At 42.9% G+C, this 143,792-nt stretch overlaps 2 protein-coding genes and 1 long non-coding RNA gene across 6 annotated transcripts; 2 read left to right on the top strand and 1 right to left on the bottom strand.

Moving 5' to 3' along the window:
• Positions 1–22,945: 22,945 nt before the first annotated feature.
• Positions 22,946–28,842, top strand: LOC137430632 (uncharacterized). The gene is made up of 3 exons (XR_013624154.1): positions 22,946–23,063; positions 24,182–24,332; positions 28,799–28,842. It is a non-coding gene; the product is annotated as an uncharacterized LOC137430632 (long non-coding RNA).
• Positions 28,843–30,247: 1,405 nt separating this feature from the next.
• LOC144893081 (protein mono-ADP-ribosyltransferase PARP14-like) lies at positions 30,248–67,580 on the top strand. Its single transcript, XM_078782718.1, has 5 exons — positions 30,248–30,350; positions 39,252–39,392; positions 47,144–47,392; positions 61,624–61,860; positions 66,913–67,580. Exons 1-5 carry the CDS (start codon positions 30,248–30,250, stop codon positions 67,578–67,580), a joined length of 1,398 nt encoding a protein of 465 aa, XP_078638844.1.
• On the bottom strand, positions 67,344–79,725 carry LOC137431566 (UDP-N-acetylglucosamine--dolichyl-phosphate N-acetylglucosaminephosphotransferase-like). Of its 4 annotated transcripts, XM_078782150.1 has the most exons (5): positions 79,570–79,694; positions 79,155–79,368; positions 72,661–72,685; positions 68,919–69,073; positions 68,303–68,498 (listed from the first exon to the last, which is right to left on the bottom strand). In XM_078782150.1, exons 2-5 carry the CDS (start codon positions 79,334–79,336, stop codon positions 68,408–68,410), a joined length of 453 nt encoding a protein of 150 aa, XP_078638276.1. In that variant the 5' UTR covers positions 79,337–79,368; positions 79,570–79,694; the 3' UTR covers positions 68,303–68,407. The 4 variants fall into 4 exon arrangements, 3 of the variants coding, with proteins under 3 accessions (XP_078638276.1, XP_078638277.1, XP_078638278.1); XR_013624153.1 differs by lacking the exons at positions 68,303–68,498; positions 72,661–72,685 and adding an exon at positions 67,344–67,722 and having other exon boundaries at positions 79,570–79,725; XM_078782151.1 differs by lacking the exons at positions 68,919–69,073; positions 72,661–72,685 and having other exon boundaries at positions 68,311–68,498; positions 79,570–79,725.
• Between the last annotated feature and the right edge of the window lie 64,067 nt (positions 79,726–143,792).

Below are 143,792 nucleotides of genomic sequence, written 5' to 3' on the forward strand. Positions count from 1 at the left end.
GAGTCGCACGTGGATTGCGACAGGTGGGAAGTTTCACATTTTACCTTCAGAAATCCCCGGGGAAGGAATAAAATTGAGTTATCGCATGTAAATCTTTATCTATCGACATAGCGCAATGCAGGGGTGTGGTGGGAGCCTGGAGGGAGTTAGTGCAGTGGGTGCGCACCCTCTTCGGGTTTCCGGTGATAAATGATATGCTATGATATTGGATGTCGTCCAGTAGTGGGGCCCACCGTTCAACTTACTCTTCATGTGAGTCAATCATGCATGTGTTTACAGGATACACACATGATGAGAGGTGTCAAGTTCATCTTTTAATAGCACATTAAATGTGTGTTTCTTAGTTGAAGAAAAACAACTGGGAGAAAAATAGTTCTTAAAGAGTGAGTTTTGGAACAAAACAAATTAGGAAAAAAATAGAATATATTTTAAATAGCCACTTTTGGAACAAAAACGTAGTGAAAAAATAACAACGAAATTGGTGGAAAAAGTCTAAATTCAGGAAAATGGTGAAAAAATAGCAACCAATTTGGTGTAAAAAAAAAACAAAAATCCAGGAAAAGAGTGAAAAAATAGCAACTAATTTGGTGTAAAAAAACAAAATTCAGGGAAATAGTGAAAAAATAGCAACTAATTTGGTGTAAAAAAACAAAATTCAGGGAAATAGTGAAAAAAAATTGCAACTAATTTGGTGAAAAAAAAAATCCAGGAAAATAGTGAAAAAATAGCAACTAATTTGGTGTAAAAAAACAAAATTCAGGGAAATAGTGAAAAAAAATTGCAACTAATTTGGTGAAAAAAAAAATCCAGGAAAATAGTGAAAAAATAGCAACTAATTTGGTGTAAAAAAACAACATTCAGGGAAATAGTGAAAACAAATTGCAACTAATTTGATGGAAAAAAAAATCCAGGAAAATAGTGAAAAAATAGCAACTAATTTGGTGTAAAAAAACAAAATTCAGGGAAATAGTGAAAAAAAATTGCAACTAATTTGGTGAAAAAAAAAATCCAGGAAAATAGTGAAAAAATAGCAACTAATTTGGTGTAAAAAAACAAAATTCAGGGAAATAGTGAAAACAAATTGCAACTAATTTGGTGAAAAAAAAAATCCAGGAAAATAGTGAAAAAATAGCAACTAATTTGGTGTAAAAAAACAAAATTCAGGGAAATAGTGAAAAAAAATTGCAACTAATTTGGTGAAAAAAAAAATCTAGGAAAATAGTGAAAAAATAGCAATGAATTTGGTGTAAAAAAACAAAATTCAGGGAAATAGTGAAAAAATAGCAACTAATTTGGTGTAAAAAAACAAAATTCAGGGAAATAGTGAAAAAAAATTGCAACTAATTTGGTGTAAAAAAACAAAATTCAGGGAAATAGTGAAAAAAATAGCAACTAATTTGGTGTAAAAAAACAAAATTCAGGGAAATAGTGAAAAAAATAGCAACTAATTTGGTGAAAAAAAACAATCCACGAAAATAGTGAAAAAATAGCAACTAATTTGGTGTAAAAAAACAAAATTCAGGGAAATAGTGAAAAAAAATTGCAACTAATTTGGTGAAAAAAAACAATCCAGGAAAATAGTGAAAAAATAACAACTAATTTGGTGTAAAAAAAACTCAGGGAAATAGTGAAAAAAATAGCAACTAATTTGGTGTAAAAAAAACAAGAAAAAACCAGGAAAATAGTGAAAAATAGCAACTAATTTGGTGTAAAAAAACAACAAAATCCAGCAAAATAGTGAAAAATTAGCAACTCATTTGGTGTAAAAAACACAACAACAAAATCCAGGAAAATAGTGAAAAAATAGCGACATCAGCCCATTCATTATGCATCGGCATGATTCAAAAATAATTAATTGTCCTCTCAGAACCAAGGTAACAAATACACGTTATTCATCAAATAACGCTCACTCACACACACAAATAACGCTCACTTTAACGTTATTCATCAAATAACGCTCACTCACACACCCGCTCACCACAGTGAGCAACTTCAGCACACTAAATAATGATTAAACCAAAGAACAAAATGGTCGCTAAGTACTTTCACGATATCGCCGCAATAAGGCGTAACTAGTCCCACATGGGCGCGGCCGCATGCCGCGGCTAGGCCTGAAACCAAAAGGACTAATCTATCTATAATTCCAGTAATCTCTGTGTGTATGTTTGTTTGTTTGTTTGTTTGTATGTCTGTGACCGCTGTTTCTCGACAACTACCGGTCCGATATACTTGAAACTGGCCAGGTATATTGCTGGGGACCCGAGGATGTGCCTTTTCAAGGTTTTAAATTAATCGCAGAAGTAGTTACCGAGCTATGTCCAAAAAACGATTCAACCAATCAGAGAGCAGCGAGCTATCACTTGTGCCGAACGTGGCGAACACACTCTGCCTCGGATGGCACATTTGAGAGCGTATTCATTTATTTCCCGTCGGCAAACTATGTTGCCGTTAAACTATGTTTTAAAACTAATTATAAAACTAATTAAAACTAATTTGCGATTCATCGTAACTGCGATTTGCGAACTTCCGGACAGTGAGGACTGCACTTCCGGCATCCAATCACAGAACGCGTTATTGCGTAGGCGTGGCCGATGTGAGAGCGAGCAGCGAGCCGAGCCCAGCGCGTGCGCCATTACGGTACGTAATTCGATTTCTTCCGGAGAAAATAATAATTTCTCGATTTCTTATGCGCATTATTTCTCCCAATTCAGTCAGAGCAAAGGGCGGAAGCGAAGAGCGTTGTTTTTTTTGTTTACGGGCGAACGGGCGGGGTAGAGCGTACGGGTAGCGTTTTTTTTTTTTTTTGGCACATTTGAGAGCGTATTCATTTATTTCACGTTGGCAAACTATGTTGCCGCTATGTTGCCGTTAAACTATGTTTTAAAACTAATTAAAACTAATTTGCGATTCTTTCGCTTTCCTGCGCATTTGTGCACGCTATGGCGATTTCTTTACCAAACTCCGCTAGCCGTTAGCTTTGGACCAAACCATTTCATGTAAATAGAGGGGGGGGGGGGATTGTCACCGTACTCGCAAGCCGTTAGCTTTGGACCAAACCATTGCATGTAAATAGAGGGGGGGGGGATATACTTTTAGATATATATATAGTACGGGCATGCCCTAGTGAAATCAAACGGAACGTCAAAATAAAATAATAAAATGAACCAACTCGGTTCAGATAACCAAAACAAAACAAAAATATAAACGAAAACGGAGGAGGATGAGGAGGAAATGTCGAAAATTAGCACAGCTCGAGGAGCAGCAAAATGGCATGGCATAGTAGTGATAGTAGTAGTAGTTGTAGTAGTAGTAGTAGTTGTAGTAGTAGTGATAGTAGTAGTAGTTGTAGTAGTCATAGTAGTAGTTGTAGTAGTAGTGATAGTAGAAGTAGTTGTAGTAGTCGTGTTATTGGTGTACATGTGATGCACTTCAACACTGTAATTGATGCTTAATGCTGTGAGGAAACCTGGATGGGCACTGAAATGACACCTTATCAGAAAAGTTTTGTTTTGCAGCTGCACTTTTGGTGTTCCTGCCAACATTTGATTTGTTTTTGCGTTTGGTTTTAATAGTTTGTTACAGTGCATTCATCATGACAATGAACTTCAATTCCTGTGATTGATATTGATGTAATCTTTTTCTTGGTGACGACTTTTGCTATTTTTGTTTTGCAGTTGCTACGCAAAGTATGATTACCATGCTCACTCCATCCACGATCCTCCGAACGTGCTAACGTTGGTGCTGAAGCGATTTAACAAGTCCGTCAATGGGAAGATTGACAAGGTTAATTATATGTTGGCTACAATGGAAGTAGTGAAAATTAGGTACAATGGAATAAATACATCGAGACTTTGTTTACAAAAACTCAGATGCATATCTCATGAAACCTCATGAGAATCTGATGAGGATATTATTAGATCCCATGAGAAATCACAGGAGATTTGGATTATAAGCTTCTGGAAGTTTAATGAGAGTTACACTCTCAACAATGGGTTGTCAATAAAAACCCAGCTGACTCATTTTTCACTTTGAGCGGAGGTCATTTTACTTCTGCTTCTTGTCTGGTGTACATATTGTACCAGGCCTCACTATGTTTTGTCTTCTAATTCCCTCCAGGCAACTGGGATGGGCACTGAAGTGCAAGCTATGGAAAGGCAGCACTATGCAAATTCCCCTCTGATTTGGAAATAGTTCATATAGTAGAAACAGTATGTTTTCAGTACATAGTTTGAGTTCCAGGATACAGGAGACAGTTATACTTTTGCCTTTTTTCAAAGCAGAAGATTCAGTTTATTATTGGAAGGCAAATGCATACATACTAGATGGCATGATACAACATTTCCTAAAGTGTTCCTGTTTTTCCTTCCCTTTCAGAATGTTAAGTTCTCCAAAGAGTTGGACCTGCGCCCGTACCTAACACACCCCTGCAAGGACAAACTCATATACAAGCTCTACGCCGCCATTGTTCACACTGGCGAAGACTGCACATCGGGCAGTTACCTCTCATATGTCAAGGTATAGCTGTCATAGATGTTTACGTTGATGGGAAGATAACATGCTTCTGTCCCCTTATTATTATTATTTTGTACACAAAGGCCTGGCTCATAGAAGAACGAGATGGTACATAAATGTGCAATATAAATATGTCCACTTGCATCCATTATAATCACTAGCTGAAGGGCCCGTCTATGATGGCCACTTAAGTACTGTCCTTCTCAACAGCTCGTATAACCATGTTCTGTGATAGTTTAATTATTTAATTAGTTTCAAATGAAACTATTTTGTGTGCACCTGTATCTTTACAATTAATATATATATATACTGTACATATTTGCACTACATGGCCAAAAGTATGCAGACACCCATTATAATTAGTGGATTTGGCTGTTTCAGCCACACCCATTGCTGACAGGTATATATAATCAAGCACACAGCCATGCATTCTCCATCGACAAACATTTTGAAGTAGATTGGGCCGAGCTTAAGAGCTCAGTGACTTTCAACGTGGCACCATCATTGGATGCCACCTTTCCAACAAGTCAGTTCGTCAAGTTTTTGCCCTGTAAGAGCTGCCCCGGTCAATCGTAAGTGCTGTTATTGTGAAGTGGAAACGTCTAGAAGCAACATCAGCTCAGCCACAAAGTGGTAGGCCACACCAGCTCACAGAACGGGACCGCCGAGTGCTGAAGCGCGTAAAAATCGTCTGTCCTCGGTGCAACACTCACTACTGAGTTCCAATCTGCCTCTGAAAGCAACGTCAGCACAACAACTGGTCGTCTGGAGCTTCATGAAATGGGTTTCCATGTCAGAGCAGCCGCACAAAAGCCTAAGATCATCATGCGCAATGCCAAGCATCGGCTGCAGTGGTGTAAAGCTTGCTGCCATTGTACTCTGGAGCAGTGGAAACGCGTTCTCGGGAGTGATGAATCACACTTCACCATCTGGCACTCCGAGGGATGAATCTGGGTTTGGCGGATGCCAGGAGAACGCTACCTGCCCAAATGTATAGTGCCACCTGTAAAGTTTGGTGGAGGAGGAATAATGGTCTGGGGCTGTTTGTTTTTCATGGTTCGGGCTGGGCCCCTTAGTTCCAGTGAAGGGAAATCTTAACGCTACAGCATACAATGACATTCTAGACAATTGTGTGCTTCCAAATTTGTAGCAACAGTTTTGGGGAAGGCTCTTTCCTGTTTCAGCATGACAATGCCCCAGTGCACAAAGCGAAGTCCATACGGAAATGGTTTGTCGAGATCCGTGTGTAAGAACTTGACTGGCCTGCACAGAGCCCTGACCTCGACCCCATCAAACACCTTTGGGATGAATTGGAATACCGGCTGTGAGCCAGGCCTAATCGTCCAATATCAGTGCCCGACCTCACTAACGCTCTTGTGGCTGAATGGAAGGAAATCCCCGCAGCAATGTTCCAACATATAGTGAAAAGCCTTCCCAGAAGACTGGAGGCTGTTATAGCAGCAAAGGGGGGACCAACCCATGATTTTGGCATTAGGTGTTCGACTAGCACATACAGGCGTGATGCTTGGGTGGAAACATACTTTTGGCCATGTAGTGTGTATATATATATATATATACCGAATCGAACTTTTTTTTTCAAAATTATCAAATTTGTTTTTGCCTAAAACACTCCACGACATTCACTGATGAACCTCTGAAAGTTTGATGGAAGATCCGTTCAGCCATCTCTGAGAATGGTTACACACACACACGCCAATGACGTTATAAACGGTCATCCTGGTGTTTCACAGGCAGGGAGATTCATCAGTGTCAGTGTGTGTGCGCCGTCCATCAGATCAGTGTTAAACTTGGCCTCCCATCTGCCGGAATTAGTTTGTGGGTGTGTGTAGTGCCGTGTACGGCCGAGTGAGGCCTGTGTTGCCGTTGCCTGGAATAAAGATGGTGCTAGATCTTGAAAACAAAGACATTACAGATCAAAGACATTGCAAAAGATCCCATGTGTCCTTCGCAAAGAGTAGGCAAGCTATCGCTAACATCATAGCCAAATTCCTGTCTTAACGTTAGTTGAACATCAGTCATGGCCAGCGGTTCGTGAAAGACTTTGGGAAAGCTTCCCCTGGCGAACCCCACAAGAACATGGGAATAATTGTGACCATTCAAAGAATAATACTAGCGCCAACCCCCACTCTCGCGGGTAAAAATGGCCTTAAAACGATCATTCATTCATTCATTCATTCAAAGAATAAGTAGATCAATATTGAAACACTCTTGGAATTTTCTGCTTTCTGACCCAGATAATCTCATAAACAGCTTAATGCTAACTCACCAAAGATATCAATATTTGTCAAACCTTTTTGACATAGTTTTAATTTTGTTAAATGCTGATTGCTCTTTTTCTGTTTTCTTTGTACTCATTAGTATTGCAATAATTGCTCTTGCAGGGAAGTAATCGCGCCTGGTATATGAAGAAGAATGAAGATGTAAAGGAAGTAAAAATCACGACTGTACTGAAACAAAAGGCCTACATGCTGTTTTATGTCAGGTATGCTGTATTAGTCGAAACATTTACGTTGCCCAAAGATAGAATCTTTTGATTTGATTTATCCTCCACTCAGGAAGTGAAAAGCGGGGTTAAGCGATCATTTGCTTGTGTCGTACGTATGTCACGGGTACTTACATATGTCGTTAGTGTCTGCATGTTTTAAATTCATTTTTTCGGCAACCATTGGTCTGATTGACACGAAATTTTGCATCATAGGAGCTCCTCCGCCTGCAGAACTTTTTTAGCGATAATTATGACGTCATATGTCACGTGGTATGGCCGCCATCTTGGAAAATCATTGCACCTCTACATCTCCGAAACCGCTCAATGGAAAATAATTAAACATTGCTCATTGTCAAGTACTCCCCATGGGGAATAGGATATGTTAATGATGATGTCTTCGATGCCTTCATTATGACGTCATAATTCGACAAGTACAATGCTTTATCCAATCAGTATGATTTTTTTTCTCTGCAACTGTTGGTCCGATGGACACGGAATTTTCACCATAGTCCGAATCAGTTTGAAATTTCTTGAGCATGATCTACGCAACAATTATATTAGACAATGTAAATTTAAGATGTCATCGGTCACGTGGTCTGGCAACCATATTGGGTTATTGTACAACACAAATGGAGTCATTTGCAAAGAGGCAGAGAGTGTTTCCAAGAGCATCAGAGTGGTCATTTATGAAGTGGAGGAACACGACTGGGCCAAACACACACCTTGGGGACCTCAAGCCTCCACTGGGAGAGGAGAGAGAAGGAGTGTGGTCCATTTATAACATCACATTGACTGTGCAAGTGCAGGAAGTAAGAAAGCAAAGGTAGGAAGGTAACTTTGTATGCCACCAGAAGTGAGCTTGACAAACAGTGCAGGATGCCAGACTCATTGCTTGAGTGACCAGAATTTAATCCAAATTGATAGTCAGAGATCAGGCGTTTTGAAAAGTGGAAAGACTTGACATCAGTAGAAACAATGGATTTCATGATTTTGCTTGGATTGGAAATAAGCTCACTGGACCTTTGGTTGAGAGGATCTGTTTTTACATTGACTATTGTAATTAATGGCTGTATTTCTGCTAAGGTGGTGAAAATATAAGACAATTGGCCAGTGAGTATATGAAAGGTTAGGTGGGAAGATGAAAATTCCTAATTTTAACATTTATTTTTCAACAATGTAAATGTATTCCAATTGCTGTTTATTGAAATGATGTTTTGTTGCGATGTTTCATTCCTGATATTATTGTCAAATCCTGCCTCAAGTTGTGCTTCTTGCTCATAGATCTCTTTATGAAGTTGAATTAAAGCATGGCGTAAAATCAGGTGTGTGTGCGTGTGTGTTCTCAAAGGTGTGACAAATCTCCAATTAAGAAATCTCACAAGGTAAGTGTTTTCATTCCAATACTATGACTTTCTTTGCACCTTTTCCACCACACTGTTGTGATGCTATATGGTTTCTAAGTTCACAATTCATTGCATCCCAAAGTCAAATGACCAAGCTGTTGAGCTTAAAATAAAAACACGAATAACAACAGAGTAGCCGACCAAAGCAGAGAGGGATTCCATATACCTTGAGATGAGACTCTTTAGCATAACAAGTGGGCCGATTGGTACATTGGACCAAATCTTCATTGGTCTTCACCGTGTTGTAGCATACCTGTCTGCCAGACTCTGACTCTGTTGGGTCCTTGGAGTCTTTTGGGTGCTCGAGGACTTTTGGGTCTTCAGTGTCGTTTGGGTCCTCTGGGTGTTCTTAGTCCTCTTGTTCTATTGGGTCCTCTGGATCTTTTGGGTTGTCAGGCACGTTTGGGTCTTTTTGGTCTTTGGGATATTCGAATCGGTGTGGTTTGGGTAATCCCAAACCGCAATCGCCAAACCGCAATCGGTTTGGGAATCGGAGCGGTGTGTACCCTGGTTTCGGTGTGTACCCCGGTTTAGAATAGGTACACCGTATCCCTGCGTGTCGTAAGAGGCGACTAAAAGGTTTGGCGTCAGGAAGGGCATCCGGCCATAAAAACATTGCCTCAAAAAAGAGAACCATGACAATTACAACTAGATATGGGCAGGGTACAGCCCGAAGTACCCCGTGGGGGACCCCACTCCCTCTCGTCAAAACTCAAGGTGGGGAACCCGATCGAAGCAAGGGTGGAAATCACTCCATTTATGACGACGAAAAGTCTGATGCCCGACGTGGAGATCGGTTTCTGAGGTTTGGGACATGGAATGTAGGGACAATGACAGGGAGATCAGGAGAAGTGGTGGAAGTATTGGTCAGAAGAAGAGTGGACATATGTTGTGTGCAGGAGACAAGATGGAAGGGAAGTGGTGTGAGAATGGTGAAGGGTAGGCAGGGACAGAAATACAAGTTTGTGTGGAAAGGGGGGTGCCCAGAAGGTGTGAATGATGTTGGTTTCCTGTTTTCTGAGGAGTTTGTCGACAGTGTGGTGAGTGACGAGAGTGAGTGATAGGTTGATGATGGTGAAAATGATGATTGGAAAGCTCTTGGTGAACGTCATCTCGGGATATGCTCCGCAGGTTGGTCGGAGCGATGAAGAGAAGGACAAGTTCTGGTGTGCAATAGAGAAGCTGATGGAAAGCGTGAAAGATAAGGAAGTTGTTGTGGTCGGAGGAGACCTAAATGGACATGTGGGAAGGAGTATGGACGGTTTTGATGGAGTTCATGGGGGTTACGGATATGGTGTGAGAAATGGAGAAGGTGAAAGGATTTTGGAGTTTGCTGATGGAGCTGATTTGTTGATTTGTAATACTCAGTTCCAGAAAGAGGATAATAAGCTTGTTACATACACGTCAGGTGGGTCGACGACAACCGTTGACTACCTGATGGTGCGTAGGCGAGATAGGGGGCACCTCCGGGACACAAAGGTGATCCCGGGGGAGGAGGCTGTTTCACAGCACCACTTGGTTGTCTGCGACATAAGGTTGAAAGGTGCGAAGAGAGCTCGGCGGGTGAAGTACCAACCGAGAATGAAGGTGTGGAGGTTGAAAGAGGTGACAGTGAGGGAGGCATTAAAAGAGAGACTGAGTATGGTAGAGGATGATGTGGTTGAGCTTGAAAGTGGTTGGATGTCAATGAAAGATGGTCTGTTGGGAGCCGTTGGTGAGATATGTGGATGGACAAAAGGACCACTGAGGCACTCGGAAACATGGTGGTGGGATGATGAAGTTGGAAAGAAGATTGACGAGAAGAGGAAGAAGTTAAAGGAGTGGCAGAAGGTGAAGGGTACGGGGGCAGAAAAGGAAGAGCATGAAAGTTATAAGGCAGCCAAGAAGGCTGCAAAGAAAGAGGTAGCAAAGGCGCAGGAGGCATGTAGGAAAATGTTCGGAGAACGCTTGGATTTGGAAGAGGGTCAGAGAGCGGTATTCAGGATTGCAAAGCAGATAGCGAAAGAGAGGTGTGATGTGATGGGGGCGAGTTGCTTGAAGGATGAAGTGGGACAAATCATTGTGGACCCAGATGGAATTAAAGGAAAATGGAAGAGATATATGGAAATACTGTTGAATGCAGAGAATGAATGGGATGGCAACATAGAGAGTAACCCAGTTTTAGGACCGGCAGAGAAGATAACCGAGAAGGAAGTTGAGGAAGCGATTAAAGCAATGAAGAGTGGAAAAGCGGGAGGGCCGACGGGTGTTGTGGGAGATATGTTGAAGGCAGCGGGAAATTGGGGTGTGAAGAGAATGACAGAGATCTGCAATCTGGTGGTGAAAGAAGGCTGCATTCCAGTGAATTGGGAACTGAGTACCCTTGTCCCTCTATACAAGGGGAAAGGTGACCCTCTGGACTGTGGCTCGTATCGAGCGATAAAGCTATTGGAGCATTGAATGAAGGTATTGGAAAGGGTGTTGGAGAGGAGGATAAGGAAGAAAGTGAAGATTGACGAAATGCAGTTTGGATTTATGCCAGGAAGAGGAACGACAGACGTGCTTTTTATTATGAGGCAATTGCAGGAGAAGTACATGGAGAAGAGTAAGAAGTTGTTTCTTGGGTTTGTTGATCTGGAGAAAGCATTCGATAGGGTTCCACGTGAAGTAGTGACATGGGCATTGAGGAAGTTAGGAGTGGAGGAATGGTTGATCAGAGTAGTGATGGCAATGTACAAAGGAGCGCGCACAGCTGTGAGGACGAAGGACGGGAACAGTGGTGTTTGAGGTGAAGGTGGGAGTGCATCAGGGGTCGGTACCAAGTCCACTACTATTTGTAGCTGTGATGGAGGTGCTGGCTCGGAACGTAAAGGAGGGTTTACCGTGGGAGTTGTTGTATGCAGATGATCTGGTGTTGATTGCAGAAAGTATGGATGGACTGAAGGAGAAGATGAACAAGTGGAAGGAATGTATGGAGACGAAAGGTCTGAAGGTGAATATCGGAAAAACAAAGGTGATGGCAAGTGGTAAAGCATGTGGTGAGGTGGAAAGAACTGGGAAGTGGCCATGTGCTTTGTGCAGGAAGGGTGACGGAGTGAACTCAATTCAATGTACAATGTGCGTTGAGTGGGTTCATCAAAAATGTAGTGGTTTGAGAGGGTCATTAACCAGTGTGGCAGCTACATTCAAGTGTAAGGTGTGCACAGAGGGAGCTGCAGATGGAGGAAATGTTGAGTTGGATCTTGGAGACGGCGTGAAGCTGGAAGGTGTGAAAACATTTTGTTACCTAGGAGACATGCTGAATGGAGAAGGTGGATAAGACTCGGCAACGGTTGCTAGAGTGAGATGTGCATGGAAGAAGTTTTGGGAACTGAGTGGCGTGCTGACGAGGAGGCGAGTGTCGTTGAAGCTGAAGGGAAAGGTGTATGCTGCATGTGTGAGAAGTGTTATGATTTATGGGAGCGAGACATGGGTAATGAACGTGGAGCAGCAACGAAGGCTGGAAAGGGTGGAAATGCGAATGGTTCGGTGGATGTGTGGAGTATCGTTGAGAGAGAGGAAGACAAATGATGAATTGCGAAAGATGATGGGAATAGAGCCTGTGATGGATGCTGTGAAGAGAAACAGTTTGAGATGGTTTGGTCATGTGTTGAGGAAGGATGAAAGTGACTGGTTGAGAAGAGTGATGGAAATTAATGTGGAAGGAAGTAGAGGACGGGGAAGACCGAGAAAGACTTGGCTAAAGATGGTCGAAGAAGAAATGCGGGCAAGGGGGTTAACAAGGGGAGATGCAGAAAATAGCGCAAAATGGAGAAGATTGTCATGGGGACCGCAGGGCTAACCCCCGCTCTTGCAGGGAAAATGGCCTTTAAAATGCCTGTTGTTGTTGTTGGATATTCGGGATAATCGGGGTATTTTGGGTCCTCGGGGACTTTTGGGTCCTTGGGGACTTTTGGGTCTTTTGGGCCCTTGGGACTTTTGGGTCATTTGAGTCCTCAGGGTCTTTGGGGTCTTCAGGGTATTTTGGGTACTTTTGGGTCATCTGGGCCTTTTTGGTTTCGGTGCTCTTTGGTCATCTGGGTCTTTTGGGTCCTTAGGAACTTTTGGGTCTTCTGGGTCTTTTGGGCCCTGAGGATCTTTTGTGTCTTCTGGGTCTTTCGGGTCCTCTATAATTTTTGGGCCTTCTGGGTCTTTTGGGTCCTTAAAGACTTTTGGGTCCTCCATGACTTTTGGGTCTTCTGGGTGCTTTGGATCCTCGAGGACTTTTGGATCCCCTGTGTCTTTAGGGGTCTTTGGGGTCTTAAAGTTCTGAGGGGTCTTAAAGGGTCCTCAAACGTGAAAGGGGTCTCAGCAGTCTAAATAGTTAAAAGGTACATTACAATAGTATGTAATACATAATTAATTAATAGATGTATGTAATTAATACACACAAAAAGTATGCCTCAAACACACAAACTCATCCATTTGTTGTAAAAAAAAAAGATAAATATGTCACCCACAGGGTGAACCGTATCTTGCCAAAATGTGAAAATTCCGTTTTTTCGTCATGACGTCATCAAATGACGTCATAGCGTCAAACTGTTTACAGATCTGGGAAGCACTCATCAAGGGCATTCATATGAGGTATTACTCGATATGGTACCTACGATTTCAAAATTTGACCTTGGGGTCAATAATTTTCGACCTCCAGCGCTAACCATGAAGGTCAAGGCCGATCGCCACCAAAAACTAATCAGCTGAGCGCCGGACCATATACTAGATTCCCATGAAGTTTGGAGACGATCCGATCAAAGTTACTCAAAAAATTAGTGTTTCGTCGACCTCCATGATTGACCACAAAGTGACCTTGACCTTTGACCTTGACCTTCAAAATTTTGTGTGCTGAAGGGTATCTCTATAGGACTCTGATATGCGAAGTTACAGGAGTTTCCAATAATAACTGTGGTCTACAGAGTGATCTAAACGTGAAAAAAAAATGATTAACCACAAACAAAAAAACAAACATACAAGCTGACTAATACATCTTGCAAAAACTTCGTTTTGGCAAGATAATAAAGACAAATGTGAGATTCCTCATCAACCTGAACGGTTGGTGGGATGTATAAACTGGAATTGCCACTTGACTTAAAGAATGTTAGGACAGCTAATTATTGAAGATTATTTTATCAATCGAGTCGAGGCACTACAGCCTTAGGTCATCTGATTGTTGTATGTTGGGTGGAGGTTGCTTCTTCTTCTTCTTTCTTTTCTTCTCTCATATACGGCAGCTGGCTGCAGGTTTGCGTCAATGTAGTTGTTGCTGGGAGTACGGCTGTGCTGCTGTTGCAGTTTTTTTTTCTCTCTGTTCTAGCAGAACTTTGTAATTTGTTCAGGGTGCCGACGATAACTCGACTAACCTTCGTGAAGGACACCATGGGATATTTAATGTCCACCAACTAATGCCAGGCTCATCTACTCTTGTCTGTTATTTTTTGACAGCATATTCCTTTTATCAATGTTGGCTTGCTGACCTTGTTGACTTCCACCTTTTTGGCTTGCTGATCTTCTTGGATTGCATGTTGGCTCCTAGCTTCTTGGATTGCATGTTGGCTTCCACCTTCTTGGATTGCATGTTGGCTTATAACTTCTTGGATTGCATGTTGGCTCCTAACTTCTTGGATTGCATGTTGGCTTCTAACTTCTTGGATTGCATGTTGGCTTATAACTTCTTGGATTGCATGTTGGCTCCTACCTTCTTGGATTGCATGTTGGCTTCTATCTTCTTGGATTACTAGTTGGCTCTTATCTTCTTGGATTGCTAGTTGGCTTCCACCTTCTTGGATTGCTAGTTGGCTCTTATCTTCTTGGATTGCATGTTGGCTCCTATCTTCTTGATTGCTAGTTGGCCCCTATCTTCTTGGATTGCATGTTAGCTCCTACCTTCTTGATTGCTAGTTGGCCCCTATCTTCTTGATTGCTAGTTGGCCCCTATCTTCTTGATTGCTAGTTGGCCCCTATCTTCTTGGATTGCTAGTTGGCTCTTATCTTCTTGGATTGCTAGTTTGCTCCTATCTTCTTGATTGCTAGTTGGCTCCTATCTTCTTGGATTGCATGTTGGCTTCTATCTTCTTGGATTGCTAGTTGGCTTCCACCTTCTTGGATTACTAGTTGGCTTCCACCTTCTTGGATTGCATGTTGGCTTCCACCTTCTTGGATTGCATGTTGGCTTCCACCTTCTTGGATTGCTAGTTGGCTTCCACCTTCTTGGATTGCATGTTGGCTCTGATCTTCTTGGATTGCTAGTTTGCTCCTATCTTCTTGATTGCTAGTTGTCTTCCACCTGCTTGGATTGCTAGTTGGCTTCCACCTTCTTGGATTGCTAGTTGGCTTCCACCTTCTTGGATTGCAAGTTGGCTCCTATCTTCTTGGATTGCATGTTGGCTTCCACCTTCTTGGATTGCTAGTTGGCTTCCACCTTCTTGGTGCATGTTGGCTCTTATCTTCTTGGATTGCTAGTTTGCTCCTATCTTCTTGGATTGCTAGTTTGCTCCTATCTTCTTCTTCTTCTTCTTTTTTTTTTTTTTTTTTTGTATACTGAATCGAGGCTCGTGAAAGAGCTAACATTTACTTCACAAACAAATCAACCAGACAAACAAAACACACAAAAAGAGGGAGCGGAAAACAAGATGGGGAGAGAAGGGGAAGCACACAAACACAACATTTGAGAGCAGGGAGATGTGTGGAAGGGAGAGGGCTTGGGGGGAGGAGGCGTGGGAAGGGGGGGGGGGTGGAGGGAGAAGTATAAAACACAAGGACACCAAGGACTTCCAGGACAGAAGTTGGTATTTCAAAAAAGTGGAATTGGGGTGAAATTAGCAGGGGTAGAAAAGATCAAGGTTTTGGATGGGGGAAGATAAGAGATGGTGGTGAACAGCAGTTTTAAAGACCTGGAGGGTGGAGTGGGATTGAAGAGAGTGAGGGAGTTTGTTCCAGAGGCGGGAGAAGCGAGGAATAAAGGAGTGAAGGTGAGCAGCGAGTCTTGATTTTGGCAGTTTTTTTGTTTGTTTGTTTTTTTTGTTTTGTATACAAGATCGAGGTTCGTGAAAGAGCGAACATTAATCACACAGAAAGACAAACAGACACACAAAACAAATAACATCGGGAGCGGTAGACAAGATGGGGAGAGAGGGGGAAGGACACAAACACAACATTTGAGAGCAGGGACCGAGAGACATGGAGACATCGAGAGAACTGTGGGAGGGAGAGGGCTTTGGGGGGGAGGCATGGGAAGGGGGGGGGGGTGGGAGAGGTATAAAACATATGGACACTGCCAAGACTTCCAGGAAAGAAATTGGAATTTCAAACAAGGTGGATCTGGGGTGAATTAGTGGGGGTAGAAAGGATCAAGGTTTTGGATGGGGGAAGATAAGAGATGGTGGTGAACAGCTGTTTTGAAGACCTGGAGGGAGGAGTGTGATTGAAGTGAGTGTGGGAGTTTGTTCCAGAGGCGGGAGAAAAGAGGAATGAAAGAGTGAAGGTGAGCAGAGAGCCGAGATTTGGGCAGTTTAACCATCAGAGGGTGGCTGGCAGATCTTGTGCGACCTGTAGGAATATTTGGGGGACAGAGCACAGAGAGAGCTGGGGGAGCAAGGCCGGAGAGGAGTCGGTAGAAGACAGAAAGACCACCTACCTGCCTGCGGTGAGTGAGTGAAAGGCCCTCAGAGATAGCTTCATCGCGGGAGATTCCAATGATTCTGAAAGCTTTGGATTCAACAGCGTGAAGCCGAGCCAGGTGTGAGGCAGGAGCACCAGCCCATAGGGGAGAACAGTATTCCATTGAGCTGCGGATGAAAGCCTTGTATGTGGTAAGGAGCTCAGGTGTGCCTAGGAAGGACTTCGCACGACGGAGGATGCCCAGTCGGCGACTGGCTTTGGAGGCCAGCTTGGAAATGTGGTTTTCCCAAGAAAGATCATGGCAGATGGTGAGACCCAAAAGCTTGAGCGACAGAACTTCTTGGAGAGGATTGTTGAGAAAGTAGATGGGAGGGTTGTCCAGTCGATCTTTTCGGAGAGACATAGTAAGAGTGTGAGATTTGTCAGGATTGAAAGACATATTCCACATGTTTGACCAGTCTGTGATTTTGTCCAGGTCTTCAGAGAGTGAGGAGGCTGCAGACTGCCGATCTGAGGGAAGAGGAATGGAGCGGCAGAGAGTGGAGTCATCAGCAAAGAGATACAGAGGATTTTCCAGAGAGTCAGAGAGATCATTGATAAAGACCAGAAAAAGCACAGGGCCCAGCACACTGCCTTGGGGAACTCCAGCCTGAACGGGAAGGGGAGATGAGAGAAATCCATTCAGGGCCACACGTTGACTACGACCAGAGAGGAAGTCCGCAAGCCATGCATGGAGATTTCCATGGATACCATAGGAGGAGAGTTTGGTGAGCAGAGCTGGGTGCCAGACCGTATCGAAGGCACGTGATATGTCAAGGGAGACAGCTCTGATTTCCTGTTTGGCATTGAGGACCTCCATCCATTGTTGAGACAGCAGAAGCAGCATGTCCAGAGTAGAGTGACCTGGTCTGAAACCAAATTGATGATCAGAGATCAAGCCATTGGAGAAGAGGAAAGATTTCATATCCGAAGCAATGATGGATTCCATGACTTTGCTGATAATTGGGAGCAGGCTGATTGGTCTGTAGTTGCAAGGATCTGTTTTTGCACCTTTTTTGTGTAAAGCGGTAATGTTTGCTGATTTCCAGGATGCTGGCAGATGACCTTGAGCAAAGGATAGGGTGAAAAGAACAGAGAGAGGGTGAGATAGAGCGGCAGAGCAGGATTTTAGGACCCGTGGGCTGATGCCATCTGGTCCAGTTGCAGAATCAGAGTCGAGGTTTGACAAAAACTCCTCCACCTTGTCAGGAGAGAAGGTCACAGAGTCCAGGAGCAGTTTGGTTCGACTGGGAAAGGTGGGAACAGAGAGAGATGGGTTTGGGACTAAGGATTTTGAGGCAAACACAGAGTTGAGGCATTCGGCTTTGTCACGTGCGATGTCAACTGTGTGGCCATTTCAGGTAAGGGAGGGGGATGGAGGGGGAACAAACACCAGAAACGGATTTGACCAGACGCCACCAGGATTTGGAGGAAGGAGACAGATTTGAGAGTTCATTCTTGAGTGAGGAGAGATAGTGCTTCCTGGCACTCCTGAGGGTAGACACACACTTGTTCCGAGCTTGGTGGAAGGAACTGAGATTTCCTTCAGTTGGATTAGCCTTCCAAGAGGCAAACGCAAGTTGTTTCAGGGCAACTGCCTCACCACAAGATTCAGTGTACCATGGACGGGAGGAAGGGTAAGACAACTGAAGGCGAGATGGGATGAATCTGTGCATGAGAGAGATCAGTTTGCTTTGGAAGAATTCCCAGGAAGAATTGATGTCAGAGGCAGTGGAGATGGGAGACCAATCCAGACGATTGATGGCTGCTTGAAGACCGTCCCAGTCGGCCTGAGTGAAATGCCAGACTCGGCGACGCTGAAAAGACTCGTCTTGATTGCTAGTTGGCTCCTATCTTCTTGGATTGCATGTTGGCTCCTATCTTCTTGGATTGCATGTTGGCTCCTATCTTCTTGGATTGCATGTTGGCTCCTATCTTCTTGGATTGCATGTTGGCTTCTATCTTCTTGGATTACTAGTTGGTTTCCACCTTCTTGGATTGCTAGTTGGCTTCCACCTTCTTGGATTGCGAGTTGGCTTCTACCTTCTTGGATTGCTAGTTGGCTCTTATCTTCTTGGATTGCTAGTTGGCTTCCACCTTCTTGGATCCCGGGGGAGGAGCTAGTTGGCTCCGGGGGAGGAGCTAGCAATCCAAGCTAGTTGGCTTCCACCTTCTTGGATTGCATATTGGCTCCTATCTTCTTGGATTACTAGTTGGCTTCCACCTTCTTGGATTGCATGTTGGCTTCCACCTTCTTGGATTGCTAGTTGGCTTCCACCTTCTTGGATTGCTAGTTGGCTCTTATCTTCTTGGATTGCTAGTTTGCTCCTATCTTCTTGGATTGCTAGTTTGCTCCTGTCTTCTTGATTGCTAGTTGGCTCCTATCTTCTTGGATTGCATGTTGGCTTCTATCTTCTTGGATTACTAGTTGGCTTCCACCTTCTTGGATTGCTAGTTGGCTTCCACCTTCTTGGATTGCTAGTTGGCTTCCACCTTCTTGGATTGCTAGTTGGCTCTTATCTTCTTGGATTGCTAGTTTGCTCCTATCTTCTTGATTGCTAGTTGGCTCCTATCTTCTTGGATTGCATGTTGGCTTCTATCTTCTTGGATTACTAGTTGGCTTCCACCTTCTTGGATTGCTAGTTGGCTTCCACCTTCTTGGATTGCTAGTTGGCTCTTATCTTCTTGGATTGCTAGTTTGCTCCTATCTTCTTGATTGCTAGTTGGCTCCTATCTTCTTGGATTGCATGTTGGCTCCTATCTTTTTGGATTGCATGTTGGCTTCCACCTTCTTGGATTGCTAGTTGGCTTCCACCTTCTTGGATTGCTAGTTTGCTCCTATCTTCTTGATTGCTAGTTGGCTCCTATCTTCTTGGATTGCATGTTGGCTCCTATCTTCTTGGATTGCTAGTTGGCTTCCACCTTCTTGGATTGCTAGTTGGCTTGTTAACCTTGTTGGCTTCCACCTTCTTGGCTTGCATGCCGGCTTGTTAACCTTGTTGGCTTCCACCTTCTTGGATTGTATGCTGGCTTGTTAACCTTGTTGGCTTCCACCTTCTTGGCTTGCATGCTGGCTTGTTAACCTTGTTGGCTTCCACCTTCTTGGCTTGCATGCTGGCTTGTTAACCTTGTTGGCTTCCACATTCTTGGCTTGCATGCTGGCTTGTTAACCTTGTTAGCTTCCACATTCTTGGCTTGCATGTTGGCTTGTTAACCTTGTTGGCTTCCACATTCTTGGCTTGCATGTTGGCTTGTTAACCTTGTTGGCTTCCACCTTCTTGGATTGCTAGTTGGCTTGTTAACCTTGTTGGCTTCCACCTTCTTGGCTTGCATGCCGGCTTGTTAACCTTGTTGGCTTCCACCTTCTTGGATTGTATGCTGGCTTGTTAACCTTGTTGGCTTCCACCTTCTTGGCTTGCATGCTGGCTTGTTAACCTTGTTGGCTTCCACCTTCTTGGCTTGCATGCTGGCTTGTTAACCTTCTTGGCTTCCACATTCTTGGCTTGCATGCTGGCTTGTTAACCTTGTTAGCTTCCACCTTCTTGGCTTGCATGCTGGCTTGTTAACCTTGTTGGCTTCCACATTCTTGGCTTGCATGTTGGCTTGTTAACCTTGTTAGCTTCCACCTTCTTGGCTTGCATGCTGGCTTGTTAACCTTGTTGGCTTCTACCTTCTTGGCTTGCATGTTGGCTTGTTAACCTTGTTAGCTTCCACCTTCTTGTCTTGCATGCTGGCTTGTTAACCTTGTTGGCTTCCACCTTCTTGGATTGCTAGTTGGCTTGTTAACCTTGTTAGCTTCCACCTTCTTGGCTTGCATGCTGGCTTGTTAACATTGTTAGCTTCCACCTTCTTGGCTTGCATGCTGGCTTGTTAACCTGTTGGCTTCCACCTTCTTGGTTTGCATGTTGGCTTGTTAACCTTGTTGGCTTCCACCTTCTTTGCTTGCATGCTGGCTTGTTAACCTTGTTAGCTTCCACCTTCTTGGCTTGCATGCTGGCTTGTTAACCTTGTTGGCTTCCACCTTCTTGGTTTGCATGTTGGCTTGTTAACCTTGTTGGCTTCCACCTTCTTTGCTTGCATGCTGGCTTGTTAACCTTGTTAGCTTCCACCTTCTTGGCTTGCATGCTGGCTTGTTAACCTTGTTGGCTTCCATCTTCTTTGCTTGCATGTTGGCTTGTTAACCTTGTTGGCTTCCATCTTCTTTGCTTGCATGTTGGCTTGTTAACCTTGTTGGCTTCCATCTTCTTGGTTTGCTTGTTGGTTTGCTGACCTTGTTGGTTTGTTGGCTTCCACATTCTTGTTTTGCTTGTTGGCGAGCTGACCTTGTTGGTTTGTTGGCTTCCACATTCTTGGTTTGCTTGTTGGCTTGCTGACCTTGTTGGTTTGTTGGCTTCCACATTCTTGGTTTGCTTGTTGGCGAGCTGACCTTGTTGGTTTGTTGGCTTCCACATTCTTGGTTTGCTTGTGGGTTTGCTGACCTTGTTAGTTTGTTGGCTTCCACATTCTTGGTTTGCTTGTGGGTTTGCTGACCTTGTTGGTTTGTTGGCTTCCACATTGTTGGTTTGCTTGTTGGCTTGCTGACCTTGTTGGTTTGTTGGCTTCCACATTCTTGGTTTGCTTGTTGGCTTGCTGACCTTGTTGGTCTGTTGGCTTCCACCTTCTTGGTTTGCTTGTGGGTTTGCTGACCTTGTTGGTTTGTTGGCTTCCACATTCTTGGTTTGCTTGTTGGCGAGCTGACCTTGTTGGTTTGTTGGCTTCCACCTTCTTGGTTTGCTTGTGGGTTTGCTGACCTTGTTGGTTTGTTGGCTTCCACCTTCTTGGTTTGCTTGTGGGTTTGCTGACCTTGTTGGTTTGTTGGCTTCCACCTTCTTGGTTTGCTTGTTGGCTTGCTGACCTTGTTGGTTTGTTGGCTTCCACATTCTTGGTTTGCTTGTTGGCGAGCTGACCTTGTTGGTTTGTTGGCTTCCACATTCTTGGTTTGCTTGTGGGTTTGCTGACCTTGTTGGTTTGTTGGCTTCCACATTCTTGGTTTGCTTGTGGGTTTGCTGACCTTGTTGGTTTGTTGGCTTCCACATTGTTGGTTTGCTTGTTGGCTTGCTGACCTTGTTGGTTTGTTGGCTTCCACATTCTTGGTTTGCTTGTTGGCGAGCTGACCGCGGTGGTTTGTTGGCTTCCACATTCTTGGTTTGCTTGTTGGTTTGCTGAACTTGTTGGTTTGTTGGCTTCCACATTCTTGGTTTGCTTGTGGGTTTGCTGACCTTGTTGGTTTGTTGGCTTCCACATTCTTGGTTTGCTTGTTGGTTTGCTGAACTTGTTGGTTTGTTGGCTTCCACATTCTTGGTTTGCTTGTGGGTTTGCTGACCTTGTTGGTTTGTTGACTTCCACATTCTTGGTTTGCTTGTTGGCGAGCTGACCTTGTTGGTTTGTTGGCTTCCACATTCTTGGTTTGCTTGTGGGTTTGCTGACCTTGTTGGTTTGTTGGCTTCCACATTCTTGGTTTGCTTGTTGGCTTGCTGACCTTGTTGGTCTGTTGGCTTCCACATTCTTGGTTTGCTTGTTGGCTTGCTGACCTTGTTGGTTTGTTGGCTTCCACATTCTTGGTTTGCTTGTTGGCGAGATGACCTTGTTGGTTTGTTGGCTTCCACATTCTTGGTTTGCTTGTGGGTTTGCTGACCTTGTTGGTTTGTTGGCTTCCACATTCTTGGTTTGCTTGTTGGCTTGCTGACCTTGTTGGTCTGTTGGCTTCCACATTCCTGGTTTGCTTGTTGGTTTGCTGACCTTGTTGGTTTGTTGGCTTCCACCTTCTTGGTTTGCTTGTTGGCTTGCTGACCTTGTTGGTTTGTTGGCTTCCACATTCTTGGTTTGCTTGTTGGCGAGCTGACCTTGTTGGTTTGTTGGCTTCCACATTCTTGGTTTGCTTGTGGGTTTGCTGACCTTGTTGGTTTGTTGGCTTCCACATTATTGGTTTGCTTGTGGGTTTGCTGACCTTGTTGGTTTGTTGGCTTCCACATTGTTGGTTTGCTTGTTGGCTTGCTGACCTTGTTGGTTTGTTGGCTTCCACATTCTTGGTTTGCTTGTTGGCGAGCTGACCGCGGTGGTTTGTTGGCTTCCACATTCTTGGTTTGCTTGTTAGTTTGCTGAACTTGTTGGTTTGTTGGCTTCCACATTCTTGGTTTGCTGACCTTGTTGGTTTGTTGGCTTCCACATTCTTGGTTTGCTTGTTGGTTTGCTGAACTTGTTGGTTTGTTGGCTTCCACATTCTTGGTTTGCTTGTGGGTTTGCTGACCTTGTTGGTTTGTTGACTTCCACATTCTTGGTTTGCTTGTTGGCGAGCTGACCTTGTTGGTTTGTTGGCTTCCACATTCTTGGTTTGCTTGTGGGTTTGCTGACCTTGTTGGTTTGTTGGCTTCCACATTCTTGGTTTGCTTGTTGGCTTGCTGACCTTGTTGGTCTGTTGGCTTCCACATTCTTGGTTTGCTTGTTGGCTTGCTGACCTTGTTGGTTTGTTGGCTTCCACATTCTTGGTTTGCTTGTGGGTTTGCTGACCTTGTTGGTTTGTTGGCTTCCACATTCCTGGTTTGCTTGTTGGCGAGCTGACCTTGTTGGTTTGTTGGCTTCCACATTCTTGGTTTGCTTGTTGGCGAGCTGACCTTGTTGGTTTGTTGGGTTCCACCTTCTTGGCTTCCTGCCCTTTTTGTCATCAAATACATGTATGAACATCGACCTCTGCATTTAAAATAGATTGAGCAGATTATGTTTGATGTCATGAATGCTTTTCCTTTTTTTCCATCGATCAGGCAATTCAATCTTGTTCCCCAAACCACCATCAATATATTTGCTGCTTGGATAAAGGACATAAAGGCTTCGGCTTCACCTTGTCCACAAGCAAAGACAAACTGGAACATTATGTAAAGAAGGTGAAGGGGCGAGCTGAAAAGGCTGGCTTGTGGAATGGAGCTTACATAATGAAGGTGAGACGCTCGCTACAGCATGATTTACTTGTTATATTGTGACATTCTATCGTGCACTGAAAATGTGGTCATGGAGCCGAGTGATCTTTTTTTGATTACCCTATCCAGGATTGACTGGCACTGTGATGGTGGCTCCACATAGTTTGTTCATTAGGATGACAACTTGATCCTTTCAGTGTTCTTCATGAAGGTCACCATAGGATCTTTAATGCCCACCAAGAAAACATGGCATGTCATTTGCCTGAAGTTTTATTGTGAACTGATCTTTGTCTAATAATGCAATGATGGGATACCTGGTTTTGAGCCATAAATCAGGAGATTTTGAGTCACCTTTGCCCCACTCTTTCCTGGTTGTTTCATGTGATATGTCGACCTGCAATAATTGCAAAGCACAACTTTACATTATCTACTGTGACTGTGCTCCCCTCTGGGCTGGTGCTCCTGCCTCACACCGAGCTCGGCTTCACGCTGTTGAAACCAAAGCCAGATCTCGATCCGGACCTGAACCAAAATTTAATGGGCTTGTTCTTGTTGTCGAACGAACTCATCCACCTGGTTCTGTCATAACTCATCCACAACTTTTTGAAATATCATGCTGTACAGTGTATAATGTTTTTGGCCCTCTCACTTAAAGGTGAAGAATCACTTCAAAGTTAAAACAATTCTTGTATCCAAATCCAGACCTTCACCAAAATCGAAATGATTCGTTCTTGTCACACACCAAATTTCGGCTGAGTCTGTCCACAACTTTTTGAGATATCCTGTTCACAGACACACAGACAAACAGACAGACAAACAGACAGACAGAGAAACAGACAGACAGACAAACAGACAGACAAACAGACAGACAAACAGACAGACAAACAGACAGACAGACAAACAGACAGACAGACAAACAGACAGACAGGGGTGAAAACATAACCTCCATCCACTTTCAGTGGCAGAGGTAAAAAGAGTGCTGTGAGGACAAGTAGCAAAGCAGGATGTGAGAACATGGACACAAATGTCTCTACGATACAAAAAATTACATGCCTGACAGCTCGCTCCTTATTTTGCATTTTACTTACAAATTAGTCTTTGAACTTCTTTCGCACTTTTATTTTCCTGCTTCCTTTCAGATCAATGGAATAAATGTTGAGGGAAAGCGCCCTGAAGACGTGGCACAGATGATCTCCACTTTGGAGACGATCAATCTGCTCGTGGTAACTAAGGAGACCTACCATTGCCATAAGATATGCAAAATTCCCCTAACTACCCTGCACTGGAAAGGTGAATCTCATTTACGAGTGGGTGTTCAAGAACTCTCGTTCATATTGCTTATAGGATTCTGTGTAGTTTCTAACTTATTGCTTTACCATTTTGGTGCCTGTATTGGTGAAGGCAAGAAAATCAATAGTATGAAGAATGTGTTTATGGTTTGAACATGCCATTTTATGCATGACAACTTTATGGGAGATCTTCCTTTGAATGCTATTTGCATTCTTGGGGAAAATGTCAGGGGCATAGAAAAGGTCCCTTTATATGGTGTGTGCTGTGCGGCAAACTCTAGAAAAGAAGGGACATTCCATTCCATAGCTTGTAGAAAATGCCAAATAATAGAAAAGAAGGGACATTCAAAAAGTCTTGTGTGCATGCTGGTCTACCCTTGTGTTCTTAGGAGGAACCAAGTAATGCTCTAGAAAAGTTCATATAAAGGGGCGCCAATTTGATTCTTACAGTTCAAAAAACTTTACTTACTGGTGGGTTTTAACATATATATGTAGGGCACCCCCTGTAGACTCCCTTAATGAGCGCAGATTTTGAATTTGTTTCAAAAGCCATTCGATAGACCTATTGGCTGATGTATATTCCAAGTTTCAGCTCGTTTCAATGTATCGTCAGGTTCACTATGTTTTTTTCTTTCAAATTTTTTGGAGATTAGCAAAACTATACATTTTTGGAATACTCAGAGCATGAGGAATCCAAAAATTAATGTTGGCATTTGCATAGACACCTTTGTGAAAATGACACTCAGGACAGTGATGAAGATCTGTAAAAGCATATGCCTGTATGGTATAGACCTAGTAGATCCTGTGTATAGAACTTATAGTTCAACCTGATACTAACAAGGCTGCTTTCTTGCTTTATAAACCCATACCTATAACTTCAAAGGACTTGCAATATCATGTATTATGTAATACCGTTATATCACAAATATAAAGACAATGGTTTTCAATTACTCTTGTTTGTTGCTTTTCTATAATCCTGAGCACTATTTTGAGGCCTTTATTGGATTCGTTGACCCAGACAACATAGGATTAGCATATTTAATTAAGTTTCTAGGTTGACTAGAAGCCGAGATCGCGCAAAATATGTATTTTATGGCGGCCATTTTCAAAATCCAAAATGGCGGCCATGCAGGTGTCTGTGCAAATGCCAACATTAATTTTTGTTTTCCTCATGCTCTGAATATTCCAAAAATGTATAGTTTTGCTAATCTCCAAAAATTTTGAACGAAATTATATTTGTTAACATAGTGAACCTGCCTAGTATCGCCTTTGAGATATGAGCGCCAACACCTTTTGGGCGGGCAAACGGATGGATGGACGGACAAACACCAACGTGAATTCGACGGTTTTCTTAATAAAACTCAAGAATGCGGAAACGGACGTTGGTGAAATTTGGAGCATATTACCTCGATGTACAAAGCATTTACTTCCGAGATTTGCAGCCGATTTCGTCCAGTAGAAGCCGAGAAACGAGTTTTCAGTCCCCATGTTGAAGCTGCATCTGGAGAAACTGTCCCATTTATAAGGGAGTGGTGCTTTGCGCCTCCCTTGATACAAGTTTTGGGCCTTGCACCAATTGCACTCAGCAAATATACCAATTGTTAAATGTGCTTTAAAATGCATTAAATGTGCTTTGTGCTTCACAGTATTCGGAAAGGTTTTTCACTTTAAAACTCCCAATTGATTGTGACTACCAAGGAAGTCGCAAAAAAAATTGTGACTTCCCCTCTGCTCCCACATCTTGTTTCCTGTGTGTTGTAACTTGTACCATCCTCCAAACGGTGACGACTCCAACAACAAAGCTATCTCTCACGTGACACGGACCACCTTTAACCACTGATCACAACTCTCTCATCCTCACACGAGGTGATTTCAATTGCCAACATGCCAATTTACTGGGTGCTGGTACCTCTCTCATAAGATGTGGAATTTCAGCAAAGGCCAAAGGACTCTGTGGGACTGAATTAATCTGTAAACTTTCCAACCCGCATTTCTGTCAATGGCAAATCTTTCCTTCTGGATTTGGTTATGACGAACTTTCCCATCAATGTCTCCTGCTCCTCCTCTGCTCCCATTGGTTCATCTGAGCATGTGCTTGTGAAGGTCAACATCTATCTGGCCATTCTCAGAGAACAGTCTCAGTGCCGGCGAGTCTGGAAGTTCACTCAGGCAAATCGACAGTGACTGCAAGCAGCCATTGCACTTCAGGCCTGTTCTCCTATATCTACCGTCCCTGATATTAACTCATCCTGGGAATTCTTACACAGAAACATGCTCTCCCTTATGCACAGATTCATCCCATCTTGTCTTTAGTTATCATACCCTTCCTCCCAACAATGTACACTGAATCCTGCTGTGAGGCAGTTGCCTTGAACAACATGCCCTCTCTTCCTGGAAGACAAATCCAACCGAAGGCAACCTCAGCTCATTCCACAAAGCCCACAAGTGGGTATCCACTCTTGGGAGAGCCAGAAAACGACATCTGTCCAACCTCAAAACTAAACTTACAAACCTGTCTCCCTCCTCTAAAATCTGGTGGTCCCTTGTTAAGTCTCTCTGGTGTATGTACTCACCCTACCCAGTTGCATCCAACCGGTCCAGAACTCTGAGTCTTTTGCACCTAAAAAGGTGGAGACGTTTCTGTCATCCCTCGACCCTGATTGTGCAACGTGACTGAACAGCATCAGCTCACGCGTCCTAAAAACCTGCTCTGTTGCTCTTGCACACCCTTTTCACCCTATCAATTGCCTAGGTCATCCTCCATCTACTTGGAAATTATCCAACATCACTGCATGACATAAATTCGGTGCAAAAAACGATCATCTTACCTACAGACCAATCAGCTTGTTTCCAATCATCAACAAGGTCATGGACTCCATCATCATAGTTGACTTTCTTCCTTTTCCACAACAATCTCATCTCATACCATCAATTCAGATTCCGACCAGGTCACTCTAACTTGGACACATTGCCTCTACTCTCCCACCAATGGGTGGAGGCCCTCTACATGAGATCAGAACCTTCTCTCTGGACATTTCTCGAGCTTTCAATACAGTCTGGCATCGTGCCTTGCTCTCCAAACTATCTGCCTATGGCATCCAAGGCCAACTCAGCACATGGCTTTCTGACTTCCTCCACTCTCGTAGCCAATGTGGGGCACTCAATGGAATCCTTTAATCTCCTCTCCCTGTCAAAGCTGGAGTGCCCTCAGACAGTGTTGTAGCCCGCATTAGACTATGGGGGTATCCATTAGACTACACCTCGGCAGAACATAAAAATCCTATGTAAATAAAAATCATAAAAATCTTACTAATCTCAAAAATCACTTACATTTAGTTTAAGATTCCAGACTTTAAAGTCCGATCGATCCCATTCCACAGATCATAACATTTTTTGGCATTTTGAAAGAAAGTTATTGTGGCAAATCAAAAATTGCTGATCGAGGCCCATTGATGTTGTTCCAATGAAATAACGTTTCTCGTTCATCATTATGGCATTGATTGGATAACTCACCTCGTTAATCCATGAAAAGTCATGCTAGTTTAACCAATGGAAATCGTTCTGGAGACGTTCGATACAATGTATTTGATGCGACAGCCATGACCATTATGGCTGAAACAGTCTGATGTTCTGAAGATTCCATCGAAAAAAAAGATGTCATGCATGTATTCATTATCTTGTTGGAGACTTAAAACCCTTCCTCACCCGCAACCCTTGTTTGGCCATCTCCGTATATTTTGTCCCTTGGCCCTGCTGTTGGCATTTCCCCCTCTCTTTCTGCTGTTTCTTTTAGGCCTGGTGTTGGCTTAGCGGTTACGGTGCTGGCATGGGATCCGAGGATCCTGGGTTCGAATCCCGGTCAATCGCTAAATTAACACCAGGGGGGTTGACTCAGCCTGTCATCCTTCCGAGGTCGACAAATTGAGTACCAGTTCACTGGTAATTCCCTGTGTGTGACGCAAGAGGTGACTAACAGGGTTGGCGGCAGGAAGGGCATCCGGCCATAAAACATTGCTTCAAAAAGGGGACCACGATACCCGAAAAAGGCCAACCGCTGCTCTGTGGGGGGAAATGGCCTCTAAAGGTGGTTCTTTCTGCTGTTCCTTTTGTTTTTTGTTCTGTTGCTTCCTGATTGGATCTGCGTTCGAGCTCTTCCATGAGCCTTCACTTTGTAGACAAAAATAAACGCCGAGTTTTTTGCAATTACTGTATGTCAGCATGTTAATTCCAGGTTGGTTTGACAAATAATTGGCCAATAGTGAGACAGCTTTAATTAACCGAGTAATTGCACACCACTACACCTTCACTGTTTAAAAAAATCTACCATGCTCTAGTATTTATAATTTATCTGTCGCCATTGCTGACTTGTGCATGTTTGTGCATGGCAGCATTTTAAAACAATAACTAATCAGACTTTTGCCGATTCATGTTCTTCTGCGGTTTTTCATTTGCCTTGTTCTTTTTCAGAGTCTGTGCTGCAACCTGTCCCAAAGGCCGCAGATAAAAAAGAGGTTTGTCATACACATCTGCACACTGGACTGTTTTAACTTGTAATTAATAGTTACTACAGCTTCGTGTGGCTGCTCTCATTGGCTAAGCCACACATACTTGTTCGACCTCACACTTACTTGATGATTTTGTTGGTTTTTTTCCCACAAGCAACAGGAATGCTGTGCTAGGATCTAGTATGTGGCTGTCTATTTTGCATCACTGGAGTAGAGGCTTTCATTTGCCTTCAGGTTAACATTCCCCAGGACATGTACGTAAGCAGTAAAGGGTATCATTGTTCAAATAATGAAGAACTAGTCTTGCTTGCGGAGGCTAGTGTTGGCTCGTGGTGTGTCAGTGAACAGGTAGGAAAATGGATGTTGTCAACACAACGTTGATGGAGGTATCCTAACCGCCATTGGAAGCAAAGAGAAGCTGATATTTTGTATGATAACTCTTCGTCGGAGCAAAAGGACCCAAAAGGGTTGTTGGAAAAATCACATGAGGATTGTATTGCTCCAACGAAGGGTTAATGCCCGAAGCATCAGCTTCTGATTGCTTACCGTGATGGTGAGCATCCCTTGATCAACATTTTGTTGACTCCATCCATCATTCTTTGCCACCTTGTTCTTTAAAATCCGCCAATCCCCAAGGAGCTTTTCAACATGGATATCATTATTTGTCCCATTGTTCCTCAAAATCCTCCAATCACCAGGGAGCTTTTCAACACGGATATCCTTTACACTTGGAAGGCAATCATCACCATACTGTGTGAATTTAAATGTACATAAATTTAAACAGGTTTCATGTTTTCGTTTACAAAACTTTCATAAATATTTGTTTTTCCTTCCCTCCATATTTTCTTCCTGGCGAAGCCACAAAATGCATGATTTTGGTTGTAAGAAAAGACATTCCATCAATCGGTAATCATTCATCCAAATATATTACTGTCGCTCATTTTTTAAAGCAAAAATTGTTTACATTCATCTTGAAAATGTGTTCAGCTGCAGTTGTCCTGATTGTCCGCCCATAAGCATGGCAGCGCCAAGAAAGCTTTTTTATAATCACATATCGCACTGGGAAAATAACCAGCTAGTTCAGTTTTAACAGTTTCTTTGGCTATACCAGCATTTAAATATTCCATGGGCATTTTTGATAATTCGGGGTGATTGTCACCAGCACTTTGGTCGCAATGCCAAAATTTGCCATAACTGGTCCATAGAGTCCAAAGAAAACACTAACTTGGCACCGCAAATATTTTCATTGTCATGTGACAGATCAGATCAGAACGTGGTGAAAACTCATTGGACGTTTGTTAAAAAATAAAATTTACTGTTTTGAATGAAATTCATTTTATCCCATTTGAAAACTGACATAATCATTGAGGAAATGTTTACTTTGTAGAAGGAAGACAACAGTGCCAATATCATGAAGTCAGCGTCAATTCACTCACTCGATTTAGAAGAGAGTGACTTCACTGCGGAACATTTTGCTTTGTCTGAAGAGCGAGACGAGCCCTCTACAAAAAAGGGTGAGCAATTCTTCCCATCACTTCACCCTCATTCATTCTCTCAAGCTTTTTTTCTTTTTAACTCAACTGGACTATGTCCAGCTGAGTTTTTGTCGACACCCAGTGTCCGTCGTCCGTCTGTCTGTCTGTCGTCTGTAAACAATTCGACGTCTATCCTCTAAAAGTCACAAATATTGATGAAATTTGATGAAACTTGTTATGCAGCATCTTTAAGGCATAAACTAGTTTGGGATTGCATTTGGGCGTTGCACGGCCAAAAATGGGCGTGGCAGGGCGGCCATATTGAAAAATCAATTTTTGTCAATCTGGTACTTCCTAATGTAGCTACAAGGCTGAAACTTGGTGTGTAGACAGTATATAACAAACCTCAACACATATATTACGGGTTTTGACGATGTCCGAAAAATGACCTCGTCATGACCTATGACATGACTTGACCCAGTCGAGTTCAGGTTCCCTGGAACCTCTAGTTTCTTTTTGTAGACAAGATCGAGGCTCATGTAAGAGCTAACATTAATCACACAAAAAACGGACACACAAAACATAAGATAAAGGGAGCGGGAGACAAGATGGGGAGAGAGAGAGGGAAGCACACAAGTACAACAGCAAAGAACATACACTGATTTCCTCTCTTCTCCGGATACTCAATTAACAAAACCTGGGATAAAATTCACTTCTGAGTTATATTTACGGGGGTAAATCTCACTTTCTTCCCACAACATTTCTTAGGGTTAGCAGGAATACCTCGTCGATACTCTGACTACCCAGATGCTTACTCAACATGAAATGTTTTATCTTCTATTGGGTCTATAATTTCATTTGCAGCAACAATTATTTTAATATTTATTATCCGAGAGGCTTTCTCTTCAAAACGAGAACCAAACACCTTGAGCTTACCTTTATACAACCCTGAATGAATATACGGAACACCTCCCACTTTCCATACATTTGAAAACCCATCATATCTTAAAATTATTTAAAAAGAAAGGAATTGAACCTTCATCTGCTGGTTTCAAGCTAACCGCATAACCACTCTGGCACTTTTTTTTCATAATAGTTGGACACTGCTAGTTAATACTAATAGTTTAATAGTTTAGTTGGACACTAATAGTTGGACACATGGACACTGCTAGGACTTCCAGGAAAGAAGTTGGTATTTCAAAAAAGTGGATCTGGGGTGAATTAACGGGGGAAGAAAAGATCAATGTTTTGGATGGGGGAAGATAAGAGATGGTGGTGAACAGCTGTTTTAAAGACCTGGAGGGAGGAGTGGGTTGCGGAGGATGCCCAGTCGGCGACTGGCTTTGGAGGCCAGCTTGGAAATGTGGTTTTCCCAGGAAAGATTTGCCCATTGATGGGTCATTGCCCATTGATGCGCAAGATTGGTCGTCACGTCTCTTCAAAGCTGTCCCCGCGCGCACGCTTTCGAAGTTAAGTAATTTTTCACAATTGTGTTTTTGTCGAATCTGTATCTTTCTTTCGGTGTATGTACCTATTGGGGTGACTTTAATAGGTTTCTCGGTGTTGGTTTTTCATACCTGTGTACAGAATCGTCGTTTTTTTCGTATCGTGTATTCTGAGGCCTTTTGTAGTACTAGTAGGCTACCGTGTCAGCCCTTGGCTTGAGGCTTTTTTTTGGTCTCAGCGGTTCTTCGATCGTGCTGCAAATTACTTTCGGTCTCTGTTTTTCACGGTCTTTTCACCCCATACTTCCTTGTTTTAAAATCTCAAAAAAAAAACCCAAAAAAATATTTTCCTTCTCTGTTCTTATCCGTTTGTTCGTTCTTATTTGTTCGTTCGTTCTTCGACCACGTTGTTCGTGATCATGTGATCACGTTGTTAAAAAATGTTTCATCTGTCCCCTGAAGAACTTTATTTTGTCATATTCTATAACACCTTTTTCTTCTTCTTTTATAAAAGGATGCTTTCGACTTGCTCACCAAATCTATTCATTCCAAAAAAAAATTCCATCTCTTACAGTGCATCTTTCATTCATTCCCTAAACTCTCCAGAACTCCACCCATCCTTCAGCGTCCTTAAACGTATTTTTGACTCGAATGTCTCAAGACACTCATTTTGCAATAAATGTTCGTTTCCCATTAATCGTACACTTTTCAAAATCCAATCTCACCCCTTCCCTCCAAATCTTCCCCATCACCCATCTCTTTCAAATCTTCCCCTTTGCCCCTCCCCCCCAAATCTTCCCCATCACCCATCCCTTTCAAATCTCCCCCCCTGCCCCTTCCCTCCTAAACTCCCCCCACACTCCTCCCCTCCGAGACTCTCCCTCACTCCTCCCCTCCTAGACTCCCCTCTCACCCCTCCTCCTCAAAGCGTCCTCCCCGCTTCTTCCCCCTTCCAACTTTCACCTTCTTCTCCCTCAACCTTCTGCCTCACTCTTCCCCATCCTCAAATAACACCTCACTGTGCCTCACCCAATCACCATCAAACCTTTTGTCCGCCCCATTCTTCCCTTTCTCCAAGCTATTCTGTAATCTCTGACACACCTTCAACAGCTCTCCCTACCTCTTCCTCCTCTTCCACATCTTACCCGACCCCCGCCCCGCCCCCCTGTTCTGTATCCGATGCTCCCCCTTCCTCTTCATTAACGGTATGGACCTCAAACATCCGGGGCCTTCGCTCAAACTTAACTGATCTCTCCATACAGGTTGCTTCTGACAAACCAGACGTGATCTGCTTAACAGAAACTTTCCTCCTTCATGATGTCTCTGATTCCTTGGTATCTTTCCCAGGTTACTCCCTCCTCCGGTATGATAGACCTGAGCTTCGTCCTGGAGGTGGGGTTGCTATCTTTATTAAAAAAAACTCTCTTCCTCACTCGCCCTGCACTGCCCTCTCTCCACCTCACCCCCAGGAATACCTTTGGCTACGGCTTCCCCTTCGCTCCCACCTTTTGTTCATATGTGTGTTGTACCGTCCACCAAACTGTGATGACTCCATCTACATCTCGCTGTCTGATAATATGGACCAACTTCTATCTACCCATCCCAACTCTCTCTTCCTCATATGTGGTCATTTCAATTGTCACCATGCCAGTTGGCTGGGTGTGGGTACCTCTCTCACCAGCCATGACTCCTCAGCAATGGACATCTGCGACTCACTGGGACTGACACAATCTGTCAATTTTTCCCGACCCGGATCTCAGTCAATGGAGCATCTTCTCTTCTGGACTTGGTTATGACTAACTTCCCTGAAAATGTCTGCTGCTCTTCTTCTGCTCCAATCGGCTCATCTAATCATGTGCTTGTTAAAGTGGACATCTCTCTGACCATTCGCAGAGAGCCTCCTCAGCGTCGACGAGTCTGGCATTTCACTCAGGCCAACTGGCACAGTCTTCAAGCAGCCATCAATCATCTGGACTCGTCTCCCACCTCTACCGCCTCTGACATCAACTCATCCTGGGAATTCTTCCAAAGTAAATTGCTCTCTCTCATGCACAGATTTATCCCATCTCGTCTTCAGTTGTCATACCCTTCCTCCCGTCCATGGTACACGGAATCTTGTGGTGAGGCTGTTGCCCAGAAACAACTTGCCTTCGTCTCCGGGAAAGCAAATCCAATGGAAGGAAATCTCATTTCCTTTACCAAAGCCCGAAACAAGTGTGTGTCCACTCTCAGGAGAGCCAGGAAACAATATCTCTCCTTCCTCAAGACAGAACTCTCTTATCTGTCTCCCTCTTCCAAATCCTGGTGGCGTCTGGTCAAATCTGGTGTTTGTTCCCCCCTCCATCCCCTCCCCCACCTCAAACGGCTACATGGCTGACTCCGCACGTGAAAAAGCTGAATGCCTCAACTCTGTGTTTGCCTCTAAATCTTGTGTCCCAAACCCATCCCTCTCTGTACCCACCATACCCAGTCGTACCCAGCTGCTCCTCGACTCTGTGTCCTTTCCTCCTGACAAGGTGGAAAAGTTTCTGCCAACCCTCGACTCTGATCTGCAACTGGATCTGACGGCATCAGCCCACGGTTCCTAAAATGCTGTTCTTCCGCTCTTTCACTCCCTCTCTCTGTTCTCTTCACCCTCTCTTTTGCTCAAGGTCATCTGTCATCTGCTTGGAAATCAGCCAACATCACCACTTTGCACAAAAAGGTGCAAAAACAGATCCTAGCAACTACAGACCAATCAGCCTTCTCCCAATTATCAGCAAAGTCATAGAATCCATCATTGCTTCGGATATGAAATCTTTCCTCTTCTCCAATGGCTTGATCTCTGATCATCAATTTGGTTTCAGACCTGGTCACTCTACTCTGGACATGCTGCTTCTGCTTTCTCAACAATGGATGGAGGTCCTCAATGCCAAGCAGGAAATTAGAGCTGTTCCCTTGACATATCACGTGCCTTCGATACGGTCTGGCACCCCGCTCTGCTCACCAAACTCTGCTCCTTTGGTATCAATGGAAATCTCCACGCATGGTTGGCGGACTTCCTCTCTAGTCGTAGTCAACGTGTGGCCCTGAATGGGTTTCTCTCATCTCGTCTTCCTGTTCAGGCTGGAGTTCCCCAAGGCAGTGTTCTGGGCCCTGTGCTTTTTCTGGTCTTCATCAATGATCTCTCTGACTCTCTTGAAAATCCTCTCTATCTCTTTGCTGATGACTCTACTCTCTGTCGCTCCATTCCTCATCCCTCAGATCGGCAGTCTGCAGCCTCCTCACTCTCTGCAGACCTGGACAAAATCACAGATTGGGCAAACAAGTGGAACATGTCTTTCAATCCTGACAAATCTCACACTCTCACGATGTCTCTCCGAAAAGACCGCCTGGACAACCCTCCCATCTCCCTTCTCAACAATCCTCTCCAAGAAGTTCTGTTACTCAAGCTTTTGGGTCTCATTATCTGCCATGATCTTTCCTGGCAAAACCACATTTCCAAGCTGGCCTCCAAAGCCAGTCGCCGACTGGGCATCCTCCGCAACCCACTCCTCCCTCCAGGTCTTTAAAACAGCTGTTCACCACCATCTCTTTTCTTCCCCCATCCAAAACCTTGATATTTTCTACCCCCGCTAATTTCACCCCAAATCCACTTTTTTGAAATACCAACTTCTGTCATGGAAGTCCTTCGTGTCCTTGTGTTTTATACTTCTCCCACCCCCCCCCCCCCCCGCCCCCTTCCCACGCGTCCTCCCCCCAAGCCCTCTCCCTCCCACACATCTCCAGATGTCCCTGCTCTCAAATGTTGTGTTTGTGTGCTTCCCCCTCTCTCCCCATCTTGTCTACCGCTCCCTCTTTTGATATATTTTGTTTGTCTGTTTGATTTGTTTGTGAAATAAATATTAGCTCTTTCACGAGCCTCTATTCTGTATACAAACAAAGAAGAAAAAAAAGAAAGAAAAAAAAACTACAAAATTTGTTGTTACAATATTGTCAGGTGAAGCCCTCGGTTAATACCGTAGGGCCGTGGATGACCGAACGGCTTTACTTGATGCGACGATCAATTACGGATTCGACTATAAAAGCACAGGCGGAAGAATGAAGAGGAAGAAACGGCAAGCGCGTACCTGTAGCGATCCGACGGCAGCTCCGATCCTGGAGGAAATGAACTCAAAACGGACACAGGATTTTGGAATGAAAGAAAATAATACAAGGGTTTATTTGCAATTATTAGTGGGACAGGAAAATAACGTGCCGGTAAATAAATGTCCTAAATAGGGACGTCCCCACACCAGACTTGACAACAGGACAAAGGAGATGAATTAAATAAAAGAATCGTCGTGTATTTGTGTGAGATGTGGTGCGTCATATCTGTCTGTATGGTGTGTCCATCGTCCAACGCGGCTATGTCCGGCTCCGATGCTGGCGCGAAGAAGCCTCCGTCCGCCTCGCCCACGCTCTGCTCGGCCCTGAGCCACCCGCTCAGCGGCCTAGTCTGCTCGCCCCTCGTCGGTCGCACACGAGGTCCCGTTCACTCACAGCACCGAGCCTCTCTCCCAGCACCAGCCTTGCTCCAAGCACCAAAGCACCAAAAGCACCACGAAGAACCAAAAGCACAGCGAAGGTTCAGGGAAGACGCCAACGACCACCAGGGAGGAACGCAGGGAAGAAGAACCAGTGAAGCCGATCACCAACGCGTGAAGCACAAGCACAGACCCAGGACGAAGAGCCTCCAACGAAGAACTCAGAACGAACAGACCAGCACAAACTGACTAAAATGCCTGCGAGCGTGACGTTTTGTCAACCCGTGGTCTGACGTCAATTCTGGCGCGTTACCAATCCGTCCCTCTCATCTTTGTGATCTTTCCCACCTTTTCACGTCACTCGCGCTTGTCCTCCAACTAGCGACCTGTTTCTAAATGGTCGTTTGGCGCCTTCTGCCCTGATTGGCCGAATGTTTGTGCCTTCCACCTCAACAAATCACACGTTCCCTGGGCGTGGCTATAGCCTGCCCTGCCCGATGCTCGTAGCTAGGCCAGCTGGTGGTGTGGCTGGCTGCGGCCCCATGCGGCGGTGCCCCGATCTGCGCTCCTGTCTGTTTTCTTCCAAAATCTTTTTGTAAGGGAGGGGATTTAATTAATGTGTGCACTAAGGGACCCATCTCAGTGTCTATATGAATGCTTTGCCATAATGGACATTGGATTGGCGACAGAGGGAATGACAAATAAAGGAATTTTATCCATAATCCCTGCACTCCATTGCACGCTTTCCACATCCACTACGACTTTCACCGACATCCGGGCTACACATAGAACTTATTACAGGTAGATTCCCTCTCACGACAATCGAGCACCGACCGACTCAGACCTACCTGGCTCTAGATATTCCTCTATCCCCCCCCCCCCCCCACCCCCACACCCGCCCACCCCCCGACATAACAATATCATTTACAATTTATATTGAAGCCTATCATGGTCGTATCGTAATCTTCAAACTGCACCAGAATCGTGGCAATATCAATTTTATAAGATATTTCAGACAAGCCAAATCATTCTCTCACAAATTGTTGACTGCAGGCCGAGGAAGAGTGTTCCATCAGCTGAATTGGGAAAATAAAGCAATAAATGTCAGCAGAGGAAGACTAAACCACCTACAGTTCACAGATGACATTGTTTTAATATCGAAAATCGTTGTGGAAGAGTTAAATTTGGTGAATAGAAATAAAAATGAATACAGTAAAGACAAAAATCATGTTCACCCATTGTTCAAGAAAACCCAAAAAAAATTTAAATCCCATCGTGGACTGCTAAGCCAGTCCATTTTCATGGGGGATATTTTCACACAAGCCTTAGTTTGAGTTTCTGGAGACCACTTTGGCCCACAGTACATAAATGGGCTAACCTCTAAGTTCCGAAGTTAAGAAAAACCTCAACTTCAGTTGGCCTTGGCACAGCTAATTGGCAAGCCAGCCAAACTAGTGCCTGTTGTTGTGAAAACTTGAGATCTGCCTACAAGTCATTCCTTTTGCGAATATTAGAGCGGGATTGAATCGGCAGCCATGTCAACAACAATATAAAACAGAAATCCTTGACACCCCTCAAGTACTTGCTCACTTGCTTAAGATCCCTATCCAAGCCTGACAACATATGGAGTCTCTTGAGGAACTTGCACCACTTTTGTCTGTCTTGGGCCCACTGACCGATTGCAGTCCAGGTGGTTTCTAGGTCCCTCAGCTCCTTCTCCACTGTATTCGACCAGGTCTGAGTACCGAACATCTGAGTATACCTACTCCCCCAAACCCTTCCTGTTACAATGAACATAGACCCTCGATTCATAATCTTGTCGACATCTCATGTGCCCAAGTCATTGCACATGACATCATGATTGTTGTCTGCTGCAAGTAATCTCGCACTCCATGTTGTTCGTGTTGATTTTCAGTCCGACTTGGAGGTAATACTCCTGGAGCCATTTACTCTCTCTTGTGAACTTTCCTTGGTGACAGATAGCAAACAGACATCATTTGCAATGCTGAGTTCCTCCAGATGGTCACCCTGAGACCAGTCTGTGCCACATCTGGCATGTTCTGTAGTCCTCATTAATACCCAGTCCATTGCAAGTGGAGACAGCATGCATCCCTGTCTGACTCCTGTACATCTTAGCACACTTAACAATTATTATTAACCCTTCCCCCCTCCCCCCACACAGCGGGAGACGAGGTTTGCAATTGTGTGTGTGGTGTGTGTGGTGTGTGTGGTGTGTGTGTGTGTCGAGGCCATAACTTTTTTTTACCATTTGAACTTTTGTCATAATTTTTTTTTTAAACCTTTATTATGAGAATATGGATAAAATAATAAAAATGATGAAAAAAATGGGTCAAAATGTCAAAGGGCAAGAGGATAGTGACTATAAATAGCCCTAATTAGCCCCGCCAGAGTGTGTCAAGTGTGAAACGCCCCATTTTTTTTTTTCATCGTTTGTGTTTCTTTATTCATTTACTTACAAATTGAGCATCAGTGAGATTGTGCAGGCCATAACCTTTTTTAAACCAATTGAGGTTTTGCCATCAAATCTTTAACAAAACTTTATTATGAGAATAGGGAGAAAACAAATGAATAAAATGTACAAATTTTTTTCACTGTCGTTTTCATCAGGTTTAGTTTAAGTACAAATCGGAAACTTTAGGATGGCATTTTGAGATTATTTATAGTTCTATATTTGCTGCTCCGTGCAAATGATGTGATACTGCACCTCACGTTATATTAGTGCCAGACAAGAGTTTGGTTCTGGGTTTGCTGGTTGGTAATTTTGATGAGTTGAACTTGGATGCATATTCATCCGCTTATCTCTTGCCAGTTGCTAGACACCCAGAAATGTTTAGCTTTTTTACAATTTTTTTTCACTTTCTTCGATACAAAATCTAGTATAATGCACACGATATTTCACTCTGCTTATGAGCAAGATCATGTGTCAAATCAATGAGTTTATGGTGAATTTATATTGTCTTCATTCACAGGTGAAAACGATATTCTGATTCATTGTGATGGCATTGATGGAGAAAAGCAGAAACTCCTCTTTGAGGGTATTTTGCAGCATAGTGTTGAGTTGTTTACCCTCAAACGGAACACCATGCTACTGACTTGCCAGACTGCTGAAGGTAGGTGCTCCACCACCAATAGGTTTTTGGCAAATGTTTTCAAAAATGTTGTAAATTTTAATTTGTGTGCCCTATAAAATACTGCTCAAAAGAAAGCACCATTTCTTAATGATTTATATCTGAAACATTATTCTTTTTTGTATACTAAGTCGAGGCTCATGTAAGAGCTAACACATAGTAGGACCACCTTCAGAGGCCATTTTTCCCCGCAGAGCAGGGGGTTGGCCTTTTTCAGGCACCATGGTCCCCTTTTTTAAACAATGTTTTACAGCCGGATGCCCTTCCTGCCACCAACCCTGTTAGTCGCCTCTTGCGGCACACAGGGAATTACCAGTGAACTGGTGCTCAATTTGCCGACATTGAAGGATGACAGGCTGAGTCAACCCCCATGGCATTAATTCAGCGATAGACCGGGATTGAAGGTGCTGGCTTGGGATCCTAAGATCCTGGGTTCGAAAACCCAGGATCTTAGGATCCCAAGCCAGCACCTTAACTGCTAAGCCAACACCAGCACCCGAACCGCACATAGAACATATTGTTATGGTTCTCCGCCGCCCTTCTTCCCCTTACCAAGGGGGGGATTAATCCCCTTGTCCTTTCTGGGCTTGACGGAACCGAGAGACTTGAAACGCCTCTTCCGGGCAAAACGCAAGTTAGGGTTTCGGGACCAAGTCTCGCTTGTACCTAAATCCCTGCGCCGCCACGGAAGCGAGGAAGCAAGCCTCGCACGAGCCACGTGTGATTTGCATACGCCGAGCGGATTGAGTACCACGTTGTCCGTGCAGTCTTAGTAGTGGAACCCGATTCGAGCGGTTTTATTCGTACCATGCTTAGTCAATGAGGAAATCACGAGGACGATTGAATGAAAAAGGAAGAACACGGGTTTAATTATTATTCCCACACGTATGTACAATGATCGGGACGCAGAGACACAGAGCAGCACTTAGTCAGTCTTATCTTATTTCCCAGACTCGGGCCCGTCACACTCACACAGGGAATTGCAGATGGGTTGATGTTCCAGCCAAACGCGTCGACGTGGTTGTCCAGGAATGGCCCCATCTGGCTCTCCACGGTCCCAGCACGTCCCGCGAAGATGGCAGCAGGCGGTGGAAGGAACCTCGTAGCGCGTCTCCCGCACAAAGCAGCCGATGAGGTAGAACGGCAAATACGCGTCTCTCAGCGCGGCCGGCGGTTACATAGCCGTTATCACTCGTGTGACTTAATGCACTGTACGCGGCTCAGCCTCCAGCTCAACTGAGCGTCACTTTATAACCGCGCATATTCTGGTTCATGCGCGTCTTTCTTCACCCGCGTATCTCTCAACGTTCTTTGACGCTCTCAACTCCTGCTCGTCAATGATTCCTCCTGGTTGGTCAGTGCGCGCGAGTCCTCTGATGCTCAGTCCTCTGTTCAACGAGTCCTCCCGCGCTAGTCCTTTGTTCAACCAGTCCTCCCGCACTAGTCCTTCTCGCGCGAGTCCTCCTGGGGGCTATGCGCGATGGGTTATATAGATACGCCCCGAACCTTCTTGAACCCTCTCGAACCTTCCAACCACGCCCTGTGACGCAGTGCTGCCGCCACAACCTCTGGGCCCTGATTGGCGGCTCGTGCTTACCGTCAGCTCTTCTGCCGCCCTCATTCGGCTCCGCCCCGACCCTCCTAGGCCTGCCTCATGTTAATTCGCCCAAAATGAACCAAAGTCAGCGCAAAGGGGCATGAGGCCAGGGAGGCTGGATAGTCAGTAGAAGTAGGACCTATTCTCCTGACACTACTCAACACAGAACTAACATAGGAAAAGGACTTAGCTCACAAATACTAAGAGATAACTACACTATCGCGAGGCTACATGTTGCTTGTGTGACTAACTATGAGGGGAATTTTAACCTTTATTATACTGACTGTACAAAACTCAAAACCGCAACAATATAATAAAGAGTGCAGGAGACAAGAGGGCGAGAGAGGGGGTATTTGGTAGTTTTCCTGATTACACATTATTCACACCAAAGTTGCTCAGTACAGGCCCGTCCGTTATATTTTTCGTGTTAATTTTTTGAAAATTTAAAATATTTTTTGTATAAGTTTAGCGTTGTACCTCATAAGTATATAATGTGCATAATATCCCCCGATAGCGTTTTTGAAAACTTTTGCACAAAATGATAAAACATCAGCGAAACACGTGTGACTAATTTGTTTGTTGCATGCATGTGTAATCGCGAGTCAGTTAGCTCCGAGTTTGCGCATATATGCGCACACCATTCTCTCGTGTCAGCGGTTCTGCCACAGATGCCCTCTGGAGGTTAGTGCAGGAATTCCCATTTTAGCAATAACTCATTCACAGATATCATGGGATATTTATTGTTCACCAACTAATCAGGTGGAATACCAACGTAGGATAGACAACTCAAAAGTATGTGCGCTACCTCTGCACCTTTTTGTCTTTACCCCCAATACGCAAATAAGACAATTTTAACATGTAATGAAAACTTCAGATGTGATCACTTGCTAAGCAAGCAGTTGTTATCGAGCATTATTTTGAAGGAACAGTTATCCACAATTGGACAGTTATGGATGGATTCAGATGAAACTTGGTGGGTCGGTTGGGTGCGTGACAAGGACCAATTGGTTCCATGTTGGTGAGGATCCGGATGCGAGATTTATATTTTCACGTGATTCTTCACCATTGATTGGGCCAAAAACGATATATAGCACAATATTTCAAATGTAGGTCAGTCCCATGGAGTCACGATAGTCCTTTGCTGAAGAGTCATGGCAGGTGAGAGGGGTGCCAACACCAAGCCAAGTGGCATGTTGACAATTGAAATCACGACATATGAGGAAGAGATAGTTGGGATGAGTGGTTAAAAGTTTGTCCATGTCATTTGAGAGAGAGATAAAGATTGAGTCATCACTGTTGGAAGGACGTTACAACACATAGACAAGCATGATTTGGGAAAAGAGGGGAAGTCGTAGCCAGAGGTACTCCTGGGATTTGGGAAGTGTAATAGCAGTGCCCACGAGAGAACACGGGACAACAAGAGAGAACAAGGGAGAACAAGGGACAACAAGAGAGAACATGAGAGAACATGAGAGAACAAGGGAGAACAAGAGATAACAAGTGAGAACAAGAGATAACAAGTGAGAACAAGAGATAACAAGTGAGAACAAGTGAGAACAAGAGATAACAAGAGATAACAAGTGAGAACAAGAGATAACACGTGAGAACAAGAGGGAACAAGTGAGAACAAGCGAGAACAAGCAAGAACAGGCTAAAACACGAGAGAACACGAGAGAATATATGTAACACCTTTGTTTTTTAATGTGATAACGCGACGTACGTGATGTGTGTGATGCGCGGTGTGACGTCATCGTGCCTGAGTGTACCCTCTGTGCCGCGATCTCGTGTTTCTCTTCGACCAAATGATCTGGCAATAGCAATGGAGAATGAGCAGGAGATGGCAGACGTGATGGAGGAGAGTAAGGTGGTGTTTGGGAAGCATTGCCTGATGATGAATCTGCAGAGGATGAAGGAGACAATGGGAAAACAGAAAGCCTCATGAAAGAATTTGAAATGCAGACCTGCTCTCGACGGGGAGTACTCCCATCTCAATATTTCACTCGACCAATCATATTGTATCCCTCGATCCTTGCTCCCTCGAAGCGTGCGGGTGGACGGAGGGCTTCCTCGCGCCGGAGCTTGGAGCCGCGTGTGGACGGTGGACAAGACGACGGACAGATACCACATTTCCCCACACGAGGTTTTGGACAACTGCTGGGCTCTTGGAAGCTGAAGGCCGCATTGGACTTGACGGTAGGGAATCGAAAGGAGGCCGTCTAATCTGCTCGCCTCACGCTTGTTGTGTTTTCGACGCGCGGCGTTCTACACCGCCATTTTGGACCACTTCCCGCATGAGTGGCTACCCCAGTTTCAACAGCCGCCAAGCTCCTGAAAGTACTCTTTGGGAAGCCAAGCTAAGTGCCGGCTGAAGGGGTTTATTTTCATTTTATCTTTCCCTTGACACCACCCCCCCCCCTCCACCCCCCACTCTCCAGAATTTCCATGTTTTAAACGTTTCCCGGTGTGTACCCTGGATAAGAATAGGTACACCGTATCCCTGCGTGTCGTAAGAGACGACTAAGAGGGTTGGCGTCAGGAAGGGCATCCGGCCATAAAAAGATTGCCTCAAAAAGAGAACCATGACAATTACAACTACATATGGGCAGGGTACAGCCCGAAGTGGAGATCGGTTTCTGAGGTTTGGGACATGGAATGTAGGGACAATGACAGGGAGATCAGGAGAAGTGGTGGAAGTATTGGTCAGAAGAAGAGTGGACATATGTTGTGTGCAAGAGACGAGATGGAAGGGAAGTGGTGTGAGAATGGTGAAGGGTAGGCAGGGACAGAAATACAAGTTTGTGTGGCAAGGCTGCCCGGAGGGCGTGAATGGTGTTGGTGTCCTGTTTTCTGAGGAGTTTGTAGACAGTGTGGTTAGTGTGACTAGAGTGAGTGATAGGTTGATGATGGTGAAAATGATGATTGGAAAGCTCTTGGTGAACGTCATCTCGGGATATGCTCCGCAGGTTGGTCGAAGCGATGAAGAAAAGGACACGTTCTGGTGTGCGATAGAGAAGCTGATGGAAAACGTGAAAGATGAGGAAGTTGTTGTGGTAGGAGGAGACCTAAATGGACATGTGGGAAGGAGTATGGATGGTTTTGACGGAGTTCATGGGGGTTACGGATATGGTGTGAGAAATGGAGAAGGTGAAAGGATTTTGGAGTTTGCTGATGGAGCTGATTTGTTGATTTGTAATACTCAGTTCCAGAAAGAGGATAATAAGCTTGTTACATACACGTCAGGTGGGTCGACGACAACCGTTGACTACCTGATGGTGCGTAGGCGAGATAGGGGGCACCTCCGGGACACAAAGGTGATCCCGGAAGAGGAGGCTGTTTCACAGCACCACTTGGTTGTCTGCGACGTAAGGGTGAAAGGTGCGAGGAGAGCTCGGCGGGTGAAGTACCAACCGAGAATGAAGGTGTGGAGGTTGAAAGAGGTGACAGTAAGGGAGGCATTAAAAGAGAGGCTGAGTAGGGTCGAGGATGATGTGGTTGAGCTTGAAAGTGGTTGGATGTCAATGAAAGCTCGTCTGTTGGGAGCCGTTGGTGAGGTATGTGGATGGACAAAAGGACCACCGAGGCACTCGGAAACATGGTGGTGGGATGATGAAGTTGGAAAGAGGATTGACGTGAAGAGGAAGAAGTTCAAGGAGTGGCAGAAGGCGAAGGGTACGGGAGCAGAAACAGCAGAGCATGAAAGTTATAAGGCAGCCAGGAAGGCTGCAAAGAAAGAGGTAGCAAAGGCGCAGGAGGCATGTAGGAAAATGTTCGGAGAACGCTTGGATTCGGAAGAGGGTCAGAAAGCAGTATTCAGGATTGCAAAGCAGATAGCGAAAGAGAGGTGTGATGTGATGGGGGTGAGTTGCTTGAAGGATGAAGTGGGACAAATCGTTGTCGACCCAGATGGAATTAAAGGAAGATGGAAAAGATATATGGAAATGCTGTTGAATACAGAGAATGAATGGGATGGCAACATAGAGAGTAACCCTGTTTTAGGACCGGCAGAGAAGATAACTGAGAAGGAAGTTGAGGAAGCGATAAAAGCAATGAAGGGTAGAAAAGCGGGAGGGCCGACGGGAGTTGTGGGAGATATGTTGAAGGCAGCAGGAAGTTGGGGTGTGAAGAGAATGACAGAGATCTGTAATCTGGTGGTGAAAGAAGGCCGCATTCCAGTGGATTGGGAACTGAGTACCCTCGTCCCTCTATACAAGGGGAAAGGTGACCCTCTGGAGTGTGGCTCATACCGAGCGATAAAGTTATTGGAGCATGGAATGAAGGTATTGGAAAGGGTGTTGGAGAGGAGGATAAGGAAGAAAGTGAAGATCGACGAAATGCAGTTTGGATTCATGCCAGGAAGAGGAACGACAGACGCGCTTTTCATTGTGAGGCAGTTGCAGGAGAAGTACATGGAGAAGAGGAAGAAGTTGTTTCTTGGGTTTGTTGATCTGGAGAAAGCATTCGATAGGGTACCACGCAAAGTATTGACATGGGCATTGAGGAAGTTAGGAGTGGAGGAATGGTTGATCAGAGTAGTGATGGCAATGTACAAAAGAGCGCGCACAGCTGTAAGGACGAAGGACGGGAACAGTGGTGAGTTTGAGGTGAAGGTGGGAGTGCATCAGGGGTCGGTACTAAGTCCATTACTATTTGTAGCTGTGATGGAGGTGCTGGCTCAGAACGTAAAGGAGGGTTTACCGTGGGAGTTGTTGTATGCAGATGATCTGGTGTTGATTGCGGAAAGTATGGATGGACTGAAGGAAAAGATGACCACGTGGAAGGAATGTATGGAGACAAAAGGTCTGAAGGTGAATATCGGAAAGACGAAGGTGATGGCAAGTGGTAAAGCATGTGGTGAGGTGGAAAGAACTGGGAAGTGGCCCTGTGCTGTGTGTTGGAAGGGTGTCGGAGTGAACTCCATTCAATGTACAATGTGCCCTGAGTGGGTTCATCAAAAATGTAGTGGTCTGAGAGGGTCATTAACCAGTGTGGCAGCTACATTCAAATGTAAGGTGTGCACAGAGGGAGCTGCAGATGGAGGAAATGTTGAGTTGGATCTTGGAGATGGCGTGAAGCTGGAAGGTGTGAAAACATTTTGCTACCTCGGAGACATGCTGAATGGAGAAGGTGGATCAGACTTGGCAACGGTTGCTCGAGTGAGATGTGCATGGAAGAAGTTTCGGGAACTGGGTGGCGTGCTGATGATGAGGGGAGTGTCGTTGAAGCTGAAGGGAAAGGTGTATGCTGCATGTGTGAGAAGTGTTATGATTTATGGGAGCGAGACATGGGTAATGAACGTAGAGCAGCAACGAAGGTTGGAAAGGGTGGAAATGCGAATGGTTCGGTGGATGTGTGGAGTATCGTTGAGAGAGAAGAAGACAAATGATGAATTGCGAAAGATGATGGGAATAGAGCCTGTGATTGATGCTGTGAAGAGGAACAGGTTGAGATGGTTTGGTCATGTGTTGAGGAAGGATTGAAGTGACTGGTTGAGAAGAGTGATGGAAATGAATGTAGAAGGAAGCAGAGGACGGGGAAGACCGAAAAAGACTTGGCTAAAGATGGTGGAAGAAGAAATGCGGGCAAGGGGGTTAACAAGGAGAGATGCAGAAAATAGGGCAAAATGGAGAAGATTGTCATGGGGACCGCAAGGCTAACCCCCGCTCTAGCAGGGAAAATGGCCTTTAAAATGCATGTTGTGTGTGTTGTTTGTTTTTTAATGTAACCTTTATTTGGGATCAAATGTTACAGTGGCTTGACGTTTACATCTAACATTGGTGAAGGCATATCTTTCAACGTGTCTGTGTCAAATTCTCTTTTCGAGTTAAAGTCTTTGGTATGACTCATCCAGGATCGAAATCGAACCACCAACCTCACAGACTGAGTAAACCCTCGAACCACCACCTTTTTGCTGAAGGAAGCATGTGCTACTGCAAAATATCCTGAAGGTTAGGAGTATTCGCCTGGTGTTGGCTGAACAGTTAAGGTGGCTGGCTCAATATCATAAGGTCCTGAGTTCAAAACCACTATTGGAGTTCCTGATGAGTCATTAAACCATAAAAAGCTAGAACACTGTTCAATGTTCATATAGTGTTGTATATTCTTCTTTTATTTCTCATTTTATTTTGCTTTGTTTCAGAAGTTAATACAATTCTAGCAACTGGCAAGTACAAGATTGATGGAAAGGAGCTTCACATTGAGGCTCTGAATGGGTCCAGCTTTGACATTGATGCTTATCATGTGAAGCTGGAAGGTCTGGATGAAAACACACCATTAAAATTGGTCACATCGTTCATAGAACAGAGCAGTGGATGCAGTCACCTCGACTTTAATGTGGATTATGCGAAAAATGGGAAAGCAGCTATCATTACTTTTCTTCAACCTATTGGTGAGAAATATTGTACAGCACAACACTTTGTATGAACTTTGCAGCAGACTTGGCATGTGATGTTTGTTTTGAAACGCTTTGCTGTTCTTTTTCCTGATTACTTGAAAATGTTTGAACTTCCACTTCCGGTTCCTCCGGTGAGGTCGTGTTCTTCCAAGCTCTCCACGTCATCATAGTTAAATATTTTCCCCTTTGTGTTTTTGCCAAATATCTACTGTTTATTTTTATGTGTATGTGTCTCCTGTGTGTTTATAGTTAGATCTCGGTTTGTAAATCGTGCATACCTGTGTGTAATAGTCGTTTTGTAAACGCTGCGTTTGGGGCCTGGTCCCTCGAAGCTTCCCTGTCTCCTCTGTGGTTTTTGTTGTTTATTTACGTTCATTCTTTCACTGTATTTCCTTTTTCTTTTCCCGCCATACTTCCCCCCGAACATCGTACCCTTTGTTTAAAGTCTTAATACAAAAAAAAAAAAAAAAATCTTAATAATAATTTCCCTCTCTTCTCGTGGCTTCTCTCCCCAGACCGCGACCATTTGTTGTCCCACCTCGCCCGTTTTCTCTCCTTCCTCCATATCTCAATCCTCTCCAGCCGATACCTTTCCAATTCTAGTTTTCACCATACTCCTTCAACCTATCTCATTCTTCCTCCACTTTCACCTAACCTTCAAACAAAAAAATATATTGTTATGTGCTCCTCCCCGACCCCCTGGTCGCGGTGTACCTCCGAGCCCCGAGAGGAGTCGCGGCAGAAAAATGTGTTATTCTGTGTCAAAAATCAATGGTGAAACCACACCAATTGTTACTAACAAACAAATATTGTATTAAAAATCACACAAGAATAACAGTACATCAATGATAGCATTCAAAAGTACAATCAACATATATCTTATGATGGTACCATCAGCTAATATCAGGTAACTCACTGTGCTCCAAGTAAGTGAAAAAAGAACATTCCCCAATGTCACTATATTTCCGTCTTCGAGCTCAAGTTGATCCCCTCCAGCGATCGTCAGAAAGATGTCGAATCCAAACCCGAATCCCGTTCAGATGACAGGCCCAGTCACGCCGCCAAAACTGCACAAAGGCGTACGCGGCCAAGGCGGCAGAAAAGCGTCACGTGGCCAAGGCGGCAGAAAAGGGTCACGCGGCCAACAGCTGCGAAAAGGCGCACTCAAGGCGACTGGGAAATTCACACCCTCGGTAATGAATGTTTTACCGCTCCAAATCGGCGAACCTCAGGTTTGTCTTCAAAATCCGCGTTGCACACACACATCCCAAATAGACAGCTGAATGGTGAAAATGGCTGACGCGAAGCAAAGACCTTTCGCAATGAGCAAAGCGCGCGAGTCAAAATGGCCGACGGCTCGTACTCGAGACGTAATGACACAACGATGATTCCTCGGAATCCAACGCCAAACCTGACATGCAGGTTGATCAGTACAGCGATAACAACCCTATCGCAGGAATCCCTTTCCAGGAAACCCAAAGTTCACTCGTGACTCTTGCTCGACAACATTCGCTCAGGACAAAGAAACGACTCGCTTCTTCTCCGACTTCACTCGCTATGCCTCCTTTCTCCTCGTCTTCTTCCGGTTTTTCGTCCGGTTCCCGATCCGGTTTCCTGTTTCTTTTAACATTAACTTTTAACTTTTGAAACTAGAAATATCTTTGCCCTTTAAATGACAACAATAATAATACATGGAATCGGAAATATTTACAGTGGATGCAAACCACCACAACGGAAGTGACGAATCCGTAACAATATGTACAAATAATTTAAAAAGTTGGCTCCTCCTCCCGTACTAATACAATTGCTTATACACCTCCCTATTCCTTCGTTCTCTGCTCACCTGGCTGTCAATCTTGTATTCTTCTGTTCCTCCTTCTGAACCTGTTCTGGAATCCTTCATCCCCCTTCGCCCTGACATCAGGGAATTTTCCCAGATAGTTTTCACGGTTTTGTTTTAAAATGTTTAAACTTTCCCCTGCAGTGTTGCATTCTGTTGTATATTATAACACGCTTTTCTTCTTCCTCTTTAAAAGGCTGTCTTCAATTTGCTCATCAAATCACTCCATTTAAAAAAAAATAATTCAATATCTTGCAGTTCTTCCTTTCGACATCTTACTACAATTCACCAAATGTCCCTCCGTCTGTCTGTCCGTCCATCTGTCTGTCCATTCGAAGGTACCGCATAAATGGCTGAACCGATCGCAACAATATTTTGGGTGGGTAATCCTGGGATCTCCTGGAGTAAAATAGGCTATATTGTTTTTCCAATTTCAGCTTTGCCTCCAGCATTTTCAGGTTTAGACTCCCGTATAACATCTTTTCCCGGGTGCCGCATAAACGGCTGCACCGGTCGCTGCACAGCTGCACCGATCAGACTCCAACAACCAAATCGAATCGAATCGGATAAGCTAACAGATCGCTGTCTCCATCGATCTTGCCAAGGCCGTAATACCTATCGGCTCAAAGTCCTTTTAACTGTTGACATGGTAGTTTTTACAATGAAGGAAACATGTATCGGGAGTACATACGACATAGCGATTGTGAATGTGACAGCTCTGAGGCATCTTTTGCTTTGCATCGCAGTGACGGTGAGCACCAACATGGCGGCTGTGAGATTAAAATCTGGCTTCAAGCCCCCTCACCACCCAAAGCCTTCAACCAGACATATTAACACGCTCCTCCTCCTTCATTCCCGTTCTTCAAAGCAAAGTGGTAAAAATTGTTGTATCGCCATTATATATAACTAGCAACGGTACCCGCCCTAAGGGCGGGGCTTAAATTGGGGGGGGGGCGTGATTTATATAAACATCCGTTAAATATCACACGCAAATCATCAAAATCTAAACAGTATTTTTTTAAATTTCAATTTCAAAAAAACCACATCATTGTTCATATCAGTAAATATTATTCCATGGTGTTTCAAATCGTGATATCAACTGTACGCTTTTCTTTAGGAAAAAAAATGGAATGATTTTGTACCTCTTCTTCAGCTTTGAACTTCAGGATAGACGACATTGCTGATAAAAGTTCCTTTTCTCTCTTTGAAGTTTTTGGAAAACATTTTTATATTGTCACTGCTGCAAACGCGACGCCATGGCATTATTCAGTACATTCATTCATTCATTTAATGATCATTAAACATTATTCTTACGCTCATTAAACGTTCATTAAACATTAAACGTTCATTAAACGATTACGAAAATAAAAACGAAAAGCATTACAAAATTACGTTCATACCGTCACATCAAACACTACCGTGAACGCAAACATCATCACAAACGTTACGTTACGTAATTCAAACCGTGGACACATGGAATATTGGAGAGCCCATTGCCCAAACGATTTGTCTACAAATACTGTTTAGATTTTGATGATTTGCGTGTGATTTGATTTAACGGATGTTTATATAAATCGTTTAAAATAAAATAAAAATGCCTTCAATTTCTGATATTTTGCCTTTTCATTTGGGCCTCCCAATTGAAGCCCTGCCCGCAGGGCTGGTACCAATGCTAGTTCTCTAAACTCACCTTCATTCCACCCCTCCTCTAACGTTTTCAAAGGGATCTCTGACTTTGCAATAAGAAACTCATTTTGCTCATGTGATTTGATATCACAAGAAACTCATTTTGCAATAAATGTTTGTTTTCCATTAATCGTCCAACACTTTCTAAAATCCCAACTCACCCCTCCTCTCCGAAACTCCCCCCTTGCCCTTACACTCCTAGACTCCCCCTTTACCCCTCTCCTTCAAAACTTCCTCTCACCCCTTTCCTTCAAAACACCCCCTCACCCCTCCCCTTCAAAAGTCCCCCTCACCCATCCTCTTCAAGTCTCCTCACCCTCCATTTGTCTCCAATTCTCCCCTCTCACCCCTCCTCCTCAAATCTGCCTCCTTCCCACTTCCTCTCACTTCCAACTCATACCTCCACCTCCTCCAACCCTCTTCCTTGTTATGCCCCCCACCCTTAAAAAAAAAAAATCACTGCACCTCATCCCATCACCATCAAACCTTTTGTGTGCCTCATCCTCCCCTTTCTCCTAACTCTTCTGTAATCTCCAACACACTATCAACAGCTCTCCCTACCTCTTCCTCTTCCTCTTCTTACCCTGCCCCTCCCCTGCCCTCCCCTGTCCTGTATCCGATGTTCCCCCTCCCTCTTCCTTCAAGGTATGGACCTCAAACAACCGGGGCCTTCTTTCAAACCTAATTGATCTCTCCTTACAGGTTGCTTCTGACAAACCAGACTTAATCTGCTCAACAGAAACTTTCCTCCTTCAAGATGTGTCTGATTCCTTAATATCTCTACCTTGTTACTCCGTCTTCCAGTATGATAGACCTGAGCCTCCTCCTGGTGGCGGGGTTGCTACCTTTAACAAAAACTCTCTTCCTCACTCTCATTGCACTGCCCTCTCTCTACCACACCCCCAGGAGTACCTCTGGCTGTGGCTTCCCCTCCACTCCCACCTTTAGTTCATTTCTGTGTTGTACCGACCAACAAACAGTGATGACTCCATTTATATCTCACTGTCTGACAACATGGACCAACTTCTGTCCACTCATACCAAATCTCTCTTCCTCATATGTGGCGATTTCAATTGTCATCATGCCAGCTGGCTGGGTGTGCGTACCTCTCGCACCAGCCATGGCACCTCAGCAAAGGACTTCTGTGACTCAATGGGACTAACACAATCTGTCAATTTCCCAAACTGGATCTCATTGAACAGAGCTTCTTCTCTTATAGACTTGGTTATGACAAACTTCCCTGCAAATGTCTGCTGTTTGTCATCTGCTCCAATTGGTTCATCTGATCATTTGCTTGTTAAAGTGGGCATCTCTCTGGCCATTCTCAGAGAGCCTCCTCAGCGACGACGAGTCTGGCATTTCACTCAGGCCGACTGCCATGGTCTTCAAGCATCCATCAATCATCTGAACTGGTCGCACATCTCTACTGCCTCCGACATCAACTCATCATGGGAATTCTTCCAAAACTCTGGTGGCGTCTGGTCAAATCTGTTTCTGGTGTTTGTTCCCCCTCCATCCCCTCCCTTACTTCAAACGGCTACACAGCTGACACTGCACGTGAAAAAGCTGAATGCTTCAACTTTGTGTTTGCCTCAAAAACTTGTGTCCCTAAACCCATCTCTCTCTCTGTACCCACCTTACCCAGTCGTACGCATCTGCTCCTGGAATTTGTGTCCTTCTCAACTGACAATGTGGAGAAGTTTCTGTCAAACCTCGACTCCGATTCTGCAACTAAACCAGAGAGCATCAGACAACGGGTCCTAAAATCCTGCTCTTCTGCTCTATCACACCTTCTCTCTGTTCTCTTCACCCTCTCTTTTGCTCAAGGTCATCTGCTATCAGCTTGGAAATCAGCCAACATTACTGCTTTACACAAAAAATGTACAAAAACAGATCCTTGCAACTATAGACCAATCAGTCTGCTCCCAATAATCAGTGAGGTCATGGAATCCATCATCGCTTCGCATATCAAATCCTTCCTCTTCTCCAATGGCTTGATCTCGGGTCATCAATTTGGATTCAGACCAGGTCATTCTACTCTGGACATGCTACTTCTGCAGATGAAAAATTGGTAAGAGACCGAGGACCCTGCCGGAATGTACTTTTTTAAAAATCGGCCATTTTGGACAAACATGGCGGCCGAACCACGTGACCGATGACGTCATCATTATTTGTTTTCTAAACAAATTCCTAGATTATGCTCAAGAAATTGCATCTTGATCGGATGAAGTTTTGTACTTGTCAAATTATGACATCATAATGGAGGCACCTATGACAACATTATTAACATATTTTATTCCCCATGGAGAGTTCTTTGCAATGAGCCATGTCTCAATTCTTTCTACTAGGGCATGCCCGTACTATTAGTGCAGGCCCATATGTCATAACAATATTGTTTGTGTTTTTTGTTTGTTAAAATTGATTTAGCAATGGATTCTGCTTCAGAATATTATAGAGATGTAAAAAAAATAGGGTTCCATTTTTTCTTTTACGTCTAATAGGTAGTAATTCGAAGAAATCCAAGATGGCCGCCATAAAATTTGGAAAATACACTTTTGTGCATATCTTTGTATCTAGATATCATATAAACATGAATAATATGTCCTTTTATATGTTTTCAGACCCAAGGAAGCCATTTCTGCCATTGTTTTTACAGAAAAATGCAAGGAAAATAAAATAGTGGACATATACCAGCCAAAGTGGGGTCGGCCGGCATGAAATCGGTTAATTAAGTTTCCACCATCTAGTTAAGGTCTGGTTTTGACTGTGTTGACGAAATGTGAATCTGAATAGTAGTATCTATCTTTGCAGGACCGACGACAGTTCAAGAGTGTCTAGAAAATTACACCTACCTTCAAGATGAGTGACTCACCACCCAGGAAGATTGAGAAGTCAGTAGATTTCGGACTTTGTTTTGTATGCCAAATGGCCATAGGGCAAACAGACTATACAACCTTTGTAACGAAACCAAAACTCTCCTCTGTCGAGAAACTGATGGCAGGTGCTGAGGAACAGTACACGTATGGTGAAACAAAGTTTGCATCATTGAATAGACGTTTGCAATATTCCTCTGCTGAAGAATTGCTCGCAAAAGGTCTCCGCTACCATAAAGCTTGTTACAAAGATGTTACCAATAAGATGCACATTGATCGAGCAAAGGCTAGGTTTGAGAAAGGAACAACATCAGGCAGTGCCGCAGAAATCCGACTGAAAAAGAGAGGACGACCAAGTTCTAGTGATCTAGGGGAAAGCACGTCAACATCCAGAAGGTGTTCCCGAGAACAGACATTTGACGCGCTCAGATGTGTCATATGCCAGGAAGACAGAGGAAGTGAACTACACAATGTGTCAACAAAGAACATGGGACTCCAGATCAGAAACATTGGCCAAGAAACAAGTAATGACAATCTGAAAGTGAGACTGAACAGTGTCATAAGTTCGCCTGACCCATTGCAAGCAATGGCTGAGGACATGAAATATCATTTACCATGTGTAGTTAAGGCCAAACGTGCTATAGTTAAGACGGAAAAACAAACAGAAACAACCAATGTTAACTTTGGTCAGGTGTTATCAGACCTTGAACTCATCTGGTCTTGGTGAAAACCAGAGCAGAAAACAACACCACGAAATCACGGGGGGAAAGCTTTCCCGGGTGATGAGCCATGCCTCCAAGCTTTCTAGGGTGTTCCGTGAACATGGCGATCCATTTATGGAAGAGGAAGTAGACGAGGTCTACAACCTGCTCACCAAAGAAGTCATGAATGAAAAAGTGTCCAGCGACATCTTAGAGCGCGACGAGATCGGACAACAGATGTTCCAGCAATTTGCCACAGATCGTTTAGCTGAGGGAAAACTTTCTGTGTGGGACAAAATGACGAAAAGAAAACTTCGAACATTCAAGAGTTCGAATGCCACAACAGAAGTGAGATCGGGCGACAAGCTGATCAAAGTCAAAGAAGAGCGAGGATTGTTGCAGAGGTTCATCGTTATCTCACGGAGCCGACCAGAGCTCGACCTGAAAGAATGTATTGGCACCTATGAATTTGGCATCGTTCCACGTTCTTTATTTGCATCTGATGGATCCCTCTTGTTGGCATACGACAAGGCAAAAATCCTTCGTCAACTTGAGCATCTGGCTGAGCCTGAAGAGCAGGATGTACATGATCCACCAGGAGAACCTATTTCGACAGAAATCAATGAGCATCAAGACGCGGGAATTGCCGCTTTGAATGATGCAGCAGCACACGCTGGGGAAGAAACTAATGACCCATCAACTGACTATGAAATCTCAAGCCAAAATTTGCAGGAACCCTCTCAGATCAGCCAAAACCCAGACACAACCACAAGATCAGGAGTGATCAATGAAAACGAGACTACTTCTCGCCATAGAGTGATAATCATTGATGGCATGGCTCTTGTTAACGGGATCTCCAAAACAGAACAAATGATTACATGCAGTGACTTTGCTCAATCGTTCATTGAACGCCTCGAAAATATTGCCGTGCATTATGATGACGTGAGGTTGGTATTCGACCGATACATCGATAACTCACTGAAAGACAAAATGCGCCTAAAGAGGACAAAGGGGAAATCAACATACTATCACGTCAGGGATAGTACATTGATCCAGAAGATTTCACTCAAAGATTTCCTTTCCAATGTGAAGACCAAGGCAGAGCTTACAGAGTACTTGGCTGTGAAGTGTCTATCTTACAGCAAGGCTCATCCAAACAAGTTGAAGAAGTTCATGGTGACATCAGGAACTAAGACCACGGGCAACACTGAAGTTCCAGACAGTCTACTCACGCACAGCCAAGAAGAGGCCGATACACTCTTAATTCTGCATGCTCTCACAGTCGACAAAGATGCAGAAGTTATCATTGATTCGCCAGATACCGATATCTTCCTCCTACTGATTCAGAGATTTCACGATCTACCACCTGCTACGAGGTTTCTCACTGGGAAGGGAAAGTTGAGGAGGAGCATTGCAGTCCAACCTATTCATGGCATGCTAGGAGAGAAACGTGCGTCTGCAATACTTGGATTCCACGCATTCACGGGAAGTGACATGTCTGGAAGGTTCGCTGGCAGGAGCAAGGACTGGTGCTTTAAGGTCTTCATGACATGTGACAACAAGATATGGGAGGCTCTGGAGTCTTTGGGACAAACTGATCCGTCACCAGAAGTGTGTTCCCAGCTGGAACGCTTCGTCTGTCTGCTGTACAAGTCTAAAGTTCACACGAAAGTAAACGAGCTTCGCTGGTTCTTATTCTCCAACCGTGCTGCTGAGGGAGAGAGTCTTCCACCTACCACTGGTTCGCTAAAGTTACACGTTCAGCGAGCACATTATATCGCAATGATATGGAGAAAGGCAGCAGAAAGCCATCCGTCCCTTCCATCACCTGTCGAGTATGGTTGGCAGTTACTTTCGGATGATGGGGTTTATGCCCCAAGTCGATGCCTGAATCCTCCAGCCCCAGAAGCAATAATGAATCTCGTGAACTGTGGGTGCAAGAAAGGGTGTATGGGAAGATGTAGCTGTCGCAATAACAATATTCCTTGTACTGAAGTTTGTGGGTGTGTGGGTTACAGTTGTAACAACAAAGCAAACATCAATGAACCGCGTGTGATAGATATGGATGAGGATGAATGAGGCATTCGTTTATGTGATCGTTTATGTTCATTCATCGTTTATGTTTAGGTGTGTGTGTATGTGTGTGCGTGTGTGTGTGTGTGTGTGTGTGTGTGTGTGTGTGTGTGTGTGTGTGTGTGTGTGTGTGTGCGTGTGTGTGTATTCAAAATAAATGTTATCAGTGAAGATTGTTTATTGAATCGATTCTAATTGGGAAATTATACGATCCGATTTCACGACGGCCGTCTCCATTTTGGCTGGTATATTGCCCACTATTTTAATTTCCTTGCATTTTTCTGTAAAAACAATGGCAGATATGGCTTCCTTGGGTCTGAAAACATATAAAAGGACATATTATTCATGTTTATATGATATCTAGATACAAAGATATGCACAAAAGTGTATTTTCCAAATTTTATGGCGGCCATCTTGGATTTCTTCGAATTACTACCTATTAGACGTAAAAGAAAAAATGGAACCCTATTTTTTTTACATCTCTATAATATTCTGAAGCAGAATCCATTGCTAAATCAATTTTAACAAACAAAAAACACGAAATTACTAATCGCCCTAGACTATATATCTATATCTAAAATTATATCCCCCCCCCTCTATTTACATGAAATGGTTTGGTCCAAAGCGAACGGCTTGCGAGTACGGTGACAATCCCCCCCCCCCCCCCTCTATTTACATGAAATGGTTTGGTCCAAAGCGAACGGCTTGCGGAGTTTGGTAAAGAAAAGAAATCGCCATAGCGTGCCCAAACGCGCAGGAAAGCGAAAGAATCGCAAATTTAAGGAAATGCCCGTACTTCCGTAAGGAAGAGAAAAAAAATGAAAAGGAAAAACATTCCAAACCGCGAGGGAAAACAACACGGCACGTCGACACAACAACGTGTCCTGTGATTGGCCGTACGTGGCTGCCAGTAGCTGCCCCCCAAAAAAAGCTTTCACCGTCCGGCGACTGAATTTAAGGGGAAAAATAAAACGCTCTTCGCTTAAAACAACGCCCTTCGCTCTGACTGAATTGGGACAATGTTTTTATGTTTTTAATTGAATTACTATCCGTAATGGCGCACGCTCTCACGGGAGCTCCGGAAGGTCGTATATCGCAGTTACGATGAATCGCAAATTAGTTTTTATTAGTTTTATATTAGTTTTAAAACATAGTTTAACGCCAACATAGCGCCAACATAGTTTGCAAACGTGAAATAAATGAATACGCTCTCAAATGTGCCATCCGAGGCAGAGTGTGTTCGCCACGTTCGGCACACGCGATAGCTCGCTGCTCTCTGATTGGTTGAATCGTGTTTTGGACATAGCTCGGTAAGTAATTGTCCGATTAATATGAAACCTTGAAAAGGCACATCCTCGGGTCCCCAGCAATATACCTGGCAAGTTTAAAGTATATCGGACCCGTGGTTGTCGAGAAACAGCGGTCACAGACAAACAAACAAACAAACACAGAGATTACTGGAATTATAGATAGATTCAGCACTTTCGGAGATATAGAGGTGCAAAGTTTTTCGTTTTTTTCAAGATGGCGGCCGAACCACGTGACCGATGACGTCATCATCATTTTTTTTTCTCCACCAGTTTATGCCGAAATGGCGGTCAAGAAATTGCATCTTGATTGGATGAAGTTTTGTACTTGTCGAATTATCGAAATATGATGTCATAATGGAGGCCTTGGGCCGAGAGAGTTAAAAATTGGGCACAGTCTATTTATTCCAGGGCAAGACAAATATGTGTGTAAAGATTGGCGATTCTATGTGCAATGGTGTAGATGTAGTACTGCATATAGACAGACAGACTGACCAACCAACCAACATACTTGTCGGAATCTTTTCCTGCAAGTAACAAACAGACAGACAAACAGATGAAAAATCGGTCAGAGACCGAGGACTTGCCGGAATGCACTTTTTTATCAGCCATTTTGGCCAAATATGGCGGCCGAACCACGTGACCCGATGATGTCATCATTATTTGTTTTCTAAACTAATTTATTCTTCGATGATGCTCAAGAACTTTCATCTTGATCGGATGAAGTTTTGTACTTGTCAAATTATGACGTCATAATGGAGGCACCTATGACATCATCATTAACATGTTTTATTACCCATGGAGAGTTCTTTACAGAGCCATGTCTCAATTTTGTCTATTCAGCACTTTCGGAGACAAAGAGGTGCAAAGTTTTTCGGTATTTCCAAGATGGCGGCCGAACCACGTGACCGATGACGTCATCATGTTTTTTTTTTTCTCCACCACTTTATGCCGTCATGTCGCTCAAGAAATTGCATCTTGATTGGATGAAGTTTTGTACTTGTCGAATTATCAAATTATGACGTCATAATGGAGGCCTTGTGCGGAGAGAGTTAAAATTGGGCACAGTCTATTCCAGGGCAAGACAAATATGTGTGTAAAGTTTGGCGATTCTATGTGCAACGGTGTAGACGTAGTGCTGCGTACAAACAGACAAACAAACCAATCAACATACTTGCCGGAATCTTTTCCAGCATGTAACAAACAGACAGACAGACAGGGGTGAAAACATAACCTCCATCTACCTTTGGTGGCGGAAGTAAAAATTGAGACATGGCTCATTGCAAATAACTCTCCATGTGGAATAGCATATGTTAATGATGATGTCATAGGTTTCCATTATGACGTCATAATTCGACAAGTACAAAACTTCATCCAATCAAGATGAAATTTCTTGAGCATCATCTCGCGATAAATTGGTGGAGAAAAAATATAATGATGATGTCATTGGTCACGTGGTTAGGCCGCCATATTTGTTTTAACACAGCCTTAAAAACCACTGAAAACATGTCCTGGCGAGGGTCTGCAATCTCTGATTGCTCTTTCTCGTTTATTGTATGTGTTATGGGTCCGTTCATGTTTTCGTGTGTAATGCGTTAGCTCTTACACGAGCCTTGACTCTGTATACAAAATATATATTTTAAAATTCGAAGATTTTTCAAGTATATTGGATTTTTTCAAGTATTGTTTGCTTGTTTTTGTTTGTCTGTCAATCTGTCTGCTTGCTTGTTTGTCACTCACCTTCAAGTCACAATTGTAAACCTATAATCATGAAAAACTACTAAGCTGTAGAGGTAGTCACAACTGAGAAGCCAACTGATTTTAGGTCAAAGGTCATCTTGAGATCAAATTTCTAAAATCGTTATTTTTCATCCGATGGACTTCAAAAATTTGAAACAGCATTTGCATATTGATTCACTGAATTGGGAAACCAATTATTTTTGAGGTCAAAAGGTCAAAGGTCAACTTATGGTTGAACTTCTAAAATCATACATTTTTCTCTGAAAAATTGTCAATTTTCATCCTTTTAACTTGGAATTAAACAGCAATTGCATAGTGCCCCACTGAATGGGGAAAGTAACTATTTTTGAGGCCAAAATGTCAAAGATCAACTCTCGGTCAAACGTCTAAAATCATCAATTTTCATCTGAAAAATTATTAATTTTCATACGATTAAACCGAGCTTTGATTAAGATTGTCAACTTAAATCTTAATGATTAAATCTTAATCTTAATGCTGGGCCCTGTGCTTTTTCTGGTCTTTATCGATGATCTCTCCGACTCTCTGGAAAATCCTCTGTATCTCTTTGCTGATGACTCCACTCTCTGCCGCTCCATTCCTCTTCCCTCAGATCGGCAGTCTGCAGCCTCCTCACTCTCTGAAGACCTGGACAAAATCACAGACTGGTCAAACATGTGGAACATGTCTTTCAATCCTGACAAATCTCACACTCTTACTATGTCTCTCCGAAAAGATCGACTGGACAACCCTCCCATCTACTTTCTCAACAATCCTCTCCAAGAAGTTCTGTCGCTCAAGCTTTTGGGTCTCACCATCTGCCATGATCTTTCTTGGGAAAACCACATTTCCAAGCTGGCCTCCAAAGCCAGTCGCCGACTGGGCATCCTCCGTCGGGTGAAGTCCTTCCTAGGCACACCTGAGTTCCTCACCACATACAAGGCTTTCATCCGCAGCTCAATGGAATACTGTTCTCCCCTATGGGCTGGTGCTCCTGCCTCACACCTGGCTCGGCTTCACGCTGTTGAATCCAAAGCTTTCAGAATCATTGGAATCTCCCGCGATGAAGCTATCTCTGAGGGCCTTTCACTCACTCACCGCAGGCAGGTAGGTGGTCTTTCTGTCTTCTACCGACTCCTCTCCGGCCTTGCTCCCCCAGCTCTCTCTGTGCTCTGTCCCCCAAATATTCCTACAGGTCGCACAAGATCTGCCAGCCACCCTCTGATGGTTAAACTGCCGAAATCTCGGCTCTCTGCTCACCTTCACTCTTTCATTCCTCTTTTCTCCCGCCTCTGGAACAAACTCCCACACTCACTTCAATCACACTCCTCCCTCCAGGTCTTCAAAACAGCTGTTCACCACCATCTCTTATCTTCCCCCATCCAAAACCTTGATCTTTTCTACCCCCACTAATTCACCCCAGATCCACCTTGTTTGAAATTCCAACTTCTTTCCTGGAAGTCTTGGCAGTGTCCATATGTTTTATACCTCTCCCACCCCCCCCCCTTCCCATGCCCCCCCCCAAAGCCCTCTCCCTCCCACAGTTCTCTCGATGTCTCCATGTCTCTCGGTCCCTGCTCTCAAATGTTGCGTTTGTGTCCTTCCCCCTCTCTCCCCATCTTGTCTACCGCTCCCGATTGTTATTTGTTTTGTGTGTCTGTCTTTCTGTGTGATTAATGTTCGCTCTTTCACGAGCCTCGATCTTGTATACAAAAAATAATAATAATAATAATATTTTTTAAAAATGGACACTTTGATGTATCCATGGCAACTTTGTTCAATGTGTGAGTATGACACTTCGTCCTCCTGTCAAGTTTGGTTGAGATTGGATAATTATCGACCAATTGTATTGCGGTCAAAAATCCTCAAAAAGACAGACAGGCTGTCTGACGATTTGGATTATGAAGACACCAAATTATTTATTTTGGTATTATTTACTATGAAGATGATTGGCAAACTGATAAAGAATTGGTGTTGTGTTGATCCATGCCTGCACTTGTTTTCCCAGCATGGAAAGGTTTTCAAAAGGCCTGCTCAAGTAGAAAGCTCCATAATCGAGATATATTGGCGACTCCAATGCAAATGACAAAGTGGTTGTTTGTAGAAGGACTTCCAAGCAGCATCACCATGGCAGCTCTACATCAATATTTCCAAAGAGAAGCAGAAATCTGTGGTGGAGATATCAAGAACATCTTAATGACAAAGGACAATCAAATGGCATATCTGCAATTTGACAGCTCTGAAGGTAAATTTAAATCTCAAAATGTTATTAATATTTTGTTTTGAGATGTTCAAATGTGAACTGAAACCTTCCACGAAACTCAATGAAAGAAACATTTTCCTTCCTCAATGAAGGAAACAAGTGTCGTGCTCTTAATTTTTCGAATCATCTTCTTGGCTTTATTCCTTTTGCTCTCAAGAACTGCAAGTTGCACACAAAAATCTTCCATACGAAACTTTTCCATTTCAGCTTTGTTTGTTTTTTCAGTTTATTACGACACTCATGCACGACGTTTTAATTATTCGAAATCCCTTTCTACATAGAGCTGTAATTTTTATTTTTATGATAATTACCTCCACCACGGAAGGTTTACAGAGGTTATAAAAGGTGGACGAGGTTATGTTTACCTTCTTACACCAAAGGTGGACAGAGGTTATGTTTTCACCTCTGTCTGTTTGTGTGTCTGTCTGTTTGCCTATGAGCAGGATATCTCAAAAGATTATGGATGGATTCAGACAAACCTTGGTGGACAGCTTGGTTAGCTGTGTGACAAGGACGAATTGGTTTGATGTTGGAGAAGATTCGGATCTGGATACGAGATCTGGATTCGGATCGGGAAGTGATTCTTCGCTATTGAAAGACACAAAAATGATACAATACTGTATAACACGACACCTCAAAACATTATGGACAGATTCAGACGATAATTGGTGGACAGGTTGGGTGTCTGCCAATGACGAATTGATTCGATTTTGTTGAAGATCCGAAGACTATAATTTTTAAAGTGATTCTCGCCATTGAGAGCGAGGTCCAAAAACGATATATAGCATGATATTTCAAAAAGTTATGGACGGATTCGGACAAAATGAGTGGATGGACGAGATGGTTAGGTGACAAGAACAAGTTGATTAGATTTTGGTTAAGGTCCGGATGCAGATCTCGCCGATCAGTGGGATACAAAACATCAACTGTTCAGCCCGTTGGGCAATGTAATAAGATGAATCCAAGTCTCAACTGAGGAGATGACCAGTTTTAATGAACAGCACAGCAAGCCACGTCACTCGGCCTTCACGTTGCAGTCAGGGTGGGGCAGCAGTCAGGTTTTTCAAGCTGATCATTTCCAGGGGCTTGTGGTCACTCTCGACAACGAAGGGCCGACCGGATAGGTAAGTGTGGAAGCGTTCGCACCCGAACACGACGGCTAGCATCTTGCGCTCAATGTTGGCATACCGTTGCTCCACCTCGGAAAGGCTCTTTGACGCGAAGGCGATGGGCTTGTTATCTTGCATCAGGCAAGCCCCAAGGCCTTTTGTGGAGGCATCGACCTGTAGTATTGTGGATTTGTGTGGGTCAAAGTAGGTTAGGCAGGTCTCTTGGCAGATGGTGTCCTTGACCTTTTCGAAAGCCTGGCTGTGGCTGGCTGTCCATTCTAGTTGCTCCGATTTCACCAGTTCCCGAAGGGGGGCTGTTAGATCAGACAGCTTTGGTATAAAGGGGCCCATGTACGTAATGATACCAAGTGCCTTGCGAAGTTCACAGACGTTTTTCGGGTCCGGTAAGCTCTGGATTGCGTCCACTTTTCCTGGGTCTGGGTGGGCACCTTGTTGGTCAAAGATGAGACCAAAAAAATGAATCTGTGGCTTTTTGATGCTGCACTTGTCGCTGTTGAACTGCAGGCCGAATCAGGCAACTGTTTTCAAGAGGTGGTGAAGGTTTCGGTCATGTTCTTGCTCCGTTTTGCCGTAAACGGCAACATCATCAGCAATGCCGATGACACCTGGGCATTCCTCAAGAAGTTGGTCCATCTTGGCTTGGAACACGTCCTGGGACATCACCAGTCCAAACGGCATTCGCCGGAAGCAGTAACGGCCATATGGCGAGTTGAAGGTCATGAGCAACTGGGAGGGAGCATCGAGCTTGATTGACCAGTACCCATTTTTGGCATCCAGCTTGGAGAAAACCATTGAGCCTGCAAACTTGTGCGTCAGCTCTTCAAGCGTGGGAGTACGGTGGTGACACCTCTTGATGGCACGGTTCAAGTCCTTCGGGTCCAGGCAAAGCCTACGTTTGCCGTTTGCTTTCCGCACATAGGTGAGGCTACTGACCCAGTCTGTAGGCTTGTCGACCTTCTGTATGATGCCCTGTCTCAGCATTATGTCCAGTTCTGACCTTACTTCGTCTATCATCTGGATGGGGCATCGACGTGGTGCATGTATTACAGGGGGCACATTGGGGTATACCACGATGCGATACTGGCCTGGGAAGTTTCCAATGTTGTCAAATTGGTCTGGATACGTGCTCAGCAGGGCGTCCAACGTGTTAACTGGCTTGTCACCCGTGCAGTTCTCCTTCACTGAGCAGTGCAGGGTGAGGAGTTCAAGGTCCCAACAGGTGGGCAGGCCGAGGATTGTGGGGCCAGCGGCCTTGACTACGAAGAACTCTGCATCGACCCACTCGGTATTCCTTTTCTTGCAGGGGACGACCAGGGTGCCAAATTGCCGAATTTGCGAGCCATTGTAGGCCGTTAGTATTGTCTGGGGTTTCTCCTGAATACGACCAGGTAGCGGCAGCCCAGAGGAGTCCACATTTTGGGGATACATTTGTCTGTATATCCGAAGGGGCAAGGTATTGCCCTCTGCCCCATTATCGACCTTGACTCTCAGGGAGTGAACACCAGCTCGGTCAGGTAGTGAAATGGCCAGGTCCGTGAAAATCTCTCGCCGGGAATCCATGGTCTGGCTGTGGGTTTTGATGGTGGTGAAACTCAACGTGTCGCAGTCCCCGTCGGGGTCTTCATCTCTCCCCAGGGTGTGGATGGGCGTTTGGGCGAAGGATTTGTGCCCTCTGGTGTCTGGGCGGGTTGTCTGCCGGCCTTGTTCTTGCCTCGCTCTTGAGAGACAGATGGCCTTCCAGTGGTTTTGCTTTCCGCATGCCTCACAGGTTGAGCCCCATGCTGGGCATCGGTTTCGGGGCTGGGGTGGACCGCTGCCACCATGTAATAAGATGAATCCAAGTCTCAACTGAGGAGATGACCAGTTTTAATGAACAGCACAGCAAGCCACGTCACTCGGCCTTGTATCTCTCACCCGGTCTGCCAGCCCCCGCGCTCCTTCGCATATGCCACGCCCCCCGCTCACATATTCATATGACAGGCAATACCGTCTAGAACAGTGTTTGTCTGTCCGTATGTCCCCAGAAGGGTACACCAATCAGAGCTGAGGATCTGGTCACATGACGGGGAAGCATTTTGTAACCATTATAGTTGCATATTTTACGAAAAGGAAATATAATAACCTTCTGTGGAACGTTTTGGGTTCCCAGCTGGTGTTGTAAGGTTGGTAGTAGGTTTCAGAAATTCCTCAATACAATTATGATTTTGAAATGCAATCGACACAGATCTTGCTCCCGAATCTGGAAGTGAACAGATTATGAAGGTTCGCTGGTTTTATAATATCTCAATATATATCATCATTTAACATTTTATTTTGATATATTAATACTATAGTGCTAATTTGTGATTGGAATGATGAATGATGCTGTTTGGAATGAAAATATAGAGAACGTGCTGTCAATGCCTGACGTTCAACTGAAGGTGGCACAGGAATGTGGATTTTATCGGTTCATCGTTGGCCATTCACCGTTTTTTAACCAAGTCATTCACGAACCGGTTGTTGATGTCTGAAGTCAAAAAAATTCAAACTCCCCATACTGCTATCTATTGTATCCCCATACTGCAAACTGGTATCCTCACCCAGGTCATCCTATCCTCTTCAACTAAAGTATGAAACAAACTCTGCTACGGACGGCATTGTTAGACTATCCATCCTCTTTTTAATGGATAACATTTAGAATCTATAATAAATAACATTTTAAAGCCATTTAGAATCTTAATCCATCATTGTTTCCTCATTTGAGTCTCATCCTTCCTATTTCATCGTCAGTCATCTGCAGTGATTATGCACTATAAAAGATCCAAATCATCCTGACAGCAAATTTTAAATTGACCAAGGGTTACATAATTAAGGTTGTAGCGCATTCATTTGCCCCCCTCCCCAAGGGGGTTTTCTTCCCCGAGCAGGTTTTCCCCGCCATTGCCGTCAATGGGTTGCGTGTTGAGGTGTATAGCCATATTAAGTTAGCTTTATCGTGGCGTTTTTCCAAAGAAAAAGATTTATCGTGACGTTTTTCCAAAGACGCTTTTAATAACAAAATTAATGATAATCGCATATTGTTAATGTTATTACAAAACAATATGAATACTACTAATGTCCCGCTTCCCTCAAGGGGTTTTTCTGGTGAGTCAACGTATATAAATAGCTTATTATGGCGTTTTCGTGGGAGCAATGGCCTCCACCAGAAGTAATGAACATTATTGAACAGTCATGAATATTATGAACCACAAACACGTATGATTAGCTTTTTAAACAGTCGCTAATGCTCTTTATAGCACTAAATTAAGAAATTTGGAGGAATCCTGACATGTGTGAGGTAAGTTTTACCTCCAGAACTGAGTGAAGATCTCATGTACTCTGGGTACCCCATAAGTGTTGGGTTAATAACATGACCCTTCCTGGCGCTAACGTGGCGTTTTTCGTAGTGAACTTTTGAAACTTGCTCCTTCTGTTTAAAACGAAACTGAAAGGGAGAAAGCTCAGGTTGGGCTCATTTACCAAGCAGCTAGCTTGCGCTTGCCAAGCCGGCCGTTCCTTAACGGTTTCGAATGGAGTGCTTGTTCGAATGCTTAAACCACTTGGCGATCTCTCCAGAAGGAACTTGGTAAATGGACACGCACCCAAAGTTATTGAGACCCGACCATAGATCGACTGTAAGCTATTTACCCCAAAGAGGAATGACCATTCCTGCCACTTCCATAGTGAGTGGGTGTGCGAGTGGTGTCAATGACAAAATTCATTTTAAAAGGCATTATAGCAAGTTCAATTTTTCTTCACAGTGCATGGAAATATGTCTATGGTAGTTTGACCTTGCAGGCTTTTACATGTTTGCATTAGTTATATCCCCCACCTGTGTGTATTGCAATATTTATCACTATCACTAACATTTGTATTTACCTTGCAGGTGCAAAGCAAGTTTTGGCGAAGAAACATTGCCTTGAGCAGACAACTCTACAGATGTATCGATACAACATTGAAGAAAATATTGTACTTCGTGGATGTAGAACTGTAGATGTGGAGTTTCCAAAGAAAGTGACATGCCATATCGACCACAACATCTTGAAGTTGATGTTGAAGAACTCCGTCTTCACAGAATACATTGAAAGAAAATTTGGGAGCATTTCTGCACAATTGCTATTTTACCCGCCCACGTCAATTGATGTTATACCAAGATTTAATATTGGAACAATATCCTCTTTAAACCTTTCCCAGCACTGGAAGAGTGCTGTCCATAAAATACTTGAAGAAACTATGAGCAGATTTGGTGAAAAAACATTTGCTGTCAGTCATCCCGAGGTTTGGAGCAGAGCAAGGGAAGAAATTGCACCATTAATGGATAATTCAAGAATCATCAGTTTTGATTTATCTTCACTGAATATACATTTGCATGGTGAAGTGAAGGATTTAAGGATTACTGGTGAGAAATTACAAAAGGCAGTTGAAAAAGCTCATCAAGATATTCAGCTTGATCCCAATTACATCGAAAGAATCCCACAACTGGAATTTTCAACACCAAATTTCAACACCAAAAAGAAAATCTCACTAAGTCGTAAAACAAAAGATTTCAAATAAAAGTCTGAAATACAGCAAACTACCAATGAGAGGTTCGAAGAGAATTCCATCACTGCATTCATCACTTGTTCAGATGAAGTTTTACTGCATTCAACAAAAGATTGTTTGGAGATTGCAGAGACTTTCTTGGGAAAATTGCGATCTGTAAAGAATGTTAGAAAGTGCCTCATTCCAAATACGGAGAGAATATGCACATAGGAGCACACCTGGAGCAATATTCTCAAACTTGTGGGGTCACCCCACACACATATATACCCACACATACATGCATTCACACACATATATACATACACACACATACGTACACCCACACACATATAGACACACACACACACACACATATATATATATATACACACACACACACACACACACACACACACACACACACACACATCCACACACACACACACACACACACACACACACACACACACACACACACACACACACACACACACACGTACACATATATACACACGCACACATATATATACACACACACACACACACATATATACACACGCACACACATATATATACACACACACACACATATATATATACACACGCATGCATATAAACACACGCACACATATATATACACATACACACGCACACATATATATACACACGCACACATATATACACACACATACATGAGAGCTAATGATGACGAATAATTCTCAAAATGGTTACTGTCGGTTGGAAATGGGACTGTGGAAACAATTCCTGACTCAGATTTAATACGACTGCCTGATCGTATCTGTGTAGAAGACAACATTTCTTTAGCAGAGGCTGTTTTCGGTAATTTGAACGAAATCCATTCAAACTATGATGCGCTGGCACAACGAGCCGTGTTGTGTCCAAAGAATGAATCCACATTTGTGATCAACGATGAGATACTGGATGCATTTCCTGGGGAAGAAAAGACGTACTTCAGCGCTGATTCCATTGTCTGTGATGACCCTGAAGAGGCACTAAATTATCCTATGGAATTCCTAAATCAATTAACTCCTTCTGGAATGCCATTGCACAAACTTCGTCTCAAAGATGGTGCTGTCATCATGTTACTCCGTAACTTTGATCCGAAACAGGGACTGTGCAATGGTGCAAGATTGGTTGTTAAAAGATTGTTGTCAAACATAATAGATGGAGAAATAATTTCTGGCAGTTACAAAGGAACACGCACATTTATACCCAGGATTAGTATTGCACCTTCCGATACAACACTACCATTCGTACTCAAACGCCGTCAATTTCCAGTTCGTGTGGCATTCTCTTGCTCAATAAACAAGAGTCAAGGTCAAACATTACACAAAGTTGGGATTTACTTACCAGAGCCCGTCTTCAGCCAAGGCCAATTGTACGTTGCATTGTCGCGTGCTAAACGATTTGAGGATGTCAAGGTAAAGGTAGTCAGGAATGGCCAACAGGGAAAAATTGATGGCCACAGTGGAATCTTCACCCGTAATGTTGTTTACCCGGAGGTCCTGCAGTGACACCATTCAGGCAACCAAAGGAGGGCACGAAGGAGAATAGTTAATTACTCCGACACATTTAGCTGCGGTGATTGAACAGACCATTGCTGCTGTTTTGATGCTTTTTCACTGCTGTTTTGATGTTTTTTCACTGCTGTTTTGATGTTTTTTCACTGCTGTTTTGATGCTTTCCAATCCTGTTTTGATGCTTTTTTTTTACTGCTGTTTTGATGCTTTCCAATGCTGTTTGGTTTGCTTTCCAATCCTGTTTTGATGCTTTTTTTTACTGCTGTTTTGATGCTTTCCAATGCTGTTTTGATGCTTTTTTTTACTGCTGTTTTGCCGTTTTATTTATATAAAAATGTCATTTCCCCAAAAAAATCTCAATGATTTTTTGTTGTTGTTGTTGTTGCATACAGGACCGAGGCTCGTGAAAGAGCTAACATTTATCACACAAAAAATCAGACACAAAACATATAATAAGGGTAGCGGTAGACAAGATGGGGAGCGAAGGGGAAGCACAAACACAACATTTGAGAGCAGGGACATCGGGAGATCTATGGGAGGGAGAGGGTTTGGGGGAAGAGGCGTGGGAAGGTGGGGGGGGGGGGGGGGATGGGGGGGGGGGAGTATAAAACACAAGGACACTGCAAGGACTTCCAGGAAAGAAGAACTTAACATCCCTCTCCTCCAAATATGCGAGTAAATGGGACAGCTGCTTAACATCCCTCACCTCCAAATATGCGAGATAATGGGACAACTGCTTAACATCCCTCTCCTCCAAATATGCGAGTAAATGGGACAACTGGCTTAACACCCCTCTCCAACAAATATGCGAGTAAATGGGACAGCTGGCTTAACATCCCTCTCCGCCGAAAGGACGGTGTACTCGGTGCAACGCCCCACATGCCCACACCAAGTGGTTGTTCAATCAGGTTGAGAATCAAACACAGACTTTAAAACATGAGTTCACTACCTTTTGACCCTCCTGCCAAGATCATCAATATTCGATGTATAATTAACATTTCCTTGAGTACTCCTGCGTCAAATTTACATGCTGCACCACAAAATAATTTTAATTTGACACTTGTAAAGAACTTGCACTGACGTACTTTATTATCCAATGTTGGTGATTAATAATATGCTGCAGAAGGTTTTCGCAAAAAAAAAAAAATAGCCTAACTTTAATTTGATGGAAGCTTTGATACCAGTGTGATATTTTGCTTATTCATGACGGGCAAAACAAACATCTTCATACAGCAATACAAGACAAAGGTATAAGAGAGAAGAAGGTGAAAGCGAAGGCAATAGATGAGGGCAAGCGAGCAAGGGCATAGGGCAAGAAGAAGAGAGAAAATATTGGTCCTTAAGTGTTTTTCTCGGCTGTCTCGTGACGTCACCGGCGCTTCTCCTCCACTCAGCGGTCAAACATGACCTTGTCCAGTTATCCACCTATCAGCGTGCAGTCCACCTTTGACGTCTGCGGTGGTCTTCGCCAATCGGAGCGCTGCTTACTTCTCGGCCTTCTTTCCACCAATCCGCGGGAAGCTTCTTGCCCCGCCCGTGGCCAATTACAAGTCCTTCCTTTCTCCGTCCTTCCCATTGGTCAACTCCCGCCCAATAGCGAGTCGCTTCTTGCTCTGCCCCAGCCAATCACGAGGCCTATGGGGCGTGTCTTCGGCCTGCTTGAGTATGTGTGCTTGCCAGGCGGGATTGTTAGCCCTTGTGCTTGATGCCTGGCTTCCGGTTGGGTTTTATTGTTTATTTGGTTTAATTAATGGGCATTTAAATGTGGGATTCTAACTGGTGTCTATGGTGTGGTGCCAAAAGGGACAACAGATAAATCACATAGGGTAAGACGAACAGGGATAATCTACCCTTATGCCCAAGGCTCTTGACACCACTATTTTTTTTTGAAAGGGGCAACATCCGTCCGTGCTCGTTAACATGCCCTGCCCACTCGTGGCAGGGACAAATATACAACTTAATCCGAACACACGGTCTACACAGGTCCTCCACTTATTGTACATCGAAATGGTTCTTCTCCACGGCAATCGGAGCATGATACCTACACAAATCTACCTGACTCTACATATCACTAACCCCACAAACATACTTTAGTTACAAGATCTACTTCACCTCAGTGTGGATTAGTACCTGCACATATAATACTTCTTCAAAAATCAAATTTTGATTTAATTTATTTAATCCTAGGGATTATCTAGGGAAATCCTAGGGATAGGGATCCTAGGGAAATAAAATTTAATCCTAGGGAGGTTCACCGGGGGATTAAGATCTCCCAAGGTGACGGGTGGCCGAGCGAGCTTACTTGCAAGGCGTTCAATCAACCTACGGCGGTGTTAATACGCGTGGGGATGGAGGGCAGCGAGTGCTTACCTGCACAGTCGGATGAGGCACAGGGTTTCTCCGATCCACCAACAATTAAATGGGACAGGACATGGAATGAAAGTTCAACAGATAAAGGATTTAATAAAAATAATGCCAGGGAACAAGAAATGTGCAGTACTAAAATTCCTATTTGGGGCACCCCCACATGGCCTCGTAAAACAGCACAAGGGGATAAATAACTGAAAGCAATAAATGTGTGTGTAATGAATGTTAGCGGGTACTCAGCTCTGGTCCTCTTGACAATCTGGGGTCGTCACAGGCCCCATGTCCCTGCGCGGGAAAACACGCTTTGGCGCGAAGCTGTGTTCACTGCCACGCTGACGCAAAGTGAACAGGCCCTCGTTCCGTCCTCGTCCCACGCTTCACAAAGCCCTGAGGTCTCTCAGGCGCACACAGTCGCCACAAAGTCAGCACCAACGAATCAGGGAAAGAATGCATCCGCTCCTCCATGCAGCCAGGAACAGAATGCATGTGAATGCCACTGCCAAGCGCAAGCCTGAAATGCTACAGCACACAAGAAGTACCCAGCGCAAGAGGGAGAGCACAAACGGTGACCACTTGCAACCACATCCACGAAGCAAGAGAGGGAATAATGCCGGGACATGTCCTTTTTAGCCTAGGTCTCAAACGTTCCATGATGACGTCCGTGCATGCTCCAATCAGCGAATGCCATCTCATCGCTCCATCGCCCTGAATCATCACCTTTCGGGGTGGGACCTCACGGCCCTGCTTGCTTGGTGCCGCGATGCCTCGGCTGGTGGCGCCAGCGGTACTTCAATGTCCTGGTTCTGGTTACTTTATTTAATGTTTATAATTACACACCGATCGCTTGGCTGCTAGCGTGTGTAGTGTCGTGGCATAAGGAACAAGGGAAAAATCACAGAGGTCATTTACAAACAGGGGATTTACCCTTAATCCCTAAGCTACATCACACAAGAGCCACCCTCCGTTTGGCCACACGTCACACTTACTCCGAACATCCGGCCCTACTTAGTTACAGGAAGTGGCCACACGACATCTGGAGCATGGTAATCTACACAATCCTACCTGGACTAAGGTATTTCATTGCCTACCCCCCACAAACGTCACAATACATAAAGGTACTGACATTTATCTAACTACATCATCAAGATAAAATAACTTTTCCTCAAATAAAAATAACTGTGCAGAATTGCAAAAATCATACATACCTTTCTCATGAGAACAACTCCTTTCCTTTTGTATTGGAAACAAAATGGTGGAAGAGTAATGTCACTATCTACCACTACATGGCAGCACCATCTTGACAATGTTTCCATTAACCCCACGTTCCAACTAACCCCACCTTCCCCTATATATCCATAAATGGTTTTCACAATAAGTCAACCTCCATAAATGACCACAAATGTCACAATGAAAATCCATTAAAAGTCAAGTAGCCAATAAAACTATAGTATGAACATAAATCAGCATTTTTGTCTGTTTGAGGAAATAGCTCATGATTCTCAGAAATCAGGTTAAAATGCCATCAGCCATGCTTGTTTATTGCATTCTGATGTGGTTTTAATTAATATCAAAAGAATGTCAGCCTCGATACCCGAAAAACATTTTTATAGACGCACACTTCCAAATGTCCTATAATGTATGATATACATGTACTGGCTCTCATTGAAAGGAAATTTTATGTGATCGCTCATTCGACGTTCACAATTCATGCAACTTCTTCTGACTACTGCAGTTACAGACACAGAAGGGCTCAAAAAATTAGATGCTCAACCCTACACTCAAAATACAGGAGATTTGTTGAAGGCACAGTTCGGGAAAGACACCACTATAGAATCCTTTTCTTTATATATTTCGATGGCAAAGTTCGTTTTTGTACAACTAGCAATGGTACCCGCCCCATGGACGGGGCTTCAATTGGGAAGCCCAAATGAAAAGGAAAAATATCAGAAATTGAAGGCTTTTTTATTTGAAACGATTCATATAAACATCCGTTGAATCATATCACACACAAATCATTAAAATCTAAACAGTACATGGCGCCCATTTTGAAAAAAGATTGAATTCTGCGAAACGGAAGTGGCCGCTACACGTCTTTCTCAGTCGCACGTTTATGTGTAAAGAGTGCGCGCCGAATCTGTAACACGGAAGCGGCCGCTACACCTGTTTCTCAGTCGCTTTGCACACGCTGCCATGTTACTTCGAAGCCGCACATTTATATAGGAAGAGTTTGTCAGGAATCGATCTACTCTCTCTTGGTACATAGAATAAACAGTATTTGTAGAATTTCAACAAAAGCTACATCACTGTTCATATCGGTAAATATTATTCCATCGTGTTTGGAAAAACTGGAAAACTTTTTAAATCGGGAAAAAATTGTAAAAACAATATAACCTATTTTACTCCCAGGGGTCCCAGGAATACCCACCCAATATATCGTGCGATCGGTCCAGCTGTTTTTGCGGTACCTTCGAACGGACAGACGGACATTTGGTGAATTATAGTTGGATGTGGTGATTTTAATTGTCAGAATGAAGCCATGGCACTTCATCAAAGGACATCTGCGACTCCATGGGACTGGCTCAATCTGTGAGCTTTCCAAGCCAGATTTCTCCCAATGGCAAATCCTTCCTTCTGGACTTAGTGATGACAAACTTCTCCACAAATGTCTCTGGCTCTTCCTCTGCTCCAGTTGTTTCATCTGATCATATGTTTTTGAGATTCAATATCTCTGCTCTGACTATCCTCAGAGAGCTGCATTAGCACCGGTAAATATGGCAGTTCACTCAGGCGGATTTGCAGGACTGCAAGCCACCAACTCAGTTCATGATTGGTCTCCTATGTATACTGCCCCTGACATTCACTCAGCTTGGGAATTCCCCGTCTCGTCTTCAGTTAGCCGATCCTTCTTCTCACCCATGGTACAGTGTAACCTGTAGTGAGGCAGTTGCTCTGAAACAACCTACCTTCTCTTCCTAGAAGGCAAACCCAACCATAAACAATCTCAGATCATTCCACAAAGCCAACAACAATTGTGTGTCCACTCTCAGGAGAGCAAGACAACGTTTGTCCAACCTCAAGATTGAATTTTAAAACTTGTCTCCCTCCTCTAAAACTTGTTGGTGCCTTGTTAAATATACTCTGGAATATGATCCATCCCACCCCATCCCATGTTTTTTCCTCTATTGAAATGGCACCACAGCCGACTCCACTCGTGAAAAGGCCAAAATGCCACAATTCTGTGTTTGCTTCCAAATCTTGTGTTTCCAACCCTTCGCTCTGTGTACCTATCCGACCCAGTCACACCCAACTGCTCCCAGACTGTCTTTTGCACATGAGAAGGTGGAGAATGTTCTGGCAAACTTCGAATGTGATTCCATAACTGGACCCACAGGCATTCATTAGCTGGCATGTCCTAAAAACCTGCTCTCTGCTGCTCTTGCATTCCTCTTTCTGCTCTGTTCACCCTAACATTTGCCCGAGGTCATCTTCAATCTGCTTGGAAATCAGCCGACATCACTACATTACATAAATAAAGTACAAAAAACTGAGCTTAGTACAAAACTGAGTACAAAAAACAAAAAATAAAGTACAAGACTGAGCAGCTTACTTCCGATCATCATCAAGGTCATGGAATCCATTACGGCAGTTGACATAAAATCCTTCCTTTTCTCCAACGACATCATCTCAGATCATCAATTCAGATTCAGACATGGTCACAACTTTGGACGTGCTGTTTCTACTCTACCAACAATTGATGGAGGTCCTCAATGTCAGACATGAGATCAGGGCCATCTCTCTAGACATATCTCAAGCTTACGATATAATCTGGCATCTTGCCTAACTCTCCAAACTCTCTGCCTATGATATTGAAAGCCAACTCCACACATGACTTACTGACTTCTTCTACCCTCATAGCCAACAGATCTCTCGAGGGAATACTTTCGTCTTCTCTCCCTGTCAAGGCTGGAGTGGCCCATGGTGGTGTTCTGAGCCCCATCCTAATCCTAACCCTAATCTTCATCAACGACCTCTCTGACGCTCTGGAAAATCCTCCATCTTTTTGCTGATGATTCCATCCTCGACAATAGTCAGGTTCACTATGTTTTTTCGTTCAAAATTTTGGTAGATTAGCAAAACTATACATTTTTGGAATATTCAGAGCATGAGGAATCCAAAAATCAATGTTTACATTTGCGTAGACACCTTTGCGAAAATGACACTCAGGACAGTGATGAAGATTTGTAAAAGCATATTCCTGAACGGTATAGACCTCGTAGATCCTGTGTATAGGACTTATAGTTCAATCTGATACTACCTATAACTTCCTATAACAACCTATAACTTCAAAGGACTTGCAATATCATGTATTATGTAATACAGTTATATCACAAATATAAAGACAATGGTTTTCAATTACCTTTGTTTGTTGCTTTTCTATAACCCTGAGCACTATTTTGAGGCCTTTATTGGATTCCTTGACCCAGAAAACATAGGATTAGCATATTTAATTAAGTCTCTAGGTTGACTAGAAGCTGGGATCGCGCAAAATATGTATTTTAAGGCGGCCATTTTCAAAATCCAAAATGGCGGCCATGCAGGTGTCTGGGCAAATGCCAACATTGATTTTCAGATTCTCCATGCTCTGAAGATTCCAAAAATGTACAGGTTTGCTAATCCCAAAATTTTGAAAGAAATTATATTTGTTAACATAGTGAACCTGACTAAAGCATCTTGGGTATCAACATCATTGTATCGCTCCGTGAAAATCTTTTCACCTCAATGCTCTCAACGCCATCTTCAAACAAACACACACTTCCCAGGAAGCATCATTTGCAATCTTGTGAACCCGATAAATGCCCTTTCGTAACTTTATATTCCACATGCACTTACAACCACATATTAATAAACGATAATGAGGGCATCAATAATCCCTCTAAAATAAAAGTTACCTTCCATTGACTGGTTGTTGTGTTGGAAATTCGTTAAGCTGGTACGGGTCAATCTAGGGTTCTTTTATGGGGTTCTAAAGAGTAATTCTAATGGGGTTCGTTCGTTTCTAGGCTTTGCCTGCAACCCATTCCCTTAAAAAATATATATATATTGTTGCGGATATGAGATTGGCCTCCATCCATATCCGCTTGTAAATATTCCCCTATTTCCCCAATACTTCCCAACTATCCCCAATCCCCCATTCCCTAGTCCCATTTTCTGTAAACAACACTCTGTAGACCCGACCTTCCCCTATTTCCCCCATTAAATGTCGCATCCAGGTCCACCGCATCTCACGTAGACAACTATAGGACATCTTGCTAGTTATTCTTAGTCTATGTCAGTTAAGGACTTGTTTCCATTAATTCTGACTCTTCGTTGCACCAAAATGTGATTGTATGGCACCGTTAGAAAGTTTAGGACCTCCCATTACCCCCCCGCAGCTCTTCCTCACGGTTCAGCAACAACAACAACAACAACAGCAACAACAACGGCGGCGGCGCGGGGAGTGCGCGTCCTCACTCCGGCTTGGTTAGCCGCCATCGAACATGTGCTCCGACGGGGTTACCACGTAGGGGCTCGCTGTCAGCTCCTCGTCAAGGGCGGAGCCCGGTAACCCCCCGCACCCAATAGAAGCGGCGGACCGATTCCATCTGGGGCGGAGCCAACGAGCCGAGGGCGTGTCACTCCCCGCTGAGCATGCGCAGGAAGAGGGAGGTGACGTCAGATGCGCCCTCAGCTTGGAGAGAGAGACGCCACCAACCGAGCGCTGTGACACCTCCCTGCATCTACTGGACCGTGCTGTATCCTGTCCCTGAGCCAAGGTGCACCTTGTGCTATCGACTGCCTGTCCTTCCCTGCCATCAATCCCTGTGTAAGTCAGTCTTGTTCCGTTTGTCTGTGGTCTGTCGGGGATAAGATAAGACTGTGTCTAAGTGCCCATCTTTTCTGTGCTTTACCTCTTACCCTGTAATCTACCCCTTTTCTGCACCACCAATTATATCCTCCTCCGGAGGTCTTGAGAACTGTACCCCTTGTGTCGTTTCATTAATCCCAGTCGTTGTGTCCTTTCCATCATCGATTTAGCGTAGCGCGATTCGGCCAAGGTTCGAGTGGAATCGGGTGAGTTGGGGGTAATCGGGTAAACTGTGCGAACACGGCGGCCATTCCGCTCGGTCAAGCAACATCTTAAGTCGTGTCCGTAACAATATATACTTCTTTTTTTTTTTAAATAAGGGGTGGCACTCACACCCCATAATCTATCCATAATAAAACATTCAGGGTACATAAAGGTGACATTGCTGGAACCAAACCCAAATCCCATGCCCTATTTAGTTTTTTATTACAGTGCATTCGGTAAGTATTCACACCCTTGACATTTTTCACATTTCGTTGTGTTACAGCTTGAATTTAAAATTATATGCCTTTTGTACAAGGTGTGCCTTTTTAATGTACGTGGCGCAATTAAATGGGCCTTTTTCTCAGGAGTATTTTCCATCAGGACCTTCCCATAAAGCCTAGATTTCTGAAGTGTTGCAGAGACCGTTCTCCTTCTGGCAGGTTCCCCCATCTCAGCCAAGGAACTCTGCAGTTCTGTGAGAGTGGTCATTGGGTTCTTGTTCACCTCCCTGACCATGGTCTTTCTTGCCCAGTTGCTCACGTTGGTCGGACGGCCAGCTCGAGGAAGAGTCTGGATAGTTCCATATTCTTTGAATTTCCTAATGATGGAGCTCACTGTGCTCTTGGGAACTTTTAACACTCCAAAATTATTTTATACCCTTCCCCAGATATATGGCTAACCCCCGTTCTTGCTGGGAAAATGGCCTTAAAATGCCTGTTGTTGTTGTTGGTGTGTCCCCAGATATATGCCTCCTCACAATAGCGTAGGGGTTGAATACTTATTGACTCCAAAAATTTCAGCCTTTCATTTTTAATTATTTTGTAAAAATTTCTTAAAATAATATTCCACTTTGACATTATAGGGTAATATGCATCGATCAGCGACAAAAAAAGCTCAATTTAATCAATTTTTAATTCAGACTAACAACAAAATGTGAAAAAGTCAAGGGGTGTGAATACCTTGAAGGCACTGTATATTTCTACATTACACTTTAAACAGTTTAACCTCCCTTTCCACTTTGGCCATAATAGAGAGATATACTTAACTGCATAACACAACAGATTGGGATAATGTATTTTAATTAAACATTAAAAAAATATTTTACTGCATCTTATATTGATGGGAATAGAGCCTGTGATTGATGCTGTGAAGAGGAACAGGTTGAGATGGTTTGGTCATGCGTTGAGGAAGGATGAAAGTGACTGGTTGAGAAGAGTGATAGAAATGGATGTAGAAGGAAGTAGAGGACGGGGAAGACCGAGAAAGACTTGGCTAAAGATGGTCGAAGAAGAAATGCGGGCAAGGGGGTTAACAAGGAGAGATGCAGAAAATAGGGCAAAATGGAGAAGATTGTCATGGGGACCGCAAGGCTAACCCCCGCTCTAGTAGGGAAAATCGCCTTTAAAATGCATGTTGTTGTTGTTGTTGTATCTTATATTGAACCGAAATGTGTTCGTCAAAATGGGAATGTCCACCAAATAAGTATTCCTTATGTAACAAGACTCTACTACACCAGACTACCATGAACTAACGGATAAAAGACTTGCAGTAATGAGAAGATTCTGCTACACAAGGAGCCTCCAATCATACCAAGGTGCACATGCAGGCCGAGCAGCGGGCGGAGCGGTTCGGGAATGAGCACGGTGGTGGGCCCTTCGGTGAGCAGATAAGTTGTGAGCAGAGGGAGGGCGGCCACGGCGGGAAGTGCCAGTTTGTGACGCCAAGGCAGGTTCAAAACATCGTCGGCAAACCCGAGAAGAAGCATGCAGCATAGAGCCAGGAGCGCAGCGAGGAGCTGCACCAACTGGATATCACATCGTCGTTAAAAAAAAAAAAAAAAAACTATAAAGGACTGCTAACATAAATGAACAAATAAATAGGCAGAAGATAAATGGGGAATGGCAAATTCGGATGTTGGGAAAGTGCAGAGTAGATATTAAAGAGAGCAGAAAACAGTGGAAGATGTGCACGATCAGAGTGAAAAGGTGGTCGATTCCGAGCAAACCTGAATCTGTGGATATCCAGGACAGTTTTTGCTGAGCCAGCAGCCCAAGGAGGGCACGGGTATGAGGGCAAAATGCATAACTAGGAATATGGCTCCACTCACGACCCCCAAGGCTTCAGGTCTGGACACATGTGCACACATTGGTCAAGGATGAGCGCACACGGGGAAAATATCACAGTGTTTAATCAAGTTTGTAAAGTGAAGTCAGACACAAGTTATTTAATGTTGGGTTTCAATGTTTCTTGATCAACTAATTTGCACAAAGTTAAAACAATTAAATCCATGGAAGATGAAAATCCAAGGAAATTGTAATATTACTCCCAAAACATAAGGAGGAGCAGTTAATCAAAGTCATAAAAACCATAAAGCACAGCGAGGATTCATTGCACTGATTAGCAAGGGAGTTCATCACGAATAAGACAATTTCAGTAGTCACAGAGTCTGCGTTCAGCCCAAAAAAACAGATAGAAAGTGGGGCACAAACAGTGTCCAGGTTAAACTCTCAAATTCACAATAATCACATAAATTGCGATACAACTCGCGTCCATGAAGGCGGCTCAAATCTTTCCCATCAATCTTCAATCCTTCTTTCCTGTCAACCCGACCCTAATTTTCTTTTTTCTGTGGACCACACCTATCCCTGTTACGTACCTAAAAACCTGCCTCCTTACCACATCCATCCCTATCTACCTGTCCATGTATTTTGCACCACCTCTCCCTCCACTTTCCTGCCCACCTATCCATTCCACCACCCCCTTGCCTGGCCACACACCTCACCCTCCACACACACCTCGCCTGGCCACACACCTCACCCTCCACACACACCTCACCCTCCACACACACACACACACACACACACCTCACCCTCCACACACACACACCTCACCCTCCACACACACACACACACACCTCACCCTCCACACACACACACCTCACCCTCCACACACACACACCTCACCCTCCACACACACACACACACCTCACCCTCCACACACACACACACACCTCACCCTCCACACACACACACACACCTCACCCTCCACACACACACACACACCTCACCCTCCACACACACACACACACCTCACCCTCCACACACACACACACACCTCACCCTCCACACACACACACACACCTCACCCTCCACACACACACACACACACACCTCACCCTCCACACACACACACACACACACCTCACCCTCCACACACACACACACACCTCACCCTCCACACACACACACACACACCTCACCCTCCACACACACACACACACACACCTCACCCTCCACACACACACACACACACACCTCACCCTCCACACACACACACACACACCTCACCCTCCACACACACACACACACCTCACCCTCCACACACACACACACACCTCACCCTCCACACACACACACACACCTCACCCTCCACACACACACACACACCTCACCCTCCACACACACACACACACACCTCACCCTCCACACACACACACACACCTCACCCTCCACACACACACACACACCTCACCCTCCACACACACACACACACACCTCACCCTCCACACACACACACACACACCTCACCCTCCACACACACACACACACACCTCACCCTCCACACACACACACACACCTCACCCTCCACACACACACACCTCACCCTCCACACACACACACACACCTCACCCTCCACACACACACACACACCTCACCCTCCACACACACACACACACACCTCACCCTCCACACACACACACACACACCTCACCCTCCACACACACACACACACACACCTCACCCTCCACACACACACACACACACACCTCACCCTCCACACACACACACACACACACACCTCACCCTCCACACACACACACACACCTCACCCTCCACACACACACACACACCTCACCCTCCACACACACACACACACCTCACCCTCCACACACACACACCTCACCCTCCACACACACACACCTCACCCTCCACACACACACACCTCACCCTCCACACACACACACACCTCACCCTCCACACACACACACACCTCACCCTCCACACACACACACCTCACCCTCCACACACACACACCTCACCCTCCACACACACACACCTCACCCTCCACACACACACACCTCACCCTCCACACACACACACCTCACCCTCCACACACACACACCTCACCCTCCACACACACACACCTCACCCTCCACACACACACACCTCACCCTCCACACACACACACACCTCACCCTCCACACACACCTCACCCTCCACACACACACACCTCACCCTCCACACACACACACCTCACCCTCCACACACACACACCTCACCCTCCACACACACACACACACACACCTCACCCTCCACACACACACACACCTCACCCTCCACACACACACACACACACCTCACCCTCCACACACACACACACCTCACCCTCCACACACACACACCTCACCCTCCACCCCCTCCTCCCCCACCACCCCCCCAACACACATCCTCCCTCATCCCCTTACCTAGACTCACATATGTACCATATTCCCCACCTTCTTACCTGGCCACTTACACCCATCCCCTCTCCTTAACTTGCCACACCTCCCCCCTTCCACCCGCACGCAGCTCCTTACCTGGCCACACAGCTCCACAGCCACCTTACCTGGCCACACAGCTCCCCAACCATCTTACCTGGCCACACATCTCCCGCACCCCTTACCTGACCACACGGCCACACCTCTCACATTCTTACCTGGCCACATCCACCCTCCCGTAGCTCCTTACCACAGGTCACGTGGTTCGGCCGCCATATTGTTTTGAGTGAAAAACACTAAAATCCAATTTTCTCCAAAACGCCTGAACAGATCGAGGCCAAACTTTTCAGGCAGAATCACATACCCATGACAAACAAAACAGTCAGCGAGCATGACGTCATGCATCACATGGTTTCAGAGTTATGACGTTTTTAAGCACAAACCTTTAAAACCTAGCTCCTCCCTCATTTGTGATCCAATCGAGGGGAAACTTCACAGATCTGTTAAGCAGATCTGTTCAGTTCAGTCTACAAAAATGTCCTTTTGGAACTTACGATAGGTCACGTGGTTTGGCAGACATCGTTAATTAAACGCAAATAATAAAAACATTTATATCTCTTGAACCACTTCATTGATCGACGTGAAACTTCATACTGTAGTAGAAGTCATGAAGAGTAACAAGTGTGCAAAATGTGAAGATGATTGGATGTACGGTCTGGAAGCTAGAAGTTGTTATTGCGTGAAGAGGAAGAGTCTTCGACTGTGGACGATTAATTTATTTATCACATGTACAGACTTCCAGGCATCGCTTGACACAATCTCCCGGGTTAATTTGAACCTCAAATAAAATTATAATTCCAGATTTGTCAATGGCTGAGGTATATTAACAAACGAATGAAACAGATTTGGCAAAATTCCAACTTTTTTTTTAAAAGATCGCATATTCACCCAGGGTTTTGAGAGGCTGAAGAAGAAGAAACCTCACATGGGCTTCCCAGACCAAATAAATAATTCTGGTTCTGGCTCTGCGATTTTCAGGTTTATTACTCCCGCCAGGGAGTAACGCATTCGATCGCGTCCGTCCGTGTGTGTGTGTGTTCGTATGTTTGTGAACAAGATATCTGGAAAAGTTCTGAACGGATTTGGATGAAAGTTGGTGGGATGATTGCCCTTGGGATAAGGAAGAATTGATTAGTTTATGGCGAAGCTCAGGATATTATTCCGGATCCAGGAATTTTTTTGAGGAATTTTTTTGGGAAAGATTTTTTCTGTTTTACTGCATGAAAGCTTTTATTCTTATTCTTAAATGACGTTTGTCTCCTCTAATTTCGAGATATATCAAAATTAATTCTCTGACAGTTAGGGCCTACTTTCTTTTTCATTTATTGTTTTGGGGAGAGGGGATGTTAAACAAAACGTATTATTCCAACTAAACCCACGGCGGGAGTATGCGCTCTACTGAGTGGCGTTCTAGTTACCCTCTGTTGCCCTGTGACCAACTATGTTTTTGTGATGATATTTTAACGCCATGCCTAGCCAATGCAATTTCAGATTTTTAGGACAAGGAATTCGATTAAAACATTTTTGGCTGGTATACCACTTCACCTATGTTGTCATCATTACCATGCTTTTGCTCCCCCATTGGGTGTACTTGACAATGTGTCAAGCTTCAAATTTTTCCATTCAGTGGTTTCTGAGAAATAATGTTTTAATTATTTGCGTTTATTCCAAGATGGCTGCCATACCACGTGGCCTATGACGTCATAATTATCATGAAAACATTGTGCATGGGTGTGACTCCTACCCTGAAAGTTTAGTTTCAATAGGACACATGGTTGCTGAGAAAAACGAGGTTTCGCCCATACGGATGGACGGACGGACAGACGGGCAACCCAAAAACATAATGCCTCCGGCCACCTTCGGGGTGGAGTCAAAAAAAATCGTGTCTGTTTAATCATAACTAATGGGGGGGGGGGGGGTGCCCATTGATGTATTGGACCAAATTTCAGAGGTCTTCACTACTTTGTAGCATACCTGCCTGCCGGATTTGTGGGTCTTTTGCATCCTTGAAGTCTTTTGGGTCTTCTGGTTCTTTTTGGTCCTCTAGGGCTTTTGGGTTTTCTCGTTCTTTTATGGCTTTTGGGTCATCTGGGTCTTTTGGGTCTTTGAGGACTTTTGGGTTATCGGGGACTTTTGTGTCATTGGGGTCTTCAGGGGTTTTTGGGGCATTGAGGATCTTAGGGATCTCAGAGTCTTCAAAGGTGGAAAGGGTCTCAGCAGTCTGAAGAGGTAAAAGGTATACATTTCAATAGTACGTAATACGTAATTAATGAATAGACGGACGTAATTAATAGACACAAAAAGTGTGCCTCACAGTCACACGCACGAACACACAACTCATCCATTTTATAGTAGAAGATGTCGATTTAAAAACCACGTTTCTCCAGTTTTGAAGAAGAAGAAGCAGGAATGTTAGCATCCTACAGCGTCACGTTCCCAGCAGGTCGGAGTATCAGGTATGTACCGGTAAACATAAATACGAGTTCCCTTATGTTGTGCAACAGCCGACAAGTGCCAGTGGCAAGTTCGTTGAATGGTCCCTGAACCTGTCGGCTGTTCTAACCTTGGCCGAGTCAAACTACCACGGACAAACAATTGAACCATAGGTTGGGAATAACAGCGCAGGCTTTGATGGGCGTAATGTTTGTGACGTGACAATGTCGATAGTGACGACGTCACAATGTGACGTCACTCAGGCTGTGTCCCGTTTTTGTGGCGTGGAAGGTTATTTTCGTGCTGCTGTGTACATTCCCACGTGCTGTTTGAACGAAAGAGTACGAAGAGTACGAGGACCGTCGAGGAATCAAGAAACAAGATATTAACACGAGGTGAGGCCGAGGGGTAGCAGAGATGTGCACAAAGTGTTAAACCACAAGGTGTTGTCGGGGGTCACTGATCTCTATACGAACTGGATTGGGGGTCATGCAACAGGAAACGAAGTCAATGAGCCGCCATCTTGGGACCATCAACAAAACATCACTTTGTCGTGTGTGCTGTGTTTTGAGTATTGATTGTTTTTGTTATGTTAAATCTTCAGTTTTTAGATTTAGTGTAATTTGCCTAATTTTATTTATATGAAAGATGAAGTACAATTGAATCTATGATTTATTTGGGGTCGGCCCACAATAAGGTTACCCTTTTTTGGCTGCCTCCCTCCCATGCATGCATATTGCACTTCAAATTTGTTAATTCAGCTGAACCCGAACATCGTCTCGGTGAGAGGTGGCCCTTGAGACTCGATCACTCGTATCAAGGGTCTGCGGTGGCCGGGTGCTCGGTCGGTCTGTTGTGGCCTCCGCGGGGGTCGTCGTCGTGCGCTCTGGGGCCCGGCGGCTTGGACTGGGCACTCGTCCGTCGGGACATGGGACTACTCAAGGTAAACCATTCCTTAGGCCAAATTAATAAATCACTTCAGCTGAACAAATGAAGTAAAATTCGTAATTACATCGTGATATACTGCTGTTGCGTTTTCTTAGCTTTTTGATGGTCCCAAGATGGCCGCCGCTTTGCATCGGCGGCTTCACTCCAGATTGTACAAATAGTGCACAGCACCCAATCCAGTTGGTATAGAGATCAGTGTCGGGGGTTAGTGATCGAGCAATGGTCACACAGATTTCTCAACACGATGAACTTCTAAGAAGTTGGAGTGAATTCAGACTCGAGTTTCTCAAAAGCAAAACAAAGATTGTTTGTCAAAAAACAAATAATAATAACATGAATTCTCTTGCAAGGAACGTCGACGCTGGAGGAGCCATTAAGACAATCAGTTTGCACTGCTGTTACCAACCTATGGTTGGTGCTTATTGCTTATGAGGCCAGCAATAAAGGCCTGCCTTTTTGTCCCCCGTCGCTCAGCGGAGCGAAAGGGGGACTATGGCTTTCCCCTCCGTCCGTGTGTCCGTCCGTCCGTCCGTCCGTGCGTGCGTGCGGGCGTGTGTGTGTGCGTGCGTGCGGCGTGCGTGCGGGCGTGCGTGCGTGCGTGCATGCATAAGCGAAGGACCGCATTCGAATTTAGTGTGTGGGTGCAACCCACGTCAAAATCCAAGATGGCCGCCGCCATGTATGTCTGATGCCATGTATGTCTGAACCTTGTAACCTGCATATCTTGAAAAATAAGCGATGTACCAACTTCTAATCTGGTGTGTGGGTGTATCTAGGCATAAGGAAGAACGCTATTGAAAATTGGGTGGCCACGTCAAAATCCAAGATGGCCGCCGCCATGTGTGTCTGAACCTTGTGAAATGAATATCTTGAAAAATAAGTGAAGTACCAACTTCTAATTTGGCGTGTGTGTGTATCTCGGCATAAGGACGAAAGCTGTTGAAAATTGGGTCGCCACGTCAAAATCCAAGATGGCCGCCACCATATATATGTCTGAAAATTGTGAACGAAATATCTCGAAAAATAAGCGAAGTACCAACGTCTAATCTGGTGTGTGGGTGTATCTCGGCACAAGGAAGAACGCTGTTTAAAATCGGGTCGCCACGTCAAAAGCCAAGATGGCCGCCGCCATGTATATGTCTGATGTCATGTATGTCTGAACCTTGTAACCTGCATATCTTGAAAAATAAGCGAAGTACCAACTTATAATCTGGTGTGTGGGTGTATCTAGGCATAAGGAAGAAGGCTATTGAAAATTGGGTCGCCACGTCAAAATCCAAGATGGCCACCGCCATGTATGTCTGAACCTTGTGAGATGAATATCTTGAAAAATAAGTGAAGTACCAACTTCTAATCTGGTGTTTGGGTGTATCTCGGCATAAGGAAGAACGCTATTGAAAAGTGGGTCGCCACGTCAAAATCCAAGATGGCCGCCACGATGTATGTCCAACACTTGTGAGATAAATATCTTGAAAAATAAGCGAAGTACCAACTTCTAATCTGGTGTGTGGGTGTATCAAGGCAGAAGGAAAAATGCTATTGAAAGTTGGGTTGCCACGTCAAAATTCAAGATGGGCGCCACCATATATATGTCTGAACATTGTGAGCGAAATATCTCGAAAAATAAGCGAAGTACCAACTTCTAATCTGGTGTGTGGGTGTATCTAGGCACAAGGAAGAACGCTGTTTAAAATTGGGTCGCCACGTCAAAATCCAAGATGGCCGCCGCCATGTATATGTCTGATGCCATGTATGTCTGAACCTTGTAACCTGCATAACTTGAAAAATAAGCGAAGTACCAACTTCTAATCTGGTGTGTGGGTGTATCTAGGCATAAGGAAGAAGGCTTTTGAAAATTGGGTCGCCACGTCAAAATCCAAGATGGCCACCGCCATGTATGTCTGAACCTTGTGAGATGAATATCTTGAAAAATAAGCGAAGTACCAACTTCTAATCTGGTGTTTGGGTGTATCTCGGCATAAGGAAGAATGCTATTGAAAAGTGGGTCGCCACGTCAAAATCCAAGATGGCCGCCACGATGTATGTCCGACACTTGTGAGATGAATATCTTGAAAAATAAGCGAAGTACCAACTTCTAATTTGGTGTGTGGGTGTAATCTCGGCATAAGGAAGAAAGCTATTGAAAATTGGGTCGCCACGTCAAAATCCAATATGGCCGCCACCATATATATGTCTGACCCTTGTGAGCGAAATATCTTGAAAAATAAGCGAAGTACCAACTTCTAATCTGGTGTGTGGGTGTATCAAGGCAGAAGGAAGAACGTTATTGAAAATTGGGTTCCCATGTCAAAATTCAAGATGGCCGCCACCATATATATGTCTGAACCTTGTGAGCGAAATATCTCGAAAAATAAGCGAAGTACCAACTTCTAATCTGGTGTATGGGTGTATCTATGCACACGGAAGAACGCTGTTTAAAATTGGGTCGCCACGTCCAAATCCAAGATGGCTGCCGCCATGTATGTCTGAATCTTGTGAGAAGAATATCTTGAAAGATAAGCGAAGTTCCAACTTCTAATTTGGTGTGTGGGTGTATCTCGGCATAAGGAAGACCGCTATTGTAAAGTGGGTCGCCACGTCAAAATCCAGGACAGCCGCCACCATATATATGTCTGAACCTTGTGAGCGAAATATCTTGAAAAATAAGCGAAGTACCTTCTGGTGTGTGGGTGCATCTAGGCATAAGGAAGAACGCTATTGAAAATTGGGTCGCCACGTCAAAATCCAAGATGGCCGCCTCCATGTTTGTCTGACCCTTGTGAGCGAAATATCATATCATAGCATGTTTTCTGCGTGTTCCACTTTGTCAACTCGCATCACTTCCCCGACGGGGGACCTAGGCGTAACGCTTGTTTATAATAAAAAAAGGTAAAAAATCAAACATTTAAACAGCCTTGGACGTGCACCTTGACCCCATGGCCAAGCCACACCGTCTATCAAGGCTGTCCCATTAGCATACCCATTACCCATGCACCTCAACCCAAAGGCTGAAGCACATGGTCATTCAAAACACATGCATCCTGACCCCGAATGGCCACAATGCATGGTCATACAATTGGTTGGTGCTTATTACCAACATACCTGCCAGCCCCATTACCATTATCGAGTTTATGAACGTCTTCTCCATTTGAGCATTCAGAGTGTTCTTCCGTCCTTCTGTATGTATGTCTGTCCGTCCGTCCGTACGGCTAACCCTCGTTTTTATCAGCAACCATATGTTCGATTGAGACGAAACTTTCAGGGTAGGAGCGACACCCATGCAGAATGCTTTTATGATAATTGTGACGTCATAGGTCACGTGGTGTGGTAGCTATCTTGGATTAATCGCAAATAATTGAAAAATTATTTCTCGGAAACCGCTCAATGGATAAATTTGAAACTTGGCACATTGTCAAGTACTCCAAATGGGGAACAAAAGCATCTTAAGGGTGTAGTACTGGTGAAAAATTGAGAAAACCACATAGGTACCTTTGAGAGGCCTTTACACAAAAACAAAGTCAAGTTAATATCTAGTTTTCAGTTTTTCTTGAAAGATATAATCTTGGCTTTAACTCAGACCAGTTTCAACGCTTCTTTGTCATATTACATGCATATAAATTGCATAAATTAGACCTTCAATAAAAAACAAGGAAAAACAAAGAACACATTTCTACTTCTATCTTCTATGTCACCTATCATTCTTTTCACACAAAACTTGGTACATGTATTATACATGTGTTACTCTACTACCTGATGAGAGGATTTTGTGAAATTATGTCAAATGTTCACTAATTAGCTAATTATGCCAATTACCAAATAAAACTTGGTTGTCCTTCAATAAATCCACAATGGCTACTCCTATAAACAAAAGCCTTCATCATTTTAAAGGAAGTGATATTCTGAATATCCTGTCCAAATTTCAGCCCAAAAGAATGATGCAAATTTAAAGTTATAACAAATTTCATGCAAAATATTATATTTCTTGTAAATTGCGTGTAAAGATAACAATAATTAGGGGTACTTCTATGACCTCTAATAGCATGGTTCTTGTTTATAAGACTATAAGGAAACTGTTCAGCTAAAAAAAATAAAAATTTTTTTAAAAATCACCTGTTCACCTGTACGATGATGATATAATGATATAAAAATCACCTGTTCACCAGTACAAAATCATCACCTTCAATGATGATATCATAGGTGAAGTGGTGTACCAGCCAAAAATATTTTAATCAAATTCCTTGTCCTAAAAATCTGAAATTGCATGCATGTGATCTATGACCCCATTGTATTGAAATATTAAATTGATGACATCATAGGTCACATGGTTTGGTAGCCATATTGGATTTAACCTAAAACTTCAAAAAAACATCTCTAAAACCACCAAATCGATTGACTCGAAACTTTACGTGTGTCATTGACTTGGCATGGCAATTAAAAGATTATCACAAAAACATCATTCGTCACATGGTGTGGCAGCCATATTGGCTTGAAGGAAAATATTAAATAATTACATCATTGAAACGGCTTACCCTATCGATGCGAAATTTTACAAATGTCATCGCCCTCATCTAACACCATTGTTGCATACAGTTTGAAAATGATGACACCGTCGGTCATGTGGTTTGGCAGCCATCTTGGATAGAAAAACGAACCTTATCCGATCAACACAAAACTTCACATACGTGATCCCCGAGCCATACATATGCAGAGTGTACATTTTAAGGTCATATGTCACGTGGTGTGGCAGCCATATTAGCTTGAAAGCATGAACGAGGGCATATACCCATTGTGGGACTATGCAGAGGCATATTGGCGGCACAGTTGCATTGCTCCAGTTTTTAATAAACAAGAAACACCCACTCCCTTCAGGAGCATTGGGAAGGGAGTGGGAAGGGGGGGGGGGGGTATTTTTGTGCCCATGACCTGACCCTGGATACAACCAACATGGATGCAAAATTTGGTGAACATTGGCCGAGCCCTGTTTTCTTTCTATGATTTTCAGATGTACATACATGCACACATACATACATACATACACACACATAGGCACACATACATACATACCTAATACACACATAAATACATACTTAATACACACATACATACATACATACATACTCGATACATACATACATACATACATACATACATACATACATACATACCACATACATACTGTTATGACTGTAGACTACGGATTTTTATGTTAAGAAAATAGGCCTTTTATGTTTTGAAAAGCGGATTTTTTTTTTTATGTGAAAAAATCCCGAAATATTTTTTTCCCCCGTTTTATTCATTTTTTATTATTACCAAATTTTTCAGAAATCAGTCAAAAAAAGAACAAAAAATGGTAAGCTTTTTCCTGCACAACATTAAGCACTCTGGGCTAGTAAACAGGTAAAAAATGACGTTCAGGTACCTTTATTGCAACCGCATTGCTTGATAAGTAGAGGACTAGAAGAAATTGACAAGACCCTTTTAGGAACGGCTAAAGTAGGTGTTTGAAATCATTATCTTGGTAATGTTCTCCTTGGTGAGGCGGTGTCGGCGGTCGGTGAGGACGTTTCTGTAGACGGGGAAGGACCTTTCCACGTCGACGCTGACGATGGGGCAGTACCTCAAGAGGGGGATGTCGGCAAGCTTGACTCCAGCCGGCACACCAACCTCAGATCCGTGCTGATCTCCATCCAGGATCAAAGCCACTGTCCTCAGCACACCAATGTCGGGATTGCGCTGCAGCACCGCCTTGAACGTGGTGAGCAGGATCTCCTTACGGCAGCCTCGGATCTTTTTGAGCTCCTCCTTGGCCTGATCAAGGAGCTGGAAGGCCTTGGCCAGCTCCATGCCGGCCTCCTCCAGCTGCTTAAGGATCTTCGGGATGAACGACACGTGGGCATTTAAGAAGACCAAACTGAGCTTGATGTCCACCTTTCCGAACAGGTCCTTGGCACTCCGGATTGCCATCGCGTCGTCATCGTTCAGCTGGTCCACAATGTCCTTGACGGCCTCGAAGTGCTCGGCGTAAAACACCGCGGCGTCGATCCACGTCCCCCACCGAGTCAGAATGGGCTCCGGGGGGAGAGAAAGATTGGGCTGCTGCTCCTTCCAAAGGACAACACGTGACGGGGCTTTGACGAACACCTTCTTCGTCGTGGCAATCAGGTCGTTGACGTCCTTGAACATTTCTTGGACTGTCTCTCAGACACGGTGGAGCGCGTGGGCAACGCAAGTCACATGCAGCAAGTCCGGGAAGAGTTTCTTCAGGGCATGGCCGGCCTTGATCATATAGGCCGCGGCGTCGCTGACGAGGACCTTGAGGCACTCCGGCTTGAAATCAGGCCAAAGATAGCGCAGCGTGTCATTGACTGCACGCACGATCTCCCCGGAGTTGGTCTTCTCCAGAAACATGCACTGGACGAGGTGGGGGACGAAAGTACCCCTCCTTGAACAAGCGTCCCGCGATGATGTTGGCCACATATCGACCTGCCGAATCGGTCGTCTCGTCGACGGACAGCCAGATGGGCTGCTGTCCGAGGTCTGCACGGATCCCCACCAAGGCCTCGTCGTAGCACTTGTCGAGGTAGTGCTTTCTAATCCAGCTTTCATCGGGGATCTGGAGAGTGATGTGCTTCTCCAGGAACGACCGGAGGGCAGGGTTTTCCAATTTCGACCATGGGATGCCAGCGGCCAGCATGGCCTGGCACAGCTCCTGAGCCACGACGTCGCACTTGTGCCTCTTTCCGCCACCAAAGTCCTCCATGGTGGCTTGCGTGACCGTCCTCTTCTTCTTCAAGGCCAAGTTGCTCTTGTGGCGGTCTCCTCGGACATGTTGGGCCAGCTCAGACTTCTGCTTCGCCCGGAAAGTCTTTTCACAAGCTCGACAGAAAGCCGTGTCACTCGACACGTACTTGAAGGTGGCCCCATCGCCGCCAGCGTTGAATTCCTTCAGCCACTTGTCACGAAGAGCAGCACTCATCTTGATAGGAGACTTGTTCACACTTTGTGTACACTTTCTCACTGTAGTACACCGCCTCACTGCTGTACACGCTGGGGACGCAACGCACGCAAGTGGACGCAACGTTTTGTTTTTGAGATCGATCGCAGCTAAAAATTTAGATCGCAGTTTAAAATTTCGAAAAATTCCCTAATTTTTTTTAACGTTGACAGACATTTTCGACCAAAAAGGGCATTTTATTTTATTTTTCCCGAAAAAGGGCGAAATTTTTTTTTTCTCCGAAAATGCGTGCAAAAAAGCCGTTTTATGTGAAAAAATATATTTATTTTTTTCACATAAAAATCCGATGTGCAGACTTATGAGGCACCAGGGTTTGGGGGTGACCACAATGAGGTTCCTCGGATTTGCTCCCTGTCCTCCGGACCTGAGGCCACAAGGCCACGGATAGCTCTGCGGCCCAATGGGTTGTTAAGCAACTGCAGACGGACGTCAGTTGGGATAATCAGGTACAACAGGGTCCTCTCACCCTGTTGTCGTGTTGACCTTGGTGATCTGATGACCTCAGCTAAGGACGTGCCTTCAGCATTCACCCATCTTTCACAACTAATATTACCACGTGAACTGGCTGAGTGAACTGTAAGTGAATGCACAGGGTGATGTCTGGCAATCGAGGGTGCAGCGCATATTGGGCGAACCTTGACCCATCCACCAGTCATGAAAAGTCTTGTTGAGCCATTTGTGGACCTGGAGACTCCCAGTGAGCACGTGCGATTTCTTCTTGTGGGGCTTTCGTAAAGGCAAGGTTTACGCAACTCAACCAGTGAATATTCAAGATCCGCAAGAGTGGATTAAAGCAGCTTTTGGAGAAATTATTTGTCGGAATGCGACAGAAAATGGTCTTGGAGTATTGCAAAAGGATGCACCCACTGCTTGAAAATTATGGAAATAACGTCGAAATTCATCACTAATTTTGTACACTTCTGAATTCAATAAAAAAATATTTACCACAAAAACTTGAAATATGTATATATATCCTGTAAATATTTTGTTTGATTTTGTTTCTTAGCAACATATTTACAGGGGTTCAAAATTGGGAATTGTCGTTGGAGGTATTGACTTCTATAGGGTTGGTTTTCTAAGGCTTATATCAAAATATTAACTTATATCAAATGTCTTTGAAGATGAAAGCGCGATGACGTCGCCACGTCACGCGGCACGAATGGGTCCATTGTGCACGCTTTCGTTTTATTTCCAAATTAAAATCTGTTTTCACTTTTGCCGTAAAAATGACATCAGTGCATCGAATGTGGTATCTTATTTGGTGAAATTCGGTCGATTTGAAGTGGTGAAAATAAAATGTGATCGTGGAAAATCGTAGCGAGGGGCCATTTTGAATCGGTTTTCGATTATTGCACCGGATTATTGCACCCTCCCATCACCCTCCCATCACCCTCCCCCATCACCCTCCCATCACCCTCCCATCACCCTCCCATCACCCTCTCATCACCCTGCCCCATCACCCTGCCATCACCCTCCCATCACCCTGCCATCACCCTCCCATAACCCTCCCATCACCCTGCCATCACCCTCCCACCACCCTCTCGTTGGAGGTATTGACTTATTTAGGGTTGGTTTTCTAAGGCTGTAGGCCGCACCTCATTTTGTCGAATAAAGTGGTATTCGGGTGGTTCCGGTATTTGGGACCGCAGGGACGGAAAGTGCAGGTACGGGGTGCTTGGCACTCCCCAGCCGGCCCGCTCTGAAGGTTCGGATCGGGACACCGGGATTCATTCCGGTCGCCCGGTCGGCCCGGAGGTGGGGGTGCGGGGCCTGTCACGGAACGTCAAAACAAACGGCCTGCCGGGGCCGCCCAAAAGTCGGGCGTGAGGGGCGCGTCCACTAATGGAACGCCTCTCGCTTCCCAGATCGAGGGCCACGTGGTCAGGAGAACCTCATCCCTTCTGGTTGCCCTGCCGTCCCACTGGGAGCGCTGGCAGGGTGTACCTCAAACCAAGCTTAAGGGTCAAGTGTTAAGTTCCTCCTTGCCCTCGCAAGGGAAAGGCTAGGGTCAAGCTCTTCCAAATTTCCAAACACTAGAAATCGGACGTCTCAAATTAATTAATTATTTGTTAATACATCTCAGTCGCCCGCGACCTCTCTAGCGCGGGCGTCGAACCAGTTCATTTCCGGGCGACCGGGCCGAATATCGGCCCGGCCGTGGCCGAAGCCGTTGATTCCGCCGTAGCACGCTAACGCGTAGGCTCGCGCATCCCCGGTCCGCCGGGGCTCCGCGGGTGGCCTACCGTGCCCGGCACTGCTGATCTCTCAAACTTCCGGGAGTAGGTGCCGGTGCCCGGGGACGGAGTTCGCTGTCTAAACATGGTAGCGCTAGGCCAGTGGGACCGCCGGGACCCACGTGCACTCACAAGTTGTTATGCGCATGGGCGGCAGTATCACACCGGGGCGCCCAAACGCTCCCCGGCTAAAGTTCATCCTGGAAGCGCCCGCATTGTGCGGACAAACCAAGTCAAGGGCCACGTGGTCAGGAGAACCTCGTCCCTTCTGGTCACTCTGTGCCTATCGGCCGGCCTCGAAGACCGAAATTGTGACGGTGTCACCCGAATGGCCTATCCTGTACAGCATGAGAGGGTGTGGCATGTGAGAGGGTATCAAATAAAGCCTCCAAACTCCAAAAGTGCAACCTAACGTCGTCTTATTACAGTGTATAAGGTGATGTATAAAACTAAACTCCTGTCATTTTTTGACTATCTTTAAAATCATTATTTTATTAAAATTGAAATACAGTCGGACCCCAACATCCGTGGTTCAAACATTCGTGGGACCCCGTGTATTCACAGTTGATAAAATAAGACATGCTTCTTCATATGCAGCCCTTTTCCCCACGTATTCGTGGCTTTTCATGGGCGCAAAAAAACCCATCTCCCACAAGCTGCACATATTTCGTGGCTGTGAGGTGTTTTTAATTTCGTAGTGGTGAGGTGTTTTTATTACGTGTTTTATGGCTGTGAGGTGTTTTTATTACGTGTTTTATGGCTGTGATGTGTTTTTATTACGTGTTTTATGGCTGTGAGGTGTTTTTATTACGTGTTTTATGGCTGTGAGGTGTTTTTATTACGTGTTTTATGGCTGTGAGGTGTTTTTATTACGTGTTTTATGGCTGTGAGGTTTTTTAAATTTCGTGATGGTGAGGTGTTTTTATTACGTGTTTTATGGATGTGAGGTGTTTTTAATTTTGTGGTGGTGAGGTGTTTTCAATTTCGTGGCTGTGAGGTGTTTTTATTACGTGGTGGTGAGGTGTTTTTATTACGTGTTTTATGGTGTGAGGTGCTTTTATTACTTGTTTTATGGCTGTGAGGTGTTTTTAATTTCGGGGTGGTGAGGTGTTTTTATTACGTGTTTTATGGCTGTGAGGTTTTTTAAATTTCGTGGTGGTGAGGTGTTTTTATTACGTGGTGGTGAAGTGTTTTTAATACGTGTTTTATGGCTATGAGGTGTTTTAATACGTGTTTTATGGCTGTGAGGTTTTTTTAATTTCATGGTGGTGAGGTGTTTTCAATTTCGTGGCTGTGAGGTGTTTTTATTACGTGTTTTGTGACTGTGAGGTGTTTTTATGATGTGTTTTATGGCTATGAGGTGTTTTTATTACGTGTTTTATGGCTGTGAGGTGTTTTTATTCCGTGTTTTATGGCTGTGAGGTGTTTTTAATTTCGTGGTGGTGAGGTGTTTTTATTACGTGTTATGGCTGTGAGGTGTTTTTAATTTCGTGGTGGTGAGGTGTTTTCAATTTCGTGGCTGTGAGGTGTTTTTATTACGTGTTTTGTGGCTGTGAGGTGTTTTTATTACGTGTTTTGTGGCTGTGAGGTGTTTTTAATTTCCTGGTGGTGAGGTGTTTTCAATTTCGTGGTGGTGAGGTATTTTTAATTTTGTGGTGGTGAGGTGTTTTTAATTTCGTGGTGGTGAGGTGTTTTTAATTTTGTGGTGGTGAGGTGTTTTTATTACGTGATTTATGGCTGTGAGGTGTTTTTAATTTTGTGGTGGTGAGGTGTTTTTATTAAGTGTTTTATGGCTGTGAGGTGTTTTCAATTTTGCGGTGGTGAGGTGTTTTTATTACGTGTTTTATGGCTGTGAGGTGTTTTTAATTTCATGGTGGTGAGGTGTTATCAATTTCGTGGCTGTGAGGTGTTTTTATTACGTGTTTTGTGACTGTGAGGTGTTTTTATTATGTGTTTTATAGCTATGAGGTGTTTTTATTACGTGTTTTATGGCTGTGAGGTGTTTTTATTACGTGTTTTATGGCTGCGAGGTGTTTTTATTTCGTGTTTTATGGCTGTGAGGTGTTTTTATTGTGTTTTATGGCATGAGGTGTTTTTATTACGTGTTTTATGGCTGTGAGGTGTTTTTAATTTCGTGGTGGTGAGGTGTTTTTATTACGTGTTTTATGGCTGTGAGGTTTTTAAAATTTCGTGATGGTGAGTTGTTTTTATTACGTGTTTTATGGATGTGAGGTGTTTTTAATTTTGTGGTGGTGAGGTGTTTTCAATTTCGTGGCTGTGAGGTGTTTTTATTACGTGGTGGTGAGGTGTTTTTATTACGTGTTTTATGGTGTGAGGTGCTTTTATTACTTGTTTTATGGCTGTGAGGTGTTTTTAATTTCGTGGTGGTGAGGTGTTTTTATTACGTGTTTTATGGCTGTGAGGTTTTTAAAATTTCGTGGTGGTGAGGTGTTTTTATTACGTGGTGGTGAAGTGTTTTTAATACGTGTTTTATGGCTATGAGGTGTTTTAATACGTGTTTTATGGCTGTGAGGTTTTTCAAATTTCATGGTGGTGAGGTGTTTTCAATTTCGTGGCTGTGAGGTGTTTTTATTATGTGTTTTGTGACTGTGAGGTGTTTTTATGATGTGTTTTATGGCTATGAGGTGTTTTTATTACGTGTTTTATGGCTGTGAGGTGTTTTTATTCCGTGTTTTATGGCTGTGAGGTGTTTTTAATTTCGTGGTGGTGAGGTGTCTTTATTACGTGTTATGGCTGTGAGGTGTTTTTAATTTCGTGGTGGTGAGGTGTTTTCAATTTCGTGGCTGTGAGGTGTTTTTATTACGTGTTTTGTGGCTGTGAGGTGTTTTTAATTTCCTGGTGGTGAGGTGTTTTCAATTTCGTGGTGGTGAGGTGTTTTTAATTTTGTGGTGGTGAGGTGTTTTTAATTTCGTGGTGGTGAGGTGTTTTTAATTTTATGGCGGTGAGGTGTTTTTATTACGTGATTTATGGCTGTGAGGTGTTTTTAATTTTGTGGTGGTGAGGTGTTTTTAATTTCGTGGTGGTGAGGTGTTTCTATTACGTGTTTTATGGCTGTGAGGTGTTTTCAATTTCGTGGTGGTGAGGTGTTTTTATTACGTGTTTTATGGCTGTGAGGTGTTTTTAATTTCATGGTGGTGAGGTGTTTTCAATTTCGTGGCTGTGAGGTGTTTCTATTACGTGTTTTGTGACTGTGAGGTGTTTTTATTATGTGTTTTATAGCTATGAGGTGTTTTTATTACGTGTTTTATGGCTGTGAGGTGTTTTTATTACGTGTTTTATGGCTGTGAGGTGTTTTTATTTCGTGTTTTATGGCTGTGAGGTGTTTTTATTGTGTTTTATGGCATGAGGTGTTTTTATTACGTGTTTTATGGCTGTGAGGTGTTTTTATTGCGTGTTTTATGGCTGTGAGGTGTTTTTAATTTTGTGGTGGTGAGGTGTTGTTATTGCGTGTTTTATGGCTGTGAGGTGTTTTTAATTTCGTGGTGGTGAGGTGTTTTTATTTCGTGTTTTATGGCTGTGACGTGATTTTATAACTTTTTTTTATGGCTGTGAGGTGTTTTTATTACGTGTTTTATGGCTGTGAGGTGTTTTTAATTCCGTGGTGGTGAGGTGTTTTTATTACGTGTTTTATGGCTGTGAGGTGTTTTTATTACGTGTTTTATGGCTGTGAGGTGTTTTGAATTTTGTGGTGGTGAGGTGTTTTTAATTTCGTGGCTGTGAGGTGTTTTTAATTTTGTGGTGGTGAGGTGTTTTTATTACGTGTTTTATGGCTGTGAGGTGTTTTTAATTTCGTGGCTGTGAGGTGTTTTTAATTTCGTGGCTGTGAGGTGTTTTTATTACGTGTTTTATGGCTGTGAGGTGTTTTTAATTTCGTGGCTGTGAGGTGTTTTTAATTTCGTGGCTGTGAGGTGTTTTTATTACGTGTTTTATGGCTGTGAGGTGTTTTTAATTTCGGGGTGGTGAGATGTTTTCAATTTCGTGGCTGTGAGGTGTTTTTAATTTCGTAGTGGTGAGGTGTTTTTATTACGTGTTTTGTGGCTGTGAGGTGTTTTAATTTCGTGGCTGTGAGGTGTTTTTATTATGTGTTTTATGGCTGTGAGGTGTTTTTATTACGTGTTTTATGGCTGTGATGTGTTTTTATTACGTGTTTTATGGCTGTGAGGTGTTTTTATTACGTGTTTTATGGCTGTGAGGTGTTTTTAATTTCGTGGTGGTGAGGTGTTTTTATTACGTGTTTTATGGCTGTGAGGTTTTTAAAATTTCGTGATGGTGAGTTGTTTTTATTACGTGTTTTATGGATGTGAGGTGTTTTTAATTTTGTGGTGGTGAGGTGTTTTCAATTTCGTGGCTGTGAGGTGTTTTTATTACGTGGTGGTGAGGTGTTTTTATTACGTGTTTTATGGTGTGAGGTGCTTTTATTACTTGTTTTATGGCTGTGAGGTGTTTTTAATTTCGTGGTGGTGAGGTGTTTTTATTACGTGTTTTATGGCTGTGAGGTTTTTTAAATTTCGTGGTGGTGAGGTGTTTTTATTACGTGGTGGTGAAGTGTTTTTAATACGTGTTTTATGGCTATGAGGTGTTTTAATACGTGTTTTATGGCTGTGAGGTTTTTAAAATTTCATGGTGGTGAGGTGTTTTCAATTTCGTGGCTGTGAGGTGTTTTTATTATGTGTTGTGTGACTGTGAGGTGTTTTTATGATGTGTTTTATGGCTATGAGGTGTTTTTATTACGTGTTTTATGGCTGTGAGGTGTTTTTATTCCGTGTTTTATGGCTGTGAGGTGTTTTTAATTTCGTGGTGGTGAGGTGTCTTTATTACGTGTTATGGCTGTGAGGTGTTTTTAATTTCGTGGTGGTGAGGTGTTTTCAATTTCGTGGCTGTGAGGTGTTTTTATTACGTGTTTTGTGGCTGTGAGGTGTTTTTAATTTCCTGGTGGTGATGTGTTTTCAATTTCGTGGTGGTGAGGTGTTTTTAATTTTGTGGTGGTGAGGTGTTTTTAATTTCGTGGTGGTGAGGTGTTTTTAATTTTGTGGTGGTGAGGTGTTTTTATTACGTGATTTATGGCTGTGAGGTGTTTTTAATTTCGGGGTGGTGAGATGTTTTCAATTTCGTGGCTGTGAGGTGTTTTTAATTTCGTAGTGGTGAGGTGTTTTTATTACGTGTTTTGTGGCTGTGAGGTGTTTTAATTTCGTGGCTGTGAGGTGTTTTTATTATGTGTTTTATGGCTGTGAGGTGTTTTTATTACGTGTTTTATGGCTGTGATGTGTTTTTATTACGTGTTTTATGGCTGTGAGGTGTTTTTATTACGTGTTTTATGGCTGTGAGGTGTTTTTAATTTCGTGGTGGTGAGGTGTTTTTATTACGTGTTTTATGGCTGTGAGGTTTTTTAAATTTCGTGATGGTGAGTTGTTTTTATTACGTGTTTTATGGTGTGAGGTGCTTTTATTACTTGTTTTATGGCTGTGAGGTGTTTTTAATTTCGTGGTGGTGAGGTGTTTTTATTACGTGTTTTATGGCTGTGAGGTTTTTTAAATTTCGTGGTGGTGAGGTGTTTTTATTACGTGGTGGTGAAGTGTTTTTAATACGTGTTTTATGGCTATGAGGTGTTTTAATACGTGTTTTATGGCTGTGAGGTTTTTAAAATTTCATGGTGGTGAGGTGTTTTCAATTTCGTGGCTGTGAGTTGTTTTTATTATGTGTTTTGTGACTGTGAGGTGTTTTTATGATGTGTTTTATGGCTATGAGGTGTTTTTATTACGTGTTTTATGGCTGTGAGGTGTTTTTATTCCGTGTTTTATGGCTGTGAGGTGTTTTTAATTTTGTGGTGGTGAGGTGTCTTTATTACGTGTTATGGCTGTGAGGTGTTTTTAATTTCGTGGTGGTGAGGTGTTTTCAATTTCATGGCTGTGAGGTGTTTTTATTACGTGTTTTGTGGCTGTGAGGTGTTTTTAATTTCCTGGTGGTGAGGTGTTTTCAATTTCGTGGTGGTGAGGTGTTTTTAATTTTGTGGTGGTGAGGTGTTTTTAATTTCGTGGTGGTGAGGTGTTTTTAATTTTGTGGTGGTGAGGTGTTTTTATTACGTGATTTATGGCTGTGAGGTGTTTTTAATTTTGTGGTGGTGAGGTGTTTTTAATTTCGTGGTGGTGAGGTGTTTTTATTACGTGTTTTATGGCTGTGAGGTGTTTTCAATTTCGTGGTGGTGAGGTGTTTTTATTACGTGTTTTATGGCTGTGAGGTGTTTTTAATTTCATGGTGGTGAGGTGTTTTCAATTTCGTGGCTGTGAGGTGTTTCTATTACGTGTTTTGTGACTGTGATGTGTTTTTATTATGTGTTTTATAGCTATGAGGTGTTTTTATTCCGTGTTTTATGGCTGTGAGGTGTTTTTATTACGTGTTTTATGGCTGTGAGGTGTTTTTATTTCGTGTTTTATGGCTGTGAGGTGTTTTTATTGTGTTTTATGGCATGAGGTGTTTTTATTACGTGTTTTATGGCTGTGAGGTGTTTTTATTGCGTGTTTTATGGCTGTGAGGTGTTTTTAATTTTGTGGTGGTGAGGTGTTGTTATTGCGTGTTTTATGGCTGTGAGGTGTTTTTAATTTCGTGGTGGTGAGGTGTTTTCATTACGTGTTTTATGGCTGTGACGTGATTTTATAACTTTTTTTTATGGCTGTGAGGTGTTTTTATTACGTGTTTTATGGCTGTGAGGTGTTTTTAATTCCGTGGTGGTGAGGTGTTTTTATTACGTGTTTTATGGCTGTGAGGTGTTTTTATTACGTGTTTTATGGCTGTGAGGTGTTTTGAATTTTGTGGTGGTGAGGTGTTTTTAATTTCGTGGCTGTGAGGTGTTTTTAATTTTGTGATGGTGAGGTGTTTTTATTACATGTTTTATGGCTGTGAGGTGTTTTTAATTTCGTGGCTGTGAGGTGTTTTTAATTTCGTGGCTGTGAGGTGTTTTTATTACGTGTTTTATGGCTGTGAGGTGTTTTTAATTTCGGGGTGGTGAGATGTTTTCAATTTCGTGGCTGTGAGGTGTTTTTAATTTCGTAGTGGTGAGGTGTTTTTATTACGTGTTTTGTGGCTGTGAGGTGTTTTAATTTCGTGGCTGTGAGGTGTTTTTATTATGTGTTTTATGGCTGTGAGGTGTTTTTATTACGTGTTTTATGGCTGTGATGTGTTTTTATTACGTGTTTTATGGCTGTGAGGTGTTTTTATTACGTGTTTTATGGCTGTGAGGTGTTTTTAATTTCGTGGTGGTGAGGTGTTTTTATTACGTGTTTTATGGCTGTGAGGTTTTTAAAATTTCGTGATGGTGAGTTGTTTTTATTACGTGTTTTATGGATGTGAGGTGTTTTTAATTTTGTGGTGGTGAGGTGTTTTCAATTTCGTGGCTGTGAGGTGTTTTTATTACGTGGTGGTGAGGTGTTTTAATACGTGTTTTATGGCTGTGAGGTTTTTAAAATTTCATGGTGGTGAGGTGTTTTCAATTTCGTGGCTGTGAGGTGTTTTTATTATGTGTTTTGTGACTGTGAGGTGTTTTTATGATGTGTTTTATGGCTATGAGGTGTTTTTATTACGTGTTTTATGGCTGTGAGGTGTTTTTATTCCGTGTTTTATGGCTGTGAGGTGTTTTTAATTTCGTGGTGGTGAGGTGTCTTTATTACGTGTTATGGCTGTGAGGTGTTTTTAATTTTGTGGTGGTGAGGTGTTTTCAATTTCGTGGCTGTGAGGTGTTTTTATTACGTGTTTTGTGGCTGTGAGGTGTTTTTAATTTCCTGGTGGTGATGTGTTTTCAATTTCGTGGTGGTGAGGTGTTTTTAATTTTGTGGTGGTGAGGTGTTTTTAATTTCGTGGTGGTGAGGTGTTTTTAATTTTGTGGTGGTGAGGTGTTTTTATTACGTGATTTATGGCTGTGAGGTGTTTTTAATTTCGGGGTGGTGAGATGTTTTCAATTTCGTGGCTGTGAGGTGTTTTTAATTTCGTAGTGGTGAGGTGTTTTTATTACGTGTTTTGTGGCTGTGAGGTGTTTTAATTTCGTGGCTGTGAGGTGTTTTTATTATGTGTTTTATGGCTGTGAGGTGTTTTTATTACGTGTTTTATGGCTGTGATGTGTTTTTATTACGTGTTTTATGGCTGTGAGGTGTTTTTATTACGTGTTTTATGGCTGTGAGGTGTTTTTAATTTCGTGGTGGTGAGGTGTTTTTATTACGTGTTTTATGGCTGTGAGGTTTTTTAAATTTCGTGATGGTGAGTTGTTTTTATTACGTGTTTTATGGATGTGAGGTGTTTTTAATTTTGTGGTGGTGAGGTGTTTTCAATTTCGTGGCTGTGAGGTGTTTTTATTACGTGGTGGTGAGGTGTTTTTATTACGTGTTTTATGGTGTGAGGTGCTTTTATTACTTGTTTTATGGCTGTGAGGTGTTTTTAATTTCGTGGTGGTGAGGTGTTTTAATACGTGTTTTATGGCTGTGAGGTTTTTAAAATTTCATGGTGGTGAGGTGTTTTCAATTTCGTGGCTGTGAGGTGTTTTTATTATGTGTTTTGTGACTGTGAGGTGTTTTTATGATGTGTTTTATGGCTATGAGGTATTTTTGTTACGTGTTTTATGGCTGTGAGGTGTTTTTATTCCGTGTTTTATGGCTGTGAGGTGTTTTTAATTTCGTGGTGGTGAGGTGTCTTTATTACGTGTTATGGCTGTGAGGTGTTTTTAATTTCGTGGTGGTGAGGTGTTTTCAATTTCGTGGCTGTGAGGTGTTTTTATTACGTGGTGGTGAGGTGTTTTTATTACGTGTTTTATGGTGTGAGGTGCTTTTATTACTTGTTTTATGGCTGTGAGGTGTTTTTAATTTCGTGGTGGTGAGGTGTTTTTATTACGTGTTTTATGGCTGTGAGGTTTTTTAAATTTCGTGGTGGTGAGGTGTTTTTATTACGTGGTGGTGAAGTGTTTTTAATACGTGTTTTATGGCTATGAGGTGTTTTAATACGTGTTTTATGGCTGTGAGGTTTTTAAAATTTCATGGTGGTGAGGTGTTTTCAATTTCGTGGCTGTGAGGTGTTTTTATTATGTGTTGTGTGACTGAGGTGTTTTTATGATGTGTTTTATGGCTATGAGGTGTTTTTATTACGTGTTTTATGGCTGTGAGGTGTTTTTCTTCCGTGTTTTATGGCTGTGAGGTGTTTTTAATTTCGTGGTGGTGAGGTGTCTTTATTACGTGTTATGGCTGTGAGGTGTTTTTAATTTCGTGGTGGTGAGGTGTTTTCAATTTCGTGGCTGTGAGGTGTTTTTATTACGTGTTTTGTGGCTGTGAGGTGTTTTTAATTTCCTGGTGGTGATGTGTTTTCAATTTCGTGGTGGTGAGGTGTTTTTAATTTTGTGGTGGTGAGGTTTTTTTTAATTTCGTGGTGGTGAGGTGTTTTTAATTTTGTGGTGGTGAGGTGTTTTTATTACGTGATTTATGGCTGTGAGGTGTTTTTAATTTTGTGGTGGTGAGGTGTTTTTAATTTCGTGGTGGTGAGGTGTTTTTATTACGTGTTTTATGGCTGTGAGGTGTTTTCAATTTCGTGGTGGTGAGGTGTTTTTATTACGTGTTTTATGGCTGTGAGGTGTTTTTAATTTCATGGTGGTGAGGTGTTTTCAATTTCGTGGCTGTGAGGTGTTTTTATTACGTGTTTTGTGGCTGTGAGGTGTTTTTAATTTCGTGGTGGTGAGGTGTTTTTATTACGTGTTTTATGGCTGTGAGGTTTTTTTAATTTCGTGATGGTGAGTTGTTTTTATTACGTGTTTTATGGATGTGAGGTGTTTTTAATTTTGTGGTGGTGAGGTGTTTTTATTACGTGTTTTATGGCTGTGAGGTGTTTTTATTACGTGTTTTATGGCTGTGAGGTGTTTTTAATTTCGTGGTGGTGAGGTGTTTTTATTACGTGTTTTATGGCTGTGAGGTTTTTTAAATTTCGTGATGGTGAGTTGTTTTTATTACGTGTTATATGGATGTGAGGTGTTTTTAATTTTGTGGTGGTGAGGTGTTTTCAATTTCGTGGCTGTGAGGTGTTTTTATTATGTGTTTTATGGCTGTGAGGTGTTTTTATTACGTGTTTTATGGCTGTGATGTGTTTTTATTACGTGTTTTATGGCTGTGAGGTGTTTTTATTACGTGTTTTATGGCTGTGAGGTGTTTTTAATGTCGTGGTGGTGAGGTGTTTTTATTACGTGTTTTATGGCTGTGAGGTTTTTTAAATTTCGTGATGGTGAGTTGTTTTTATTACGTGTTTTATGGATGTGAGGTGTTTTTAATTTTGTGGTGGTGAGGTGTTTTCAATTTCGTGGCTGTGAGGTGTTTTTATTACGTGGTGGTGAGGTGTTTTTATTACGTGTTTTATGGTGTGAGGTGCTTTTATTACTTGTTTTATGGCTGTGAGGTGTTTTTAATTTCGTGGTGGTGAGGTGTTTTAATACGTGTTTTATGGCTGTGAGGTTTTTAAAATTTCATGGTGGTGAGGTGTTTTCAATTTCGTGGCTGTGAGGTGTTTTTATTATGTGTTTTGTGACTGTGAGGTGTTTTTATGATGTGTTTTATGGCTATGAGGTATTTTTATTACGTGTTTTATGGCTGTGAGGTGTTTTTATTCCGTGTTTTATGGCTGTGAGGTGTTTTTAATTTCGTGGTGGTGAGGTGTCTTTATTACGTGTTATGGCTGTGAGGTGTTTTTAATTTCGTGGTGGTGAGGTGTTTTCAATTTCGTGGCTGTGAGGTGTTTTTATTACGTGGTGGTGAGGTGTTTTTATTACGTGTTTTATGGTGTGAGGTGCTTTTATTACTTGTTTTATGGCTGTGAGGTGTTTTTAATTTCGTGGTGGTGAGGTGTTTTTATTACGTGTTTTATGGCTGTGAGGTTTTTAAAATTTCGTGTTGGTGAGGTGTTTTTATTACGTGGTGGTGAAGTGTTTTTAATACGTGTTTTATGGCTATGAGGTGTTTTAATACGTGTTTTATGGCTGTGAGGTTTTTAAAATTTCATGGTGGTGAGGTGTTTTCAATTTCGTGGCTGTGAGGTGTTTTTATTATGTGTTGTGTGACTGTGAGGTGTTTTTATGATGTGTTTTATGGCTATGAGGTGTTTTTATTACGTGTTTTATGGCTGTGAGGTGTTTTTATTCCGTGTTTTATGGCTGTGAGGTGTTTTTAATTTCGTGGTGGTGAGGTGTCTTTATTACGTGTTATGGCTGTGAGGTGTTTTTAATTTCGTGGTGGTGAGGTGTTTTCAATTTCGTGGCTGTGAGGTGTTTTTATTACGTGTTTTGTGGCTGTGAGGTGTTTTTAATTTCCTGGTGGTGATGTGTTTTCAATTTCGTGGTGGTGAGGTGTTTTTAATTTTGTGGTGGTGAGGTGTTTTTAATTTCGTGGTGGTGAGGTGTTTTCAATTTCGTGGCTGTGAGGTGTTTTTATTATGTGTTTTGTGACTGTGAGGTGTTTTTATGATGTGTTTTATGGCTATGAGGTATTTTTATTACGTGTTTTATGGCTGTGAGGTGTTTTTATTCCGTGTTTTATGGCTGTGAGGTGTTTTTAATTTCGTGATGGTGAGGTGTCTTTATTACGTGTTATGGCTGTGAGGTGTTTTTAATTTCGTGGTGGTGAGGTGTTTTCAATTTCGTGGCTGTGAGGTGTTTTTATTACGTGGTGGTGAGGTGTTTTTATTACGTGTTTTATGGTGTGAGGTGCTTTTATTACTTGTTTTATGGCTGTGAGGTGTTTTTAATTTCGTGGTGGTGAGGTGTTTTTATTACGTGTTTTATGGCTGTGAGGTTTTTTAAATTTCGTGGTGGTGAGGTGTTTTTATTACGTGGTGGTGAAGTGTTTTTAATACGTGTTTTATGGCTATGAGTTGTTTTAATACGTGTTTTATGGCTGTGAGGTTTTTAAAATTTCATGGTGGTGAGGTGTTTTCAATTTCGTGGCTGTGAGGTGTTTTTATTATGTGTTGTGTGACTGTGAGGTGTTTTTATGATGTGTTTTATGGCTATGAGGTGTTTTTATTACGTGTTTTATGGCTGTGAGGTGTTTTTATTCCGTGTTTTATGGCTGTGAGGTGTTTTTAATTTCGTGGTGGTGAGGTGTCTTTATTACGTGTTATGGCTGTGAGGTGTTTTTAATTTCGTGGTGGTGAGGTGTTTTCAATTTCGTGGCTGTGAGGTGTTTTTATTACGTGTTTTGTGGCTGTGAGGTGTTTTTAATTTCCTGGTGGTGATGTGTTTTCAATTTCGTGGTGGTGAGGTGTTTTTAATTTTGTGGTGGTGAGGTGTTTTTAATTTCGTGGTGGTGAGGTGTTTTTCATTTTGTGGTGGTGAGGTGTTTTTATTACGTGATTTATGGCTGTGAGGTGTTTTTAATTTTGTGGTGGTGAGGTGTTTTTAATTTCGTGGTGGTGAGGTGTTTTTATTACGTGTTTTATGGCTGTGAGGTGTTTTCAATTTCGTGGTGGTGAGGTGTTTTTATTACGTGTTTTATGGCTGTGAGGTGTTTTTAATTTCATGGTGGTGAGGTGTTTTCAATTTCGTGGCTGTGAGGTGTTTTTATTACGTGTTTTGTGGCTGTGAGGTGTTTTTAATTTCGTGGTGGTGAGGTGTTTTTATTACGTGTTTTATGGCTGTGAGGTGTTTTTAATTTCGGGGTGGTGAGATGTTTTCAATTTCGTGGCTGTGAGGTGTTTTTAATTTCGTAGTGGTGAGGTGTTTTTATTACGTGTTTTGTGGCTGTGAGGTGTTTTAATTTCGTGGCTGTGAAGTGTTTTTATGATGTGTTTTATGGCTGTGAGGTGTTTTTATTACGTGTTTTATGGCTGTGATGTGTTTTTATTACGTGTTTTATGGCTGTGAGGTGTTTTTATGACGTGTTTTATGGCTGTGAGGTGTTTTTAATTTTGTGGTGGTGAGGTGTTTTCAATTTCGTGGCTGTGAGGTGTTTTTATTACGTGGTGGTGAGGTGTTTTTATTACGTGTTTTATGGTGTGAGGTGCTTTTATTACTTGTTTTATGGCTGTGAGGTGTTTTTAATTTCGTGGTGGTGAGGTGTTTTAATACGTGTTTTATGGCTGTGAGGTTTTTAAAATTTCATGGTGGTGAGGTGTTTTCAATTTCGTGGCTGTGAGGTGTTTTTATTATGTGTTTTGTGACTGTGAGGTGTTTTTATGATGTGTTTTATGGCTATGAGGTATTTTTATTACGTGTTTTATGGCTGTGAGGTGTTTTTATTCCGTGTTTTATGGCTGTGAGGTGTTTTTAATTTCGTGGTGGTGAGGTGTCTTTATTACGTGTTATGGCTGTGAGGTGTTTTTAATTTCGTGGTGGTGAGGTGTTTTCAATTTCGTGGCTGTGAGGTGTTTTTATTACGTGGTGGTGAGGTGTTTTTATTACGTGTTTTATGGTGTGAGGTGCTTTTATTATTTGTTTTATGGCTGTGAGGTGTTTTTAATTTCGTGGTGGTGAGGTGTTTTTATTACGTGTTTTATGGCTGTGAGGTTTTTTAAATTTCGTGGTGGTGAGGTGTTTTTATTACGTGGTGGTGAAGTGTTTTTAATACGTGTTTTATGGCTATGAGGTGTTTTAATACGTGTTTTGTGGCTGTGAGGTGTTTTTAATTTCGTGGTGGTGAGGTGTTTTTATTACGTGTTTTATGGCTGTGAGGTGTTTTTAATTTCGGGGTGGTGAGATGTTTTCAATTTCGTGGCTGTGAGGTGTTTTTAATTTCGTAGTGGTGAGGTGTTTTTATTACGTGTTTTGTGGCTGTGAGGTGTTTTAATTTCGTGGCTGTGAAGTGTTTTTATTATGTGTTTTATGGCTGTGAGGTGTTTTTATTACGTGTTTTATGGCTGTGATGTGTTTTTATTACGTGTTTTATGGCTGTGAGGTGTTTTTATGACGTGTTTTATGGCTGTGAGGTGTTTTTAATTTTGTGGTGGTGAGGTGTTTTCAATTTCGTGGCTGTGAGGTGTTTTTATTACGTGGTGGTGAGGTGTTTTTATTACGTGTTTTATGGTGTGAGGTGCTTTTATTACTTGTTTTATGGCTGTGAGGTGTTTTTAATTTCGTGGTGGTGAGGTGTTTTAATACGTGTTTTATGGCTGTGAGGTTTTTAAAATTTCATGGTGGTGAGGTGTTTTCAATTTCGTGGCTGTGAGGTGTTTTTATTATGTGTTTTGTGACTGTGAGGTGTTTTTATGATGTGTTTTATGGCTATGAGGTATTTTTATTACGTGTTTTATGGCTGTGAGGTGTTTTTATTCCGTGTTTTATGGCTGTGAGGTGTTTTTAATTTCGTGGTGGTGAGGTGTCTTTATTACGTGTTATGGCTGTGAGGTGTTTTTAATTTCGTGGTGGTGAGGTGTTTTCAATTTCGTGGCTGTGAGGTGTTTTTATTACGTGGTGGTGAGGTGTTTTTATTACGTGTTTTATGGTGTGAGGTGCTTTTATTACTTGTTTTATGGCTGTGAGGTGTTTTTAATTTCGTGGTGGTGAGGTGTTTTTATTACGTGTTTTATGGCTGTGAGGTTTTTTAAATTTCGTGGTGGTGAGGTGTTTTTATTACGTGGTGGTGAAGTGTTTTTAATACGTGTTTTATGGCTATGAGGTGTTTTAATACGTGTTTTATGGCTGTGAGGTTTTTAAAATTTCATGGTGGTGAGGTGTTTTCAATTTCGTGGCTGTGAGGTGTTTTTATTATGTGTTGTGTGACTGTGAGGTGTTTTTATGATGTGTTTTATGGCTATGAGGTGTTTTTATTACGTGTTTTATGGCTGTGAGGTGTTTTTATTCCGTGTTTTATGGCTGTGAGGTGTTTTTAATTTCGTGGTGGTGAGGTGTCTTTATTACGTGTTATGGCTGTGAGGTGTTTTTAATTTCGTGGTGGTGAGGTGTTTTCAATTTCGTGGTGGTGAGGTGTTTTTAATTTTGTGGTGGTGAGGTGTTTTTAATTTCGTGGTGGTGAGGTGTTTTCAATTTCGTGGCTGTGAGGTGTTTTTATTATGTGTTTTGTGACTGTGAGGTGTTTTTATGATGTGTTTTATGGCTATGAGGTATTTTTATTACGTGTTTTATGGCTGTGAGGTGTTTTTATTCCGTGTTTTATGGCTGTGAGGTGTTTTTAATTTCGTGGTGGTGAGGTGTCTTTATTACGTGTTATGGCTGTGAGGTGTTTTTAATTTCGTGGTGGTGAGGTGTTTTCAATTTCGTGGCTGTGAGGTGTTTTTATTACGTGGTGGTGAGGTGTTTTTATTACGTGTTTTATGGTGTGAGGTGCTTTTATTACTTGTTTTATGGCTGTGAGGTGTTTTTAATTTCGTGGTGGTGAGGTGTTTTCAATTTCGTGGCTGTGAGGTGTTTTTATTACGTGTTTTGTGGCTGTGAGGTGTTTTTAATTTCCTGGTGGTGATGTGTTTTCAATTTCGTGGTGGTGAGGTGTTTTTAATTTTGTGGTGGTGAGGTGTTTTTAATTTCGTGGTGGTGAGGTGTTTTCAATTTCGTGGCTGTGAGGTGTTTTTATTATGTGTTTTGTGACTGTGAGGTGTTTTTATGATGTGTTTTATGGCTATGAGGTATTTTTATTACGTGTTTTATGGCTGTGAGGTGTTTTTATTCCGTGTTTTATGGCTGTGAGGTGTTTTTAATTTCGTGGTGGTGAGGTGTCTTTATTACGTGTTATGGCTGTGAGGTGTTTTTAATTTCGTGGTGGTGAGGTGTTTTCAATTTCGTGGCTGTGAGGTGTTTTTATTACGTGGTGGTGAGGTGTTTTTATTACGTGTTTTATGGTGTGAGGTGCTTTTATTACTTGTTTTATGGCTGTGAGGTGTTTTTAATTTCGTGGTGGTGAGGTGTTTTTATTACGTGTTTTATGGCTGTGAGGTTTTTTAAATTTCGTGGTGGTGAGGTGTTTTTATTACGTGGTGGTGAAGTGTTTTTAATACGTGTTTTATGGCTATGAGTTGTTTTAATACGTGTTTTATGGCTGTGAGGTTTTTAAAATTTCATGGTGGTGAGGTGTTTTCAATTTCGTGGCTGTGAGGTGTTTTTATTATGTGTTGTGTGACTGTGAGGTGTTTTTATGATGTGTTTTATGGCTATGAGGTGTTTTTATTACGTGTTTTATGGCTGTGAGGTGTTTTTATTCCGTGTTTTATGGCTGTGAGGTGTTTTTAATTTCGTGGTGGTGAGGTGTCTTTATTACGTGTTATGGCTGTGAGGTGTTTTTAATTTCGTGGTGGTGAGGTGTTTTCAATTTCGTGGCTGTGAGGTGTTTTTATTACGTGTTTTGTGGCTGTGAGGTGTTTTTAATTTCCTGGTGGTGATGTGTTTTCAATTTCGTGGTGGTGAGGTGTTTTTAATTTTGTGGTGGTGAGGTGTTTTTAATTTCGTGGTGGTGAGGTGTTTTTCATTTTGTGGTGGTGAGGTGTTTTTATTACGTGATTTATGGCTGTGAGGTGTTTTTAATTTTGTGGTGGTGAGGTGTTTTTAATTTCGTGGTGGTGAGGTGTTTTTATTACGTGTTTTATGGCTGTGAGGTGTTTTCAATTTCGTGGTGGTGAGGTGTTTTTATTACGTGTTTTATGGCTGTGAGGTGTTTTTAATTTCATGGTGGTGAGGTGTTTTCAATTTCGTGGCTGTGAGGTGTTTTTATTACGTGTTTTGTGGCTGTGAGGTGTTTTTAATTTCGTGGTGGTGAGGTGTTTTTATTACGTGTTTTATGGCTGTGAGGTGTTTTTAATTTCGGGGTGGTGAGATGTTTTCAATTTCGTGGCTGTGAGGTGTTTTTAATTTCGTAGTGGTGAGGTGTTTTTATTACGTGTTTTGTGGCTGTGAGGTGTTTTAATTTCGTGGCTGTGAGGTGTTTTTATTATGTGTTTTATGGCTGTGAGGTGTTTTTATTACGTGTTTTATGGCTGTGATGTGTTTTTATTACGTGTTTTATGGCTGTGAGGTGTTTTTATTACGTGTTTTATGGCTGTGAGGTGTTTTTAATTTTGTGGTGGTGAGGTGTTTTCAATTTCGTGGCTGTGAGGTGTTTTTATTACGTGGTGGTGAGGTGTTTTTATTACGTGTTTTATGGTGTGAGGTGCTTTTATTACTTGTTTTATGGCTGTGAGGTGTTTTTAATTTCGTGGTGGTGAGGTGTTTTAATACGTGTTTTATGGCTGTGAGGTTTTTAAAATTTCATGGTGGTGAGGTGTTTTCAATTTCGTGGCTGTGAGGTGTTTTTATTATGTGTTTTGTGACTGTGAGGTGTTTTTATGATGTGTTTTATGGCTATGAGGTATTTTTATTACGTGTTTTATGGCTGTGAGGTGTTTTTATTCCGTGTTTTATGGCTGTGAGGTGTTTTTAATTTCGTGGTGGTGAGGTGTCTTTATTACGTGTTATGGCTGTGAGGTGTTTTTAATTTCGTGGTGGTGAGGTGTTTTCAATTTCGTGGCTGTGAGGTGTTTTTATTACGTGGTGGTGAGGTGTTTTTATTACGTGTTTTATGGTGTGAGGTGCTTTTATTAGTTGTTTTATGGCTGTGAGGTGTTTTTAATTTCGTGGTGGTGAGGTGTTTTTATTACGTGTTTTATGGCTGTGAGGTTTTTTAAATTTCGTGGTGGTGAGGTGTTTTTATTACGTGGTGGTGAAGTGTTTTTAATACGTGTTTTATGGCTATGAGTTGTTTTAATACGTGTTTTATGGCTGTGAGGTTTTTAAAATTTCATGGTGGTGAGGTGTTTTCAATTTCGTGGCTGTGAGGTGTTTTTATTATGTGTTGTGTGACTGTGAGGTGTTTTTATGATGTGTTTTATGGCTATGAGGTGTTTTTATTACGTGTTTTATGGCTGTGAGGTGTTTTTATTCCGTGTTTTATGGCTGTGAGGTGTTTTTAATTTCGTGGTGGTGAGGTGTCTTTATTACGTGTTATGGCTGTGAGGTGTTTTTAATTTCGTGGTGGTGAGGTGTTTTCAATTTCGTGGCTGTGAGGTGTTTTTATTACGTGTTTTGTGGCTGTGAGGTGTTTTTAATTTCCTGGTGGTGATGTGTTTTCAATTTCGTGGTGGTGAGGTGTTTTTAATTTTGTGGTGGTGAGGTGTTTTTAATTTCGTGGTGGTGAGGTGTTTTTCATTTTGTGGTGGTGAGGTGTTTTTATTACGTGATTTATGGCTGTGAGGTGTTTTTAATTTTGTGGTGGTGAGGTGTTTTTAATTTCGTGGTGGTGAGGTGTTTTTATTACGTGTTTTATGGCTGTGAGGTGTTTTCAATTTCGTGGTGGTGAGGTGTTTTTATTACGTGTTTTATGGCTGTGAGGTGTTTTTAATTTCATGGTGGTGAGGTGTTTTCAATTTCGTGGCTGTGAGGTGTTTTTATTACGTGTTTTGTGGCTGTGAGGTGTTTTTAATTTCGTGGTGGTGAGGTGTTTTTATTACGTGTTTTATGGCTGTGAGGTGTTTTTAATTTCGGGGTGGTGAGATGTTTTCAATTTCGTGGCTGTGAGCTGTTTTTAATTTCGTAGTGGTGAGGTGTTTTTATTACGTGTTTTGTGGCTGTGAGGTGTTTTAATTTCGTGGCTGTGAAGTGTTTTTATTATGTGTTTTATGGCTGTGAGGTGTTTTTATTACGTGTTTTATGGCTGTGATGTGTTTTTATTACGTGTTTTATGGCTGTGAGGTGTTTTTATGACGTGTTTTATGGCTGTGAGGTGTTTTTAATTTTGTGGTGGTGAGGTGTTTTCAATTTCGTGGCTGTGAGGTGTTTTTATTACGTGGTGGTGAGGTGTTTTTATTACGTGTTTTATGGTGTGAGGTGCTTTTATTACTTGTTTTATGGCTGTGAGGTGTTTTTAATTTCGTGGTGGTGAGGTGTTTTAATACGTGTTTTATGGCTGTGAGGTTTTTAAAATTTCATGGTGGTGAGGTGTTTTCAATTTCGTGGCTGTGAGGTGTTTTTATTATGTGTTTTGTGACTGTGAGGTGTTTTTATGATGTGTTTTATGGCTATGAGGTATTTTTATTACGTGTTTTATGGCTGTGAGGTGTTTTTATTCCGTGTTTTATGGCTGTGAGGTGTTTTTAATTTCGTGGTGGTGAGGTGTCTTTATTACGTGTTATGGCTGTGAGGTGTTTTTAATTTCGTGGTGGTGAGGTGTTTTCAATTTCGTGGCTGTGAGGTGTTTTTATTACGTGGTGGTGAGGTGTTTTTATTACGTGTTTTATGGTGTGAGGTGCTTTTATTATTTGTTTTATGGCTGTGAGGTGTTTTTAATTTCGTGGTGGTGAGGTGTTTTTATTACGTGTTTTATGGCTGTGAGGTTTTTTAAATTTCGTGGTGGTGAGGTGTTTTTATTACGTGGTGGTGAAGTGTTTTTAATACGTGTTTTATGGCTATGAGGTGTTTTAATACGTGTTTTGTGGCTGTGAGGTGTTTTTAATTTCGTGGTGGTGAGGTGTTTTTATTACGTGTTTTATGGCTGTGAGGTGTTTTTAATTTCGGGGTGGTGAGATGTTTTCAATTTCGTGGCTGTGAGGTGTTTTTAATTTCGTAGTGGTGAGGTGTTTTTATTACGTGTTTTGTGGCTGTGAGGTGTTTTAATTTCGTGGCTGTGAAGTGTTTTTATTATGTGTTTTATGGCTGTGAGGTGTTTTTATTACGTGTTTTATGGCTGTGATGTGTTTTTATTACGTGTTTTATGGCTGTGAGGTGTTTTTATGACGTGTTTTATGGCTGTGAGGTGTTTTTAATTTTGTGGTGGTGAGGTGTTTTCAATTTCGTGGCTGTGAGGTGTTTTTATTACGTGGTGGTGAGGTGTTTTTATTACGTGTTTTATGGTGTGAGGTGCTTTTATTACTTGTTTTATGGCTGTGAGGTGTTTTTAATTTCGTGGTGGTGAGGTGTTTTAATACGTGTTTTATGGCTGTGAGGTTTTTAAAATTTCATGGTGGTGAGGTGTTTTCAATTTCGTGGCTGTGAGGTGTTTTTATTATGTGTTTTGTGACTGTGAGGTGTTTTTATGATGTGTTTTATGGCTATGAGGTATTTTTATTACGTGTTTTATGGCTGTGAGGTGTTTTTATTCCGTGTTTTATGGCTGTGAGGTGTTTTTAATTTCGTGGTGGTGAGGTGTCTTTATTACGTGTTATGGCTGTGAGGTGTTTTTAATTTCGTGGTGGTGAGGTGTTTTCAATTTCGTGGCTGTGAGGTGTTTTTATTACGTGGTGGTGAGGTGTTTTTATTACGTGTTTTATGGTGTGAGGTGCTTTTATTACTTGTTTTATGGCTGTGAGGTGTTTTTAATTTCGTGGTGGTGAGGTGTTTTTATTACGTGTTTTATGGCTGTGAGGTTTTTTAAATTTCGTGGTGGTGAGGTGTTTTTATTACGTGGTGGTGAAGTGTTTTTAATACGTGTTTTATGGCTATGAGGTGTTTTAATACGTGTTTTATGGCTGTGAGGTTTTTAAAATTTCATGGTGGTGAGGTGTTTTCAATTTCGTGGCTGTGAGGTGTTTTTATTATGTGTTGTGTGACTGTGAGGTGTTTTTATGATGTGTTTTATGGCTATGAGGTGTTTTTATTACGTGTTTTATGGCTGTGAGGTGTTTTTATTCCGTGTTTTATGGCTGTGAGGTGTTTTTAATTTCGTGGTGGTGAGGTGTCTTTATTACGTGTTATGGCTGTGAGGTGTTTTTAATTTCGTGGTGGTGAGGTGTTTTCAATTTCGTGGTGGTGAGGTGTTTTTAATTTTGTGGTGGTGAGGTGTTTTTAATTTCGTGGTGGTGAGGTGTTTTCAATTTCGTGGCTGTGAGGTGTTTTTATTACGTGTTTTGTGGCTGTGAGGTGTTTTTAATTTCCTGGTGGTGATGTGTTTTCAATTTCGTGGTGGTGAGGTGTTTTTAATTTTGTGGTGGTGAGGTGTTTTTAATTTCGTGGTGGTGAGGTGTTTTCAATTTCGTGGCTGTGAGGTGTTTTTATTATGTGTTTTGTGACTGTGAGGTGTTTTTATGATGTGTTTTATGGCTATGAGGTATTTTTATTACGTGTTTTATGGCTGTGAGGTGTTTTTATTCCGTGTTTTATGGCTGTGAGGTGTTTTTAATTTCGTGGTGGTGAGGTGTCTTTATTACGTGTTATGGCTGTGAGGTGTTTTTAATTTCGTGGTGGTGAGGTGTTTTCAATTTCGTGGCTGTGAGGTGTTTTTATTACGTGGTGGTGAGGTGTTTTTATTACGTGTTTTATGGTGTGAGGTGCTTTTATTACTTGTTTTATGGCTGTGAGGTGTTTTTAATTTCGTGGTGGTGAGGTGTTTTCAATTTCGTGGCTGTGAGGTGTTTTTATTACGTGTTTTGTGGCTGTGAGGTGTTTTTAATTTCCTGGTGGTGATGTGTTTTCAATTTCGTGGTGGTGAGGTGTTTTTAATTTTGTGGTGGTGAGGTGTTTTTAATTTCGTGGTGGTGAGGTGTTTTCAATTTCGTGGCTGTGAGGTGTTTTTATTATGTGTTTTGTGACTGTGAGGTGTTTTTATGATGTGTTTTATGGCTATGAGGTATTTTTATTACGTGTTTTATGGCTGTGAGGTGTTTTTATTCCGTGTTTTATGGCTGTGAGGAGTTTTTAATTTCGTGGTGGTGAGGTGTCTTTATTACGTGTTATGGCTGTGAGGTGTTTTTAATTTCGTGGTGGTGAGGTGTTTTCAATTTCGTGGCTGTGAGGTGTTTTTATTACGTGGTGGTGAGGTGTTTTTATTACGTGTTTTATGGTGTGAGGTGCTTTTATTACTTGTTTTATGGCTGTGAGGTGTTTTTAATTTCGTGGTGGTGAGGTGTTTTTATTACGTGTTTTATGGCTGTGAGGTTTTTTAAATTTCGTGGTGGTGAGGTGTTTTTATTACGTGGTGGTGAAGTGTTTTTAATACGTGTTTTATGGCTATGAGTTGTTTTAATACGTGTTTTATGGCTGTGAGGTTTTTAAAATTTCATGGTGGTGAGGTGTTTTCAATTTCGTGGCTGTGAGGTGTTTTTATTATGTGTTGTGTGACTGTGAGGTGTTTTTATGATGTGTTTTATGGCTATGAGGTGTTTTTATTACGTGTTTTATGGCTGTGAGGTGTTTTTATTCCGTGTTTTATGGCTGTGAGGTGTTTTTAATTTCATGGTGGTGAGGTGTCTTTATTACGTGTTATGGCTGTGAGGTGTTTTTAATTTCGTGGTGGTGAGGTGTTTTCAATTTCGTGGCTGTGAGGTGTTTTTATTACGTGTTTTGTGGCTGTGAGGTGTTTTTAATTTCCTGGTGGTGATGTGTTTTCAATTTCGTGGTGGTGAGGTGTTTTTAATTTTGTGGTGGTGAGGTGTTTTTAATTTCGTGGTGGTGAGGTGTTTTTCATTTTGTGGTGGTGAGGTGTTTTTATTACGTGATTTATGGCTGTGAGGTGTTTTTAATTTTGTGGTGGTGAGGTGTTTTTAATTTCGTGGTGGTGAGGTGTTTTTATTACGTGTTTTATGGCTGTGAGGTGTTTTCAATTTCGTGGTGGTGAGGTGTTTTTATTACGTGTTTTATGGCTGTGAGGTGTTTTTAATTTCATGGTGGTGAGGTGTTTTCAATTTCGTGGCTGTGAGGTGTTTTTATTACGTGTTTTGTGGCTGTGAGGTGTTTTTAATTTCGTGGTGGTGAGGTGTTTTTATTACGTGTTTTATGGCTGTGAGGTGTTTTTAATTTCGGGGTGGTGAGATGTTTTCAATTTCGTGGCTGTGAGGTGTTTTTAATTTCGTAGTGGTGAGGTGTTTTTATTACGTGTTTTGTGGCTGTGAGGTGTTTTAATTTCGTGGCTGTGAGGTGTTTTTATTATGTGTTTTATGGCTGTGAGGTGTTTTTATTACGTGTTTTATGGCTGTGATGTGTTTTTATTACGTGTTTTATGGCTGTGAGGTGTTTTTATTACGTGTTTTATGGCTGTGAGGTGTTTTTAATTTTGTGGTGGTGAGGTGTTTTCAATTTCGTGGCTGTGAGGTGTTTTTATTACGTGGTGGTGAGGTGTTTTTATTACGTGTTTTATGGTGTGAGGTGCTTTTATTACTTGTTTTATGGCTGTGAGGTGTTTTTAATTTCGTGGTGGTGAGGTGTTTTAATACGTGTTTTATGGCTGTGAGGTTTTTAAAATTTCATGGTGGTGAGGTGTTTTCAATTTCGTGGCTGTGAGGTGTTTTTATTATGTGTTTTGTGACTGTGAGGTGTTTTTATGATGTGTTTTATGGCTATGAGGTATTTTTATTACGTGTTTTATGGCTGTGAGGTGTTTTTATTCCGTGTTTTATGGCTGTGAGGTGTTTTTAATTTCGTGGTGGTGAGGTGTCTTTATTACGTGTTATGGCTGTGAGGTGTTTTTAATTTCGTGGTGGTGAGGTGTTTTCAATTTCGTGGCTGTGAGGTGTTTTTATTACGTGGTGGTGAGGTGTTTTTATTACGTGTTTTATGGTGTGAGGTGCTTTTATTACTTGTTTTATGGCTGTGAGGTGTTTTTAATTTCGTGGTGGTGAGGTGTTTTTATTACGTGTTTTATGGCTGTGAGGTTTTTTAAATTTCGTGGTGGTGAGGTGTTTTTATTACGTGGTGGTGAAGTGTTTTTAATACGTGTTTTATGGCTATGAGGTGTTTTAATACGTGTTTTATGGCTGTGAGGTTTTTAAAATTTCATGGTGGTGAGGTGTTTTCAATTTCGTGGCTGTGAGGTGTTTTTATTATGTGTTGTGTGACTGTGAGGTGTTTTTATGATGTGTTTTATGGCTATGAGGTGTTTTTATTACGTGTTTTATGGCTGTGAGGTGTTTTTATTCCGTGTTTTATGGCTGTGAGGTGTTTTTAATTTCGTGGTGGTGAGGTGTCTTTATTACGTGTTATGGCTGTGAGGTGTTTTTAATTTCGTGGTGGTGAGGTGTTTTCAATTTCATGGCTGTGAGGTGTTTTTATTACGTGTTTTGTGGCTGTGAGGTGTTTTTAATTTCCTGGTGGTGATGTGTTTTCAATTTCGTGGTGGTGAGGTGTTTTTAATTTTGTGGTGGTGAGGTGTTTTTAATTTCGTGGTGGTGAGGTGTTTTCAATTTCGTGGCTGTGAGGTGTTTTTATTATGTGTTTTGTGACTGTGAGGTGTTTTTATGATGTGTTTTATGGCTATGAGGTATTTTTATTACGTGTTTTATGGCTGTGAGGAGTTTTTATTCCGTGTTTTATGGCTGTGAGGTGTTTTTAATTTCGTGGTGGTGAGGTGTGTTTATTACGTGTTATGGCTGTGAGGTGTTTTTAATTTCGTGGTGGTGAGGTGTTTTCAATTTCGTGGCTGTGAGGTGTTTTTATTATGTGGTGGTGAGGTGTTTTTATTACGTGTTTTATGGTGTGAGGTGCTTTTATTACTTGTTTTATGGCTGTGAGGTGTTTTTAATTTCGTGGTGGTGAGGTGTTTTTATTACGTGTTTTATGGCTGTGAGGTTTTTTAAATTTCGTGGTGGTGAGGTGTTTTTATTACGTGGTTGTGAAGTGTTTTTAATACGTGTTTTATGGCTATGAGGTGTTTTAATACGTGTTTTATGGCTGTGAGGTTTTTAAAATTTCATGGTGGTGAGGTGTTTTCAATTTCGTGGCTGTGAGGTGTTTTTATTATGTGTTGTGTGACTGTGAGGTGTTTTTATGATGTGTTTTATGGCTATGAGGTGTTTTTATTACGTGTTTTATGGCTGTGAGGTGTTTTTATTCCGTGTTTTATGGCTGTGAGGTGTTTTTAATTTCGTGGTGGTGAGGTGTCTTTATTACGTGTTATGGCTGTGAGGTGTTTTTAATTTCGTGGTGGTGAGGTGTTTTCAATTTCGTGGCTGTGAGGTGTTTTTATTACGTGTTTTGTGGCTGTGAGGTGTTTTTAATTTCCTGGTGGTGATGTGTTTTCAATTTCGTGATGGTGAGGTGTTTTTAATTTTGTGGTGGTGAGGTGTTTTTAATTTCGTGGTGGTGAGGTGTTTTTAATTTTGTGGTGGTGAGGTGTTTTTATTACGTGATTTATGGCTGTGAGGTGTTTTAATTTTGTGGTGGTGAGGTGTTTTTAATTTCGTGGTGGTGAGGTGTTTTTATTACGTGTTTTATGGCTGTGAGGTGTTTTCAATTTCGTGGTGGTGAGGTGTTTTTATTACGTGTTTTATGGCTGTGAGGTGTTTTTAATTTCATGGTGGTGAGGTGTTTTCAATTTCGTGGCTGTGAGGTGTTTTTATTACGTGTTTTGTGGCTGTGAGGTGTTTTTAATTTCGTGGTGGTGAGGTGTTTTTATTACGTGTTTTATGGCTGTGAGGTTTTTTTAATTTCGTGATGGTGAGTTGTTTTTATTACGTGTTTTATGGATGTGAGGTGTTTTTAATTTTGTGGTGGTGAGGTGTTTTTATTACGTGTTTTATGGCTGTGAGGTGTTTTTATTACGTGTTTTATGGCTGTGAGGTGTTTTTAATTTCGTGGTGGTGAGGTGTTTTTATTACGTGTTTTATGGCTGTGAGGTTTTTAAAATTTCGTGATGGTGAGTTGTTTTTATTACGTGTTTTATGGATGTGAGGTGTTTTTAATTTTGTGGTGGTGAGGTGTTTTCAATTTCGTGGCTGTGAGGTGTTTTTATTACGTGGTGGTGAGGTGTTTTTATTACGTGTTTTATGGTGTGAGGTGCTTTTATTACTTGTTTTATGGCTGTGAGGTGTTTTTAATTTCGTGGTGGTGAGGTGTTTTAATACGTGTTTTATGGCTGTGAGGTTTTTAAAATTTCATGGTGGTGAGGTGTTTTCAATTTCGTGGCTGTGAGGTGTTTTTATTATGTGTTTTGTGACTGTGAGGTGTTTTTATGATGTGTTTTATGGCTATGAGGTGTTTTTATTACGTGTTTTATGGCTGTGAGGGGTTTTTATTCCGTGTTTTATGGCTGTGAGGTGTTTTTAATTTCGTGGTGGTGAGGTGTCTTTATTACGTGTTATGGCTGTGAGGTGTTTTTAATTTCGTGGTGGTGAGGTGTTTTCAATTTCGTGGCTGTGAGGTGTTTTTATTACGTGTTTTGTGGCTGTGAGGTGTTTTTAATTTCCTGGTGGTGATGTGTTTTCAATTTCGTGGTGGTGAGGTGTTTTTAATTTTGTGGTGGTGAGGTGTTTTTAATTTCGTGGTGGTGAGGTGTTTTTAATTTTGTGGTGGTGAGGTGTTTTTATTACGTGATTTATGGCTGTGAGGTGTTTTTAATTTCGGGGTGGTGAGATGTTTTCAATTTCGTGGCTGTGAGGTGTTTTTAATTTCGTAGTGGTGAGGTGTTTTTATTACGTGTTTTGTGGCTGTGAGGTGTTTTAATTTCGTGGCTGTGAGGTGTTTTTATTTTGTGTTTTATGGCTGTGAGGTGTTTTTATTACGTGTTTTATGGCTGTGATGTGTTTTTATTACGTGTTTTATGGCTGTGAGGTGTTTTTATTACGTGTTTTATGGCTGTGAGGTGTTTTTAATGTCGTGGTGGTGAGGTGTTTTTATTACGTGTTTTATGGCTGTGAGGTTTTTTAAATTTCGTGATGGTGAGTTGTTTTTATTACGTGTTTTATGGATGTGAGGTGTTTTTAATTTTGTGGTGGTGAGGTGTTTTCAATTTCGTGGCTGTGAGGTGTTTTTATTACGTGGTGGTGAGGTGTTTTTATTACGTGTTTTATGGTGTGAGGTGCTTTTATTAATTGTTTTATGGCTGTGAGGTGTTTTTAATTTCGTGGTGGTGAGGTGTTTTAATACGTGTTTTATGGCTGTGAGGTTTTTAAAATTTCATGGTGGTGAGGTGTTTTCAATTTCGTGGCTGTGAGGTGTTTTTATTGTGTTTTGTGACTGTGAGGTGTTTTTATGATGTGTTTTATGGCTATGAGGTATTTTTATTACGTGTTTTATGGCTGTGAGGTGTTTTTATTCCGTGTTTTATGGCTGTGAGGTGTTTTTAATTTCGTGGTGGTGAGGTGTCTTTATTACGTGTTATGGCTGTGAGGTGTTTTTAATTTCGTGGTGGTGAGGTGTTTTCAATTTCGTGGCTGTGAGGTGTTTTTATTACGTGGTGGTGAGGTGTTTTTATTACGTGTTTTATGGTGTGAGGTGCTTTTATTACTTGTTTTATGGCTGTGAGGTGTTTTTAATTTCGTGGTGGTGAGGTGTTTTTATTACGTGTTTTATGGCTGTGAGGTTTTTTAAATTTCGTGGTGGTGAGGTGTTGTTATTACGTGGTGGTGAAGTGTTTTTAATACGTGTTTTATGGCTATGAGGTGTTTTAATACGTGTTTTATGGCTGTGAGGTTTTTAAAATTTCATGGTGGTGAGGTGTTTTCAATTTCGTGGCTGTGAGGTGTTTTTATTATGTGTTGTGTGACTGTGAGGTGTTTTTATGATGTGTTTTATGGCTATGAGGTGTTTTTATTACGTGTTTTATGGCTGTGAGGTGTTTTTATTCCGTGTTTTATGGCTGTGAGGTGTTTTTAATTTTGTGGTGGTGAGGTGTCTTTATTACGTGTTATGGCTGTGAGGTGTTTTTAATTTCGTGGTGGTGAGGTGTTTTCAATTTCGTGGCTGTGAGGTGTTTTTATTACGTGTTTTGTGGCTGTGAGGTGTTTTTAATTTCCTGGTGGTGATGTGTTTTCAATTTCGTGGTGGTGAGGTGTTTTTAATTTTGTGGTGGTGAGGTGTTTTTAATTTCGTGGTGGTGAGGTGTTTTCAATTTCGTGGCTGTGAGGTGTTTTTATTATGTGTTTTGTGACTGTGAGGTGTTTTTATGATGTGTTTTATGGCTATGAGGTATTTTTATTACGTGTTTTATGGCTGTGAGGTGTTTTTATTCCGTGTTTTATGGCTGTGAGGTGTTTTTAATTTCGTGGTGGTGAGGTGTCTTTATTACGTGTTATGGCTGTGAGGTGATTTTAATTTCGTGGTGGTGAGGTGTTTTCAATTTCGTGGCTGTGAGGTGTTTTTATTACGTGGTGGTGAGGTGTTTTTATTACGTGTTTTATGGTGTGAGGTACTTTTATTACTTGTTTTATGGCTGTGAGGTGTTTTTAATTTCGTGGTGGTGAGGTGTTTTTATTACGTGTTTTATGGCTGTGAGGTTTTTAAAATTTCGTGGTGGTGAGGTGTTTTTATTACGTGGTGGTGAAGTGTTTTTAATACGTGTTTTATGGCTATGAGTTGTTTTAATACGTGTTTTATGGCTGTGAGGTTTTTAAAATTTCATGGTGGTGAGGTGTTTTCAATTTCGTGGCTGTGAGGTGTTTTTATTATGTGTTGTGTGACTGTGAGGTGTTTTTATAATGTGTTTTATGGCTATGAGGTGTTTTTATTACGTGTTTTATGGCTGTGAGGTGTTTTTATTCCGTGTTTTATGGCTGTGAGGTGTTTTTAATTTCGTGGTGGTGAGGTGTCTTTATTACGTGTTATGGCTGTGAGGTGTTTTTAATTTCGTGGTGGTGAGGTGTTTTCAATTTCGTGGCTGTGAGGTGTTTTTATTACGTGTTTTGTGGCTGTGAGGTGTTTTTAATTTCCTGGTGGTGATGTGTTTTCAATTTCGTGGTGGTGAGGTGTTTTTAATTTTGTGGTGGTGAGGTGTTTTTAATTTCGTGGTGGTGAGGTGTTTTTAATTTTGTGGTGGTGAGGTGTTTTTATTACGTGATTTATGGCTGTGAGGTGTTTTTAATTTTGTGGTGGTGAGGTGTTTTTAATTTCGTGGTGGTGAGGTGTTTTTATTACGTGTTTTATGGCTGTGAGGTGTTTTCAATTTCGTGGTGGTGAGGTGTTTTTATTACGTGTTTTATGGCTGTGAGGTGTTTTTAATTTCATGGTGGTGAGGTGTTTTCAATTTCGTGGCTGTGAGGTGTTTTTATTACGTGTTTTGTGGCTGTGAGGTGTTTTTAATTTCGTGGTGGTGAGGTGTTTTTATAACGTGTTTTATGGCTGTGAGGTGTTTTTAATTTCGGGGTGGTGAGATGTTTTCAATTTCGTGGCTGTGAGGTGTTTTTAATTTCGTAGTGGTGAGGTGTTTTTATTACGTGTTTTGTGGCTGTGAGGTGTTTTAATTTCGTGGCTGTGAGGTGTTTTTATTATGTGTTTTATGGCTGTGAGGTGTTTTTATTACGTGTTTTATGGCTGTGATGTGTTTTTATTACGTGTTTTATGGCTGTGAGGTGTTTTTATTACGTGTTTTATGGCTGTGAGGTGTTTTTAATGTCGTGGTGGTGAGGTGTTTTTATTACGTGTTTTATGGCTGTGAGGTTTTTTTAATTTCGTGATGGTGAGTTGTTTTTATTACGTGTTTTATGGATGTGAGGTGTTTTTAATTTTGTGGTGGTGAGGTGTTTTCAATTTCGTGGCTGTGAGGTGTTTTTATTACGTGGTGGTGAGGTGTTTTTATTACGTGTTTTATGGTGTGAGGTGCTTTTATTACTTGTTTTATGGCTGTGAGGTGTTTTTAATTTCGTGGTGGTGAGGTGTTTTAATACGTGTTTTATGGCTGTGAGGTTTTTAAAATTTCATGGTGGTGAGGTGTTTTCAATTTCGTGGCTGTGAGGTGTTTTTATTATGTGTTTTGTGACTGTGAGGTGTTTTTATGATGTGTTTTATGGCTATGAGGTATTTTTATTACGTGTTTTATGGCTGTGAGGTGTTTTTATTCCGTGTTTTATGGCTGTGAGGTGTTTTTAATTTCGTGGTGGTGAGGTGTCTTTATTACGTGTTATGGCTGTGAGGTGTTTTTAATTTCGTGGTGGTGAGGTGTTTTCAATTTCGTGGCTGTGAGGTGTTTTTATTACGTGGTGGTGAGGTGTTTTTATTACGTGTTTTATGGTGTGAGGTGCTTTTATTACTTGTTTTATGGCTGTGAGGTGTTTTTAATTTCGTGGTGGTGAGGTGTTTTTATTACGTGTTTTATGGCTGTGAGGTTTTTTAAATTTCGTGGTGGTGAGGTGTTTTTATTACGTGGTGGTGAAGTGTTTTTAATACGTGTTTTATGGCTATGAGGTGTTTTAATACGTGTTTTATGGCTGTGAGGTTTTTAAAATTTCATGGTGGTGAGGTGTTTTCAATTTCGTGGCTGTGAGGTGTTTTTATTATGTGTTGTGTGACTGTGAGGTGTTTTTATGATGTGTTTTATGGCTATGAGGTGTTTTTATTACGTGTTTTATGGCTGTGAGGTGTTTTTATTCCGTGTTTTATGGCTGTGAGGTGTTTTTAATTTCGTGGTGGTGAGGTGTCTTTATTACGTGTTATGGCTGTGAAGTGTTTTTAATTTCGTGGTGGTGAGGTGTTTTCAATTTCGTGGCTGTGAGGTGTTTTTATTACGTGTTTTGTGGCTGTGAGGTGTTTTTAATTTCCTGGTGGTGATGTGTTTTCAATTTCGTGGTGGTGAGGTGTTTTTAATTTTGTGGTGGTGAGGTGTTTTTAATTTCGTGGTGGTGAGGTGTTTTCAATTTCGTGGCTGTGAGGTGTTTTTATTATGTGTTTTGTGACTGTGAGGTGTTTTTATGATGTGTTTTATGGCTATGAGGTATTTTTATTACGTGTTTTATGGCTGTGAGGTGTTTTTATTCCGTGTTTTATGGCTGTGAGGTGTTTTTAATTTCGTGGTGGTGAGGTGTCTTTATTACGTGTTATGGCTGTGAGGTGTTTTTAATTTCGTGGTGGTGAGGTGTTTTCAATTTCGTGGCTGTGAGGTGTTTTTATTACGTGGTGGTGAGGTGTTTTTATTACGTGTTTTATGGTGTGAGGTGCTTTTATTACTTGTTTTATGGCTGTGAGGTGTTTTTAATTTCGTGGTGGTGAGGTGTTTTTATTACGTGTTTTATGGCTGTGAGGTTTTTTAAATTTCGTGGTGGTGAGGTGTTTTTATTACGTGGTTGTGAAGTGTTTTTAATACGTGTTTTATGGCTATGAGGTGTTTTAATATGTGTTTTATGGCTGTGAGGTTTTTAAAATTTCATGGTGGTGAGGTGTTTTCAATTTCGTGGCTGTGAGGTGTTTATGTGTTGTGTGACTGTGAGGTGTTTTTATGATGTGTTTTATGGCTATGAGGTGTTTTTATTACGTGTTTTATGGCTGTGAGGTGTTTTTATTACATGTTTTATGGCTGTGAGGTGTTTTCAATTTTGTGGTGGTGAGGTGTTTTTATTACGTGTTATGGCTGTGAGGTGTTTTTAATTTCATGGTGGTGAGGTGTTTTCAATTTCGTGGCTGTGAGGTGTTTCTATTACGTGTTTTGTGGCTGTGAGGTGTTTTTATTATGTGTTTTATAGCTATGAGGTGTTTTTATTACGTGTTTTATGGCTGTGAGGTGTTTTTCTTAAGTGTTTTATGGCTGTGAGGTGTTTTTATTTCGTGTTTTATGGCTGTGAGGTGTTTTTATTGTGTTTTATGGCATGAGGTGTTTTTATTACGTGTTTTATGGCTGTGAGGTGTTTTTATTGCGTGTTTTATGGCTGTAAGGTGTTTTTAATTTTGTGGTGGTGAGGTGTTGTTATTGCGTGTTTTATGGCTGTGAGGTGTTTTTAATTTCGTGGTGGTGAGGTGTTTTTATTACGTGTTTTATGGCTGTGACGTGATTTTTAACTTTTTTTATGGCTGTGAGGTGTTTTTATTACGTGTTTTATGGCTGTGAGGTGTTTTTTAATTCCGTGGTGGTGAGGTGTTTTTATTACGTGTTTTATGGCTGTGAGGTGTTTTTATTACGTGTTTTATGGCTGTGAGGTGTTTTGAATTTTATGGTGGTGAGGTGTTTTTAATTTCGTGGCTGTGAGGTGTTTTTAATTTTGTGGTTGTGAGGTGTTTTTATTACGTGTTTTATGGCTGTGAGGTGTTTTTAATTTCGTGGCTGTGAGGTGTTTTTAATTTCGTGGCTGTGAGGTGTTTTTATTACGTGTTTTATGGCTGTGAGGTGTTTTTAATTTCAGGGTGGTGAGATGTTTTCAATTTCGTGGCTGTGAGGTGTTTTTAATTTCGTAGTGGTGAGGTGTTTTTATTACGTGTTTTGTGGCTGTGAGGTGTTTTAATTTCGTGGCTGTGAGGTGTTTTTATTATGTGTTTTATGGCTGTGAGGTGTTTTTATTACGTGTTTTATGGCTGTGATGTGTTTTTATTACGTGTTTTATGGCTGTGAGGTGTTTTTATTACGTGTTTTATGGCTGTGAGGTGTTTTTAATTTCGTGGTGGTGAGGTGTTTTTATTACGTGTTTTATGGCTGTGAGGTTTTTTAAATTTCGTGATGGTGAGTTGTTTTTATTACGTGTTTTATGGATGTGAGGTGTTTTTAATTTTGTGGTGGTGAGGTGTTTTCAATTTCGTGGCTGTGAGGTGTTTTTATTACGTGGTGGTGAGGTGTTTTTATTACGTGTTTTATGGTGTGAGGTGCTTTTATTACTTGTTTTATGGCTGTGAGGTGTTTTTAATTTCGTGGTGGTGAGGTGTTTTTATTACGTGTTTTATGGCTGTGAGGTTTTTTATATTTCGTGGTGGTGAGGTGTTTTTATTACGTGGTGGTGAAGTGTTTTTAATACGTGTTTTATGGCTATGAGGTGTTTTAATACGTGTTTTATGGCTGTGAGGTTTTTAAAATTTCATGGTGGTGAGGTGTTTTCAATTTCGTGGCTGTGAGGTGTTTTTATTATGTGTTTTGTGACTGTGAGGTGTTTTTATGATGTGTTTTATGGCTATGAGGTGTTTTTATTACGTGTTTTATGGCTGTGAGGTGTTTTTATTCCGTGTTTTATGGCTGTGAGGTGTTTTTAATTTTGTGGTGGTGAGGTGTCTTTATTACGTGTTATGGCTGTGAGGTGTTTTTAATTTCGTGGTGGTGAGGTGTTTTCAATTTCGTGGCTGTGAGGTGTTTTTATTACGTGTTTTGTGGCTGTGAGGTGTTTTTAATTTCCTGGTGGTGAGGTGTTTTCAATTTCGTGGTGGTGAGGTGTTTTTAATTTTGTGGTGGTGAGGTGTTTTTAATTTCGTGGTGGTGAGGTGTTTTTAATTTTGTGGCGGTGAGGTGTTTTTATTACGTGATTTATGGCTGTGAGGTGTTTTAATTTTGTGGTGGTGAGGTGTTTTTAATTTCGTGGTGGTGAGGTGTTTTTATTACGTGTTTTATGGCTGTGAGGTGTTTTCAATTTCGTGGTGGTGAGGTGTTTTTATTACGTGTTTTATGGCTGTGAGGTGTTTTTAATTTCATGGTGGTGAGGTGTTTTCAATTTCGTGGCTGTGAGGTGTTTCTATTACGTGTTTTGTGACTGTGAGGTGTTTTTATTATGTGTTTTATAGCTATGAGGTGTTTTTATTACGTGTTTTATGGCTGTGAGGTGTTTTTCTTAAGTGTTTTATGGCTGTGAGGTGTTTTTATTTCGTGTTTTATGGCTGTGAGGTGTTTTTATTGTGTTTTATGGCATGAGGTGTTTTTATTACGTGTTTTATGGCTGTGAGGTGTTTTTATTGCGTGTTTTATGGCTGTAAGGTGTTTTTAATTTTGTGGTGGTGAGGTGTTGTTATTGCGTGTTTTATGGCTGTGAGGTGTTTTTAATTTCGTGGTGGTGAGGTGTTTTTATTACGTGTTTTATGGCTGTGACGTGATTTTATAACTTTTTTTTATGGCTGTGAGGTGTTTTTATTACGTGTTTTATGGCTGTGAGGTGTTTTTAATTCCGTGGTGGTGAGGTGTTTTTATTACGTGTTTTATGGCTGTGAGGTGTTTTTATTACGTGTTTTATGGCTGTGAGGTGTTTTTAATTTTATGGTGGTGAGGTGTTTTTAATTTCGTGGCTGTGAGGTGTTTTTAATTTTGTGGTGGTGAGGTGTTTTTATTACGTGTTTTATGGCTGTGAGGTGTTTTTAATTTCGTGGCTGTGAGGTGTTTTTAATTTCGTGGCTGTGAGGTGTTTTTATTACGTGTTTTATGGCTGTGAGGTGTTTTTAATTTCGGGGTGGTGAGATGTTTTCAATTTCGTGGCTGTGAGGTGTTTTTAATTTCGTAGTGGTGAGGTGTTTTTATTACGTGTTTTGTGGCTGTGAGGTGTTTTAATTTCGTGGCTGTGAGGTGTTTTTATTATGTGTTTTATGGCTGTGAGGTGTTTTTATTACGTGTTTTATGGCTGTGATGTGTTTTTATTACGTGTTTTATGGCTGTGAGGTGTTTTTATTACGTGTTTTATGGCTGTGAGGTGTTTTTAATTTCGTGGTGGTGAGGTGTTTTTATTACGTGTTTTATGGCTGTGAGGTTTTTTAAATTTCGTGATGGTGAGTTGTTTTTATTACGTGTTTTATGGATGTGAGGTGTTTTTAATTTTGTGGTGGTGAGGTGTTTTCAATTTCGTGGCTGTGAGGTGTTTTTATTACGTGGTGGTGAGGTGTTTTTATTACGTGTTTTATGGTGTGAGGTGCTTTTATTACTTGTTTTATGGCTGTGAGGTGTTTTTAATTTCGTGGTGGTGAGGTGTTTTTATTACGTGTTTTATGGCTGTGAGGTTTTTTATATTTCGTGGTGGTGAGGTGTTTTTATTACGTGGTGGTGAAGTGTTTTTAATACGTGTTTTATGGCTATGAGGTGTTTTAATACGTGTTTTATGGCTGTGAGGTTTTTAAAATTTCATGGTGGTGAGGTGTTTTCAATTTCGTGGCTGTGAGGTGTTTTTATTATGTGTTTTGTGACTGTGAGGTGTTTTTATGATGTGTTTTATGGCTATGAGGTGTTTTTATTACGTGTTTTATGGCTGTGAGGTGTTTTTATTCCGTGTTTTATGGCTGTGAGGTGTTTTTAATTTCGTGGTGGTGAGGTGTCTTTATTACGTGTTATGGCTGTGAGGTGTTTTTAATTTCGTGGTGGTGAGGTGTTTTCAATTTCGTGGCTGTGAGGTGTTTTTATTACGTGTTTTGTGGCTGTGAGGTGTTTTTAATTTCCTGTTGGTGAGGTGTTTTCAATTTCGTGGTGGTGAGGTGTTTTTAATTTTGTGGTGGTGAGGTGTTTTTAATTTCGTGGTGGTGAGGTGTTTTTAATTTTGTGGTGGTGAGGTGTTTTTATTACGTGATTTATGGCTGTGAGGTGTTTTTAATTTTGTGGTGGTGAGGTGTTTTTAATTTCGTGGTGGTGAGGTGTTTTTATTACGTGTTTTATGGCTGTGAGGTGTTTTCAATTTCGTGGTGGTGAGGTGTTTTTATTACGTGTTTTATGGCTGTGAGGTGTTTTTAATTTCATGGTGGTGAGGTGTTTTCAATTTCGTGGCTGTGAGGTGTTTCTATTACGTGTTTTGTGACTGTGAGGGGTTTTTATTATGTGTTTTATAGCTATGAGGTGTTTTTATTACGTGTTTTTTGGCTGTGAGGTGTTTTTATTACGTGTTTTATGGCTGTGAGGTGTTTTTATTTCGTGTTTTATGGCTGTGAGGTGTTTTTATTGTGTTTTATGGCATGAGGTGTTTTTATTACGTGTTTTATGGCTGTGAGGTGTTTTTATTGCGTGTTTTATGGCTGTGAGGTGTTTTTAATTTTGTGGTGGTGAGGTGTTGTTATTGCGTGTTTTATGGCTGTGAGGTGTTTTTAATTTCGTGGTGGTGAGGTGTTTTCATTACGTGTTTTATGGCTGTGACGTGATTTTATAACTTTTTTTTATGGCTGTGAGGTGTTTTTATTACGTGTTTTATGGCTGTGAGGTGTTTTTAATTCCGTGGTGGTGAGGTGTTTTTATTACGTGTTTTATGGCTGTGAGGTGTTTTTATTACGTGTTTTATGGCTGTGAGGTGTTTTGAATTTTGTGGTGGTGAGGTGTTTTTAATTTCGTGGCTGTGAGGTGTTTTTAATTTTGTGGTGGTGAGGTGTTTTTATTACATGTTTTATGGCTGTGAGGTGTTTTTAATTTCGTGGCTGTGAGGTGTTTTTAATTTCGTGGCTGCGAGGTGTTTTTATTACGTGTTTTATGGCTGTGAGGTGTTTTTAATTTCGGGGTGGTGAGATGTTTTCAATTTCGTGGCTGTGAGGTGTTTTTAATTTCGTAGTGGTGAGGTGTTTTTATTCCGTGTTTTGTGGCTGTGAGGTGTTTTAATACGTGTTTTATGGCTGTGAGGTTTTTAAAATTTCATGGTGGTGAGGTGTTTTCAATTTCGTGGCTGTGAGGTGTTTTTATTATGTGTTTTGTGACTGTGAGGTGTTTTTATGATGTGTTTTATGGCTATGAGGTGTTTTTATTACGTGTTTTATGGCTGTGAGGTGTTTTTATTCCGTGTTTTATGGCTGTGAGGTGTTTTTAATTTCGTGGTGGTGAGGTGTCTTTATTACGTGTTATGGCTGTGAGGTGTTTTTAATTTCGTGGTGGTGAGGTGTTTTCAATTTCGTGGCTGTGAGGTGTTTTTATTACGTGTTTTGTGGCTGTGAGGTGTTTTTAATTTCCTGGTGGTGATGTGTTTTCAATTTCGTGGTGGTGAGGTGTTTTTAATTTTGTGGTGGTGAGGTGTTTTTAATTTCGTGGTGGTGAGGTGTTTTTAATTTTGTGGTGGTGAGGTGTTTTTATTACGTGATTTATGGCTGTGAGGTGTTTTTAATTTCGGGGTGGTGAGATGTTTTCAATTTCGTGGCTGTGAGGTGTTTTTAATTTCGTAGTGGTGAGGTGTTTTTATTACGTGTTTTGTGGCTGTGAGGTGTTTTAATTTCGTGGCTGTGAGGTGTTTTTATTACGTGTTTTATGGCTGTGATGTGTTTTTATTACGTGTTTTATGGCTGTGAGGTGTTTTTATTACGTGTTTTATGGCTGTGAGGTGTTTTTAATTTCGTGGTGGTGAGGTGTTTTTATTACGTGTTTTATGGCTGTGAGGTTTTTTAAATTTCGTGATGGTGAGTTGTTTTTATTACGTGTTTTATGGATGTGAGGTGTTTTTAATTTTGTGGTGGTGAGGTGTTTTCAATTTCGTGGCTGTGAGGTGTTTTTATTACGTGGTGGTGAGGTGTTTTTATTACGTGTTTTATGGTGTGAGGTGCTTTTATTACTTGTTTTATGGCTGTGAGGTGTTTTTAATTTCGTGGTGGTGAGGTGTTTTTATTACGTGTTTTATGGCTGTGAGGTTTTTTAAATTTCGTGGTGGTGAGGTGTTTTTATTACGTGGTGGTGAAGTGTTTTTAATACGTGTTTTATGGCTATGAGGTGTTTTAATACGTGTTTTATGGCTGTGAGGTTTTTAAAATTTCATGGTGGTGAGGTGTTTTCAATTTCGTGGCTGTGAGGTGTTTTTATTATGTGTTTTGTGACTGTGAGGTGTTTTTATGATGTGTTTTATGGCTATGAGGTGTTTTTATTACGTGTTTTATGGCTGTGAGGTGTTTTTATTCCGTGTTTTATGGCTGTGAGGTGTTTTTAATTTTGTGGTGGTGAGGTGTCTTTATTACGTGTTATGGCTGTGAGGTGTTTTTAATTTCGTGGTGGTGAGGTGTTTTCAATTTCGTGGCTGTGAGGTGTTTTTATTACGTGTTTTGTGGCTGTGAGGTGTTTTTAATTTCCTGGTGGTGATGTGTTTTCAATTTCGTGGTGGTGAGGTGTTTTTAATTTTGTGGTGGTGAGGTGTTTTTAATTTCGTGGTGGTGAGGTGTTTTCAATTTCGTGGCTGTGAGGTGTTTTTATTATGTGTTTTGTGACTGTGAGGTGTTTTTATGATGTGTTTTATGGCTATGAGGTATTTTTATTACGTGTTTTATGGCTGTGAGGTGTTTTTATTCCGTGTTTTATGGCTGTGAGGTGTTTTTAATTTCGTGGTGGTGAGGTGTCTTTATTACGTGTTATGGCTGTGAGGTGTTTTTAATTTCGTGGTGGTGAGGTGTTTTCAATTTCGTGGCTGTGAGGTGTTTTTATTACGTGGTGGTGAGGTGTTTTTATTACGTGTTTTATGGTGTGAGGTGCTTTTATTACTTGTTTTATGGCTGTGAGGTGTTTTTAATTTCGTGGTGGTGAGGTGTTTTTATTACGTGTTTTATGGCTGTGAGGTTTTTTAAATTTCGTGGTGGTGAGGTGTTTTTATTACGTGGTTGTGAAGTGTATTTAATACGTGTTTTATGGCTATGAGGTGTTTTAATACGTGTTTTATGGCTGTGAGGTTTTTAAAATTTCATGGTGGTGAGGTGTTTTCAATTTCGTGGCTGTGAGGTGTTTATGTGTTGTGTGACTGTGAGGTGTTTTTATGATGTGTTTTATGGCTATGAGGTGTTTTTATTACGTGTTTTATGGCTGTGAGGTGTTTTTATTCCGTGTTTTATGGCTGTGAGGTGTTTTTAATTTCGTGGTGGTGAGGTGTCTTTATTACGTGTTATGGCTGTGAGGTGTTTTTAATTTCGTGGTGGTGAGGTGTTTTCAATTTCGTGGCTGTGAGGTGTTTTTATTACGTGTTTTGTGGCTGTGAGGTGTTTTTAATTTCCTGGTGGTGATGTGTTTTCAATTTAGTGGTGGTGAGGTGTTTTTAATTTTGTGGTGGTGAGGTGTTTTTAATTTCGTGGTGGTGAGGTGTTTTTAATTTTGTGGTGGTGAGGTGTTTTTATTACATGATTTATGGCTGTGAGGTGTTTTTAATTTTGTGGTGGTGAGGTGTTTTTAATTTCGTGGTGGTGAGGTGTTTTTATTACGTGTTTTATGGCTGTGAGGTGTTTTCAATTTCGTGGTGGTGAGGTGTTTTTATTACGTGTTTTATGGCTGTGAGGTGTTTTTAATTTCATGGTGGTGAGGTGTTTTCAATTTCGTGGCTGTGAGGTGTTTTTATTACGTGTTTTGTGGCTGTGAGGTGTTTTTAATTTCGTGGTGGTGAGGTGTTTTTATTACGTGTTTTATGGCTGTGAGGTTTTTTAAATTTCGTGATGGTGAGTTGTTTTTATTACGTGTTTTATGGATGTGAGGTGTTTTTAATTTTGTGGTGGTGAGGTGTTTTTATTACGTGTTTTATGGCTGTGAGGTGTTTTTATTACGTGTTTTATGGCTGTGAGGTGTTTTTAATTTCGTGGTGGTGAGGTGTTTTTATTACGTGTTTTATGGCTGTGAGGTTTTTTAAATTTCGTGATGGTGAGTTGTTTTTATTACGTGTTTTATGGATGTGAGGTGTTTTTAATTTTGTGGTGGTGAGGTGTTTTCAATTTCGTGGCTGTGAGGTGTTTTTATTACGTGGTGGTGAGGTGTTTTTATTACGTGTTTTATGGTGTGAGGTGCTTTTATTACTTGTTTTATGGCTGTGAGGTTTTTAAAATTTCATGGTGGTGAGGTGTTTTCAATTTCGTGGCTGTGAGGTGTTTTTATTATGTGTTGTGTGACTGTGAGGTGTTTTTATGATGTGTTTTATGGCTATGAGGTGTTTTTATTACGTGTTTTATGGCTGTGAGGTGTTTTTATTCCGTGTTTTATGGCTGTGAGGTGTTTTTAATTTCGTGGTGGTGAGGTGTCTTTATTACGTGTTATGGCTGTGAGGTGTTTTTAATTTCGTGGTGGTGAGGTGTTTTCAATTTCGTGGCTGTGAGGTGTTTTTATTACGTGTTTTGTGGCTGTGAGGTGTTTTTAATTTCCTGGTGGTGATGTGTTTTCAATTTCGTGGTGGTGAGGTGTTTTTAATTTTGTGGTGGTGAGGTGTTTTTAATTTCGTGGTGGTGAGGTGTTTTTAATTTTGTGGTGGTGAGGTGTTTTTATTACGTGATTTATGGCTGTGAGGTGTTTTTAATTTTGTGGTGGTGAGGTGTTTTTAATTTCGTGGTGGTGAGGTGTTTTTATTACGTGTTTTATGGCTGTGAGGTGTTTTCAATTTCGTGGTGGTGAGGTGTTTTTATTACGTGTTTTATGGCTGTGAGGTGTTTTTAATTTCATGGTGGTGAGGTGTTTTCAATTTCGTGGCTGTGAGGTGTTTCTATTACGTGTTTTGTGACTGTGAGGTGTTTTTATTATGTGTTTTATAGCTATGAGGTGTTTTTATTACGTGTTTTATGGCTGTGAGGTGTTTTTATTACGTGTTTTATGGCTGTGAGGTGTTTTTATTTCGTGTTTTATGGCTGTGAGGTGTTTTTATTGTGTTTTATGGCATGAGGTGTTTTTATTACGTGTTTTATGGCTGTGAGGTGTTTTTATTGCGTGTTTTATGGCTATGAGGTGTTTTTAATTTTGTGGTGGTGAGGTGTTGTTATTGCGTGTTTTATGGCTGTGAGGTGTTTTTAATTTCGTGGTGGTGAGGTGTTTTTATTACGTGTTTTATGGCTGTGACGTGTTTTTATAACTTTTTTTTATGGCTGTGAGGTGTTTTTATTACGTGTTTTATGGCTGTGAGGTGTTTTTAATTCCGTGGTGGTGAGGTGTTTTTATTACGTGTTTTATGGCTGTGAGGTGTTTTTATTACGTGTTTTATGGCTGTGAGGTGTTTTGAATTTTGTGGTGGTGAGGTGTTTTTAATTTCGTGGCTGTGAGGTGTTTTTAATTTTGTGGTGGTGAGGTGTTTTTATTACGTGTTTTATGGCTGTGAGGTGTTTTTATTACGTGTTTTATGGCTGTGAGGTGTTTTTATTACGTGTTTTATGGCTGTGAGATGTTTTGAATTACTTGGTGGTGAGGTGTTTTTATTACGTGGTGGTGAGGTGTAATCGTTCCAAACTTCCAGTCTGCACCTTTCCTTCACAGATATATATATCTGTGCAGTGTCTGTCCTGTGTTGTCACTGAACTACTTTCTCAAACTTTTGTGAAATCGTACCAAACTTCTGGTACGCACATATCTCTCACGTCGGTATGTCCCAAGGGTATTCTTTAAAATAAATAAAAAATCCAATTATTTCTTTTTTCGGAATTTTTTTTTTCAACTTCAGTTTATAAAATGTGATATCACGTATATTACAAATACATTCGTGCAAAATAATTGTTTGAATTATGATTGGTTTAAACCATGACAAAACGGCAACTCGGGTACAGTCATTTATCTATATATCTACACATCTGGGCAGTGTCTGTGTTGTCACTTAACGACTCCCTCAAACTTTTGTTTCCGTGGTTGTGAAGTGTTTTTGATAAGGTTGTGGTGGTTTTGAATCACGTGGTGGTGAGGTATTTTGAATTATATGGTGGTGAGGTGTTTTTAAATGACGTGGTGGTGATGTGTTTTTAAATCAAATGGTGGCGAGGTGTTTTAAAATCACTTGGTGGTGAGGTGTTTTGAATTACGTGGGGGTGAGGTATTTATAATTACGTGGTGGGGAGGTGTTTTTAATTATGTGGTGGTGAGGTGTTTTGAATTAGTTGGTAATGAGGTGTTTTGAATTACGTGGTGGTTAGGTGTTTTGAATTACTTGGTGGTGAGGTGTTTTTAAATGATGTGGTGGTGAGGTGTTTTGAATTACTTGGTGGTGAGGTGTTTTTAAATGATGTGGTGGTGAGGTGTTTTGAATTACTTGGTGGTGAGGTGTTTTTAAATGACGTTCGAGGACACAGGCACAGTTCTCCTGTGCAACGTTTCCCTGGGCCAACCTCGCCCCATCGTGCCCACCGGATGGCAGCGGCACATATTTGACGCCCTTCACGTCCTTTCCCACCCAGGCCGGAAAGCGTCGCAGAAGCTCATGGCAGCAAAGTTCGTTTGTCACGGGCTCCGTAAGGACGTCCAAGACTGGGCCAACGCCTGTGTCGCCTGCCAGCGCGCGAAGGTCCACCGGCACACCCAGGCGCCGTTGACACCATTCGACGTGCCCGCGCGGCGGTTCGACCACGTCAATGTGGACCTGGTGGGACCACTTCCCTCCTCGTGGGGCTTCACCCACCTCCTCACGATGGTGGACAGGACCACCAGGTGGCCGGAGGCCGTCCCGCTGGCATCAACAACATCCGCCGACGTGGCGCAGGCCTTCATTGGCACCTGGATTGCCCGTTTTGGCACCCCCTCGGACATCTCCTCCGACAGAGGCCCGCAATTCACCTCCGTGCTTTGGGGCGCGGTCGCCCAGGCCTTGGGGGTCAAGCTATACCGCACCACGGCTGACCACCCTCAAGCCAACGGCTTGTGCGAGCGGTTCCACCGCTCGATGAAGGCCACTCTCAGGGCCAGCCTCCAGGACGACGGTTGGGCCGATAGGCTCACGTGGGTCCTAATGGGCCTCCGAACGGCCCCTAAGGAGGACCTCCAGGCTTCCACCGCCGAGCTGGTCTACGGCCAGCCACTGCGCGTGCCGGGCGAGTTCATCCCTGATGCCACCGGCCCCTGGTCCGCGGCTCGCTAACGCTCAGTCCTCCAGGAGGCCGCCAGGAGATTTGCCCCCATGCCCACGTCCCACCACGGCTGCCCCCAACCCCACCTCCCCCCAGCACTTCGCACTGCGGAGTACGTTTTTATCCGGAACGACGCACACCGGGGACCGCTCCGGCCGCCGTATGATGGACCTTTCCGGGTCCTGAAGAGGGACGACAAGTCGTTCATCATTGACATCGATGGCAAACCAGACCGCATCTCCGTGGACCGCCTCAAGCCGGCCCATTTGGACCTCGACCAGCCTCCACGGTTGGCCCTTCCTCCACGACGGGGCCGTCCCCCGTCAACCAAGCCCCCCGCCCGACCATCCACCGCCACGCCACCTTCCACCCCTACACGAATCGCCAGGGGTCGTTTCGGCCCGGGTCATCAAGACCCCCCTCAAACTGACTGTCCCGGTGCAAGTTAATTCTGGGGGGGCGCATGTAGCGGTTACCGGAAGCATGACACAATCACCTTGCACCGGCCGATGACGTAACCGGCGGGCGGTTACTTGCCTGTACTCGCCCAGAAGTGTCCGGACTTGCCTTGCCCGGGCGGACTCTCGATTTGCATACCACGCCCTGTTGAGAGGCGTGGCTGACTTATTTGCATACCACGCCCCGCCTGAGAGGCGTGGCTTTTGTGTGGTGAACTTTTGATATAAATTGCCGCCCGTGTTAACGGGCTAGTCAGTGCTTTTGAGTTCTTTCGAGGTGTGCTAGAATAAATAGCTCAGTGAAACTTCGTTCCTGGTGTCGTCCATTTTGTCCGGCTTTATCGTGCGAGCACAGCTCCACACCATGCTGTTATTTTGTTTTACAAACTTTTTCTCACCACTGTGCGTACCTGGCCGTGAAAAGGTGTCGTTTGAATATTTCATATACAGGTTTGGGTGGAGAGAGGACAGAATTGTGGAAGAGGGGACGAGTTCTTACCATTTCCTGTTATAATATGAATAAAACTTGTACATTCGTCGAGTGGAAGTGGAGAACCAGGGGTTAATATAGGTTTGGGGGCCCAGACTAGGTGGGAGAATGGATAGATTGGGTTATGACAGATTAAGGCTAAGCCGGCTGTCTGGCCTCCTCGCCAGCCCCTACCTGCATCAGCGACCTGCCAGCCATATTATCAACCTGCCGGCCTGTGACGTCCTTGTCGTCCTTTATCGCCGTCACCTGCCTGCATCACGTGCCATGACCATCGGACTGTGCGTCATCTGTTTTGTGCCTTTGCGCTCAATCAAGCACTCCAACGAAACGGAACGGACTGCTCGACATCGCTTATCACCGATAGCAAGCTGCTTGCTAATGAAACGCACCGCCTCTGCTAACCTTCATTCATCCTTCACTCCTCTCCCTCATTCCTTCTTACCTCAATCCTTCATGCGATTTCCCTCAGGCGAGAACATCGTTGCTAGGCAACACCAAAAGACGGAAGTGGAGACAAACGCTCAGGGGTGAAAGTGAAACTTTTCTCAAAGAGCAAATGTGCATGTTTCCTTCAATGAAATATTATTAAAAACAAGCAAGATGACTTTACTTCTTTAAAACACAAGAAATCCCGTTTTGTTCGCGGTCAGTACTCGAAGCTCCTGCGGATGACGCGCGAAATGCTCACTCAGCTCGGCCTCTCCCTCAGGTAAATGTTATTTTTGAAATTCCTGGAAGATAATAACAAGAGATCGTTCGAGGATTACTCGCTGGAGGTTTCAGGGAAAATCATATCAATTAATTCCGCACCTGCGTGGTTACCTGACTCGACCAGCAGCGGGAAAAGTTCAAAAGAAAAACAGCAGGAGGATGGAGCATCTGGACGGTGTTTCCTTCGAGGTCCGCGTTTAGTTAATAAAGCTTTAACTTTTCGCACTTTGCATCGGGTCCGCGAACAGTCACAGATCTTCCAACCTTTGTTTCTTTTCTTTCCCCGTTCCCGCTATACCCGCACCTGTTTTTACCTTTACCCCTCCTGAAGATCTTGCGAATGGTCCCATCCCCGAAGCTGGATAGGCCAGGCACTGTCAGTACTTGTGGGTGTACATTTGTGCTGTTGGTGGAGCTATCAGAGCCAACAGTTGTGTGTGGTGGTCTGTGTGTGTGGTGGTCTGTGTGTGTGGTGGTCTGTGTGTGTGGTGGTCTGTGTGATGTCAAATGTGTACACAATATATGTGTGGTGTGGTGTGTGGTGTGTGTGTGTGTGGTGTGGTGTGTGTGTGTGTGTGTGTGTGTGGTATGTGTGTGTGTCGTGTGGCATGTGGTGTGTGTTTGTGTTTGTGGATGTGTATGTGTATGTGTATATGTGTATATGTGTATTCATGTGTGTGTGTGTGTGTGTGTGTGTGTGTGTGTGTGTGTGTGTGTGTGTGTGTGTGTGTGTGTGTGTGTGTGTGTGTGTGTGTGTGGTGTGGAGAGCAAACTCCCATCCACGGGGTCGCAGGTGGCGGATAGTGAAACGGCCTCCAGATATGGAGGTTAGCTGCGAATACACAATAAGCAGTCCCCGACCAAACACGGGTTGCCCTTTGGCAAGGCATCGTACCCGGATGCCACCCGAACCAGGGTCACGGCGAAGACATTGGGAGGCTGGATGTTGGATGGTGGATGAAGCAAATTCGAACAGTCTTGGTTCATTCCACTTAGTGGCAAGGCGATACGAACAGTCACTGCTGATTGTTTCTGTGAGGCACAAATGCCCTGAAATAAGGTACTGCTCACACTCGTATGGACTGGCGACAGCGAGTGTAAATACTAGCTCCCGAAAGCAAAACATGACACTGAAGCGCGGTGCTACGTGCGCTTACTTGTACAATAACAAGGAAGCGGACAACGCGGTAAGTTTAAGTGTCTTTACTGCCTGCGCCACGTCGGCTGTATTTGAGCTCGTTCGGCCGGAGCTGCCGGCTGAAAAAAGCGAGTGGCTGCCAAACCCCGTTCACCCATTGCTCATGTACGGCGCCCACCGCGTAGTCGGAGGCATCCGTGGTGAGGGCGATGGGAGCGTTGAGCACCGGGTGAGCGAGCAGTGCTGCGTCGGCGAGGGCCCGCTTTGAGCTTTGGAAGGCCGCATCCATTGCTGCGGACCAGGCGATGTCGTGCTTGGCCGGCTTGCCCCGGAGGGCTTCGTAGAGGGGCCGCATGAGTTGAGCAGCGCGGGGCACGAAGCGGTGATAAAAATTCACCATTCCCAGGAATTCCTGCAGGGCCTTTATGGTGCGGGGACGCGGGAACGTGGTGATGGCCTCGACCTTGGTTGGCAGCGGCACGGCCCCGTTCTTGGTGATGTGGTGGCCCAAAAAATCAACGGCCGTCGTGCCGAAGTGGCATTTGGCCGGGTTGACGATGAGGCCGTGCTCGCTGAGGCGCCCGAACAGTGTTCGGAGGTGGAGGAGGTGCTCGGCCCGGGACGTGCTGGCGACGAGGATGTCGTCCAGGTAAACGAAAAGGAACGGCAGGTCACGCAGCACGCCGTCCATCAAGCGCTGGAACGCCTGAGCCGCGTTCTTGAGACCAAACGGCATCCGCAAGAATTCGAATAAGCCGAACGGCGTGATGACTGCCGTTTTAGGGACGTCGGCCGCCCTGACAGGTACCTGGTGATATCCCCGTATGAGATCAATTTTCGAAAAAATGACCCGTCCCGCCAGACGGGCGGAGAAGTCTTGGATATGCGGGATCGGGTACCTGTCGGGGGTGGTAGCGTCATTGAGACGGCGGTAGTCACCACACGGGCGCCATCCACCCCCCGGCTTTGGCACGATGTGCAGTGGCGAGGCCCACGCGCTATCGGAGCGCCGCACGATGCCGAGGTGCTCCAACGCGTCGAATTCGGCCTTCGCCACGGCGAGCTTGGCTGGGTCGAGGCGGCGGGCCCTGGCGTAGACCGGCGGGCCCGTGGTTGGTATGTGGTGCTCGATCCCATGCCGTACTGTGACGGCCGAAAACGTCGGCCGCGTGAGGGCCGGGAACTCCGTGAGCAGGCGAGCAAACTCGTTCGCCGCCGGGACGGCGCATGCCAGCTCGGTCGGCGCGGAGCTGCTCAATGTGCATACCAGGGAGCTGAAGGTTTCGGCGTTGATTAAACGACGTCGTTGGACGTCCACCAGCAGTCCGTGTGCGCAGAGGAAGTCGGCGCCTAGCAGAGCCATGGGCACGTTTGCGGTTACAAACGTCCAAGCAAAGCGTTGGCCGCCGAAGCAGAGGGTGACGTTGCGCGGGCCGAAGGTGCGGATGGTCGATCCGTTGGCCGCAACCAAGGAGGGGCCGCAAACCGCGGATTGCCTGTCCTGGTCAGAGGCGGGTATGACGCTCAGTTGGGCGCCGGTGTCGCACAGGAAGCGCCGTCCGGACGCTTTATCCATGATGAACAGTAAGTTGCCCGTGTGGCCGGCGCTCATGGCTGGTAATGAACGCCGGCCCGGCCGTTTCCCGGCCTGCCGAAGGTGCACGGGGGTCGGCATGTCCGGGCCTTCTGTCCGAACCTGGCATGATAGTAACACCACGCTTGGTCAGGGGGAGGCCCCGGTCGTCGTGCTGGAGGTGGTCGGCTCGGTGTAGCGGCCGCCAATTGCGTCGGCAGTTCGGTCGTCGACCGTGCCGGGTGCTCGGGCGCCATGGGTGTTGCGTCGGACGGCGGTGGGTCCCATGTCGCCGCTGCGATGCGCTGTCCTGCGGCGGAGATCTTGTCGGCTTCTCTGGCAAGGGCCCGGGGATCTGTGATCATCGTGCTTGCCAGGGCGAGGCGTACCGGGTTAGGCAGCTGACGGAGGAACAGCTCCCGGAACAGGAATGCCGGAGAGTGCTCGCCGAGCAGTGAAAGCATGTAGTCCATTCACTCGGAAGGGCGCGTGTCGCCGAGCTCGGGCAGGTCGAGCAGGCGCCGTGCGCGTTCCGCCGATGGGAGGGCGAAAGCGTCGAGGAGAAGCTTCTTAATCGCGCCGTATTTGTCAGCGGCTGGCGGGCTCTCGAGGAGGCTCAGGGCACGGGCCGCGGTGGCCGAACCGAGCGCTGCTACCACATTGTGGAAGCAGGTGTCGTCGGCCGTGATGCCTCGCAGGGCGAACAGGGAATCCGCCTGTGCGAACCAAACCGCCGCGTGAGCCTCCCAGAAGGTAGGCAGTTTAAGGGCGACTGCCGTGTCCATGTCGGTAGGTCACCAATGAAGGAGCTGGGGCTCCCACGTCGATCGGAAGAATGGACGCGACAAAAAGCTGGAATTCATCCGAGTTGCTTTAATCAAACCAAACACTCAGGCACTCTGAAAAGCCCGTTTATCGGGCAGCAATATATATACATATTATCCCGGAGCGTTTGCCCAGGAAAGGCGAGAGGGGGCGTGGCCCAGCGTCCTGGCTGCGGCCTGGCAAGTTGAGGGCGAGCCTGCCCGGGCCGCGAGTGTAAATACTAGCTCCCGAAAGCAAAACATGACACGAACAATTTTAAAACATTCATCCCGCATCGCTCGTCGCACGGGCAAACAAGGAGCACGTCCTGCTGATGAGGCTCAGGTTGCAGTCGAAAAATCAGCTACTGAGCTTTACACTACACTAAATACAAAAAACAAGTCAAGACTGATGAAAGGAAAAACAAATCAAGACCTCTTCTGCCTGGAAAAATAGCGTAAATGGATCTATTGGTGGAGTAGGTATGCTTGTTAGTCCCCACGCATGCAAAGCTCTCAACAAAGTCGAAAATATATCATCGAGAATGGGACTAATCACATAACTCCTGTGATTTTAGATGAACTTGACATCAAAAAATGTCCCTTCACCATAGATGAACTCCATAAAGCTCTTAAAAACATTCAAAACGAGAAAGCCTGTGGTCTCGGTGACATTCCAGCCGAGATTTGGAAACTAGGTGAATTCGATGAGATTTTAATGAATTTGTGTAATGCTGGATCCCATCAACATTCAATAGATAGATGGACAGAAGGATGTATATCGCCTTTCCAGAAAAATGGCGACCGAGGGCTTACAAAAAACTATCGAGGAATCACTCTAACATCAATAGCGGCCAAAATATACAACCTGATGTTATTAAACAGAATCAGACCGCGTATAGAACCAGTTCTGCGAAAAAATCAAAATGGCTTTCGTACTAGTAGATCGACCTCCGGACAAATCCTTACTATTAGACGTCTTCTTGAAGGTGTTAAAGCTCAAAATCTTCCTGCTGTTTTCCTATTTATTGATTTCTCGAAAGCTTTCGACTCCATCCATCGAGGTAAGATGAAGGAGATACTGCTAGCATTCGGGATACCTCAGGAGACAGTTAATGCCATCATGATGCTGTATAAGAACTCGCATGCAATAGTCCGATCACCTGACGGCGATACAGACTGTTTTGACATCATATATTTTTAAATCTTTTTAACATATGTGGATATATCAATATTTGATCTTCATTCAAACAGTATCTATAGACAAAGGTGATCTAATTGAACAAAAAAACAATGAAAAATTGACTTTGCAATAATTTATTCAACAAAAAATTGTTGCACAGTATGCACAATTGCATGCACAGCTTGTTTCAAATCCCCCCACAACATCTCGATGGGATTTAGATCCGGGCTTTGACTTGGCCATTCCAGAACCCTCCATTTCTTTCTTTTCAGCCATTCCTTGTTGGATTTACTGGTAGGTTTAGGGTCATTGTCAAGTTGCAAGGTACACCTTCGGTTGAGCTTCAAGTTTCCGACAGATGGCCTCACATTATCCTCAAGCACCCTCTGGTACAA

This window comes from Myxine glutinosa, chromosome 7 (assembly GCF_964187855.1).
Source record: "Myxine glutinosa chromosome 7, kmMyxGlut1.1, whole genome shotgun sequence".
Lineage (NCBI taxonomy): Eukaryota > Metazoa > Chordata > Myxini > Myxiniformes > Myxinidae > Myxine > Myxine glutinosa.

What these genes read in the sequence shown, in the direction of transcription:
- LOC144893081 (XM_078782718.1), top strand. Translation starts at nt 30,248, where the DNA reads ATGAAGTCAGCGTCAATTCACTCACTCGATTTAGAAGAGAGTGACTTC. An exon ending in CGAGCCCTCTACAAAAAAGG is followed by an intron (nt 30,351 to 39,251) that starts GTGAGCAATTCT and finishes CTTCATTCACAG; the next exon opens with GTGAAAACGATATTCTGATT. An exon ending in GCAATTTGACAGCTCTGAAG is followed by an intron (nt 61,861 to 66,912) that starts GTAAATTTAAAT and finishes TTTACCTTGCAG; the next exon opens with GTGCAAAGCAAGTTTTGGCG.
- LOC137431566 (XM_078782150.1), bottom strand. Translation starts at nt 79,336, where the DNA reads ATGCTGCATGCTTCTTCTCGGGTTTGCCGACGATGTTTTGAACCTGCC. An exon ending in GAGTTGTTCTCATGAGAAAG is followed by an intron (nt 69,074 to 72,660) that starts GTATGTATGATT and finishes GTGTCACTGCAG; the next exon opens with GACCTCCGGGTAAACAACAT. An exon ending in TTGGCTGAAGACGGGCTCTG is followed by an intron (nt 68,499 to 68,918) that starts GTAAGTAAATCC and finishes TTTCTTCCCCAG; the next exon opens with GAAATGCATCCAGTATCTCA.